Raw genomic sequence first — 144,179 nt, 5'->3', positions numbered from 1 at the left:
GCTGCTGGCAACATCTCCCCTAATCCTGGTCCCTCACAACCTCCTAACCTTTCACATCCTTGTGTGCCTTTCAATAGACTTCATAAACTAAACTCTGGTAACCTTAATCACATTCCTCTTACATCTAAAAACCCCTCCCCCTTCACTTGTGCACTCTGGAACTCTCGCTCTGTTTGCAACAAGCTCAATTCTATCCATGATCTCTTTATCTCCCACTCTCTTAACCTTCTGTTTAACCTTACAGAAACCTGGCTCTCTGCTTCAGACACAGCATTCACTGCTGCACTGTCACATAGGGGTCTCCATTTCAGCCACACTCCTAGGTCCGGCAATAGACAAGGAGGTGGTGTCGGTATTTTACTTTCCTCTTGTTGCACCTTCCAACAAATACAGCCCTTCTCTTCACTCACATTTTCTTCATTTGAAGCACACATGATTCGGTTATTCTCTCCCCTCTCTATACGTGTTGCAGTCATATACCGCCCCCCTGGCTCCCCAACTCAATTTTTAGATCACTTTGCTGCCTGGCTTCCTTATTTCCTTTCCTCAGACACCCCTGCCCTCATTCTTGGTGACTTTAACATCCCTCTTTACAATCCCAATGCCTCCTCTGCAATACAACTTCTTCAACTGACTTCCTCTTTCGGCCTGTCACAATGGACTGACTCTCCCACTCACAAAGATGGTCATTCCCTTGATCTGATTTTCACCTATCGATGCACTCTTTCAAATTTAACAAACTCCCCTTTTCCTCTCTCTGACCATCATCTCCTAACTTGCAACATCACTTCCCTACCTACAACTCCCCCTCCCTCTACCCCTCAGACCAAACTTCACAGAAGCACTAAGTCACTAGATCTGCATCAGCTCGCTAGCTCTCTCAAACCTCTCCTCTCATCCATCACCTCCTTTTCCTGCCCTGACCAATCTATCTGCCAGTATAATTCCACCCTTACATCGGTCATTGACACTCTGGCCCCTCCAACCTTAGCTCAGAAACCACACTCTCATCCTCAGCCCTGGCATACTCCTCTGACACGATACCTACACAGATGCTCCCGTACTGCTGAGCGACATTGGAGGAAATCTCGGAGTTCAGCTGACTTTCTTCACTACAAGTTCATCCTGAACTCCTACTATTCTGCCCTTAATCTTTATAAGCAACAATATTTTTCTAATCTCATCTCTACTCTTTCCTCTAACCCTAAACATCTGTTCAACACATTCAACACTCTTCTCCGCCCACCCCCACCTCCTAACACAACCTCTCTCTCAGCTCAAGATTTTGCAAGCCACTTCAACAACAAAACTGACTCCATCAGAAGTGAAATCAGCTCTCAACATACTTCCAATCTCCCACCCCCTCAAAAGCTCACGATCACCTAAAACCCAAATATCCAAAAATGCAGCTCTTTTGCCCCTGTTAATGAGGATGAAGTTTCTGCCCTTATACTGTCCTCCCACCTCACTACCTGTCCCCTCAACCCCATCCCCTCACAGCTACTCCCCTCCCTCTCTTCTACCCTCACCCCCATACTCACACACATTTTCAACCTCTCCCTCAGCACTGGTATATTTCCCTCATCTCTAAAACATGCACTGGTCACACCTATCCTCAAAAAACCTTCCCTTGATCCAACCTCCCCTTCCAATTACCGCCCTATTTCCCTACTCCCTCTTGCCTCAAAGCTCCTCTAAAAGCTAGTTTACGTATGTCTATCCCATTTCCTTACACTAAACTCTCTTCTTGACCCACTGCAATCTGGATTTCGTTCCCATCACTCTACAGAGACAGCAATTGTCAAGGTTACCAATGACCTACTTACAGCAAAATCCAAAGACCACTTCTCTCTGCTTATCCTCCTTGACCTGTCTGCAGCCTTTGACACTGTTGACCACCCTCTTCTGCTCCAAACCCTCCAATCCTTCGGCATCTGTGACACAGCTCTCTCGTGGTTCTCTTCCTATCTGACTAACCGTACATTTAGGGTAGCCTTCTCCGGAGCATCCTCTGCCCCGTTACCACTTTCTGTTGGGGTACCTCAAGGCTCTGTCCTTGGTCCCCTTCTCTTCTCAATCTACACATCATCATTAGGTTCCTTAATAAAGTCTCATGGGTTTCAATACCATTTGTATGCCGATGACACCCAAATCTACCTCTCTGCACCAGACCTACCTCCTTCCTTACTAACCCGTGTCACTAACTATCTTTCTCACATCTCATCTTGGATGTCCTCTCACTACCTTAAGCTAAATCTCTCCAAAACTGAACTCCTTATTTTTCCCCTTTCTTCCAATGTCTCCACCCCCAAAATTTCTATAACTGTTGATAATTCCATCATTACCCCTACCCCGCTTGCCCGATGTCTTGGGGTCACACTTGACTCAGATCTTTCCTTCACTCCTCACATCCACAAGATACAACCAAGATTTTAATCCACTCTCTCATCCATTCCCACCTCGACTACTGCAATTCCGTCCTCTCTGGTCTACCTAGCTGCCGCATAGCTCCTTTACAATCCATTATGAATGCCTCTGCCAGGCTAATCTTCCTTACTCGTCGCTCTTCATCTGCTACACCTCTCTGCCAATCCCTTCACTGGCTTCCTCTTGCCTCTAGGATTAAACATAAAATCCTCACCCTTACATATAAAGCTCTCAACTGCACTGCTCCCTCCTACATCTCAGAACTTGTCTCTAGATACTCTCCCTCCCGTCCCCTTCGATCAGCTCAGGATCTCCTCCTCTCTTGTTACTTCCTCACATTCCCATTTACAGGACTTCTCCAGACCTGCCCCCATCTTGTGGAATTCCCTACCTCGCTCCATAAGACTCTCCCCTAGTTTTAACAGCTTCAAGCACTCCCTAAAAACTCTACTATTCAGGGATGCATACAACCAACACTAACCTTTCCTAACGCCATTGCTTTCCCCTTGAACCCCTTAGATTGTAAGCATATGGGCCCAGCTGTTTACAGATCGCTTCATAAGAGCTGACTACAACAGTGAAACTCTCGGCAGGGCCCTCTACCCACTTGACCCCTACAAAAACTATCCTGTACACCGACTATGTTTACAGCGATGCGGAATCTGTTGGCGCTCTACAAATACCTGATAATAATAATAATAATAATCTGATCATGGACCTATTTTCCTAGAGTTTCAGCTCAACCAATTTGAATCCAAATCTCCACGATTTTTCTTTCCTTATTCTCTTGCATCTGACCTAAAATTTTAAAGGTCGCTCAAGAATAAATTACTATTGGGACAATCCTGAAATATTTTGGGAAGCTGCAAAAGCAGTGCTCAGAGGGGAAATAGCAGCATATAGCACCATGATATCCAAGAAGATGAAGGCAAGAGAAAAGGAAGCACTTAAATCTTTGACTAACTCCTATAATCACTTCTTATTGGAAAAAACTCCCCTAAATTGGGCAAAATATGTACGAGCTAAAAATGAACGGGATACCTTTACAATGTTTTAAGAAACTCAAAAGGAGTTAAGATTTCAAGCTAAAATGTAAATAAAGTAGCGCAGGCTACACTCTCAGCCACTTGGCGAGAAGCACATGTCAAACAGAACATATTTCACCCCTTAGAAAGGCTTCAAACGTCATAATCTAAGCTTCAACAAATGCCCTAAATGTTCATATCCTGCTTCTGACTTGGTACATATGCTATGGAAATGCCCAAAAATAAGAAACTTTTGGTTTAAATTAGAATTCTGGCTAAACAACTCATTGAAGATTTCTCCGAATGGAGCTTGATGCCCCGTGTTTCTTGCAAGCCTGCAGGCTCGCCAGAAACAGCAGTTATGAAGCAGCGGTCACAAAGATCGCTGCTCCATAACCTGTCCGCCTGCTCTGAGCAGGCGGACAGACATCGCCGGAAATCAACCCGATCGAGTACGATCGGGTTGATTGACACCCCCTGCTGGCGGCCCATTGGCTGCGAGTCTGCAGGGGGCAGCGTTGCACCAGCAGCTCTTGTGAGCTGCTGGTGCAATGCTGAATACGGTGAGCGTATTGCTCTCCGTATTCAGCGAGGTCTGTCAGACCTGATCCGCACTGTCGGATCAGGTCCGACAGACCTTGATAACTAGAGGCCTATCACTGTATCAGGTCATATTATGTCTGAAGAACAAAGCAGGCCACCAGCATAGTGAAAAACTAATAATCTTATCTATTTTAGCAGCTAGATATCTAATCTTTAAAAAATGGAAAATGCGAACGATCCCAAGCATATAAGAAATTAGTAAATGTCTGAAGAAACAGTGTATACTGGAACAAAAAGATACTGATATAGACAGTGAGTCAGATATTAGAAAATTCTTTAATAAATGGGCAGTATTTATAAAAACACTTTCGACTATAGAAATCTGATCTTCCCATTTAAAAATTTGGAGATGGTACTTCTAAGAATTTGGTAGGATGACTGGAGGGGGGGGGGAGGGAATAGAGGAGAGAGGAAGCTGATTTTTTTTTTTCTCTTTCTCCTTCTTTGTTGTCTTTTTTTGTGGGGGTCAGTCTTCGACCAGATATATGTTGTTCTCCACATATGTTGGATAGGATTGTGTCTTCAAACGATGCAAATACCACATTATGTTAACTTATGCATTATTTCAGTTTTCATTTTAAATGGGTAATTGAATAGAAACTGAACAGTAGCTGAGACCAATTAGTTATTTTATTTTTATTATTATTTACAAGGGTTAAAGTAAAAAAGTGTAGAATCTTTATAATTGATTAGTATATCTTTGTTAATAAGCTGTTATGTTCTGTTGGAACCCCATGTTGTAACTTGATAACAGATTCTTAATAAACAGATTTAAAGAGAAAAAAACAAAAAAAATTACATGTCAGATTTGAATCATAAAAGTTCTTATGCTTATATACAGATATGTTTATGTGTTACTATGCTTATATACAGATATGTTTGTTTTACTATGTGTATATACAGATATATTTATGTGTTGCTATGTGTATATACAGATATATTTATGTTACTATGCTTATATACAGATATATTTATGTGTTACTATGCTTATATACAGATATGTTTATGTGTTACTATGTGTATATACAGATATGTTTATGTGTTACTATGCTTATATACAGATATGTTTGTTTTACTATGTGTATATACAGATATATTTATGTGTTACTATGCTTATATACAGATATATTTATGTGTTACTATGTGTATATACAGATATAGTTATGTGTTACTATGCTTATATACAGATATATTTATGTTACTATGCTTATATACAGATATATTTATGTGTTACTATGTGTATATACAGATATAGTTATGTGTTACTATGCTTATATACAGATATATTTATGTTACTATGCTTATATACAGATATGTTTATGTGTTACTATGTGTATATACAGATATATTTATGTTACTATGCTTATATACATATATATTTATGTTACTATGCTTATATACAGATATATTTATGTGTTACTATGTGTATATACAGATATATTTATGTTACTATGCTTATATACAGATATATTTATGTGTTACTATGTGTATATACAGATATATTTATGTTACTATGCTTATATACAGATATATTTATGTGTTACTATGTGTATATACAGATATATTTATGTTACTATGCTTATATAGAGATATGTTTATGTGTTACTATGTGTATATACAGATATAGTTATGTGTTACTATGCTTATATACAGATATATTTATGTTACTATGCTTATATACAGATATATTTATATTACTATGCTTATATACAGATATATTTATGTTACTATGCTTATATACAGATATATTTATGTGTTGCTATGTGTATATACAGATATATTTATGTTACTATGCTTATATACAGATATATTTATGTGTTACTATGCTTATATACATATATATTTATGTGTTACTATGCTTATATACAGATACGTTTATGTGTTACTATGTGTATATACAGATATGCTTATGTGTTACTATGCTTATATACAGATATGTTTGTTTTACTATGTGTATATACAGATATATTTATGTGTTACTATGCTTATATACAGATATATTTATGTGTTACTATGTGTATATACAGATATATTTATGTGTTACTATGTGTATATACAGATATAGTTATGTGTTACTATGCTTATATACAGATATATTTATGTTACTATGCTTATATACAGATATATTTATGTTACTATGTGTATATACATATATATTTATGTTACTATGCTTATATACAGATATGTTTATGTGTTACTATGTGTATATACAGATATAGTTATGTGTTACTATGCTTATATACAGATATATCTATGTTACTATGCTTATATACAGATATATTTATGTTACTATGCCTATATACAGATATGTTTATGTGTTACTATGTGTATATACAGATATATTTATGTTACTATGCTTATATACAGATATATTTATGTTACTATGCTTATATACAGATATATTTATGTGTTACTATGTGTATATACATATATATTTATGTTACTATGCTTATATACAGATATGTTTATGTGTTACTATGTGTATATACAGATATAGTTATGTGTTACTATGCTTATATACAGATATATTTATGTTACTATGCTTATATACAGATATATTTATGTTACTATGCTTATATACAGATATATTTATGTGTTACTATGTGTATATACAGATATATTTATGTTACTATGCTTATATACAGATATATTTATGTGTTACTATGCTTATATACATATATATTTATGTGTTACTATGCTTATATACAGATATATTTATGTCACTATGCTTATATACAGATATGTTTATGTGTTACTATGTGTATATACAAATATATTTGTGTTACTATGTGTATTTACATATATATTTATGTGTTACTATGTGTATATACAGATATATTATATGTTACTATGCTTATATACAGATATATTAATGTGTTACTATGCTTATATACAGATATATTTATGTTACTATGCTTATATACAGATATATTTATGTGTTATTATGCTTATATACATATATATTTATGTTACTATGTGTATATACAGATATATTTATGTGTTACTATGCTTATATACATATATATTTATGTTACTATGCTTATATACAGATATATTTATGTGTTATTATGTGTATATACAGATATATTTATGTTACTATGCTTATATACAGATATATTTATGTGTTATTATGTGTATATACATACATATTTATGTTACTATGCTTATATACAGATATATTTATGTGTTATTATGTGTATATACAGATATATTTATGTGTTACTATGCTTATATACAGATATATTTATGTTACTATGCTTATATACAGATATATTTATGTGTTATTATGTGTATATACATATATATTTATGTTACTATGCTTATATACAGATATATTTATGTGTTAATATGTGTATATACAGATATATTTATGTGTTATTATGCTTATATACAGATATGTTTATGTTTTACTATGCTTATATACAGATATGTTTATGTGTTACTATGTGTATATACATATATAGTTATGTGTTACTATGTGTATATACAGATATATTTATGTGTTACTATGTGTATATACAGATATATTTATGTGTTACTATGTGTATATACATATATATTTATGTGTTATTATGTGTATATACATATATATTTATGTGTTACTATGTGTATATACATATATATTTATGTGTTATTATGTGTATATACATATATATTTATGTGTTACTATGTGTATATACATATATAGTTATGTGTTAGTATGTGTATATACATATATATTTATGTGTTACTATGTGTATATACATATATATTTATGTGTTAGTATGTGTATATACAGATATATTTATGTGTTAGTATGTGTATATAAAAACAATGTAAATATTTGCATAGGAAATTAGTACATCTAAGCAAGTATCCCCGCTTGCCCCCAGTTATTATGTCAGTCCAATTATTATGTCAGTATATTTATGAAAATCTTAGTAGTGCTATCCAAATAATATATATAAGTTTATGGCAGGGTTATAAACACAATACAAAGAAGTAGAAACCCTTATCAACCATGCACCTACTAGACCATACAATTAATATAAATATCTGAATTCTTTTATTTAGTTAATATCCATAAACATATTGAAGTATATTTGCAATAAAAGGAAATGAAACAAAATTTATATGCGTTTAAACCAACTCTTAAGATATGCTATCCTTCTTACAAAACCCAGAAAAATATACCTTCACAATTTAGCCTTTTATTTATTTAACACAATGGGACTAAAAACCTTTAACATCCAAGCAATACAATTCTAAACAGTGTTTATAAAACAATAGGATAATATATATTCTGCTATTTAATTGCAATTTATCCTAATACAAAATTAACTGACAATACCAGAACTTGTATAGATGAGTTACTTAGCCAATCAGACGCAGATTTAAACAATATATGTATATAGGCTGTGAAATGCTAACTTGAGAAAAACACACTGCTTCTTTAAATCTATTAAATACAAATTAACTATGCATATAACTTATCTTACAAAACCTTGAATACGTTACCAAAGTAAAAAGCAGTCGATATCCGATGTTCCTTGGTAGGAATTATTTTACCTCAGATCACCAATAAGTGTATATCGCAATCAATGAGAAGGGTAGATTCGCTTTGCTCAAGTAAAGTGGTATCTCACACCAGCGGGAACCAGCGGGAACCAGTTACAAATTTTAATGAATTTATGTGTATATACATATATATTTATGTGTTACTATGTGTATATACATATATATTTATGTGTTAGTATGTGTATATACATATATATTTATGTGTTACTATGTGTATATACATATATATTTATGTGTTACTATGTTTATATACAGATATATGTATGTGTTACTATGTGTATATACAGATATATTTATGTGTTACTATGTGTATATACAGATATATTTATGTGTTACTATGTGTATATACAGATATATGTATGTGTTACTATGTGTATATACAGATATATTTATGTGTTACTATGCTTATATACATATATATTCATGTGTTACTATGCTTATATACATATATATTTATGTGTTACTATGCTTATATACAGATATATTCATGTGTTACTATGCTTATATACAGATATATTCATGTATTACTATGCTTATATACAGATATATTCATTTGTTACTATGCTGATGTACAGATATATTTATATGTTACTATGCTTATATACAGATATATTTATATGTTACTATGCTTATATACATATATATATTTATGTGTTACTATGCTTATATACAGATATATTTATTTGTAACTAGGCTTATATACATATATATATTTATGTGTTACTATGTGTATATACATATATATTTATGTGTTACTATGCTTATATACAGATACGTTTATGTGTTACTATGTGTATATACATATTTATTTATGTGTTACTATGCTTATATACAGATATGTTTATGTGTTACTATGTGTATATACAGATATATTTATGTGTTACTATGTGTATATACATATATATTTATGTTATTATGCTTATATACAGATATATTTATGTGTTAATATGTGTATATACAGATATATTTATGTGTTATTATGCTTATATACAGATATGTTTATGTTTTACTATGCTTATATACAGATATGTTTATGTGTTACTATGTGTATATACATATATAGTTATGTGTTACTATGTGTATATACAGATATATTTATGTGTTACTATGTGTATATACATATATATTTATGTGTTATTATGTGTATATACAGATATATTTATGTGTTACTATGCTTATATACAGATATGTTTATGTGTTACTATGCTTATATACATATATATTTATGTGTTATTATGTGTATATACATATATATTTATGTGTTACTATGCTTATATACAGATATGTTTATGTGTTACTATGCTTATATACATATATATTTATGTGTTATTATGTGTATATACAGATATGTTTATGTGTTACTATGTGTATATACATATATATTTATGTGTTACTATGCTTATATACAGATATATTTATGTGTTACTATGCTTATATACAGATAAGTTTATGTGTTACTATGTGTATATACAGATATATTTATGTGTTACTATGTGTATATAGATATATATTTATGTGTTATTATGTGTATATACAGATATATTTATGTGTTACTATGTGTATATACATATATATTTATGTGTTATTATGTGTATATACATATATATATTTATGTGTTACTATGTGTATATACATATATATTTATGTGTTACTATGCTTATATACAGATACGTTTATGTGTTACTATGTGTATATACATATTTATTTATTTGTTACTATGCTTATATACAGATATGTTTATGTGTTACTATGTGTATATACAGATATATTTATGTGTTACTATGTGTATATACATATATATTTATGTTATTATGCTTATATACAGATATATTTATGTGTTAATATGTGTATATACAGATATATTTATGTGTTATTATGCTTATATACAGATATGTTTATGTTTTACTATGCTTATATACAGATATGTTTATGTGTTACTATGTGTATATACATATATAGTTATGTGTTACTATGTGTATATACAGATATATTTATGTGTTACTATGTGTATATACATATATATTTATGTGTTATTATGTATATATACAGATATATTTATGTGTTACTATGCTTATATACAGATATGTTTATGTGTTACTATGCTTATATACATATATATTTATGTGTTATTATGTGTATATACATATATATTTATGTGTTACTATGCTTATATACAGATATGTTTATGTGTTACTATGCTTATATACATATATATTTATGTGTTATTATGTGTATATACAGATATGTTTATGTGTTACTATGTGTATATACATATATATTTATGTGTTACTATGCTTATATACAGATATGTTTATGTGTTACTATGTGTATATACAGATATATTTATGTGTTACTATGTGTATATACATATATATTTATGTGTTATTATGTGTATATACATATATATTTATGTGTTACTATGTGTATATACATATATATTTATGTGTTATTATGTGTATATACATATATATTTATGTGTTACTATGTGTATATACATATATAGTTATGTGTTAGTATGTGTATATACATATATATTTATGTGTTACTATGTGTATATACATATATATTTATGTGTTAGTATGTGTATATACATATATATTTATGTGTTAGTATGTGTATATACATATATATTTATGTGTTACTATGTGTATATACATATATATTTATGTGTTAGTATGTGTATATACATATATATTTATGTGTTACTATGTGTATATACATATATATTTATGTGTTACTATGTTTATATACAGATATATGTATGTGTTACTATGTGTATATACAGATATATGTATGTGTTACTATGTGTATATACAGATATATTTATGTGTTACTATGTGTATATACAGATATATTTATGTGTTACTATGTGTATATACAGATATATTTATGTGTTACTATGTGTATATACAGATATATGTATGTGTTACTATGTGTATATACAGATATATGTATGTGTTACTATGTGTATATACAGATATATTTATGTGTTACTATGCTTATATACATATATATTCATGTGTTACTATGCTTATATACATATATATTTATGTGTTACTATGCTTATATACAGATATATTCATTTGTTACTATGCTTATATACAGATATATTCATGTATTACTATGCTTATATACAGATATATTCATGTGTTACTATGCTGATGTACAGATATATTTATATGTTACTATGCTTATATACAGATATATTTATATGTTACTATGCTTATATACAGATATATTTATGTGTTACTATGTTTATATACAGATATATTTATGTGTTACAATGCTTATATACATATATATTTATGTGTTACTATGCTTATATACAGATATATTTATGTGTTACTATGCTTATATACAGATATATTTATTTGTAACTATGCTTATATACATATATATATTTATGTGTTACTATGTGTATATACATATATATTTATGTGTTACTATGCTTATATACAGATATGTTTATGTGTTACTATGTGTATATACATATTTATTTATGTGTTACTATGCTTATATACAGATATGTTTAAGTGTTACTATGTGTATATACAGATATATTTATGTGTTACTATGTGTATATACATATATATTTATGTTATTATGCTTATATACAGATATATTTATGTGTTAATATGTGTATATACAGATATATTTATGTGTTATTATGCTTATATATACAGATATATTTATGTGTTACTATGTGTATATAGATATATATTTATGTGTTATTATGTGTATATACATATATATTTATGTGTTACTATGTGTATATACATATATATTTATGTGTTACTATGCTTATATACAGATACGTTTATGTGTTACTATGTGTATATACATATTTATTTATGTGTTACTATGCTTATATACAGATATGTTTATGTGTTACTATGTGTATATACAGATATATTTATGTGTTACTATGTGTATATACATATATATTTATGTTATTATGCTTATATACAGATATATTTATGTGTTAATATGTGTATATACAGATATATTTATGTGTTATTATGCTTATATACAGATATGTTTATGTTTTACTATGCTTATATACAGATATGTTTATGTGTTACTATGTGTATATACATATATAGTTATGTGTTACTATGTGTATATACAGATATATTTATGTGTTACTATGAGTATATACATATATATTTATGTGTTATTATGTGTATATACAGATATATTTATGTGTTACTATGCTTATATACAGATATGTTTATGTGTTACTATGCTTATATACATATATATTTATGTGTTATTATGTGTATATACATATATATTTATGTGTTACTATGCTTATATACAGATATGTTTATGTGTTACTATGCTTATATACATATATATTTATGTGTTATTATGTGTATATACAGATATGTTTATGTGTTACTATGTGTATATACATATATATTTATGTGTTACTATGCTTATATACAGATATATTTATGTGTTACTATGCTTATATACAGATAAGTTTATGTGTTACTATGTGTATATACAGATATATTTATGTGTTACTATGTGTATATACAGATATATTTATGTGTTACTATGTGTATATAGATATATATTTATGTCTTATTATGTGTATATACAGATATATTTATGTGTTACTATGTGTATATACAGATATATTTATGTGTTACTATGTGTATATACATATATATTTATGTGTTATTATGTGTATATACATGTATATTTATGTGTTACTATGTGTATATACATATATATTTATGTGTTACTATGCTTATATACAGATACGTTTATGTGTTACTATGTGTATATACATATTTATTTATGTGTTACTATGCTTATATACAGATATGTTTATGTGTTACTATGTGTATATACAGATATATTTATGTGTTACTATGTGTATATACATATATATTTATGTTATTATGCTTATATACAGATATATTTATGTGTTAATATGTGTATATACAGATATATTTATGTGTTATTATGCTTATATACAGATATGTTTATGTTTTACTATGCTTATATACAGATATGTTTATGTGTTACTATGTGTATATACATATATAGTTATGTGTTACTATGTGTATATACAGATATATTTATGTGTTACTATGTGTATATACATATATATTTATGTGTTATTATGTGTATATACAGATATATTTATGTGTTACTATGCTTATATACAGATATGTTTATGTGTTACTATGCTTATATACATATATATTTATGTGTTATTATGTGTATATACATATATATTTATGTGTTACTATGCTTATATACAGATATGTTTATGTGTTACTATGCTTATATACATATATATTTATGTGTTATTATGTGTATATACAGATATGTTTATGTGTTACTATGTGTATATACATATATATTTATGTGTTACTATGCTTATATACAGATATATTTATGTGTTACTATGCTTATATACAGATAAGTTTATGTGTTACTATGTGTATATACAGATATATTTATGTGTTACTATGTGTATATACAGATATATTTATGTGTTACTATGTGTATATAGCTATATATTTATGTGTTATTATGTGTATATACAGATATATTTATGTGTTACTATGTGTATATACAGATATATTTATGTGTTTATATGTGTATATACATATATATTTATGTGTTATTATGTGTATATACATATATATTTATGTGTTACTATGTGTATATACATATATATTTATGTGTTATTATGTGTATATACATATATATTTATGTGTTACTATGTGTATATACATATATAGTTATGTGTTAGTATGTGTATATACATATATATTTATGTGTTACTATGTGTATATACATATATATTTATGTGTTAGTATGTGTATATACATATATATTTATGTGTTAGTATGTGTATATACATATATATTTATGTGTTACTATGTGTATATACATATATAGTTATGTGTTAGTATGTGTATATACATATATATTTATGTGTTACTATGTGTATATACATATATATTTATGTGTTAGTATGTGTATATACATATATATTTATGTGTTAGTATGTGTATATACATATATATTTATGTGTTACTATGTGTATATACATATATATTTATGTGTTAGTATGTGTATATACATATATATGTATGTGTTACTATGTGTATATACATATATATTTATGTGTTACTATGTTTATATACAGATATATGTATGTGTTACTATGTGTATATACAGATATATGTATGTGTTACTATGTGTATATACAGATATATTTATGTGTTACTATGTGTATATACAGATATATTTATGTGTTACTATGTGTATATACAGATATATTTATGTGTTACTATGTGTATATACAGATATATGTATGTGTTACTATGTGTATATACAGATATATTTATGTGTTACTATGTGTATATACAGATATATTTATGTGTTACTATGTGTATATACAGATATATGTATGTGTTACTATGTGTATATACAGATATATTTATGTGTTACTATGCTTATATACATATATATTCATGTGTTACTATGCTTATATACATATATATTTATGTATTACTATGCTTATATACAGATATATTCATTTGTTACTATGCTTATATACAGATATATTCATGTATTACTATGCTTATATACAGATATATTCATGTGTTACTATGCTGATGTACAGATATATTTATATGTTACTATGCTTATATACAGATATATTTATATGTTACTATGCTTATATACAGATATATTTATGTGTTACTATGTTTATATACAGATATATTTATGTGTTACAATGCTTATATACATATATATTTATGTGTTACTATGTTTATATACAGATATATTTATTTGTAACTATGCTTATATACATATATATATTTATGTGTTACTATGTGTATATACATATATATTTATGTGTTACTATGCTTATATACAGATATGTTTATGTGTTACTTTGTGTATATACATATTTATTTATGTGTTACTATGCTTATATACAGATATGTTTATGTGTTACTATGTGTATATACAGATATATTTATGTGTTACTATGTGTATATACATATATATTTATGTTATTATGCTTATATACAGATATATTTATGTGTTAATATGTGTATATACAGATATATTTATGTGTTATTATGCTTATATACAGATATGTTTATGTTTTACTATGCTTATATACAGATATGTTTATGTGTTACTATGTGTATATACATATATAGTTATGTGTTACTATGTGTATATACAGATATATTTATGTGTTACTATGTGTATATACATATATATTTATGTGTTATTATGTGTATATACAGATATGTTTATGTGTTACTATGTGTATATACAGATATATTTATGTGTTACTATGCTTATATACAGATATGTTTATGTGTTACTATGCTTATATACATATATATTTATGTGTTATTATGTGTATATACATATATATTTATGTGTTACTATGCTTATATACAGATATGTTTATGTGTTACTATGCTTATATACATATATATTTATGTGTTATTATGTGTATATACAGATATGTTTATGTGTTACTATGTGTATATACATATATATTTATGTGTTACTATGCTTATATACAGATATGTTTATGTGTTACTATGCTTATATACATATATATTTATGTGTTATTATGTGTATATACATATATATTTATGTGTTACTATGTGTATATACATATATATTTATGTGTTATTATGTATATATACAGATATATTTATGTGTTACTATGCTTATATACAGATAAGTTTATGTGTTACTATGTGTATATACAGATATATTTATGTGTTACTATGTGTATATACAGATATATTTATGTGTTACTATGTGTATATAGATATATATTTATGTGTTATTATGTGTATATACAGATATATTTATGTGTTAGTATATGTATATACATATATATTTATGTGTTACTATGGGTATATACATATATATTTATGTGTTAGTATGTGTATATACATATATATTTATGTGTTAGTATGTGTATATACATATATATTTATGTGTTAGTATATGTATATACATATATATTTATGTGTTAGTATGTGTATATACATATATATTTATGTGTTACTATGTGTATATACAGATATATTTATGTGTTACTATGTGTATATACAGATATATTTATGCGTTACTATGTGTATATACAGATATATTTATGTGTTAGTATGTGTATATACATATATATTTATGTGTTACTATGTGTATATACAGATATATTTATGTGTTAGTATGTGTATATACATATATATTTATGTGTTAGTATGTGTATATACAGATATATTTATGTGTTAGTATGTGTATATACATATATATTTATGTGTTACTATGTGTATATACAGATATATTTATGTGTTACTATGTGTATATACAGATATATGTATGTGTTACTATGTGTATATACAGATATATGTATGTGTTACTATGTGTATATACAGATATATTTATGTGTTACTATGCTTATATACAGATATATTTATGTGTTACTATGCTTATATACAGATATGTTTATGTGTTACTATGTGTATATACAGATATATTTATGTGTTACTATGTGTATATACAGATATATTTATGTGTTACTATGTGTATATACAGATATATTTATGTGTTAGTATATGTATATACATATATATTTATGTGTTACTATGTGTATATACAGATATATTTATGTGTTACTATGTGTATATACAGATATATTTATGTGTTACTATGTGTATATACATATATATTTATGTGTTACTATGCTTATATACAGATATATTCATGTGTTACTATGTGTATATACAGATATATTTATGTGTTACTATGTGTATATACAGATATATTTATGTGTTTATATGTGTATATACATATATATTTATGTGTTACTATGTGTATATACATATATATTTATGTGTTACTATGCTTATATACAGATATGTTTATGTGTTACTATGCTGATGTACAGATATATTTATATGTTACTATGCTTATATACAGATATATTTATGTGTTACTATGTTTATATACAGATATATTTATGTGTTACTATGCTTATATACATATATATTCATGTGTTACTATGCTTATATACATATATATTTATGTGTTACTATGTGTATATACATATATATTTATGTGTTACTATGTGTATATACATATATATTTATGTGTTACTATGCTTATATACATATATATTTATGTGTTACTATACTTATATACATATATATTTATGTGTTACTATGCTTATATACATATATGTTTATGTGTTACTATGCTTATATACAGATATATTCATGTTTTACTATGCTTATATACAGATATATTTATGTGTTACTATGCTTATATACATATATATTTATGTGTTACTATGTGTATATACATATATATTTATGTGTTACTATGTGTATATACATATATATGTGTTACTATGCTTATATACATATATATTTATGTGTTACTATGCTTATATACAGATATATTTATGTGTTATTATGTGTATATACATATATATTTATGTGTTACTATGTTTATATACAGATATATTTATGTGTTACAATGCTTATATACATATATATTTATGTGTTACTATGCTTATATACAGATATGTTTATGTGTTACTATGTGTATATACAGATATATTTATGTGTTACTATGTTTATATACAGATATATTTATGTGTTACAATGCTTATATACATATATATTTATGTGTTACTATGCTTATATACAGATATGTTTATGTGTTACTATGTGTATATACAGATATATTTATGTGTTACTATGCTTATATACAGATATGTTTATGTGTTACTATGTGTATATACATATATATTTATGTGTTACTATGTTTATATACAGATATATTTATGTGTTACAATGCTTATATACATATATATTTATGTGTTACTATGCTTATATACAGATATGTTTATGCGTTACTATGTGTATATACAGATATATTTATGTGTTACTATGTTTATATACAGATATATTTATGTGTTACAATGCTTATATACATATATATTTATGTGTTACTATGCTTATATACAGATATGTTTATGTGTTACTATGTGTATATACATATATATTTATGTGTTATTATGCTTATATACAGATATATTTATTTGTTACTATGGTTATATACATATATATTTATGTGTTACTATGTGTATATACATATTTATTTATGTGTTACTATGTGTATATATATATATATATATATTTATGTGTTACTATGTGTATATACATATATATTTATGTGTTACTATGTGTATATACATATATATTTATGTGTTACTATGTGTATATACATATATATTTATGTGTTATTATGTGTATATACATATATATTTATGTTACTGTGTGTATATACATATATATTTATGTGTTACTATGTGTATATACATATATATTTATGTGTTGTTATGTGTATATACAGATATATTTATGTGTTAGTATGTGTATATACATATATATTTATATGTTACTATGTGTATATACAGATATATTTATGTGTTACTATGTGTATATACAGATATATTTATGTGTTACTATGTGTATATACAGATATATTTATGTGTTACTATGTGTATATACAGATATATTTATGTGTTACTATGCTTATATACAGATATGTTTATGTGTTACTATGTGTATATACAGATATATTTATGTTACTATGCTTATATACAGATATATTTATGTGTTAGTATGTGTATATACATATATATTTATGTGTTACTATGTGTATATACAGATATATTTATGTGTTACTATGTGTATATACAGATATATTTATGTGTTACTATGCTTATATACAGATATGTTTATGTGTTACTATGTGTATATACAGATATATTTATGTTACTATGCTTATATACAGATATATTTATGTGTTACTATGCTTATATACAGATATATTTATGTGTTACTATGCTTATATACAGATATGTTTATGTGTTACTATGCTTATATACCTATATGTTTATGTGTTACTATGTGTATATACAGATATATTTATGTGTTACTATGCTTATATACAGATATATTCATGTGTTACTATGCTTATATACAGATATAGTCATGTGTTACTATGCTGATGTACAGATATATTTATATGTTACTATGCTTATATACAGATATTATTTATGTGTTACTATGCTTATATACATATATATTTATGTGTTACTATGTGTATATACATATATATTCATGTGTTACTATGTTTATATACAAATATATTTATGTGTTAGTATGTGTATATACATATATATTTATGTGTTACTATGTTTATATACAGATATATTTATGTGTTACTATGTTGTAGTATCTCACTGGGAGATACGAAGGCGCACTACTGTAGGTAATATGAAATGTAAAATAAGTATTAATAAGAAACCCAAACAATAATGACAAGTCCCAAAAATAGTTACTCCGTTCTTGCCATGTGTGTCTCACTCAAATGACGAGTCTAAAGAAAAGATGATTGCAGTCCTATATCGGTCTGGTGGTCTTTTTAAACCAAAGATTCCTGTGTAGGCAGCTCCTCTTGTACCCAGAGAGCAGGGATGGCACTGTTTAGGAAGAGAAATGGAGAGGGCGCCACATAGCGTGATATTGCTTTAAAAAGGATAATGCGACAAGCAGAAAGGTAATGCGCTTACCGGAGACCGTGGTACTGTGCTGTGACCAGTACTGCTAAGCCTGCTAGCACTTAAGTCAGTGGCTAGTACACTGTCAGATCTGATTCCTCCCGGGGCTTTATCCTGGGGCCAAAGAATGGTGCTGTGAGCGTTTCTATGTCCTGCAACTGAGGTGTGTTGCTCAATTGAATTTAAAACAGAAATAGAGTGAACAACTTCCCAAGTTTAAAAGATTTCAAATCAGCTTTATTATAACGCGTTTCTCAACCACCAAGGGTCGTTTCTTCAGATATCAAAGCGAATAAAAAGTATTGCAAAACTTGACAATTTATACACATTGGATACATAAAAAGGAAGTTGTCACATAAATTACAAACCAATGAAAAACATTTCAAGACTCACCTGAGAGGCCAAACAAAGGGCTTCACAGGTGTTACAATGGGTGTGTAAACAGCATTGAAAGGTCATAATTATTTAAACTTGAGTCAGCTGTAGACTTCAGCTAAATGAAGGTCTTAGATCCATACATAGTGTATTAAAAAAAGACACAGAGACACAAAATTAAAAGATACAAAATACATAAAAGCAAAAATCTGCAATTACAAATATCAAATTTAAAATTATATAAATCTTGTTTGTATATAAACACATGATGCTCAAAGAAATTGCACCTATAAAATATATTTAAATGTGATAAAAATCAAATGATCTAAAATGAGAGAACCATGGCAAGTTCAAGTGTGGATTGTAATGTGTCAGAGAATTTTGTTGTATATTTAAAGGGATATTTATTGTATATTTGAAGGGATATTTGCAATACGTTGGATATAAAAATATATCCAAATATTAATTCCAAGTGGTATGTAAATGTTGTGTGAAATGGTGACTAATGTACGATCAGGGTATGTGTGCATAGAAAAATAACGATAATGGTTATATAAAAAATGAGCAGGTAAGATCTGAAAGTGTATTTGGTATTTTTTTATATTTAAAGGGACATTTGCAACGAGAGATGTGTCTGTACTAGGTATATTTCATTTCTAAATAATAAAACTAAAATGTGAAATAGATAATAGTGTGCAAATCTTACATGGAGTGTTGTCAGTTAGCATTTATTGTAGTGGAATGTAAAAACATAGTAGTGCTAAAGACTGTTTATTGGAAAAAATGAGATAGCTAATGAACATCTTCGATGTTAGCAGTGTACTTAATAGGCATCTATTTTCAAAGTTTTTTGTACATAGTGCCTAAAAACTAATCTCCATTTGTTTCTAATCTCACCACTATGAGATGAGTTATAGAATTCCATGGAAAATATTAGACGATATGTCTTTGACAAAAGTGTAACATGTATGAAAAAGGGGACAGACCTCGGTATTGTTGATGGAAAGGGTGCATGTGTGAAATGTAGGAACAAAGATGATGTTGCGATCTGTCTGTTGGTGAGTTATGCTAGCAATATCAATAGAATTGGAAAACCTAAGGACATCTTTATTGTTTGTTAATAGTGTACTAAATAGGCCTCTATATACATATATATTTATGTGTTACTATGCTTATATACAGATATATTGATGTGTTATTATGTGTATATACATATATATTTATGTGTTACTATGTGTATGTACAGATATTTCTTTCATGTAATTGGCAAGAGTCCATGACCTAGTGACGTATGGGATATACAATCCTACCAGGAGGGGCAAAGTTTCCCAAACCTCAAAATGCCTATAAATACACCCCTCACCACACCCACAATTCAGTTTTACAAACTTTGCCTCCTATGGAGGTGGTGAAGTAAGTTTGTGCTAAGATTTCTACGTTGACATGCACTTCTCAGCATTTTGAAGCCCGATTCCTCTCAGAGTACAGCGAATGTCAGAGGGACGTAGAGAGTATTACCTATTGAATGCAATGATTTTTTCATAGGTTTTCTGTTATCGGTCGTAGAGATTCATCTCATACCTCCCTTTTCAGATCGACCATATACTCTCATATACCATTACCTCTACTGATAACTATTTCAGTACTGGTTTGGCTATCTGCTATATGTGGATGGGTGTCTTTTGGTAAGTATGTTTTTATTTCTTAAGACACCTCAGCTATGGTTTGGCACTTCCTGCATTTATATAAAGTTCTAAATATATTTATTGTACTTATATTTGCCATGAGTCAGGTTCATGTATTTACTTTTGCAGATTTTCAGTTTCATATTTGGGAAAGTTAATATTAAGAAATATTTTTCTTACCTGGGGTTTAGTCTTTTTTTCAATTGACTACTTGTTTCAAATTTGCGGGCTAAATGCTACACTTTATTGCCTCATTCTTGGCGCGAGAATTTTTTGTCGCGAAAGGCACGTCCATTGACGCAAGTTCGTCATTTCCGGCGTCGTACTTGACGCAGGGGTTCACACAGGTTTGCGTCGTTAGTGACATGAGTGTGTCATTTCCGGACATGGTTGGCGCCAAAAAAATGTTTCAGTTACGTTGTGCGTCATACTTGGCGCCAAACTTTTTTCATTATTTATTGCCCCATTGCTTTTTGCCTCTTGCCTTTTTCTATGTCAGAGGGCTATGCTATTTGCATTTTTTCCCATTCCTGAAACTGTCAAATAAGGAAATTGATCATTTTGCTTTATATGTTGTTTTTTCTTTTAGATTTTGCAAGATGTCTCAATCTGATCCTGCCTCAGAAGTATCTGCTGGAACTTTGCTGCCTGACATCGGTTCTACCAAAGCTAAGTGCATTTGTTGTAAAATTGTGGAGATTTTATCTCCTAATGTCATTTTGTATTTGTTGTCATGATAAACTTTTACATGCAGATAGTGTGTCCTTCAGTAATAGTACATTGCCGGTTGCAGTTCCTTCAACTTCTAATGTACATGATATACCTATGAATTTTAAAGAATGTATTACTGATTCTATTCAAAAGGCTTTGTCTGCATTTCCACCTTCTAATAAGCATAAGAGGTCTTTTAAAACTTCTCATAAAGTTGATGAAATTTCAAATGACCGACAGTATAATGAATTATCCACCTCTGATGAGGATCTATCTGATTCAGAAGATCCTTCCTCAGACATTGACACTGACAAATCTACTTATTTATTTCAAAATAGAGTATATGCGTTCTTTGTTAAAAGAAGTGTTAATTACTTTGGATATTGAGGAAGCTAGTCCTCTTGATATTAAAAACAGTAAACATTTAAATGCTGTTTTTAAACCCACTGTGGTTACTCCAGAGGTTTTTCCTATTCCTGATACTATCTCTGACATGATTTCTAAGGAATTGAATAAGCCAGGTACTCCTTTTAATCCTTCTGCAAGGTTTAAAAAATTGTATCCTTTACCAGCAATTGCAATAGAGTTTTTGGAAGTTGATGGGGCTATTTCTACTCTTGCTAAACGAACCACTATTCCTATGGAAGATAGTACTTCCTTTAAAGATCCTTTAGATAGGAAGCTTGAATCTTATCTAAGGAAAGCCTATTTATATTCAGGTCATCTTCTTAGGCCTGCAATTACTTTGGCTGATGTTGCAGCTGCTTCAACATTTTGGTTGGAGAATTTAGAGCAACAAGATTTGGATTCTGACATATCTAGCATTGTTCGCTTACTGCAACATGCTAATCATTTTAATTGTGATGCCATTTTTGATATTATCAAAATTGATGTTAGATCCATGTCTTTAGCTATTTTAGCTAGAAAAGCTTTGTGGCTTAAATCTTGGAATGCTGATATGACTAAGTCTAAGTCTAGATTGCTATCTCTTTCTTTCCAAGGTAATAATTTATTTGGTTCTCAGTTGGATTCTATTATTTCAACTGTTACTGGGGGGAAAGGCGTTTTTTTTCCTCAGGATAAAAAACCTAAGGGCAAATCTAAGGCTTCTAATCGTTTTCGTTCCTTTCGTCAAAATAAGGAACAAAAACCTAATCCTTCCCCCAAGGAATCTGTTTCCAACTGGAAGCCTTCCTCAAATTGGAAAAAATCCAAGTCTTTTAAGAAACCAAAGTCAGCCCCTAAGTCTGCATGAAGGTGCAGCCCTCATTCCAGTTCAGCTGGTAGGGGGCAGATTAAGGTTTTTCAAGGATGTTTGGGCAAATTCTGTCCAAAATCAATGGATTCAGAGCATTGTCTCTCAGGGGTACCGAATAGGATTCAGAGTAAGACCTCCTGTGAGAAGATTTTTTCTCTCATGCATCCCAGTGAATCCAGTAAAAGCTCAGACTTTTCTGAAGTATGTTCCAGATCTGGAGGTTTCAGGGGTTATCATGCCAGTTCCCTTTCAGGAACAAGGCCTGGGGTTTTATTCAAATCTATTCATTGTCCCGAAGAAAGAAAATTCATTCAGACCAGTTCTGGATCTGACAATTTTGAATCATTATGTAAGAGTACCAACTTTCAAGATGGTGACTATAAGGACTATTCTGCCTTTTGTTCAGCAAGGACATTATATGTCTACAATAGACTTGCAGGATGCTTACCTTCATATTCTGATTCATCCAGAACATTATCAGTTCCTGAGATTCTCTTTTCTAGACAAGCATAACCAATTTGTTACTCTTACATTTGGCCTAGCAACATCTCCAATAATCTTTTCAAAGGTTATGGGTGCCCTACTCTCTGTAATCAGAGAACAGGGTATTGCGGTATTTCCTTATTTGGACGATATCTTGGTACTAGCTCAGTCTTTACGTTCTGCAGACTCTCACACGAATCAACTTGTGTTGTTTCTTCGAAAACATGGTTGGAGGATCAATTTCCCAAAAAGTTTTTTGATTCCTCAGACAAGGGTCACCTTTTTAGGTTTCCAGATAGATTCAGTGTCCATGACTCTGTCTCTAACAGACAAGAGATGTTTGAAATTGGTTGCAGCATGTCGGCACCTTCAGTCTCAGTCATTCCCTTCAGTGGCTATGTGCATGGAAGTTTTAGGCCTCATGACTGCAGCATCGGACGCGATTCCTTTTGCTCATTTTCACATGAGACCTCTCCAGTTTTGCATGCTGAATCAATGGTGCTGGGATTATACAAAGATATCCCAATTAATATCCTTAAATCCCAATGTTCGACACTCTCTGACGTGGTGGTTAAATCACCAGTGTTTAGTTCAAGGGGCCTCTTTTGTTCGGCCAACCTGGACTGTGATCACAACAGATGCGAGTCTTTCAGGTTGGGGAGCTGTCTGGGGATCTTTGACAGCACAAGGAGTTTGGAAATCTCAAGAGGCGAGATTACCAATCAATATTTTAGAACTCCATGCAATTCTCAGAGCTCTTCAGTTTTGGCCTCTGTTGAAGAGAGAACCGTTCATTTGTTTTCAGACAGACAATATTACAACGGTGGCATATGTCAATCATCAGGGTGGGACTCCCAGTCCCCTAGCTATGAAAGAAGTATCTCGGATACTTGTTAGGGCGGAATCCAGCTCTTGTCTAATTTCTGCGGTTCATATCCCAGGTGTAGACAATTGGGAGGCGGATTATCTCAGCCGTCAGACTTTACATCCAGGGGAGTGGTCTCTCCATCCGGATGTGTTTTCTCAGATTGTTCAGATGTGGGGTTTTCCAGAAATAGATCTGATGGCTTCTCATCTAAACAAGAAACTTCCCAGATATCTGTCCAGGGATTCTCAGGCAGAAGCAGTGGATGCGCTGACACTTCCTTGGTGTTATCAACCTGCTTGTATCTTCCCGCCTCTAGTTCTTCTTCCGAGAGTGTTCTCCAAGATCATCATGGAACAATCGTTTGCGTTGCTGGTGGCTCCAGCATGGCCCCACAGGTTTTGGTATGCGGATCTTGTTCGGATGTCCAGTTGCCAACCTTGGTCAAGGCCGGACCTACTGTCTCAAGGTCTGTTTTTCCATCAGGATCTCAAATCATTAAATTTGAAGGTATGGAAATTGAACGCTTAGTATTAAGTCATAGAGGTTTCTCTGACTCAGTAATTAATACTATGTTACAAGCTTGTAAATCTGTCTCTAGGAAGATTTATTATCGAGTTTAGAAGATTTACATTTCATGGTGTTCTTCTCATAAATTCTCTTGGCATTCTTTTAGAATTCCTAGAATTTTACAGTTTCTCCAGGATGGTTTGGATAGGGGTTTGTCTGCAAGTTACTTGAAGGGACAAATCTCTGCTCTTTCAGTTTTATTTCACAGAAAGATTGCTAAACTTCCTGATATTCACTGTTCACTGTACAGGCTTTAGTTCGTATTAAGCCCGTCATTAAATCAATTTCTCCTCCTTGGAGTCTTAATTTGGTTTTGAAGGCGTTACAGGCTCCTCTGTTTGAGCATATGCATTCTTTGGACATTAATTTACTTTCTTGGAAAGTGTTGTTCCTTTTGGCCATCTCTTCTGCTAGAAGAGTTTCTGAGCTATCTGCTCTTTCTTGTGAATCTCCTTTTCTGATTTTTCATCAGGATAAGGCGGTTTTGCGGACCTCATTTGAATTTTTACCTAAGGTTGTGAATTTTAACAACTTTAGTAGAGAAATTGTTGTCCCTTCCTTGTGTCATAATCCTAAGAATCCTTTGGAAAGATCCTTACATTCTTTGGATATGGTAAGAGCTTTGAAATATTATGTTGAAGCTACTAAAGATTTCAGGAAGACTTCTAGTCTATTTATTATATTTTCTGGTCCTAGGAAAGGCCTCTGCTATTTCCTTGGCCTCTTGGTTAAAGCTTTTGATTCATCAAGCTTATTTGGAGTCGGGTCAAGCCCCGCCTCAGAGAATTACAGCGCATTCTACTAGATCAGTCTCCACTTTGTGGGCTTTTAAGAATGAAGCTTCAGTTGATCAGATTTGCAAAGCAGCGACTTGGTCCTCTTTGCATACATTTACTAAATTCTACCGTTTTTATGTATTTGCTTCTTCTGAAGCAGTTTTTGGTAGAAAGGTTCTTCAGGCAGCTGTTTCAGTTTGATTCTTCTGCTGCTATCTTAAGTTTTTCTTTTCTTCATAAGAATAACTTATATTTGGGTTGTGGATTATTTTTTCAGCATTTGGCTGTTATTTTTTATCCCTCCCTCTTTAGTGACTCTTGCATGGAGTTCCACATCTTGGGTATTTGATATCCCATGCGTCACTAGCTCATGGACTCTTGCCAATTACATGAAAGAAAACATAATTTATGTAAGAACTTACCTGATAAATTCATTTCTTTCATATTGGCAAGAGTCCATGAGGCCCACCCTTTTTATGGTGGTTTTGTTTTTTTGTATAAAGCACAATTATTTCCAAATTCCTTTGTTGATGCTTTTTACTCCTTTCTTTATCACCCCACTACTTGGCTATTCGTTAAACTGAATTGTGTGTGTGGTGAGGGGTGTATTTAAAAGGCATTTTGAGGTTTGGGAAACTTTGCCCCTCCTGGTAGGATTGTATATCCCATACGTCACTAGCTCATGGACTCTTGCCAATATGAAAGAAATGAATTTATCAGGTAAGTTCTTACATAAATGATGTTATTTATGTGTTATTATGCTTATATACATATATATTCATGTGTTAATATGCTTATATACATATATATTCATGTGTTACTATGCTTATATACAGATATATTCATGTGTTAATATGCTTATATACATATATATTCATGTGTTACTATGCTTATATTCAGATATATGTATGTGTTACTATGCTTATATAGATATATTTATGTGTTATTATGCTTATATACATATATTTATGTGTTACTATATGTATATACATATATATTTATGTGTTACTATGCTTATATACATATATACTTATGTGTTACTATGTGTATATAGATCAAAGAAACGAAGTTAGACTGTTTGAATAAAATCCAAAATTCTTTTATTGATATGCGTTAAAACATAGGAAGGAAGCCAAAGAAATTAGGAGAGCGCAGCACAACCTGGCTTACGCATTTCAGCTTTTGCCGTAATCCTAGCCAATAGTGCTGTGATCAACCTATCACCTTTTAAAACACTAAGACGCAACCTTACTGGTCGCTGTTAATTACAAACGCTGTACCTAATTCAAATAATTGAGTAACCAAAACTGCGGGTGAATAAGGAACTCAGGAAACAGAAAATATAAAGTGAACAATCCTAACTATGCACTGTAACAATTTCCAAATAACATTACATAATTGCAGGATGAATGTGAGACAGAATGATGTTGATAAACAAAAACAAAAGCAGAGGAAAAGCGGTATTGTAATGACATACTAGTGCAATTACATTAAAAGGCAATTTAAGTATATAAATACATATAAAGGAATCTTTGGTATCAAATATATAATAATAATAATCCACACATGTTTTTATGTGTCAAAGATTAATATGAAAATATATACAATTTAGCACTTAAAAAGTCCCCAAAGGTTAGTATGACCATAGCATATTTTGTATCATTTCCCCACAATAGTGAAAGCATATGAGACAACGTAATGAATGTATTACAAAGCAATGATGGTCAGCACTGAATATTAGAAGCAAAGAGAATGTAGTTGTACAGTAACATTCTAAATCAAGTATATTTGAAAGCAGTGGGACATAAATGTAAAGATGTAAAATATATACTTGTTTAGAAATCACCTCTAACCTCTAATGTAAAATAATAGACTATGGACAGTTATTTTACGTACGAAATCTCAGGATGGGCACTGCATCTCATTCCCAAAACTTAATAAGGTCATATTTAGAATTGAGACCTTTCAGTATGCGAGTGCCCAACCTGAAGATCCAATACATCTCCCTTTTTGCCAGAATTTGATCTAGATTTCCTCCCCTAAGAGGAAATGTCCAAATTGGGCCAATTAGCCATTTTCCCTACCCAGGGTCATGTGACTCGTTAGTGTTACAAGGTCTCAGGTGTGAATGGGGAGCAGGTGTGTTTAAATTTGGTGTTATCGCTCTCACACTCTCTCATACTGGTCAGTGAAAGCTCAACATGGCACCTCATGGCAAAGAACTCTCTGAGGATCTGAAAAAAAAGAATTGTTGCTCTACATAAAGATGGCCTAGGCTATAAGAAGTTTGCCAAGACCCTGAAACTGAACTGCAGCATGATAGGCAAGACCATACAGCGGTTTCACAGGACAGGTTCCACTCAGAACAGGCCTCTCCATGGTCGACCAAAGAAGTTGAGTGCACATGCTCAGCGTCATATCCAGAGGTTTCTTTGGGAAATAGGCGTATGAGTGCTGCCAGCATTGCTACAGAGGTTGAAGGGGTGGGGGGTCAGCTTGTCAGTGCTCAGACCATACGCCGCACACTGCATCAAATTGTTCTGCATGGCTGTCATCCCAAAAGGAAGCCTCTTCTAAAGATGATGCACAAGAAAGCCTGCAAACAGTTTCCTGAACACAAGCAGACTAAGGACATAGATTACTGGAACCCTGTCCTGTGGTCTGATGAGACCAAAATAAACTTATTTGGTTCAGATGGTGTCAAGCGTGTGGGGCAGCAACCAGGTGAGGAGTACAAAGACAAGTGTGTCTTGCCTACAGTCAAGCATGGTGGTGAGAGTGTCATGGTCTGGGCCTGCATGAGTGCTGCCGGCACTGGGGAGCTGCAGTTCATTGAAGGAACCATGAATGCCAACATGTACTGTGACATACTGAAGCAGAGCATGATCCCCTCCCTTTGGAGACTGGGCCGCAGGGCAGTATTCCAACATAACGACCCCAAACACACCTCCAAGAGGACCACTGCCTTGCTAAAGAAGATGAGGGTAAAGGAGATGGACTGGCCATGCATATCTCCAGACCTAAACCATATTAAGCATCTGTGGGGTATTCACAAAAGGAAGGTGGGGGAGTGCAAGGTCTCTAACATCCACCAGCTCCGTGATGTCATGGAGGAGTATAAGAGGATTCCAGTGGCAACCTGTGAAGCTCTAGTGAACTCCATGCCCAAGAGGGTTAAGGCAGTGCTGGAAAATAATGGTGGCCACACAAAATATCGACACGTTGGGCCCAATTTGGACATTTCCACTTAGGGGTATACTCACTTTTGTAGCCAATGATTTAGACATTAATGGATGTGTGTTCAGCTATTTTGAGAGGACAGCAATTTTACACTGTTATACAGGCTGTACACTCACTACTTTACATTGTTGCAAGTGTAATTTCTTCAGTGTTGTCACATGAAAAGATATAATAAAATATTTACAGAAATGTGAGGGGTGTACTCACTTTTGTGAGATACTGTACATATATATATTCATGTGTTAATATGCTTATATACATATATATTCCTGTGTTAATATAAATATATATATATTATTATTATTATCGGTTATTTGTAGAGCGCCAACAGATTCCGCAGCGCTGAACAAAGAGGTGTAAATTGGGCACTGTGAGCCTAAAATACCTAATGCTATAACACAATTTGTATTTGTAGTGAATACAACAATATTTCTGTAAAAAATGGGTATCTATCCAAAGGTAGGAGCTACTGCCGCTAATACCTTGGCTAAATTCAGTGGACTACCCAGTTCCACTGAATGTCGCTAGATAAACAGATACAAAAAGAGTGTGGTAGAGCGCTGTAACAAAAGACCTAAGGAATATTAGTAACGATTTTACAGTATGTAACTGAACCCAAACAGAGTATGATACATATAATATAATAATAATAATAATATTATACACTGTTTATTATAAGAGAAATATAAATTAAATTAAATATTAATATTGTGGGCAGATCAAAACACAGAGTCTCTTAATATAGGGAGTCTTGTTAACTGTGGAGAGATGATACTCCTATGATGTTTCAGTCTATGTTGAAAGGGTAATCCTTTTCGTAGAAAGTAGAAGAAATGCCTACTTACAAGACCTGGGGTCTATTTATGAAGCAGTGGATTCTGCCTCCGACCCACTCCGCTTCAGTTCCGGCTAAAGTGGAAGAAGCAGTGTTCCTTAACTCGTCCGCCACCTCTGAGGTGGCAGACAGCAATTTGTCGATCAAATATGATCGGGCTGATTTACACCACCTGCTAGAGGCCGATTGACTGCTTGTGCAATGATAAATGCCGACAGCGTATGTTGTCTGTATTTATAGATGTGCGGCTGACATGATCCGCTATAATCGGATCATGTCCGTCCGCACATTAATAAATGGACCCCTTAACCTCAATTTATATGAGGTAAGTAGATGGCATTCACAAGATCCTACAGGAAGGGGAAATCTCCGTAACTGAAGTCCACTTTCAGATCCTTGTGTTCTTTGGGAATGCGTGTCTTCTATATTTCTTGAGGTACAATATGATTCCAGAAACTTCTCTTTCTCATGCAGTCAGGGCCACCATCAGGGGGTGACAGGGGTGACTCCTGTCAGGGGCCCAATGGGCTAGGGGGGGCCCATGAGGCAAGATCTTTAAAAAAAAAAAACCACCAGTGGGTACTACAGCAGAGTGCTAATTGAGCATGGGAAATGTTATTACAAGGAGTAAAGTATTAGCATTTGAGACGATTTCTAATTGTGCACTAAACCACTATGCACAGCGTGAGACAGACTTGCACTTTGTTTGTACATTGTGTGCCTGAGTCAGACGGCTGATAACTTTCATTTGCAGAGGAGGTAGGAATTACTTAGCAAATGTTTTTTATTTCTTTGTGCAATTTAAGATTGTAACTCCAGTGTGGTAGTAGTTGTATGGTGGGGCCAGGGGTCCATAAAAACTAATTTTTTTAGCAGCAGTGTATTTATGATTATTTGACAATGCTGTAGAAATTCTATATTTAAAACCATGCAGAAATGTTTCCTCCTCAATACACAAATGATATATATTACATTCCAGTTTACTGCCCCTTTATGCAAGGACTTTCCAGATACAAGGAGGCATTTTATCTAAGATTTTTACATCTCCATAACATGTTATACTCTCAGACTAAGATTGCTCAGTATTGGAAATGAGATAGGTTAACTTAAAACTGTTCAGTTTACACTACAGCTGACTTGATTTGAAATGCATACCAACAAGCTTAAATCCTGCATTTAACCAGATCTAATGGTATGGGTACCACAGCTTATGGTTCCACCAAGACCATATAGAGTACAGCATTTTCAAAATCCACAAGTACAGCTGACAGATGGGAACATTTGTACACTATATTTGAAGTGGTGCTCTTGGTTGGGGAAAATGGGGAAAATATCAAACAAACATATGTCAACCTTTTAAAAGTACTTTTCTTCATCTAGCCATCTACCCAGATCATTAATGTACAATTTTGAATTCACAGAATTATTTTTGTTTGCACATTTACAAATATGATTCTTTAAAAAGTGATTTCTTAATTTCTGCATTTTTATTTATCATGCATGTCACACACTGTTGATTTAGGGGATGCAAGGTGCATAAATGTTTCCTCCTGTGAGTGTTTCTGTGGGTGTCGGTGTTTATGTCTTTGTGCTTTGGTTTGTGTCTCTATGAGTGTGTATGTATTTTTTTCTGTCTGTATCTCTGTGAGGGTGGGTGTGTATGTCTTTGTGCATTTTCTGTGGATGTCTGTGAGGGTGTGTGCATATGTCTTTGAGCTTTTTCTATGGGTGTCTCTGTGAGGGTGGGCGTGTGTTTGTCTTTGTGTATTTTCTCTGGATGCCTCTGTGAGGGTGGGTGTGTATGCCTGTGTTTTCTGTTGATGTCTCTGTGAGGGTGTGTATTTTCTGTGGGTGTCTCTGTGAGGGTGTGTATGTATGTCTTTCTGTGTTTTATGTGGTTGTCTCTCTGTGTGTGTATGTCTTTGTGTGTTTTCTGTGGGTGTCTGTGTGTGTGTGTCTTTGTGTGTTTTCTAAAGCTGTCTCTGTTGGTGTTTCCTTGGGTGTATGTGCAAGTTTGAGTTTGTGTGTGTGTGTCCATTGTCTGTTCCTTTTTAGGACATTTTGACCTTACCTTATTCACATCTTTCTACAGACTTTGAGACTAATGAGACCTTTCCGGAAGTCACCAATCTACCATTTAACCTTTAAATTATTGTTTAGGCAGTTCAGGGCCCTTCCTTTCAGCTACTGCATGCTGTTGGCATCTTCCTTTACAAAAAGATAATCAGAACTCCATATTTTGTTTTCTAAATCTCCTTTTTTTTTTACAAAACTGTAGTTTACCCCATTACTACTTTCTTTGCGTTTCTGCTAGAGTGTCTATATGTGAATCCTTATGTGTGAGTGTGTGTGTGTTTCAGTGCTTGTTACTAACTTTACAACATTTCCAAGTTTAAATAGACACTTAAGAATAAAGTGCATATACGTTTTAGTCACTTGGTCAAAAATTGCACTTGTCAAAGGAGGGGGGGGGCCCAAAATTTCTAGTGGCGGCCCTGCATGCAGTAATAGATGGAAAATTAAACAGAAACACAATAATAGTGCAACTCTGATAAACAGAGTAATAACTGAAAATGACTAGAAGCAAAAAGCCAGGCTGAGATGCATGAAAAGGTGACTGATTAAATTAGCCGGGTAAGGTAAATAAATCAATAAAATTCCTACTTACAGAACTTAGCCTCAATCAGTATGAGGTAAGTAGATACAGTGCAGGGTAGTCTGGTTCCAGTACTGTAGTCAACGATATCTGCCGGCAGATTCGTATGGATATAGTGAATCTCTCTTCTCCGTGCTTCCTGTTATTAGGTGTATGTCTAGAAACTTCCCCACAAGCACACACTCAATAATTGTGACTGATATATATTTATTTATATTTGCTGCCATCGTTGCACGACTTACCCCCTTTGCTACCGCTGAAGTTCTGATGCTGTCTCTGACATAGGAGCCCATGGAAGCTCTCGGGTTCCATTCTCATTGTTGAAAACTTGTAATACCAGCATTATTTAGCGATCCACTTGTAATCTGGCCCTTAATTTCCTACCCCTTTAAGTATGATTTAATCAACAGAAAATGTCTGTGTATAAAGTCTTGCTGGTGATTAATAGTCTGTGTTTATTATCAATTGTGCTTAGATCTCTTCGTATCCTTTGTTAAACAGTAATCCTAGGTGAACTCAGGAGCGTGCATTTATCTTCAGGCAGCAGAGATTGCAACAGCATTTACAGAAATGTTATAAATTAGACAACAGCAAAAGACAGGGGTAACACTGGTATGAGCCTAATCCCAGAGCACACTCCGTATATGTCAGGGTTTTTTCCCTGCCTTGTTTGCCATGTGCTTCTGGCAGCCATTTTTTTCACCTCTCTTTCTGACTCTGGTGCATACTGTGTGATGCTGCTCATTTACTGCACTTCCTTTTATGGCCAGACTGGTGTACATCAGTCTCAGAATTGTGATATCATCACTTATTATTTAAAGGGTCTCTGTTCAGTATGCGTTGTCTCAGACCTGTTTGTGAGAGCTCCTGTGTATTACCTGGCTGTCTGCGTCCCTCCTGGTTCCTGATACCTGGCTTGTTCCTGACTCTGCTGTTCTCCTTGTTCCTAATTCCGGCTCGTCTGACTACTCGCTTTGGCTCCTGATTCGGCTCGTCTTACTACCAGCTCTGGTTTTAATTCCTGGCTTGTTATTTGACTTGTGGACTTTTTATTATTTTTTGCTATTAATAAAGGTGTGATTATTTTTGCACTTCTCGTCTCAGTCGGATTCCTGGCACCCTGACATTACGCAAGGGCCATGAATCCTGATAGTGCTAGTAATCCACCTTTACCTGTCATAATTTCCAGGATGGATGAACAGGATCACCGCTTGGATCAATTTGCAAACCCTGCTGACTCGCACTGCACATTTGGACCAAAGTGTCCCGCAAGTTAGGGCTGCTCCTGTTTCCGCTGCTGCACCTAGTCCTACCAGGAGCATTTCCGGTTCTGCACCTCTACCTCAGCGATATAGAGGCGATCCTAATCAGTGCAGAGGGTTTTTGAACCAGGTGGGCATTTACTTTGGGATGTTACCTCAGGCGTTTCCCTCTGATAGAGCTAAGGTGGGATTTCTCATCTTGTTACTCTCTGAGACAGCTCTTGCCTGGGCTAATCCCTTGTGGGAGACTAATAAACTTGTCATTTCAAATTACCCTGAATTTGTGTCCTCCTTTCGAAGGGTATTTGATGTTCCGGCTCACTCCTCCTCTGCTGCTAAACAACTCATGTCCATTCAGCAAGGTACAAAATCTGTTGCTCAGTATGCCATTAAGGTTCCGTATGCTTGCCACAGAGGTAGGTTGGAAGAGTGAAGCCCTTGTTGCCACCTTCTTTCATGGGCTCTCTGATGCGATTAAAGATGAAGTTGCTGCCAGAGATTTACCAGAAGATCTCGAGGCATTGGTGTCTTTTTTGATCCTAATTGACATCAAACTAAGTAAAAGGCCCTCTTTGAAGGAGCGCTTGCGGAAGCCTCCTGTTCTGTTGTCTCCTACATGTTCGTTCCCACCCATGCCTCCCTCTCCTCCCATGCCTCCTGGACCCGAGTCACCAGGTATTGCTAAGCCGATGCAGTTGGGATTCACGCGTCTCTCCACAACGGAGAGGGCCTTTAGGAGGAGGGAGGGGCTCTGCCTCTATTGTGGGTTACAGGGCCACCTTTTGAAGTCTTGTCCTACACGGCTGGGAAACGCTCACACCTAAGGTCCTGTCGGGGGCAGACCTTGGGTGGTTTATCCTCATCCCCGGAACCGCTAAAGGAGAAACCTTTGGTCACAGTTGTCTTTTCCTGGGTGGACTCCTCCATAGTCACCCAGGCTCTTGTTGACTCCGGTGCTGCAGGCTATTTAATTGACAGTGCTTTTGTATCAAAGCACTCCATTCCCATTTTGCCTCGGTCCATTCCGCTTGCTATTGAGGCCATTGATGGCAGGCCCCTTCAGCCCGCACTCGTTACTCACGAAACTGTTCCATTATCCATGGCTGTTGGGGCTCTCCATTTTGAAACCCTCCAGTTCCAGGTGATAAACTCTCTGCATTTTCCAGTTATTCTGGTTTATCCCTGGCTCCAAAAGCACAATCCCAGTCTCGACTGGCGCAGGTCCGAAATTTTGTCATGGTCTCTGCAATGTATTTCCACTTGTCTTTGGAAACCAGTTAAAGTCTTGTGCATGTCTTTGTATCTCAATTGCCAGAGGAGTACCGAGAGTTCCTAGACGTTTTTGACAAGGTGCGTGCTGGTACGTTGCCTCCTCACCGGTCTTACGATTGTCCCATAGACCTGCAACCCAGAGCCATTCCTCCTCGGGGCCGGGTTAATCCTCTGTCTGTTGCAGAGAATTGTGCTATGGAGTATGTTTCCGATGCTCTGTCGTGGAGGATCATCTGCAAATCCTGCTCTCCTGCAGGGGCTGGCTTCTTCTTTGTGAAGAAAAAGGGTGGCGAGTTAAGACCATGCATCCATTATATGGGTCTTAATCGTCTTACCATTAAGAATGCTTACCCTATTCCGCTCATTACGGAACTCTTTGACCGCCTCAAGGGAGCTACAGTCTTTACTAAACTTGATTTGTATAATAATAATAATAATAATAATAATATACACTTTATTATAAGAGAAATATAAATGAAATTAAATATTAATATTGTGGGCAGATCAAAACACAGAGTCTCTTAATATAAGGAGTCTTGTTAACTGCGGAGAGATGATACTCCTATGATGTTTCAGTCTATGTTGAAAGGGTAAGTAGAAGAAATGCCTACTTACAAGACCTGGGGTCTATTTATGAAGCAGTGGATTCTGCCTCCGACCCACTCCGCTTCAATTCCGGCTGAAGTGGAAGAAGCAGTGTTCCTAAGACCACTGCTCCTTAACTCGTCCACCACCTCTGAGGTGGCAGACAGCAATTTGTCGATCAAATATGATCGGGCTGATTTACACCACCTGCTAGAGGCCGATTGACTGCTGGTGCAATGATAAATGCCGACAGCGTATGTTGTCTGTATTTATCGATGTGCGGCTGACATGATCCGCTATAATCGGATCATGTCCGTCCGCACATTTATAAATGGGCCCCTTAACCTCAATTGATATGAGGTAAGTAGATGGCATTCACAAGATCCTACAGGAAGGGGAAATCTCCGTAACTGAAGTCCACTTTCACATCCTTGTGTTCTTTGGGAATGCGTGTCTTCTATATTTCTTGAGGTACTATATGATTCCAGAAACTTCTCTTTCTCATGCAGTAATAGATGGAAAATTAAACAGAAACACAATAATAGTGCAACAGAGTAATAACTGAAAAGGACTAGAAGCAAAAAGCCAGGCTGAGATGCATGAAAAGGTGACTGATTAAATTAGCCAGTTAAAGGGAACCATAACACCTGCTTCAAATATTCTAAACTAACTTGTTCTAATACTGCAAAATAAACTAACTAACAATTATGTATGCAGTCTTCATCTTTTAATTCTGTTGTAGAAAACCAGCCTCATAATAAATAATTTAAACAGCTTAATCTGCAGCCTAGCACTTTGTATGTCAGCTGCCATGTTATAACGTGCGTTCTACATCAGTACTGTAGGTCACGTGACTCACACGGCACCTCCTTTTTCTAATGCTGAGGAAGCAGAGCATGACTGCAGTGTCTAAGAAGAACGGCTTCAGGCACTGCTATGATTATAAATACCAAGAGCAGGGGAGGAAGGGGGAGGGAGACTCCTGAGACTGTGAGTAACTTAGATGAATGCAGATGTTTCTTTTTACATTTATATCTGCAGCAAGAGTTTGCGTTCTGTCTCTGCAGCCTTTCTTCCCCCTCTGCATTCCTCTCCCACTTCCTTCCCTGCTCTTGGTATTTATAATTATAGCAGTGCCTGATGCCGTTCTTCTCAGACACTGAACGTGATCACTCTGCTTTCTCAGTGTTAGTAATAGAGGAAAGTGACGTTTTTGTCACATGACCCACTGTAGTGGAAAGTAATTGCCAATATGGCAGCATACATAGCAGATTGTAGTCTGCAGATTAACATTCAAATTATAAAGGTGTTTTCTGCAACAGAATGCAGTAAATTGATGACCACACACAGAATTGTAGTTAGTTTATTTTTCATAATCAGAAAAAGTTAGTAAAAAACATTTCAAAGCAGGTGTTATGGTTCCCTTTAAGGTAAATAAATCAATAAAATTCCTACTTACAAAACTTAACCTCAATCAGTATGAGGTAAGTAGATACAGTGCAGGGTAGTCTGGTTCCAGTACTGTAGTCAACGATATCTGCCGGCAGATTCGTATGGATATAGTGAATCTCTCTTCTCCGTGCTTCCTGTTATTAGGTGTATGTCTAGAAACTTCCCCACAAGCACACACTCAATAATTGTGACTGATATATATTTATTTATATTTGCTGCCATCGTTGCACGACTTACCCCCTTTGCTACCGCTGAAGTTCTGATGCTGTCTCTGACATATTAGCCCATGGAAGCTCTCGGTTGCATTCGCATTGTTGAAAACTTGTAATACCAGCATTATTTAGCGATCCACTTGTAATCTGGCCCTTAATTTCCTACCCCTTTAAGTATGATTAAATCAACAGAAAATGTCTGTGTATAAAGTCTTGCTGGTGATTAATAGTCTGTGTTTATTATCAATTGTGCTAAGATCTCTTCGTATCCTTTGTTAAACAGTAATCCTAGGTGAACTCAGGAGCGTGCATTTGTCTTCAGGCAGCAGAGATTGCAACAGCATTTACAGAAATGTTATAAATTAGACAACAGCAAAAGACAGGGGTAACACTGGTATGAGCCTAATCCCAGAGCACACTCCGTATATGTCAGGGTTTTTTCCCTGCCTTGTTTGCCATGTGCTTCTGGCAGCCATTTTTTTCACCTCTCTTTCTGACTCTGGTGCATACTGTGTGATGCTGCTCATTTACTGCACTTCCTTTTATGGCCAGACTGGTGTACATCAGTCTCAGAATTGTGATATCATCACTTATTATTTAAAGGGCCTCTGTTCAGTATGCTTTGCCCTTGCGTTATCTCAGACTTGTTTAAGAGAGCTCCTGTTTATTACCTGGCTGTCTGCGTCCCTCCTGGTTCCTGATCCCTGGCTTGTTCCTGACTCTGCTGTTCTCCTTGTTCCTAATTCCGGCTTGTCTGACTACTCGCTTTGGCTCCTGACTCGGCTTGTCTTACTACCAGATCTGGTTTTAATTCCTAGCTTGTTATTTGACTTGTGGACTTTTTATTATTTTTTGCTATTAATAAAGGTGTGATTATTTTTGCACTTCTCGTCTCAGTCGGATTCCTGGCACCCTGACAATACGCAAGGGCCATGAATCCTGATAGTGCTAATAATCCACCTTTACCTGTCATAATTTCCAAGATGGATGAACAGGATCACCGCTTGGATCAATTTGCACTAGCTTTACAAACCCTGCTGACTCGCACTGCACATTTGGACCAAAGTGTCCCGCAAGTTAGGGCTGCTCCTGTTTCCGCTGCTGCACCTAGTCCTACCAGGAGCATTTCCGGTTCTGCACCTCTACCTCAGCGATATGGAGGCGATCCTAATCAGTGCAGAGGGCTTTTGAACCAGGTGGGCATTTACTTTGAGATGTTACCTCAGGCGTTTCCCTCTGACAGAGCTAAGGTGGGATTTCTCATCTTGTTACTCTCTGACACAGCTCTTGCCTTGGCTAATCCCTTGTGGGAGACTAATAAACTTGTCATTTCAAATTACCCTGAATTTGTGGCCTCCTTTCTAAGGGTATTTGATGTTCTGGCTCGCTCCTCCTCTGCTGCTAAACAACTCATGTCCATTTAGCAAGGTACAAGATCTGTTGCTCAGTATGCCATTGAGTTCCGTATGCTTGCCACAGAGGTAGGTTGGAAGAGTGAAGCCCTTGTTGCCACCTTCTTTCATGGGCTCTCTGATGCGATTAAAGACGAAGTTGCTGCCAGAGATTTACCAGAAGATCTCGAGACATTGGTGTCTTTTTTGACACTAATTGACATCAAACTAAGTGAAAGGCCCTCTTTGAAGGAGCGCTTGCGGAAGCCTCCTGTTCTGTTGTCTCCTACATGTTCGTTCCCACCCATGCCTCCCTCTCCTCCCATGCCTCCTGGTCCCGAGTCACCAGGTATTGCTAAGCCGATGCAGTTGGGATTCACACTTCTCTCCACAACGGAGAGGGCCTTTAGGAGGAGGGAGGGGCTCTGCCTCTATTGTGGGTTACAGGGCCACCTTTAGAAGTCTTGTCCTACACGGCCGGGAAACGCTCACACCTAAGGTCCTGTCGGGGGCAGACCTTGGGTGGTTTATGCTCATCCCCGGAACCGCTAAAGGAGAAACCTTTGGTCACAGTTGTCCTTTCCTGGGTGGACTCCTCCATAGTCACCCAGGCTCTTGTTGACTCTGGTGCTGCAGGCTATTTAATTGACAGTGCTTTTGTATCAAAGCACTCCATTCCCGTTTTGCCTCGATCCATTCCGCTTGCTATTGAGGCCATTGATGGCAGGCCCCTTCAGCCCGCACTCGTTACTCACGAAACTGCTCCATTATCCATGGCGGTTGGGGCTCTCCATTTTGAATCCCTCCAGTTCCAGGTGATAAACTCTCTGCATTTTCCAGTTATTCTGGTTTATCCCTGGCTCCAAAAGCACAATCCCAGTCTCGACTGGCGCAGGTCCAAAATTTTGTCATGGTCTCTGCAATGTATTTCCACTTGTCTTTGGAAACCAGTTAAAGTCTTGTGCATGTCTTCGTATCTCAATTGCCAGAGGAGTACCGAGAGTTCCTAGACGTTTTTGACAAGGTGCGTGCTGGTACGTTGCCTCCTCACCGGTCTTACGATTGTCCCATAGACCTGCAACCCAGAGCCATTCCTCCTCGGGGCCGGGTTAATCCTCTGTCTGTTGCAGAGAATTGTGCTATGGAGTATGTTGCTGATGCTCTGTCGTGGGGGATCATCTGCAAATCCTGCTCTCCTGCAGGGGCTGGCTTCTTCTTTGTGAAGAAAAAGGGTGGCGAGTTAAGACCATGCATCCATTATATGGGTCTTAATCGTCTTACCATTAAGAATGCTTACCCTATTCCGCTCATTACGGAACTCTTTGACCGCCTCAAGGGAGCTACAGTCTTTACTAAACTTGATTTGAGAGGAGCGTACAATCTCATTAGGATCAAGGAGGGCCACGAATTGAAAACAGCATTTAACACCAGGAGCGGGTATTATGAGTATTTTGTAATGCCCTTTGGCCTATGTAATGCTCCTGCTGTTTTCCAGGAACTTATTAATGATTTCCTACGAGATATGTTGCAACAGTGTGTTGTGGTGTACTTAGACGACATCCTCATACACTCACCCACACTTGAAGCTCATCGTTCTGATGTTACACGGGTTCTTCAGAGACTACGTGAGAATGGCCTTTTTTGTAAACTCGAGAAATGTGAGTTCCAACAGACTCAAGTAACCTTCCTAGGTTATGTTATCTCTGTTGCAGGGTTCTCCATGGATCCTGACAAGTTATCTGCAGTTCTGCAGTGGCCTCGCCCAGTTCATCTTCGGTCTATTCAACTTTTTTGGGGTTTTCTAATTACTATAGAAAGTTTATTAAAAACTTTTCTTCCTTGGTCAAACCTATCACAGACATGACCCGTAAAGAGAATGATCCACTCCATTGATCACCTACTGCCATTAAGGCCTTTGATAGTCTTAAGACTGCCTTTGCTGCCGCTCCAGTTCTGGCTCATCCTAACCATGTCCTGCCTTTCATTCTTGAGGTCGATGCGTCTGAGACTGGAGTAGGTGCCCTCTTGTCTCAACGTCCTACGTCTGATGGTTCCTTGCATCCGTGTGGTTTCTTCTCTAAAAAATTGTCTCCAGCGGAGTGCAATTATGAAATTGGCGACAGGGAATTACTGGTCATAATTTTGGCACTCAAGGAATGGAGGCATCTTCTCGAGGGTACTAGAGTGCCAGTGCTCATTCTTACTGATCACAAGAATTTAACTTATCTATCTGAAGCAAAACGTTTTTCACCCCGACAGGCCAGATGGGCGCTATTTTTGTCTTGGTTTAATTATGTGGTCTCCTACCTGCCTGGTAGTAAGAATGTTAGGGCTGATGCCCTCTCTCAACAATTTTCGCCTCTGTCCAAGGACTTGACTTTTCCCTTGGGGGAGGAGATCCTGGCTGCACAAACCAATGCACCTCCTGAGAAACCTAGTGGTAAGTGTTTTGTTCCTGAGAATCTTCAAACTAAACTTTTGCACACTTACCACTATCCTGAAGCCGCAGATCACCTAGGCAAGAACCAAATGATTTGGTCTGTCACTCGACAATTCTGGTGGCCAGCTCTTTGTTCTGATGTTGCTGCGTATGTTGCCTCCTGCTCAGTTTGTGCACAGAATAAGACTCCTCAACATCTTCCTGTGGGTCTTCTTCAAACTATTGCTAATGGTGAGCATCCTTGGACACATCTTTCCTTGGAATTCATTGTTGAACTCCCTGTTTCCAATGGCAATACTGTTATCCTTATGGTGGTTGACTGTTTTTCTAAAATGTCACATTGCATTCCCTTGAAGAAGTTGCCTACCACTCAGGAGCTTGTTTAAATTTTTGCCCGGGAGGTCTTCCGTTTACATGGGTTACCCAAGGAGATAGTGTCGGACCGGGGTAGCCAGTTTGTCTCCAGATTTTGGCATTCCTTTTGTGCTCAAATGGGGATCCAGCTTTCCTTCTCCTCGGCATAGCACCCTCAATCCAATGGGGCTGCAGAACAGTCTAATCAAGCTCTGTAACAGTTCCTCCATTGCTATGTCTCAGATCACCACAATAATTGGTCTGAACTATTACCTTGGGCAGAGTTTGCCATTAGTGCTATTAATGCTTCCTCCAAGTTATCCCTGTTCATGGCAAATTATGGGTTTCAACCATCCTTGTTGCCTGATTCATTTATGTCTCAGGGTATTCTGGCTTTGGAGTAGCATCTCCGTTCCACGTGTGTGCAGAGTCAGGATTGCCTTCTTCGTTCTATGCAGCGCCAAAAGTTCCAGGCTGATCGTAGGCGTCTGCCTGCACCTTCCTACCAGGTTGGTGAGAGAGTTTGGCTGTCCTCCCGCAACTTGAACCTTTGTGTGCCTTACAATAAACTGGCTCCCTGTTATGTTGGTCCTTTTCGAATACTCCGACTGGTCAATTCTGGGGCCTACGCTCTTGACCTTCCTCCTGCAATGCGCATCTCCAATGTTTTCATGTCTCCATCTTGAAACCATTGGTTTGTAATCGGTTTACCATTGTATTGCCTCGTCCCCGTCCTATCTTTGTTGACAACCATGAGGAGTATGAGGTCAGCAGCATTATTGATTCTCGTAAGTCCAAGGGCCGCGTACAGTATTTAGTTCACTGGAGGGGCTACGGTCCGGAGGAGCATTCATGGGTTCCCTCCTCTGATGTTCATGCTCCCGCCCTCATCTGTGCCTTCCATGCCCATTTCCCCAATAAGCCTTTTGTCCTCCCGCGGGGGAGGGGTCATTGAGGGGAGGGTACTCTCAGGGTTTTTTCCCTGCCTTGTTTGCCATGTGCTGCTGGCAGCCATTTGACTCACCTCTCTTGCTGACTCTGGTGCATACTGTGTGATGCTGCTCATTTCCTGCACTTCCTTTAATGGCCAGACTGGTGTACATCATCCGTGTGAGACAGGATGCAGTCTCAGAATTGGGATGTCATCACTTATTATTTAAAGGGCCTCTGTTCAGTATGCTTTGCCCTTGCATTGTCTCAGACCTGTTTGTGAGAGCTCCTGTGTATTACCTGGCTGTCTGAAGTCCCTCCTGGTTCCTAATCCTTGGCTTGTTCCGGACTCTGCTGTTCTCCTTGTTCCTGATTCCGGCTCATCTGACTACTCGCTTTGGCTCCTGACTTGGCACTTCTGACTATTTGCTTTGGCTCCTGACTTGGCTCGTCTGACTACCAGCTCTGGCTTTGATTCCTGGCTTGTTATTTGACTTGTGAACTTTTTATTATTTTTTGCTATTAATAAAGGTGTGATTATTTTTGCACTTCTCCTCTCAGTCTGATTCCTGGCACCCTGACAGTATACTAGTAAAGAACAAGACAGGCAATGCTGTATGTATCACAGGCAGCTACTGCCAATAAGGTACTTACAGATCGTAGTGCTCTATAGCGCAGCTTCCGTCCCTTCAGAACCGCTCACTTCCCAGGTACTGATGCCAATGAAACTCTGTTCAGATTAGGTCTCTAATATATAAGCACTACAACTCTACCACATTGGGATCTGCGGCACATAGCTGAATGCCTGTCCGTGGGCTCTAATGGGAACATCCGCTCAGCTGTGAACCATAATAGGAGCTGCTAAGAGCCTCTGTCTGTTAATAGACAGATGTAAAGCAAGGAAGAGGCTGAGCAGCTAAAAGTTCAAAATGTACGTCACGTTTTAATGGAATAGAACTAATACATTTTGAACTTTTAGTTGCTCAGCCTCTTCATCTTTTTTGCTTTACGTTATAAATTGTTCAAAACACTGCTGCACAGAGTGTTAAATACACATGCATGCCCCAAAGCTCATATCAGCCTCCTAGGTTTACTCTTCAACAAAGGATACCAAGAGAACAAAGCTAGTAGAAGAAAATTGGAAAGTTGTGTAAAATTACATTCTCTATCTGAATTATCAGCATTTCATTTTTACTTTAGATTTGGTTTCTCTAATTAATGACGTATTCCTAATTATTCTGTGATATTGTACACACACAAAAATACTGGTCTGGATTCCAATAATTTTTTATTTGCATGAAAAAACATTGTATATCAGATAGTCAAAAGGAGAATTACATGATATATGCACACAATGGTATAAATAAACCTAACACCTGTTCTCTTTATAAAAAAGGATTCATAAGATATATAATGTCCCCTTTATAAAAACATAACACGTTACAGAACATTACATACATATGTATAAAGCAATAACAGTGAAACGCGTTGGGGGAGAGGGGACTAATGGGGTCCTGATTTTAACATGTTACACCTATTATTATACGGCTTGATTGCCACAATTTATTACTGAGCTCCTAAAAGAACATACTTGCATGAACCGGATGAGATACACGCTGGTTTAATGTCAAGTGACAGTATCGCTGCACTTATTTAATATAGCACTCAAAAACACATGCTGTCTGCGGAGTGTTTTTTTTTTGTAATAACACAGTACACTCTATATGACATCTCAACAACACAGTAACTGGCTATATTAACCAGTACCTCTAGGAGGATAATAATTAGCGCTAGATTATTTTCAGTCCCTTTTTACTCACGAGCATTATCCTAGTTTTCCACAATCTGATACTAGACCAATATATATTCCATATTGTGCGCTGATTTTACAATATATTGCAAGTAATTCATCTCAATATGGTACGATTTGAGTAAGAACGATTCATGCAAATGTGCACGTACTTTAACTATATTAACATTGTTGCTGTGTCATATGCTCACATTTATGTGCCAGTAATTAATCCCTTCTGATTTATAAAGGAGGATTCACTGGTTGTAAATAAACTGCTTCATACTAATGTGATCTTATGATTATTTGGATTTATTGCCTTAGTTCAAGATACTTCGTATTAGGCTATCTTTACTGGCCAGGAGCTCAATATTGATTTACTTATGTGGGATATCATCCCTGGTCTCACCATCTAATTACACATTTGTGTCTTTAGGACCTGTATTTATGAATAGACAAATTAATTCCTAATTGGTATAACATTTGTTTTTAATTTTTCCCAGTTTTTATACACCAACAAATAAAGGTTTTGTTATATTTTAACGCATTGTGTGCCATAAAGTAATAAGAGCTGTCCAGCCATCTACAACTGTGAGATTTTTTTTTTCAGAGTCTATACTGATAATCTGACAAATATGTCATACCCAGTATACATGTAGGTTACTGTTATTGTAACCATTTAAATTAAACTGACTATGATCACGTATGTACTGGATATTGTGTCTCATTAAATAAAATCAGTTTCCCCTCAGTAATTCATCTGGTATATAACATGTACAATGCTAAGCATCTATTGCTATAAGAAAAGGTTTATCCACATGATGTACACATTAAATATATCTCCCAGATGTTAATCATTTGAGACTAATGTTCTTGTTTATATAATTTTCTATGTACAACTCCTGACACTGGCATATTAATAAACAACACTAGAGGTGCTTTGGCTAGTGAGTGGTTGTATAAACTGGTCAATTTTGGGAATGGATTTGTATATTCCTGTGTGGAGTTTGGATTCTCATAACAAATTACAGCAGGAGAGCACTTTCAATAGTGAGATTTTGTAACTGGGATTTAGTAAGTATTATTTACAATAACATCCTTTTTTACTCTTTTATTTATAGAGTTTGTCATCTTTAGGGTAATTTTATAAAGGTTTCCACACTGTGTATATAAAGTTTATTTGTGTGTAAATATTTGGTGTTTTTTGATACGTGACTTGCATGGAAACCTTTTCCCACTTTCTAAACCTGTCCAAGTTTTATTCTCTTGTGTATTCTTTCATGAGTTTTCATATTACTATTTTCTCTAAAACGTTTTCAACACTCCATACATGTTAAAGACTTTTACCCTGTGTGAGTTTTTAAATGTATTTGGAGTCTTTGTTTTACTGTGAAACTTTCTCCACATTCAGTACAAGTGTATGGTTTCTCTCCTGTGTGGATTCTTTCATGTGTTCTGAGATCATTTTTCTGTGTGAAGCATTTGCCACACTCTGCGCATATGAAAGGCCTTTCTCCTGTGTGAATCCTTTCATGAGTTTTCATGTTACTCTTTTTTGCAAAGTGTTTTCCACATTGAGCACATTTGAATGGTTTCTCCCCTGTGTGAGTCCTTTCATGTGATATGAGATCAAACTTCTTTGTGAAACATTTCCCACATGCTGCACATGTAAATGGTTTCTCTCCTGTGTGAATATGATGGTGGGCTCGTAAAGCTGACTTGCTTGAAAAACTTTTCCCACATTCTGTACATATGAAAGGTTTTTCTCCTGTATGAATCCTCTTGTGGGTAAAGAGACTGGATCTTTGTGCAAACTGTACTCCACACTCTGTACAACTGAATGGTTTCTCCCCAGTGTGGGTCCTTTCATGAGCTATAAGTTTTGACATTTGTATAAAACATTTGCCACACTCAGTACATGTGTGTGGCTTCTCACCTGTGTGAATTTTGTGGTGTTCTAGTAGATGACACTTCCATCTAAAGCTTTTCTCACATTCTGTACATTTGAAAGGTTTTTTCTTTTTATAAACCATTGGGCTAGACTGTAGACTTTTCCCTTTATTAAAATGTTTTGAAAACTCAGTAAATGTGTGTGGTTAATCCTCAGGGATAATTATGTCATTAGTTAAGGCATAAATCTTGTTCTCTTGTTTGATGACTAAATTACTCTATGTACATAATGATTGTTGTCTAGTTCCTGCCAATTCACCTTCTCCTTTAAAAAACTGCTGCGATTTCCCCAATGTTTGTGAATAGTCTTTAGTATCTAAAATGTTGTGGTATTATTCTGGTGCTTCCTGTAGTGAAGGATGGAGATGAACTATTCAACGGTTTGTCTACATAACAAGAAATGGAAAAAAGAAAATTAAGAATGTTAATTCTTTATAATATAATCCACCTTAATATCATATTATTCATTTATACTCAACAAATTTTCAGCCATTTTGTGTTTATTTTTTAAATGTATTTACCTGTAAATCACAAATTATAAAGGACAACAAAGAGTGTAAACATTTCTACATCATAATAAACTAAACCACTGATTACGGATGAAAACAAGTTATAGGGCACCATTAAACAAGGTCCAGGTGGATAATGTTCTTAGCCAGGGAACAAGTACATCTTTATTCTTGGCAAGTGAGGTAGCATCCACCATCCTCATTTAACATTGCACAAGCAAGTACACATAAAGCCCTGTCCGGCTCATACTCAACCAGTGGGTGAGAACCTGATGTCCTAATCATCACAGACTAATAATCAGTGTGAGATGGTTTGAGAAGGTAAGACGCAGTGACCTTGTGATACTTTTTAACTTGCGGTTGCGATTGTTTGATTTATGTAAACAGCCAAAAACGTTATTAAAACACAAGAAGGTAGAATGCGCCTCATAGGGTAGATAAGTTTTACATGAATCAGTGGATATAAGGGGATCAAACCTACTCCCATATAGGAAAGCACTATAGGAAAGAGACCAAAGGAGAGCAAATGTGTGGGTAAAGCAATAGACCAGTGGATCACCAGATGGATCGCCAAACACTTAGTTTCGCTCTGAAAACAGTCAGCTACAAATATCCATCTTTACCGCCCTGGTATCTGCCTGGTAATCTCAATAAGCAGGCAGATACCAGGGAGGTAAAGCTGGATATTTGCAGCTGACAGTTTTCAGAGCGAAACTGAGGGTTTGGCGACATATCTGGTGATCCACTGGGCTATCGCATCAACTGCACATCAGCTGTCCTTTGGTCTCTGGGAATGCCATGGAAGGATTGTCCCTGCACTGGTGATGGTTGTGAGTCAGCCAGATGTCTCCGAGGGTCCGGCTTGCCTGTTTTGCACTATTTAGTGCTTTCCTACATGTGAGTAGGTTTGATCCCCTTATAACCCCTTATTTGTGTAAAGCTTATCTACCCTAATGAGGTGCATTCTACCTTTTGCATTTTAGTGCTTCTGAATTGTCTTGGGGGGACATTATAGAAGAGCTCCCTTGTTCTAGGTCATTCTATCATTGGTTGGAGATTACACTATCATCAATTCATTGCTAGTTTCAGTGACTTACTGGATTTGAATGGTTTTGTATGTGGGTGTGCAATCACACACACCTTTCTTGATCAATGATTATTGCATGATTTTTGAATTAACCTTCTTCATTGCTTTATTTATCCCTATTTTCATTGCTATGTCTGTTTTTTAGATATTGCAATATATTTGTCATGCATGTGCTCTTTGACAAACTTACAAATTTCTAGTTTTGATGCCTCTTAGTAAGATAGTTTGGTCATAGTATCACTGTGACCTGACATATCTGCTATTTCATTAAAATTTTTATTAGTTTAATAATGCTCACTGTAAAATTAAGCACACACATCAGGGGCAGTTCTGGGGTGGGGAACACTTAGTGGGAGAGTTGTGGGTGTTCCACATATGGTAACAAGGTAGGCATAAATGTAGTTTTGGGTGTTGGGTCTTAGGGTGAGGTTAGGCAGTTGTTGGACATGATGTGTCTAAAAGGACAGAGTGGGAGAATTTTTTTTTTTAACCTACTCCTCAGCAAAATGGGGCTTGCTCCTCCTATAATCGTCACTGACACAAATTTACTTAAAAGATGCAAATATAAATATAATAGTTTATATTTGTTTAATCAGTGATCTATTTTCCCAGTAATTAAAGTCAGCAGCATATTTATTTTACTCACCTAATACATATGAGTTCAGGCTCTAATGTCTGGGCTCAGGAAGAAGGTTCCCTTATTCACTCCAGTTACTTCAATGCCTGATATTGCTTAGTGCTCTGGCCGTATCTGTAAAAAGTATGACATAAATTATGCTTATTAGATAATTTCCTTTCCTTCTGTATGAGGAGAGTCCACGGCTTTATTTCTTACTTGTGGGAAATACAGAACCTGGCCACCAGGAGGAGGCAAAGACAACCCAGCCAAAGGCTTAAATACCTCCCCCACTTCCCTCATATCCCAGTCATTCTGCCAAGGGAACAAGGAATAGTAGGAGAAATATCAGGGTATAAAAATTGCCAGAAGAATAAACAACAATTTTGGTCCGCCCAATGGAGCACATGGGCGGGGCCATGGACTCTCCTCATACAGAAGGAAAATAAATTATCTGGTAAGCATAATTTATGTTTTCCTTCTTAATATGATTAGAGTCCACGGTTTCATTCATTACTTGTGGGAAACAAATACCCAAGCTCTAGAGGACACTGAATGAAAATGGGATGGTATAAGGAGAGGTGGACCCTATTCTGAGGGCACCACAGCCTGCAAAACCTTTCTCCCAAAAGCTGCTTCAGCCGAAGCAAAAATGTTAAACTCTAGTTGAATGAGCCTTAATCCTCTGAGGAGGCTTATGTCCCGCTGTCTCATATGCTAAGTGACTAAGACTCCTCAACCAAAAGGATAAGGAAGTGTAAGAGGCCTTCTGCCCTCTACGCTTCCCAGAATAGACAACAAACAAAGAAGAAGTCTGTCTAAATTCCTTCATAGCTTGAAGATAGAACTTCAAAGCCTGAACAACATCCAAATTATGAAGTAACCGTTCCTTTGAAGTGGAAGGGTTAGGTCACAAGGAAGGAACCACAATCTCCTGATTGACATTGCGATCAGAAACTACCTTAGGGAGAAAACCTAACCCAGTACGAAGAACATCCTTATCAGCATGAAAAACTAGATAAGGAGGCTCACATTGCAAGGCAGCCATCTCAGAGACTCTGCACGCCGAAGCAATAGCCAGTAGAAAAAGATTCTTCCAAGACAGTAATTTAAGGTCAACCACATGCATAGGCTCAAACTGAGCCCTCTGCAAAACTTTAAGAACTAGATTTAAACTCCAAGGAGGAGTGGTAGATCTAAACACAGGCCTGATTCTAGCCAGAGCCTGAACAAAAGACTGAACATCAGGAAGCTCAGCGAGCCTTTTGTGCAATAAAAGAGATAGACCCAAAATCTGTCCCTTTAGGGAACTAGCAGAAAAGTCCCTTCTCCAGACCATCCTGGAGAAAGGAAATAATCCTGTAAACCTTGACCTTATCAAGGGAATCCACGCTCTTCACACCAGAATAAGTAGGTCCTCCACACCTTATGATAGATGTGACGAGTGACCGGCTTCGAGCTTGAATGAGAGTATCAATGACTCTTTCAGAAAAACCTCTCTTGGCTAGGTCTAAGCGTTCAATCCCCATGCAGTCAGCCTCAGAGAATCTAGATTTTGATGAACAAAAGGACCCTGTTCCAGCAGATCCCTGCAACAAGGTTACCTCCATCCCCACCAGGTCTGTGAACCACATCCTTCACGGCCATGATAGAGCAATTAGTTTTGCTGAAGCTTCCTCCTGTTTGATGCGTACTACTACCCGAGGGAGAAGTGGTAATGGTGGAAAAATGTAAACTAGATTGAACCTCCAAGGCACTGATAATGCATATATTAGTTCCACCTGAGGCTCCCTAGACCACAACCCATATCTGGGTAGCTTGGTATTGAGAGTTGGGATGCCATGCCATCTATCTCCGGCATCCCCCATCTGATGCAAAACTCCACAAACACCTCGGGATGGAGAGACCATTCCTCTGGATGAAAGGATTGTCTGCTGAGGAAATCCGCTTCCCAGTTGTCCACACTCGGAATGTGGATCTCTGACAGCGAGCAGTTGTGGGCCTCCACCAATTCTAGAATCTGAGATACTTCCCTCATTGCAAGGGAGGTCCTCATTCCCCCCTGATTGTTGATGTAAGCCACTGTGGTTATGTTGTCCGATTGAAATCTGATAAACTGGGACAAACCCAGAAGAGGCCAAGACTTCAAAGCATTGAAGATCGCTTGATGTTCCAAAATGTTGATCGGGAGGAGAGATTCCTCTCAAGTCCACAGGCCCTGTGCCTTCCTGGCACCCCACACAGCTCCCCATCCTGATAGACTTGCATCCGTAGTCACAAACTCCCGGGATGGTCTCAAGAAGGATGTCCCTTGGGACAGGTGATCTGGACAGAGCCACCAAGATAGCGATTCTCTTGACCAGTTGTCCAGAGAAATCTGTTGTGATGGATCAGAGTGGTTGCCATTCCACTGACTCAGCATGTACAGCTGAAGAGGTCTGAGATTGAATCTGGCGAATGGAATGATGTCTATGCTGGACACTATGAGCCCAATTACCTCCATACACCGGGCCACAGAGGGCCTTAAGGAGGTCTGTAGGGCAAGACAATTGGAAGTTATTTTGTAATGTCTCTGGTCTGTAAGAAATATCCTCATTGATATGGAGTCTATTATCATACCCAGGATTTCCACCCTGGTACTGGGAACAACAGAACTCTTTTCTAAGTTTATCTTCCATCCATGAGATCAAAGAAGAAATAGAAGAGTTTTTGAATGGTCTTCTGCCAGCCGACAGGATGGTGCCTGAACCTGGATGTCGTCTAAGTATGACACTACTGATATACCTCTGGTTCTCGCCACTGCAAGCAGAAACCCCAGAACTTTTGTAAAGACTCTTGGGGAAGTAGCTAGACCAAATGGAAGTGTTACAAACTGGAAGTGCTGGTTCAGGAACTTGAATCTTAGGAACTTGAAATGTTCCCTGTAGATAAGAATGTGAAGGTAAGCATCCTTCAAGTCTATTGTAGTCATGAACTGTCCTACTTGAACTAAGGGCAGAATGGACCTTATCGTCTCCCTCTTGAACGAGGGGACGGATAGGAATTTGTTTGAGCACTTTAGGTCCAGAATTGGGTGAAACCACAAAAAGGTTTGAGTAGTATCCCAGACCTCTCTCTGTTAGAGGTACCGGTGCAATTACTCCCAGGGAGGAGAGATCCCTCACGCACCCTAGAAAAGCCTCTCGTTTTTCCAGTCTTGAAGACAGGTTTGACAAGAGGAATCTGCCCCTGGGTGGATGAGATTTTAAACCTATCCTGTATCCTTGAGTGATGACCTCAAGGACCCAAGAGTCTTGCACGTCCCCAAGCCAAGCCACCAAAAAGAGAGATAGTCTGCCCCAACACGATCCAGCGAGGGATCGGGGGCCACCCCATCATGCCCACTTTGATTTATTCCAAGATTGATTCGGTTTCCTCGTACCCTTGGACTGTTCAGGCTTCGCGGAGGGCTGCTGGCATTGGGATTTATCCGAATGAAAGGAACGGAAATTAGGACCTTGTCCCTTAGGTTTGTTCTTCTTATCCTGTGGTAAAAAGGCACCTTTGCATCCAGTGACCGTGGATATGATTAAGTCCAGGCCTGGACCAAAAATAATCTTCCCCTTAACTGGAAGGGAAAGAAGTCTGGCTGAAGTCTTGGTCTGCGGACATGACTTCAAAATCCAGAGTGTCCTACAGGCTAGCACAGAAAAACCTGATGCCTTGGCATTCAGGTGACTAATCTGCATATTTGCATCACAAATAAAAGAATTAGCTACCCTCAAGGCCTTAATTCTTTCCTGGATTACGTCAAGGGGACCTTCCACCTCGATCAATTCAGAAAAAGAGTTGCACCAATAGGTAGCGGCTCCAGCCTCTGCAGAAACCGCCGCTGCCAGTTGAAACAAATATCCCATGTGCTGAAACATCTTTCTCAACAGAGTTTCTAGCTTCTTATCCATGGGCTCCTTAAACGACAAACTATCCTCAAGCGGGATAGTAGTTTTCTTAGCAAGTGTATGTAATGCTCGTGGGATATTCCACTATCAGACCGAACTCGGCCAGTAGTCTTGTTATCCTGGCATTGAGCCGGAATGATAGGGAATATCAAAGAGCAGAGAAAGTTTGTAAGATGAGGTAAGCGGCACTGACCACAGGCAGGATAGTCTTTGGCATTAACAGGCAGTCCAAAGGTAAACTACTAGAATGGTCAGGCAGGCAGGGTTTGGCAATGGTAAAGCAATCCAAAAGGTAAACCACTCGAATGGTCAGGCAGGCAGAGCTCAGCAGCAGTATATCAATCCAGCAGTTTAGGGGTTAACAGGCAGAATGGTCAGACAAGCAGAGTTCAGCAACAGAATATAAGTCCAGAATACAGCAATCACACCCAGGAGCACCTATACTTGGGCCGTGATAGATTGCAAAAGGAGTTACTTACATAGGCACAGGATTAGTGCCACAGGGAGACCCAACCGGCTTCAGAGAGGAGCATGCGGCGATGACGTCAGCGCCGCACACAACCGAAGCCAACACATCCCCTGACAATGAGCAGGGAAGGAGATGCCACACCCCTAGCAACGGCTAGTGCGGCGTGGTGTGGCAGCATGGAGATAGCGCCATCCACCTTAGGACAGAACCCCACAACTCCAATTGAGAGTCCGGGACCAGGAAAAATTTCTTAAAGGAAGAAGAAGGGTAAAAAGAAGAACCAAGTCTGTCCCATTCATTCTTAATAATATTCGACATCTTTACGGGAACTGGGAAATTCTGTGGCACCACCCTGTCCTCGTAGACCTTATCTAGTTTCGGAATACAAGGTTCCTCAGGTAATTTAGGTTCTGGCACCTCTAAAGTAGCCAAAACTTTCTTTAACAGAAAGCATAAGTGTTCGATCCTAAATCTAAAGTCTGGTTCCTCTGCAGTCTGTGGCCTAGAGGCAGCAGATTCTGACCCAGAAATAGCATCATCTGAAGTATCAGAGGCATCTTCATCAGCGGATAATCTTGCATCAGAAAAATCCAACAAGTTAGTAGATGACCCCTGGGAAGGATAGCAATATTGGACCTTTCGCTTACACTTAGCAGGGCGAGGTAAAGCACTGAAGGCCGCAGACACTGCCATTTGTAGTTGTTCAGTAAAGTCTAGCGATTAGAGGGCCCCTCCAGAAGGAGGATTAGCAGTGCAATGGGAAGCTGCATGTGTAATAGGAGATGACTGCAGGGAACGCACATCACAGGACGGAGACTCCTCAGAGGTGGACGGCTCAGTGGTACTAAACATCTTGTTTTTTTTAGAAATAATTACTTTATCAAGGCATGTGGAACATAATTGAGCAAGCAGATATACCGTAGACTTCTCACAATATAGACAGGTATTAGACTTAGTTTAAGAGGGAGTACCCTCTAACGTATCAGAGTCCTCCTTAGCTTGCGCTTGTAAGATTGACTATAGAAAAAGATAAATGGCACCTTTATACCCCCAATGGCTGGGGCATTCACCACCTCCTATGACCCAGGCCCCACAGAGAAACTGTTTCGTCTCCTGTAAACCGCACGGTCAGGAAAGAGGAAATCAGTGTGACCACACCCGGTCACGTGGTGCGCCATGCAAGACCGCCCCTGCTATAGGAAAAAGTGCGCCAAACCTAACAGGCCGCGCAGCTATCCAAAATGAAAGTAAAACCTAAATGTTCCAAAATCGGCTTGAGCCTCATCTCACACATGTCGCAGCAAAAAACATAATAAAGTCAATTATGCGATAAATCCCCCCTGTTCAATAATCCCTTTACGGAGATATTAATCTTTGATTCCATATAGATAAAAAGTCACACTGTGACCCTATCTTCTTGCGTTATCATAAGAGTATAAAAATGAAACAATCTTACCAGAATCTCTGCCGTGGAACAGACACACAACCTCTCAAGTTTGACAGTCTTGTAGCATTGCCCCTGACAAGGACTTGAGTGATAGAAGCAGGCATTGAAACTTGTCAACACTGATTGCTTAGGAGTTATGGGTCAGAATGGGTTTGCAGAAAGACTCTCCCTGCATCCCCAGACCCGAACATTTGTCAATGCTCTCACTGAGAGGCTGACAAGACTACGTAAAACTCTAGTCCCATTCCAAAGGGTACTACCCTCCATATGAAACTACTCTGTATCTTCTGACACTTCTCTGCCAACCTCCTGTGACGAAAGGCAAAGAATGACTGGGATATGAGGGAAGTGGGGGAAGTATTTAAGCCTTTGGCTGGGGTGTCTTTGCCTCCTCCTGGTGGCCAGGTTCTGTATTTTCCACAAGTAAGGAATGAAGCCATGGAGTCTCCTCATATTAAGAAGGAAATTAAATGATTTAAAGGGAAAAGTATTTAGTACAATTATCTCTGTGGGTGTTATAATTGTCCCTTAAAGATGAATCTTCCCAGATCTATACAACATAGTTATAGAAAATCTATTTAAAAGGGGCTCTATCATAACTGGTAGTGTACTTCCTACTGATCTTTTAACTTACATTTAAACAACTGTTATTTAAAATTTCTCTTCAGCAGAAAATATTGTTTCACAATAGCTCACAGTAGTGCATGGCAATACAGCACAGATTGTATTAGGTAGTGCATGGCAATACAGCACAGATTGTATTAGAAACCTAGACCATTGATAAGATAAGAGCCATAGGCCCAGCAAGTCTGCCCGATATTACCTAACAGTATAAACTTATCTAGTTCATAAAATAGCCTTATGCTTGTCCCAGGCATTTTTAAAGTCCCCCACAGTGTTTGTCATTACTACCTCTTGAGGAAGTTTATTCCATAAATCAATCACTCTTTCTGTAAAGAAGCTTCCTCAAATTACTCCTGAATCTACTACCCTGCAGCTTGAGATCATGACCCCTTGTTCTTGAATTTTCCATTCTACGTAAAAATACCCACAGCCTCAGTTTTACTAAGCCCTTTAACGTACTTGAAAGTTGCTATCATATCACCTCTTTCCCTTCTCTACTCTAAGGTATACATATTTAGGTCATTGAGCCTATCCTGGTAAGTTTTATTTTTTAGACCATGTACCATTTTGGTAGCCCCCCTTTGCACAGATTCAAGTTTTATAATATCCTTCTGAAGATATGGCCTCCAGAACTGCACATAATACTTAAGATGAGGCCTAACTTATGATCTATAAAGTGGCATAAGAGCCTTACTATTTCTGCTGCAAATACCTCTACCAATACATCCAAGCATTCTGATGGCATTACTCGCTGCATTACTACATTGTTTACTATGTTTTAAATCATCTGAAATAATAATTCCCAAGTCCTGTTCCTCATCTGTAACAGTCAGTAAAGTATCATTGAGTCTGTAATTAAAATTTGGATTTACAAGTTATTGTATCATCTGCAAACAGATATACTTTCCCCTGTAGCCCTTTGCTGATATCACAGATAAATATGTTAAAACAGGCCCCAGAACTGATCCCTGAGAAACACCACTAGTAACAGCCCCCTCTGCTGAATGAACTCCATTTACTAAGACACTTTGTTTTCTATCCTTAAAAACTATGAACTGGGTGAAATATTGGCTTGAGTCTAGACTAAGGAGATGCCATTTGTGAATTAGTTTGTTGTGTGGGACGGTGTCAATTTGATGAAATCTAGATTAGTGATGTCGAGAACCTAAAAATTTGACTTTGACTTCAATAGGCAGGCAAACTTTAAAACCAACAGGGACTCTTTCTGGCCACAATAGTGATGGAAAAGTTGTTTCAAGGGGACTAACACCTGGACTGTGGCATGCCGGAGGGGGATCCATGGCAAAATTCCCATGGAAAATTACATAGTTGATGCAGAGTCTGGTTTTAAGCCATAAAGGCCATAAATCACCTAACATTTCTAAATTGTTTGGAATAACGTGCTTTAAAACATCAGGTATGATGTTGTATCGATCAGGTAGTGTAAGGGTTACGCCCGCTTCACAGTGACAGACCAAACTCCCTGTGTAACGCACCGCAAACAACCGCAAACAGTCCATTTGCACAACCACGAGATAGATAGATTTGATAGATATACATAGATCAATAGATGCAATATACATTTGATAGATACGAATTACATAGATCAATAGATGCAAAATACATTTGATAGATACAAATTACATAGATCAATAGATGCAATGTACATTTGATAGATACGAATTACATAGATCAATAGATGCAATATATATTTGATAGATACGAATTACATAGATCAATAGATGCAATATACATTTGATAGATACGATTGATAGTTAGATAGATTTGATAGATAAAGAGATAGATTTGATAGATATATAATTTCCCAGACAGAGAATTACAAGACGTGCGGTCTGGGACCCATGGTAAGGTTCCCAGAGGCAGTTGCGGCGCCAGGGGATGTGTATATGGCATGGCTTTTCGGAACCGGGAGATGGAAAAAGATGCTTGGTCGGTCCTCCTGCTTCAAATTTGGGGCACTGCGCGTGCAATCTATTGTGCCACCAGATATGAGTGGTGTGTTAAGTAGTACTATTCTTAGCAGTTTAATACCTGTTATGTGCCTTTTTTTTGGTTTGGGTTTTGAAGCCACAGTGCAGCACCAGAGGCCAGAAAAATTAGGCATGTACACATGCCTGAAAAATTAGGTATTGTAGCAGCGGCCAGAAAATTTGATGTTTGTTTGACAGTTAGTAAGTGCCCTAAAACATTGCGGCTTGAACCCTAGTTGTTGGCGGATAAGTCACAAAAGTCATCCGGCATTCGAAGATAAAATACAGCAGCGTGTGGACCATTTTTAGCCCAAGGCAGCTCATCTCATCAGGCCTTTTTTACTCAAATGTATCGCCCAATGTCAGTCCCTTCGGGATCCGTCCCTCATTCATTTTAATAAAGGTGAGATAATCAAGACTTTTTTGACCTAGGTGACTTCTCTTCTCAGTGACAATACCTCCTGCTGCACTGAAGGTCCTTACTGACAGGACACTTGAAGCGGGGCAGGCCAGAAGTTCGATTGCAAATTGGGATAGCCCAGGCCACAGGTCAAGCCTGCACACCCAGTAGTCAAGGGGTTCATCGCTCCTCAGAGTGTCGAGATCCGCAGTTAATGCGAGGTAGTCTGCTACCGGTCGGTTGAGTCGTTCTGAGGCTGGATCCCGAAGGGCTGTGGAGATGCATAGGAGTAAAAAAGGTCTGCATGTCCTCCATCAACAACACGTCTGGAAAGCGTCCTGTCCTTGCCGGCGTGGTCGTTGGAGGAGGAGTTTTACTTTCATCTCTTCCCCTGTTAGATTCCCGTTGTGCTGTGACATCACCCTTATACGCTGTGTAAAGCATACTTTTTAATTTATTTTTGAACTGCTCCATCCTTTCCGACTTGCGGGAATTCGGTAACATTTCAGTCACTTTATGCTTATACTGGGGGTCTAGTAGCGTGGACACCCAGTAGAGTTCGTTCTCCTTCAGCTTTTTTATACGAGTGTCCCTCAACAGGCAAGACAGCATGAAAGACCCCATTTGCACAAGGTTGGATGCCGAGCTACTCATGTCCCGTTCCTCGTCCTCACTGATCTCACTGAAGGTATCTTCTTTCCCCCAGCCACGTACAACACCACGGGTACCAGAGAGGTGACAACAACGAGCACCCTGGGATGTCTGTTGTGCTTGGTCTTCCTCCTCCTCCTCAAAGCCACATTCCTCCTCTGACTCCTCTTCCTCACAATCCTCTTCCTGCGTTGCTGCTGGTCCAGCAAGCGATGCTGATAAGGCTGTTTCTGGTGGTGATGGAGACCACAACTCTTCCTCTTCACGCTCATCTACGGCCTGATCTAGCACTCTTCGCAGGGCACGCTCCAGGAAGAAAACAAATGGTATGATGTCGCTGATGGTGCCTTCGGTGCGACTGACTAGGTTTGTCAACTCCTCAAAAGGACGCATGAGCCTACAGGCATTGCGCATGAGCGTCCAGTAACGTGGCAAAAAAAATCCCCAGCTTCCCAGAGGCTGTCCTAGCACCCCGGTCATACAGCTTTTTCTTGTTGGAGCAGGCGGTCAAACATTAGGAGTGTTGAATTCCAACGTGTCGGGCTGTCGCAAATCAAGCGCCTCACTGGCAGGTTGTTTCGCTGCTGGATATCTGACAAGTGCGCCATGGCCGTGTAGGAACGCCTGAAATGGCCACACACCTTCCTGGCCTGCTTCAGGACGTCCTGTAAGCCTGGGTACTTATGCACAAAGCGTTGTACAATCAGATTACACATATGTGCCATGCACGGCACATGTGTCAACTTGCCCAATTTCAATGCCGCCACCAAATTACTTCCGTTGTCAGAAACCACTTTGCCGATCTCCAGTTGGTGCGGAGTCAGCCACTGATCCATCTGTGCGTTTAGGGCGGACAGGAGTTATGCTGCGGTGTGACTCTCTGCTTTCAGGCAAGTCAACCCCAAGACGGCGTGACACTGCCGTATCCGGGATGTGGAATAGTACCTGGGGAGCTGGGGGGGTGCCGTTGATGTGGAGCAAGACGCAGCAGCAGAAGAGGACTCAGCCGAGGAAGAGGTTATGGAAGAGGATGGAGTAGGAGGAGTAGAGGAGGTGGCAGCAGGCCTGCCTGCAAGTCGTGGCGGTGTCACCAACTCCTCTGCAGAGCCACGCATTCCATGCTTATCAGCCGTCAGCAGGTTTACCCAATGCGCAGTGTAGGTGATATACCTGCCCTGACCATGCTTGGCAGACCAGCTATCAGTGGTCATATGGACCCTTGCCCCAACACTGTGTGCCAGACATGTCATTACTTCCTTTCGCACAATCGAGTACAGGTTGGGGATTGCCTTTTGTGAAAAGAAATTTCGGCCGGGTGCCTTCCACTGCGGTGTCCCAATAGATACAAATGTTTTGAATGCCTCAGACTCCACCAGCTTGTATGGTAAAAGCTGGCGGGCTAAGAGTTCAGACAAGCCAACTGTCAGACGCCGGGCAAGGGGGTGACTTTGTGACATTGGCTTCTTACGCTCAAACATGTCCTTGACAGACACCTGACTGTGGGCAGATGAGCAGGAACTGCTACGGAAGAGAGACTGAGTGGCGGATGGTTGAGAGGGGGCAAGGAGTACAGCAGTGGTTGACGTGGCTGAAGATGCTGGACCAGGAGGAGGATGGCAGCTTTGAGTTTGTGTGCTGCTTCTACTCATGTGTTCATCCCATCTGCGTTTGTGACGTGAGATCATGTGCCTTCGCAAAGCAGTTGTACCTAGGTGGGTGTTGCACTTCCCATGACTCTGGCACAGGTTGCAAATGGCATCGCTGTTGTCAGAGGCAGACACACAAAAAAAATGCCACACTGCTGAGCTCTGCGATGACGGCATTCTGGTGGTGGCAACAGCATGCGTTGATTGGCGTGCTGTCTGGCTGACCCCGGGTGCTGATGCATGCTGTCTGACTGTGCCACTATCTCCTTGCGATGACCTCCCCCTGCTTCCAACTCGTCTCCTCCTCTCTGTCTCCCCATCTGAACTTTCCCCCTCTTCTTCTTCTCTTCTAGCGGGCACCCACGTGACATCCACGGACGCATCATCATCAACCGCTTCACTTGTATCTGACAAATCAACAAATGAAGCAGCAGCGGGTACAACATCACACCATACGTCCATGTCTGTAATGCTGCCTGACTGAGACATATCACTGTTATCTACATCCTCTGTCAATGATGGTTGCGCATCACTCATTTCTTCCAACTGATGTGTCAACTCCTCTGACAGATCAAGTGAAGCGGCTGTGGTGCTAGTGTTGGTGGTGGAGGCAGGCGGGCGAGTGGCACTGGTCACTTGAGAAGTGCCCGAAGCTAAGCTGGAGGTGGATGGTGCGTCAAGGTTCCGAGTGGAAGCTGTAGAAGATTGGGTGTCCTGTGTTAGCCAGTCAACTAGGTCCTCCTCAGAACTTTTCGCGTTCATGGTACGTGGCCTCTGAACAATGTGCATTATTGTAGGGTTATTGTAAGGGAATCACAGCACCACGACCACGATGGCACCTGCGGGGTGGCCTGCCTCTGCCTGTCATTTTTTTTTTAAATGTAGACTTACATTACTATTAAACAAAATATGAGTGGTGCCACTGGGCAAGTGGGCACAGTATACGCTGTGAGCCTGACACAAAAAAGCAGACTGATGTTTCACAATCCAAAAAGTTTTGTTTTTTTTAAATGTACACTTACACTACTATTAAACAAGATGAGTGGTGGCACTGGGCAAGTGGGCACAGTATACGCTGTGAGCCTGACACAAAAAAGCAGACTGATGTTTCACAGTCAAATTTATTTTATTTTATTTTTTTATATTTATACTACTGTTACAACAAATATGATTGGTGGCACTACTTGGCAAGTGGGCCTGGCACACACGCTGGCAGGCAGGCAACTGCAAATAGATTACACTAGCAGACTGATGTTTCACAGTCAAAAAAGTTTTTTTTAACATATTTACACTACTGTTACAACAAATATGAGTGGTGCCACTAACTTGGCAAGTGGGCCTGGCACACACGCTGGCAGGCAGGCAACTGCAATTAGATTACCCTAGCAGACTGATGTTTCACAGTCAAAAAAGTTTTTTTTTAAATATTTACACTACTGTTAAAACAAATATGAGTGGTGCCACTAACTTGGCAAGTGGGACTGGCACACACGCTGGCAGGCAGGCAACTGCAATTAGATTACACTAGCAGACTGATGTTTCACAGTCAAAAAAGTTTTTTTTTTTAAATATTTACACTACTGTTAAAACAAATATGAGTGGTGCCACTAACTTGGCAAGTGGGCCTGGCACACACGCTGGCAGGCAGGCAACTGCAATTAGATTACACTAGCAGACTGATGTAAAAGTTGTTATTTTTTAAATTTACACTAATGTTACACTAGATATGATTGGTGGCACTGAGGAAGTAGGCACAGTATATGCTGTGAGCCTGACACACAGGCTGGCAGTGGCAGGCTGGCCTGGCAACTGAATTTAGATTACACTAGCAGACTGATGTAAAAGTTTTTTTTTTAAAAAAAATTTACACTAATGTTACAACAGATATGAGTGGTGGCACTGAGGAAGTAGCCACAGTATATGCTGTGAGCCTGACACACAGGCTGGCAGTGGCAGGCTGGCCTGGCAACTGAAATTAGATTACACTAGCAGACTGATGTTTCACAGTCAAAAAACAACAAATATGATTGGTGGCACTAGTTGGCAAGTGGGCCTGGCACATACGCTGGCAGGCAGGCAACTGCAATTAGATTACACTAGCAGACTGATGTAAAAGTTTTTTGTTTTTTTAAATTTACACTAATGTTACACCAGATATGACTGGTGGCACTGAGCAATTAGGCACAGTATATGCTGTGAGCCTGACACAGGGTGACAGGCAGGCAAATGCAATTAGATTACAAAGAAAAAAAAAAAGAGACTGATGTTCTAGCCCTAAAAATGGCTTTTTGGGGTGCTGTCCTTACAGCAGAGATCAGATGAGTTCTTCAGGACTGTAGTGGACACTGAATACACTAGCCTAGCTATCAATTTCCCTATAAAATCATCAGCAGCAGCACTATCCCTCCTCTCACTAAGAATGCAGGATCAGAATGAATCTAAAATGGCTGCTGCCCAGGAGCTGGGAGGGTCTGGGAGGGAGTGTCTGCTGTTGATTGGTTGAAATGTGTCTGCAGACTGAGATACAGGGTCAAAGTTTACTCAATGATGACGAATAGGGGGCGGATCGAACATCGCATATGTTCACCCGCCACGGCGAACGCGAACAAGCTGTGATCGCTGGGAACTGTTCTCCGGCGAACTGTTCGCGACATCCCTAATCTAGATATGCTACATCAACTGCTCCACCCTTGTCTAATATTTTTGTTACATAATCAAAGAAGTCAATTAGATTAGTCTGACATAATCTCCCTGAAGTAAAACCATGCTGATGTTGGTCCTCTATTATTATTATTCTTTATTTATAAAGTGACAACAGTTTCCGCAGCGCTGTCCATGGGTACAAAGAAAAAAGTACATTACAATACAATATAAAACACATCAGACAAAGTTTAACAAACAAATACAGGGGGAATTGAGGGCCCTGTTCCCATGGGAACTTACAATCTAGATAGGTAGGAAGGTAAGAAACAGGAGGTGGGGACTGCAAAGGTGAGAATGATGTTAGTGTGGAGTTAGATGAGGGCAGCCATTAGGCAAGTGGAATTCATTTGTTACTTATTTGGAGATGGGCTTCCCTGAACAAAAAGGTCTTTAGGGAGAATTTAAAGGAGGAAAGGTTAGGGGAAAGTCTGACAGCTCGAGGAAGTGCGTTCCAGATGGTTGGTGCCGCACAAGAGAAGTCCTGTAGTATAGCATGGGAGGAGGTGATGGTAGAAGATGCAAGGAGCAGGTCATTGTTGGATCTTAGGGGGCGGGCTGGAGTATATCTGTTGATGAGTGAGTACAGGTGGGGGGGGGGCTGCGTTGGTAAGGGCTTTGTAGGTCAGGATGAGAATTTTGAATTTAATTCTGATGTGAATGGGGAGCCAGTGAAGGGACTTGCAGAGGTGCAGCAGATACAGAGAGTCACAAGAGGTGAATTTGCCTAGCAGAGGCCTTTAGGATCGATTTAAGAGGGGAGAGGCGGGAGAGAGGGAGCCCAGTTAGTAGTTTATTACAGTAGTCAAGTCGGGAAATTACCAGGGAGTGGATTAACTGTTTAGTAGTTTCAGCCCTCAGAAAAGGATGAATTTTGGAGATATTGTGTAGGTGGTTGCTACAGGATGAAGAGAGCAATTGGATGTGGGGTATGAAGGACAGATTGGAGTCAAGTATAACTCCTGGGCAGTGGACTTGGGGTTAATGGGAGATAGTGGTGTCACCAACAGAGATTGAAAAGTTAGAAACCGGTATAGAATTAGAGGGGGGGGGGATTAGAAGGAGCTCAGTCTTGGACATGTTGATTTTTAGGTGGTGAGAGGCCTTCCAAGAAGAAATGCCAGATAGGCAGACTCTGATGTGAGAAAAGACAGATGGAGTGAGTGCAGGGGTGGATAGGTAGATCTGAGTATCATCAGCATAGAGGTAATAGTTGAATCCATAGCTACTGATAAGTTTACCCAGTGAGGAAGCATAAAGAGAGCCTTGAGGTACTCCAACAAACAGAGGCAATGGAGAGGAGTTGCCAGCAGATGAGACAGAAAAGGACCTATTAGAGAAATTAGAGTGAATCCAGGAGAGGGCAGTGTTAGAGAGCCCAAGGGAGCTGAGAGTACGTAGGAGAAAGGGAAGGTCAATGGTGTCAAAGGCAGCAGACAGGTCAAGTAAGATAAGTATTGAGTAGTGGCCATTTATCAGGGTGCCAGGAATCAGACTGAGACGAGAAGTGCAAAAATAATCACACCTTTATTAATAGCAAAAAATAATAAAAAGTCCACAAGTCAAATAACAAGCCAGGAATAAAAAAACAGAGCTGGTAGTCAGACGAGCTGAGTCAGGAGCCAAAGCGAGTAGTCAGACGAGCCGGAATCAGGAACAAGGAAAACAGCACAGTAAGGAACAAGCCAGGAATCAGGAACCAGGAGGGACGTCAGATAGCCAGGTAATATACAGGAGCTCTCACAAACAGGTCTGAGACAACGCAAAGGCAAAGCATACTGAATAGAGGCCCTTTAAATAATGACATCACAATTCTGAGACTGCATCCTGTCTCACACGGATGATGCACACCAGGCTGACAATAAAAGGAAGTGCAGGAAATGAGCAGCATCCCCCACAATGCACCATAGTCTGCAAGAGAGGTGAGTAAAATGGCTGCCAGCAGTTTTTAGCAGTCTCAGTTGAGTGTTGGGGATGGAAGCCAGATTGCAAGGGGTCAAGCAATGAGTTGGAGCACAAGAAGTGGGTTACACGATCGAAAACTATTTTTTCCAGGACTTTTGAAGCTAGCGGAAGCAGTGATATGGGGCGGTAGTTTGCAGGATAACTGTGGTCGAGGGAGGTTTTTTTGAGGATCGGGGTGACCTTTGCATGTTTGAAGGAAGATGGGAATGAACCGGTAGTAAGGGATAGGTTGAATATGTGACTAAGAGCTGGAGTGAGGGTAGAAGACAGAGAAGGTATTAGATGTGAGGGGATAGGGTCAAGTGGGCAAGTAGTGAGATGTGATGAAGACAATAGGGAACTCACTTCATTCTCAGTGGTTGGGGGGAAGGTGCTGAGAGTGGTGGAGGGGGTGGCCGGGGGCGGAGATGGAAGGTTGCAGTCTTGTATTTCAACAAAACACTTACCATCTGAAGTAATACTTCAAATGGTAAGTGTTTTGTTGAAAAACAAAATTTATGCTTACTTGATAAATTTATTTCTCTTGTGGTGTATCCAGTCCACGGATTCATCCATTACTTGTGGGATATTCTCCTTCCCAACAGGAAGCTGCAAGAGGATCACCCACAGCAGAGCTGTCTTTATAGCTCCTCCCCTAACTGCCACCTCCAGTCATTCGACCAAAGACAAGCAAGAGAAAGGAGAAACTATAGGGTGCAGTGGTGACTGTAGTTTAAAAATAAAAAACACCTGCCTTAAAATGACAGGGCGGGCCGTGGACTGGATACACCACAAGAGAAATAAATTTATCAGGTAAGCATAAATTTTGTTTTCTCTTGTAAGGTGTATCCAGTCCACGGATTCATCCATTACTTGTGGGATACCAATACCAAAGCTATAGGACACGGATGAAGGGAGGGACAAGGCAGGCGCTTAAATGGAAGGCACCACTGCCTGTAAGACCTTTCTCCCAAAAATAGCCTCCGAAGAAGCAAAAGTATCAAATTTGTAGAATTTAGAAAAAGTATGAGGCGAAGACCAAGTCGCCGCCTTACAAATCTGTTCAACAGAAGCCTCATTTTTAAAAGCCCATGTGGAAGCCACCGCTCTAGTGGAATGAGCTGTAATTCTTTCAGGAGGCTGCTGGCCAGCAGTCTCATAAGCTAAGCGAATTATACTTCTTAACCAAAAGGAAAGAGAAGTTGCTGAAGCCTTTTGGCCTTTCCTCTGTCCAGAGTAGACAACAAACAATGCAGATGTTTGACGAAAATCTTTAGTAGCTTGTAAATAAAACTTTAAAGCACGAACCACGTCAAGATTGTGTAATAGACGTTCCTTCTTTGAAGAAGGATTAGTACACAGTGACGGAACAACAATCTCCTGATTGATATTCTTATTAGATACCACCTTAGGAAGAAACCCAGGTTTGGTACGCAAAACTACCTTATCTGCATGGAAGATCAGATAAGGGGAATCACACTGCAAGGCAGATAACTCTGAAACTCTTCGAGACGAAGAGATAGCTACCAAAAACAGAACTTTCCAAGATAAAAGCTTGATATCTATGGAATGCAGAGGTTCAAACGGAACCCCTTGAAGAACTTTAAGAACTAAATTTAAACTCCATGGCGGAGCAACAGGTTTGAACACAGGCTTGATTCTAACTAAAGCCTGACAAAACACCTGAATGTCTGGAACATCTGCCAGACGCTTGTGCAAAAGGACAGAGCAGAAATCTCTCCCTTTAAGGAACTAGCTGACAATCCCTTCTCCAATCCTTCTTGGAGAAAAGATAATATCCTGGGAATCCTGACTTTACTCCATGAGTAACCCTTGGATTCACACCAATGAAGATATTTACACCATATCTTATGATAGATTTTTCTGGTGACAGGCTTTCGAGCCTGAATTAAGGTATCAATGACCGATTCAGAGAAACCCCGTTTTGATAAAATCAAGCGTTCAATCTCCAAGCAGTCAGACGCAGAGAAATTAGATTTGGATGGTTGAAAGGACCCTGAAGTAGAAGGTCCTGCCTCAGCGGTAGAGTCCATGGTGGAAGGGATGACATGTCCACCAGATCTGCATACCAAGTCCTGCGTGGCCACGCAGGTGCTATCAAAATCACCGAAGCTCTCTCCTGCTTGATCTTGGCAATCAGACGAGGGAGCAGAGGAAACGGTAGAAACACATAAGCCAGGTTGAAAGACCAAGGCGCTGCTAGAGCATCTATCAGCGCTGCCTTGGGATCCCTGGACCTGGATCCGTAACAAGGAAGCTTGGCGTTCTGACAAGACGCCATGAGATCCAGTTCTGGTTTGCCCCAAAGTTGAATCAACTGTGCAAACACCTCCGGATGGAGTTCCCACTCCCCCGGATGAAAAGTCTGTTGACTTAGAAAATCCGCCTCCCAGTTCTCTACTCCTGGGATATGGATAGCTGATAGATGGCAAGAGTGAACCTCTGCCCATAGAATTATCTTTGAAACCTCCAACATTGCTAGGGAACTCCTTGTTCCCCCTTGATGGTTGATGTAGGCTACAGTCGTGATGTTGTCTGACTGAAATCTGATTAACCTGACCGCAGCTAGCTGAGGCCAAGCCTGAAGAGCATTGAATATCGCTCTTAGTTCCAGAATGTTTATCGGAAGGAGTGTCTCCTCCTGAGTCCACAAGCCCTGAGCCTTCAGGGAGTTCCAGACTGCACCCCAGCCCAGAAGGCTGGCATCTGTCGTTACTATTGTCCAATCTGGCCTGCGGAAGGTCATACCCTTGAACAGATGGACCCGAGATAACCACCAGAGAAGAGAATCCCTGGTCTCTTGATCCAGATTTAGTAGAGGGGATAAATCTGTGTAATCCCCATTCCACTGACTGAGCATGCAGAGTTGCAGCGGTCTGAGATGTAGGCGGGCAAACGGCACTATGTCCATTGCCGCTACCATTAAGCCGATTACTTCCATACACTGAGCCACTGAAGGGCGAGAAGTAGAATAAAGAACACGGCAGGAATTTAGAAGTTTTGACAACCTGGCCTCTGTCAGATAAATCTTCATTTCTACAGAATCTATCAGAGTTCCTAGGAAGGAAACTTTTGTGAGGGGATAGAGAACTTTTTTCTTCGTTCACTTTCCACCCATGCGACCTCAGAAATGCCAGAACAATGTCTGTATGGGAGTTGGCGATTTGAAAATTTGATGCTTGTATTAGAATGTCGTCTAGGTAAGGGGCTACTGCTATACCCCGCGGCCTTAGGACCGCTAGGAGTGACCCCAGAACCTTCGTAAAGATTCTTGGTGCCGTAGCTAACCCAAAGGGAAGAGTCACAAACTGGTAATGCCTGTCTAGGAAGGCGATACAGTTAAAAATTAAATTATAAGCGCTAGAGGTGAAAAACCAGCTTAACTATTGAATTCCCCTCCAGGAAAGCAAGAAATTGAGAGCAAAAAGATCAGATGGTAGTTAAGCGCTAAGAGCGAGGTTTGTGGGAGGATGTTATTGATCTATAAATAAGGCTATGTGACGGCGTATATTATGGATATAAAATCTAATATTAGATTGGTGATAAGTGCTGTGTAGGTACCAGTACTAAAAATATGTGGGGATAATGTCTATATATATATATATATATATATATATATATATATATATATATATATATTGGTATAGTGAACTAAAAGATTGAAAGAAGCGAAGAGAGTACAAATATAGATACAATTTATTAAAATAAAGGTTTAAAACAATATATCAAGTATTAGGCAATTAAAACATATGTATCTAAAAGTGCAGGGACGTCTCCCTTATTCGTTACTATTTAGTAACAGTTGATAAAAAAGATCAAATGGCAGTGTAAAGTACTTGCGTTTTTAAATTGCTGTTAGCAACTGTAGAGTAAAAATGTATCTCCTAAGATGTTCAGTAGAGATGCGAGGTAACTGTCGGGTAGAGACCGCGTTGTGTGCGGCTTGGCGTTATCAGATGGTGTTGATTGCGCCTTTTAAGTGACCGGTGTGACGTCACTAATGCCGGTTGCGTATGGCGTTTCTATGGTAGCCCCTATTCCGCAAAGATTGTGGAAGTCTTGGGGGAATAAATGTAGAACTTGGAGGTCAAAATAAATGACTTGATGGTTGCTTAATGTAATATGGGGATAAGTGATCCTCAAATTGTGCAGGCTGTGCGGTCGCGATGTAGCGACTAAAAGTGCGGTTTGTTCCCTTTGGTTGCTAGTAGCAACTGGTGGGCCCTTTTGATGTTGAAACTTGGCGGACATTCAAAAACGACTATTTGGGCAGGTGTATCTTTGCTAGAAAGTCTTTGATTAGAAGAGCTTGGCGGTCACTTTATAGCGACTAGGAGATCTTTGCGGTCGTTAGTAACGACTCTGGTGTTCCTTTCTACGTCTGTTTTCCAGTTCGAAATGCCTTAATGTTCCATTTGACAGCTACAATTAAACCATAAATGCCAAGATTTCACTTCTATGTATTCTGATTGCATCAATATCCAACCCGTTTCTGCAGTGCTGGTGCAGCCTCCCTTCACTGGTCTTTTTTTTAAGAGAAGGTGGGAATATTACAGCCAATCAGAGCCTTGAACCTAAATGTATTGATCACTCCTTTTTGTGAGGGGATAGAGAACTTTTTTCTTCGTTCACTTTCCACCCATGCGACCTCAGAAATGCCAGAACAATGTCTGTATGGTAGTTGGCGATTTGAAAATTCGACGCTTGTATTTGAATGTCGTCTAGGTAAGGGGCTACTGCTATACCCCGCGGCCTTAGGACCGCTAGGAGTGACCCCAGAACCTTCGTAAAGATTATTGGTGCCGTGGCTAACCCAAAGGGAAGAGTCACAAACTGGTAATGCCTGTCTAGGAAGGCGAACCTGAGAAACCGATGATGATCTCTGTGTATCGGAATGTGCAGATAAGCATCCTTTAAGTCCATGGTAGTCATATATTGACCCTCCTGGATCATAGGTAGGATGGTTCGAATAGTCTCCATCTTGAAGGATGGGACCCTGAGAAATTGAGTTTAAGATTGGTCTGAAGGTTCCCTCTTTCTTGGGAACCACAAATAGATTTGAATAGAAGCCTTGCCCCTGTTCCTCCTTTGGAACTGGGTGGATCACTCCCATAACTAGGAGGTCTTGAACACAATGTAAGAATGCCTCTCTCTTTATCTGGTTTGCAGATAATTGTGAGAGATGAAATCTTCCTTTTGGGGAAGAAGCTTTGAAGTCCAGAAGATATCCCTGGGACACAATTTCCAACGCCCAGGGATCCTGGACATCTCTTGCCCAAGCCTGGGCGAAGAGAGAAAGTCTGCCCCCTACTAGATCCGTTACCGGATCGGGGGCTGATCTTTCATGCTGTCTTAGAGGCAGCAGCAGGTTTTTTGGCCTGCTTTCCTTTGTTCCAAGCCTGGTTAGGTCTCCAGACCGGCTTGGACTGGGCAAAATTTCCCTCTTGTTTTGTATTAGAGGAAGTTGAAGCTGCGCCACTCTTGAAGTTTCGAAAGGCACGAAAATTAGGCTGTTTGGTCCTTAATTTGTTGGACCTATCCTGAGGAAGGGCGTGACCTTTTCCTCCAGTAATATCAGAAATGATCTCCTTAAGTCCAGGCCCGAATAGGGTCGGCCCCTTGAAGGGAATGTTGAGAAGCTTAGACTTTGAAGTAACGTCAGCTGACCAGGATTTAAGCCATAGTGCCCTACGCACCTGAATAGCAAAACCTGAGTTCTTAGCCGTTAGTTTGGTTAAATGAACAACGGCGTCAGAAACAAATGAATTGGCTAGCTTAAGAGCTTTAAGCTTGTCAAGGATATCATCCAATGGGGTTTCTACCTGTATAGCCTCTTCTAAAGACTCAAACCAGAAAGCCGCAGCAGCAGTGACTGGGGCAATGCATGCAAGGGGCTGGAGAATAAAACCCTGTTGAATAAAAATTTTCTTAAGGTAACCCTCTAATTTTTTATCCATTGGATCTAGAAAAGCACAACTGTCCTCGACAGGGATAGTTGTACACTTCGCTAGAGTAGAGACTGCTCCCTCCACCTTAGGGACCGTTTGCCACAAGTCCTGTGTAGCGGCATCTATGGGAAACATCTTTTTAAAAACAGGAGGGGGAGAGAACGGTACACCTGGTCTATCCCGTTCCTTAGTAATAATTTCTGAAAACCTCTTAGGTATTGGAAAAACATCAGTGTAAACAGGCACTGCGTAGTATTTATCCAATTTACACAATTTCTCTGGGACTACAATGGCGTCACAGTCATCCTGAGTTGCTAAAACCTCCCTGAGCAACATGCGGAGGTGTTCAAGCTTAAATTTAAATGTAGACATATCAGAATCAGGTTGAAGTGTCTTCCCTGAGTCAGAAAAATCACCCACAGATAGAAGCTCTCCTTCTTCGGCTTCTGCACATTGTGAGGGTATATCGGACATAGCTACTAAAGCGTCAGAGAGCTCTGTATTTTTTCTAGTCCCAGAACTGTCTCGCTTTCCTTGTAACCCTGGCAGTTTGGACAATACTTCTGTAAGAGTATGATTCATAACTGCCGCCATGTCTTGTAAAGTATACGCAATGGGCGCGCTAGATGTACTTGGCGCCTCTTGAGCGGGAGTTAAAGGCTCTGACACGTGGGGAGAGTAAGTTGGCATAACTTCCCCCCTGTCAATTTCCTCTGGTGATAAATCTTTTAAAGCCAGAATATGGTCTTTATAACTTATAGTAAGATCAGTGCATTTGGTACACATTCTAAGAGGGGGTTCCACAATGGCTTCTAAACATAATGAACAAGGAGTTTCCTCTATGTCAGACATGTTTAACAGACTAGTAATGAGACCAGCAAGCTTTGAAAACACTTTATTTAATGTGAAAAAGCAGAATATAAAAAACGGTACTGTGCCTTTAAGGGAAAAAAAACAAACACAAAAACTGCAAAACAGTGAAAAAAGCAGTTAACTCTATGAAAATTTTACAGTGTATATAGACTAAAATAGCATTGCACCCACTTGCAAATGGATGATTAACCCCGCAGGTTCAAAAACGAAGCAAAAAAACGGTAAAAACCGTTATAACAGTTGTTTTACATACTAAGCCATAATAGAAAGTAATATGAAAATTACCCTTTACTGCAAGCATGATGCCAGTCATTATTAAATCACTGCAATCAGGCTTACCTTAACTATATCAGGCACTGTCAGCATTTTCTAGTTCTTATCCTCTAGAAAAAAATATACTGAACATACCTCAGGGCAGTTAATTCTGCAGGCCGTTCTCCCAGTTGAAGTTTCCCCATACTCTTCAGTTATGTGTAAGAACAGCAGTGGACCTTAGTTACAACCTGCTAAGATCATCAAAAACCAAATTCTTCTTCTAATTTCTGCCTGAGGTAAAAAAACAGTACAACGCCGGCACCGTTTAAAAATAAACTTTTGAATGAAGATAAACTACACTAATTCACCACATCTCTCTAGCTACTTCCCATGTCGAGAGCTGCAAGAGAATGACTGGAGGTGGCAGTTAGGGGAGGAGCTATATAGACAGCTCTGCTGTGGGTGATCCTCTTGCAGCTTCCTGTTGGGAAGGAGAATATCCCACAAGTAATGGATGAATCCGTGGACTGGATACACCTTACAAGAGAAAAGTATTCTGCCAGGTCTTGAGCACTAAAGGCAGATGAAGGGGTTGGTGCAAGTGGATAGATGAGAGAGTTGAAAATGGAAAAGAGATGTTTAGGGTTTGAGGAGTGAGTAGATATAAGATATGTAGGTTTTCTTAGCTAAGTAAAGGACAGAGGAGCAAGAATAAAGAATGAACTTATAGTGGAGGAAATCTGGTTCAGAGCGGGATTTCCTCCAGGCACGTTCAGCAGCACGGGAGCATTTTTACAGGTAGCATGTTTGCTTAGAGTGCTAGGGTTGGATCTGACAAGTGAGTGTGAGAGAGAGTGAGTGAGTGAGAGAGATTATTTTAATAAGCTTTCCTTTAATTTCCTTACTACTGAACAGGGGCGGACTGACAAGTTGGGCAAATCGGCCCCCTGTCCGAGGGACCGGCTTCTTAGGGGCCCCTCCCCCATCCATGCATTATCATACTGAAGCTAGATTTTTTTTATTTATTTATATGCAAAATATTTTTTTATTTTCTTTTGGGCTTTGGATTTTGTTCTGGGGGGGTGTGAATTAGGGCGTGTGGCCATGATCCATCATCATCAGCGCAGCGTGGCTGTGGAGACTTGGAGAAGGAAGGAGCCGCCGAGCCGGTAATTAAGTGACAATGACTGAAAAAAACACACAGAGCAGACTGACTTAAAGGCCTGGCACTGGCAGACCTAGCGAAGTGCTGCCCTTCAATATGTGGACCGGGTGTGTATAAATCCTGAATCCGGTCCACATATTATGATGATTACACGGCACCTTGTCTTGTCTCCTAGCTGCTCAGCTGAAGCTACACCCACAGGCGGCATGCCGTGCGCAACTGCGCACACTATTTCAACTGCACATGCATTAGAGGCGGCAGCCGCGGATTTGCAGCAGGCTGAGCAGTGACTCAGTGAGCAGTTCGTGGTGACACTGGCAGGCAATGTCTCAGGCAGCAAGTGAAGGAGCTGGGCGGGCTGCCAGACAGAGGCAAATCATTCATGTGCCATGTCAAGATGTAATTCCTTCAGAGTGAGATATTTAATAGAGACTAGAGATGGATTACTAGTTTAGAGAGTTAAACATCAAATGAAATGTCAAGAGAGTCAGACTCATATCCAGGCCTTGTTGCTAATGAGGATATTTACAATAAACAACATAGGAATAGCTGTGACATATGTCAGTTATCATTAACCTTTTGGCTTCCAGTGGATTGAAGAACAATGGCAACCAAATTGTTAATGACAGGTCACTGGTGATTAGTATCTTACCTGATGATCTAATAGAGGCTAGAGTCCTTATTATCTTACCTAATGTAATGAAACCCTTCACAAAAAAAATAATAAATTATACATACTGGCTGAACTGGCAAAACTGACAATCAGCTCTAAAGTCTCTCACTGCAAGACTGGCAAGTTCTTAGCATCAGATGTATAGAAACAGCGCAGATTCAGATACTTCTGACACCATGTGGTGTAAATAATGACAGTACAAGCATTAGTGTACAGAAGCCATCATCTTAGCATCAGATGTATAGAAACAGTGCAGACTCAGATACTTCTGACACCATGTGGTGTAAATAATGACAGTACAAGCATTAGTGTACAGAAGCCATCATCTTAGCATCAGATGTATAGAAACAGTGCAGACTCAGATACTTCTGACACCATGTGGTGTAAATAATGACAGTACAAGCATTAGTGTACAGAAGCCATGATCTTAGCATCAGATGTATAGAAACAGTGCAGACTCAGATACTTCTGACACCATGTGGTGTAAATAATGACAGTACAAGCATTAGTGTACAGAAGCCATGATCTTAGCATCAGATGTATAGAAACAGTGCAGACTCAGATACTTCTGACACCATGTGGTGTAAATAATGACAGTACAAGCATTAGTGTACAGAAGCCATGATCTTAGCATCAGATGTATAGAAACAGTGCAGACTCAGATACTTCTGACACCATGTGGTGTAAATAATGACAGTACAAGCATTAGTGTACAGAAGCCATGATCTTAGCATCAGATGTATAGAAACAGTGCAGACTCAGATACTTCTGACACCATGTGGTGTAAACAATGACAGTACAAGCATTAGTGTACAGAAGCCATGATCTTAGCATCAGATGTATAGAAACAGTGCAGACTCAGATACTTCTGACACCATGTGGTGTAAATAATGACAGTACAAGCATTAGTGTACAGAAGCCATGATCTTAGCATCAGATGTATAGAAACAGTGCAGACTCAGATACTTCTGACACCATGTGGTGTAAATAATGACAGTACAAGCATTAGTGTACAGAAGCCATGATCTTAGCATCAGATGTATAGAAACAGTGCAGACTCAGATACTTCTGACACCATGTGGTGTAAATAATGACAGTACAAGCATTAGTGTACAGAAGCCATGATCTTAGCATCAGATCTATAGAAACAGTGCAGACTCAGATACTTCTGACACCATGTGGTGTAAATAATGACAGTACAAGCATTAGTGTACAGAAGCCATGATCTTAGCATCAGATGTATAGAAACAGTGCAGACTCAGATACTTCTGACACCATGTGGTGTAAATAATGACAGTACAAGCATTAGTGTACAGAAGCCATGATCTTAGCATCAGGTGTATAGAAACAGCGCAGACTCAGATACTTCTGACACCATGTGGTGTAAATAATGACAGTACAAGCATTAGTGTACAGAAGCCATGATCTTAGCATCAGGTGTATAGAAACAGCGCAGACTCAGATACTTCTGACACCATGTGGTGTAAATAATGACAGTACAAGCATTAGTGTATAGAAGCCATGATCTTAGCATCAGATGTATAGAAACAGCGCAGACTCAGATACTTCTGACACCATGTGGTGTAAATAATGACAGTACAAGCATTAGTGTACAGAAGCCATGATCTTAGCATCAGATGTATAGAAACAGTGCAGACTCAGATACTTCTGACACCATGTGGTGTAAATAATGACAGTACAAGCATTAGTGTACAGAAGCCATGATCTTAGCAGAGAACTAACAGGAACAGGAAATGCCAAACAGGAAACAAGTGCAATAGAAATAAATCATAGAGTTGCATATAAGCTAAACATAACACCCATAACATGTATCATTTGTATCCTTATGGAGTAATCAAAGGTCTTGTGTTATGGGGTTTTTTGTTTGTTTTTTTAAGTCCACATCAACTATGCCTGTTCTGCAGGTACATTTCATAACAGTTGCTAATGTAAGTGTTATATATAGATATGTGTATGTATCAGTGACGTGCAGTGACGTCAGAGGCTGGTGAGGCAGTGGCAGGATACGCCTTCATTCTTTAGATATCCTTTGTTGAAGAAATAGCAATGCACATGGGTGAGCCAATCACATGAGGTATCTATGTGCAGCCACCAATCAGCAGCTAATGAGCATATTTAGATATGATTTTCAACAAAGGACATCAAAAGAATGAAGAAAATTAGATATTAGATGTAAATTGGAAAGTTATTTAAATTTGCATATGGGTTTCATATGGGTTTCATGTCCCTTTAAATGGTGTCTTGGAAAACTGGTCAACTTAGTAAATATCTGATTTTAGTTTAAAGGATTTTAACAGAAACTCTTGCCAGATAACAAAATGCTTGCTCTGATTATGAGATCTAGAAATCCATGCCCATTAAAATATGTTTAAAACATACTTTTTACTTTAATGCTGCAAATGATGCTTATAGATTCATTACATAAGGGATGAGAGTCAGAGGGGGAGGAAGAGAGACAGAGAGAGAAAGAGACCATGGGGGAGAACAACACATAAGGAGAGAGATGGATAGATAGAGAGAGACACACACACACACACACACACAAGGGGGGGGGGACCACTGCATTTTAAAGTAATAAAACAGCAGAGCTACAGAGAGTTCAGAAAATTAGTCTATAATTTAGTGTGAAGTACAGAGGCAAGCTGCTAAGTTAGTGGGTGTAAAGTTTGAGTAAACAAAATATAAAAACGACCCTGCTGTAAAAGAGTAAACAAACACTAAACCACATTCATTAAATTATCATTTTCACTAACAGAATCCCTTTCAGTAAAATCTTACTTTAATAAGATGTGGGTGAAACAGTGCAGTGCTCTCTGTGCCTCTCTCCTGCTCTGTAAGGATTCAGGAAGTGACAGTGGCACATTCCACTGCACTTAGAGGGGAAGAACAGAACTCTCTTTTTCACTTTAGCAAAGCTAGCAGGTTCACAGGACAGCAACAAAATATATGAAAGTTGTTTTTTTCCGTTTTTGTTTTGTTTTATATGATTTAACATCCAGCCCCAACCCTATGTTCCACTTACTAATGCCTCTCGCTGGATTGGTTCAGCCCAAATAGGACTGCCTCAAATAAGCAGTTAATGGGCCATGCAATGATCTTAACCACTTGCATCCAGTAGATGGCGCAGCATGTTGTGTAATGGTGGGCAGACCTGCTTGTGCCTATCCATTGCACAACATATAGCTGTGAGAGAAAAAAATGCTGGGGAAAAAAAATTACAATTTTTTTTTAAAGCCAATAAAAAAATATATATTTTTGCCCATATGAGAGGTGAAGCACTGCCTCACCTGCCTCTAGTGAATGCACATCACTGGTATGTATGTGTGTCTGTACTGTGTGTGTGTGTGTGTGTATATATGTTTGTGTGCCTGTGTGTGTGTGTGTGTGTGTGTGTGTATATTTCTGTTGGTATATGTCTTTGTTAGGTCCATGTGAACATATGTGTTTATATCTACATAGGCTTACCATAATTTTTAGAGGTGAAACTGGGACCACCTGGTGAGGTGCCAGTGGGGGTGTGGTCAGGAGCGTGGTCAAGGGGGGTAGCTTTTATGTCGGTAATGTTTTGTGGATACTCTACCCTTCCTCAGTCAAACAAGTGAATCACACAGTTTAAATAGAGCACAACACCACCCCCTAGTGAAAAAGGCACCATTAAGTTGTCATGGCAAATAAATCATTCATCTAAATCTCAGATTCTAAATAGTGCCAAACATCAAGCATAATTATCAATTTCATAATTATCAATTTCACAATTTAATATCTGCAGTGTAATATGTGTTGTATGTGTCTAAGGAACAGAGCCAAATACTGATAAGGCATAAATACAACATTGAATGAAAGTAAAAAAGAAACACGTACCTGCTAAAGCTGTTTAAGAGGCTACGCTATACCATAATGCAGGAAGATTACAGCCAAAATGCTATCCTGCATGAAGTAAAGCAAGATCCAGGCCAAAAATCCTGCCTGTCTGTACTTCCTGGTCATACCCATATGATTCCCCTAAAGGTGTATTACCGGCAATGTCACCAGGGGTCGGGGGTGTTAAATTCTTAGAAAAATAAACCAAGTAGTACTACAAAATTAAAAAACCCTATGCTGCTCACTCAGCCTGTATTACTAAATGTAAACTTTGAAGGACACAAACGTTAAGCTAAGCAGGGCTGTATGTAACAAAGTACCAACATCCAACTATGCTGGAGAGCCACAGTCCAGTCATTTTGAATAATGTGTCTGGGTTTCAGGTGGTCTGAAACACAGACACATGATTTGAAACCTGGAGGTGTCAACCCTACTGGGACAGAATGAACAACTGGGTGGGACACTGGGACAGCGCCTCCAAACCGGGACAATCCCAGTAAAAGTGGGACTTCTGTTAAGCCTATATCTACATGTTTTTGTGGTGAAGATTAATAATACACACTTTTTACACATGGTCACATCATAAGTGACAGTGTAACACTCTCACTCTTACGCAGTGTGTATTGTATATTGTTGTATTTTGTTAAATGGCATTGTATTCAGTGATTAGTTTGTGTATACAGTAAACCAGAAATAATAACAAGGAAACTATTGAATGACCCAAAATATGAATCTCCTGCTTTTCCTATACATTTGATTCACAAGGTCTGTGCAGGTGTCTATAAACTATGCTTACATATTTATTTTTGCCAGTAAATTGCTAAACTTGTGTATGGGAAGAGGATACACAGAAATTGCCACAACAACCATTCAGTACAGTAATAGCATAGGAATTTAGATTGAGACAAAAGATAGTGAGGACGTAGAAGGTTTATTCTGGCTAATGTATGCGAGTATGCTCAGTGACAAACAACTGAGTGCATCATTATTGGGACAGTCTACTTGATAATGTTTATTGTCTAAAAAGATAGATAATCCCTTAATTACCCATTCCCCAGTTTTGCATAACCAACACGGTTATATTAATAAACTGATTACCTTGTATCTAAGCCTCTGCAGACTGCCCCCTTATTTCAGTTCTTTTGACAGATTTGCATTTTAGCTAATCAGTGCTGACTCATAAATGACTACACAGGAGTGAGCACAATGTTATCTATACGGTACATATGACCTAGCGCTGTCTAGCTGAGAAAAAAAAAATGGCAAAATGTACTGAAATAAGTGCCTGCCTTCAAGGGCTTAGAAATTAGCAAATGAGCCTACCTAGGTTTAGATTTCAACAAAGAATACAAAGAGAACAAAGCAAATTTGATTATAAAAGTAAATAGGAAAATGTAATTATTAAAAATTGCATGCCCAATCTGAATCATGAAAGTTTAATTTTGACTTGACTGTCTCTTTAAATCAGAATGCAACATGTTCAGTGTTAAAGGGACAGTCAATTAAAAAAAAAAAACCTAATTTTTCAAATAGGACATGTAATTTTAAACAACTTTGCAATTTACTTTTAGCACCAATTTTGCTTTGTTCTCTTGGTATTCTTAGTTGAAAGCAAACCTAGGAAGGTTCATATGATAATTTCTAAGCCCTTGAAGGCCGCCTCTTTTTTATTTGCTTTTCACAGCAGGGGAGAGCTAGCTCATGTAGGCCATATAGATAGCATTGTGATCACACCCGTGGCTAGTGGCAGACACTGCACTAATTGGCTTAAATGCAAGTCAATAGATAATAACTAAAAGTCATGTGATTAGGGGTGGTCAGAAGATGCTTAGATACAAGTTAGTCACAGAAGTAAAAAGTGTAATATAACAGTGTTGGTTATGCAAAACTGGGGAATGGGTAATAAAGGGATTATCTATCTTTTTAAACAACAAAAATTTTGGTGTTGACTGTCCCTTTAAGGGTACTTGTTGTGACCTTACCCTGTGTTTAAGCAGAATGTGGTATCTTTATGTCACAATAAAGCACTTGGACATCCGCTTCACATTCTCTTTCATAAGACATAAGCACACACATGACTCATCACTGAGACAAATTTGGGTTAGAGATTATCCCTTTTCTGCATGTGATTTGTCTCAGAAGTGTGTCCTGTTTGTGTATGTGGGTTATACATTGCAGGAAGAATTTTTGGGCACAATGCAGCACTTTTGATTTATATTTTGTCTTATAAAAATATTTAAGTAAACTAAATTGTCTCTATATAGCAATTAAAAACATGACAGGGGAGGGAACTATGAGGTGGGAGGAGCACAAGTGGTGGGAGGGGCAATATGGTGGAGGAGGGGAATTAGGGTGGAGGAGGGGCAGAGGAGGTAGGTAGGTGAAGCGAAAAGGGGGCCGTGGTTGCCTGGGGGCCCTGGTTGGTCTCAGTCTGCCCCTGAAGTTAATCTAACTGGCCTGTAGTAACCAGGTTCTTCCCTACTGCCATTTTTATGAAGAGGTATTACATTTTATATACTCCAATCATCGGGAACAGCTCCTGTTAATAGTGACTGATTAAACAGATGAGTTAATGGGACAGTTAGCACTGATTAAAGTTCTTTTAAACCCCTTGGATGAATATTATCAGGACCCACTGCCTTTTTAACATTTATTTTTGATAATGCTAACAAAACCTCATCTAATAAATGAAGAGAAAAAGGCTTGAAGCGTATATAAATGCCAATTAATATGGGTTCAGTATACTCACTCCATAAGATGTATCTGTTCAGCTGAAATAGGGTGTAACATCAGATGACAAGAGTCCACAGGATCTTAGTGTTAAATGCCCAGGGTATCCAAATTTAGGACTGTGAATGAATGGAAACCGAGTGACAAAGATATCCAATGTACAATAAAAAAAGATGTAGTAACTTACTCCATATGTAAGGAGATTCCGGCCCGGCACAGCAAAGAAAGATCTTGACAGTCTTTCAACTAAGGTAAAAAAGGTTTTATTTTCTCAACGCGTTTCAACGTATTATACGTCTTTATCAAGAGCATAGATTAAAGCAAGTGAAACAGGTAAGTAAAAACAAATGCTGAGTATGTCTGCTGTGACTAAAGAACCGGTTTATATACAGGATAACAAATGTTCCAATTTCCTGTTTGGCACAGGAAGTTGGACTCACAAAGTTTACAATCCAATAAATATGCATCAATATAAAACTATTACTATGATAGAATGCAGTTAGAATTTAAATAATGTCGCTAAATGACCATAAGATCGATTTAAATAAATTTAGAGGTTTAAAAGTATAGTTTGGCATTGATACGTTTTTTAGCCAATCAAAACACATATTCAATATATTAGCCAATGAGCAAATAATGTGTAGAATAAAGAACCTATTAGGTTTTGATGAGGGGTACTGTAAGCGGTTGATATATATTCTCATACATAGAGGTTTACTGATACTGTGAACACACATGGTTGAATATGAGGGGATCTTAATAAACTTTACTAAATATGTATGTTTATTTTGCATTTTGAATTTTGTATTTTATTTTTTGGCATGAATACATTGTGTTGCGATCGCACAAAATTAGTTCAAAGAGCAGTTGCTGGTCACTTTTTTTCTTTGCTTCCATTGTAGAATCCTCTCTCTTGTTCATTGGTTAAGGTTCACATGTTGATGTCATCTAGGACACTCCCTTCACTATTACGTGGCACAATGAACACTGACTCATTCCGGATTGCCACCTCCTTCAAACATTTCATCATAGACTTTTAGACTACAGCCCTTCTACCATTGGACCACAACAGCACATGACCATGGATCGGACCTGAAATGGAACTGACATACAACGGACTACTAGTTTGAGGACTTTTTAACATCATTTGCTCATTGGCTAATATATTGAATATGTGTTTTGATTGGCTAAAAAACGTATTAATGCCAAACTATACTTTTAAACCTCTAAATTTATTTAAATCGATCTTATGGTCATTTAGCGACATTATTTCAATTGTAACTGCATTCTATCATAGTAATAGTTTGATATTGATGCATATTTATTGGATTGTAAACTTTGTGAGTCCAACTTCCTGTGCCAAACAGGAAATTGGAACATTTGTTATCCTGTATATAAACCGGTTCTTTAGTCACAGCAGACATACTCAGCATTTGTTTTTACTTACCTGTTTCACTTGTTTTAATCTTTGCTCTTGACAAAGACGTATAATACGTTGAAACGCGTTGAGCAAATAAAACCTTTTTTACCTTAGTTGAAAGACTGTCAAGATATTTATTTGCTGTGCCGTGCCAGAATCTCCTTATATATGGAGTAAGTTACTACATCTTTTTTATTGTACATTGGATATCTTTGTCACTCAGGTTTCCATTCATTCACAGTCCTAAATATGGATACCCTGGTCATTTAACACTAAGATCCTGTGGACTCTTGTCATCTGATGTTACACCCTATTTCAGCTGAACAGATACATCTTATGGAGTGAGTATACTGCACCCATATTAATTGGCTTTTATATACGCTTCAAGCCTTTTTTTATACAGTCACAGAGGAGAGACTGCAAGAAGGCTGCGGTCTGATCTAAAGGAGAGTATTAGTTCTTAGTTCATCTATTACAGAATATTGTGTTATTTTTCCCAATATTGTGTTTATTCCATCTAGCACTTCTGTATATTGCTTGTACGTTAACAAAACCTCATCCTCTGTATAAAGATTAGTGTTAAGCTTGTTTCTATTTTTCGAAGCATCCCTTAATGTAGACATTCTATATTCACAATCTTTTGTTAAAATAGAAAACAGAAATAATAATTGAGAGTCTGCAATTTGCTTATCTCCTTCTATTATCCTACCATCAACTCATTTCAATTTTACTATTCCTACCTCATTTTTTCTTCTTTCACTGATATATCTAAAGAATGTTTTGTCCCCCATGTTTTATTGACTGTGCTATCTTCTCTTCTCCATGAACTTTAACCATCCTAATTAACTGCTTAGTCTTTTTTTATTGGAGTCTCCATATTTTCATATCATCATCTGCTTGTGTGTGTCTGTAATTTTTATAAGCTATCTTTTTTGTCTTTACAGCATGTGCTACTTCTTTGGAAAACCAAATTGGTTTCCGCTTTCTTTTACTTTTACAGGCATGTCTAATAAAGTGTGCGGTTGCATCTAAAATGGCACCCTTCAGAAATTCCCACTGTTCTTAAACCCCTGTAATAAGAGTTTTCCATTTTAAATAGTTTTTTTAGGTATTCTCCCATTAATGAAAAATCTGCCTTCCTAAAGTCTAAAACTTTTGTTTTAGTCTAGGTGGACAGAATTACTGGCACAGAGAGCAGCACAGTGTGTATTAACCCTTCACTAGCACAGAGAGCAGCACAGTGTGTATTAACCCTTCACTAGCACAGAGAGCTGCACAGTGTGTATTAACCCTTCACTAACACAGAGAGCAGCACAGTGTGTATTAACCCTTCACTAACACAGAGAGCAGCACAGTGTGTATTAACCCTTAACTGACACAGAGCTGCACAGTGCGTATTAACCCTTCACTAGCACGGAGAGCAGCACAGTGTGTATTAACCCTTCACTGGCACAGAGAGCAGCACAGTGTGTATTAACCCTTCACTGGCACAGAGAGCTGCACAGTGTGTATTAACCCCTTCATTAGCACAGAGAGCAGCACAGTGTGTATTAACCCTTCACTGGCAGAGAGCAGCGCAGTGTATATTAACCCCTTTACTAGAACAGAGAGCTGCACAGCGTGTATTAACCCTTCACTAGCACAGAGAGCAGCACATTCTGTATTAACCCTTCACTAGCACATAGAGCAGCACAGTGTGTATTAACCCTTCACTAGCACAGAGAGCAGCACAGTGTATAACCCTTCACTAGCACAGAGAGCAGCACAGTGTGTATTAACCCTTCATTAGCACAGAGAGCAGCACAGTGTATAACCCTTCACTAGCACAGAGAGCAGCACAGTGTGTATTAACCCTTCACTAGCACAAAGAGCAGCACAGTGTGTATTAAACCTTCACTAGCACAGAGAGCAGCACAGTGTGTATTAACCCTTCACTAGCACAGAGAGCAGCACAGTGTGTATTAACCCTTCACTAGTACATAGAGCAGCACAGTGTGCATTAACCCTTCACTAGCACAGAGAGTTTTTTTTAGGTATTCTCCCATTAATGAAAAATCTGCCTTCCTAAAGTCTAAAACTTTTGTTTTAGTCTGGGTGGACAGAATTAGTAGCACAGAGAGCAGCACAGTGTGTATTAACCCTTCACTAGCACAGAGAGCTGCACAGTGTGTATTAACCCTTCACTAGCACAGAGAGCAGAACAGTGTGTATTAACCCTTCACTAGCACAGTGTGTATTAACCCTTCTCTAGCACAGAGAGCAGCACAGTGTGTATTAACCTTTCACTAGCATAGAGAGCAGCACGGTGTATTAACCCTTCACTAGCACAGAGAGCTGTGTGTATTAACTAGGGCTGGGTGATATGGGCAAAAATGAAAATCACAATTTTGTCCCAAAAAAAATCATGATTGCGATTTAATCGCAATTTTCTTATAAATTACTATAACACCTTCATTTTTCAATATTTTTATTTAAGACTACAGAATTTTAATGCACGTTTCTCAATGTCTAATCTAATCTAATAGCAATTAGCAAAATCTTGGGTAGTGATTGTTTTATGAAGTTCCTTATTCTAGCAGCCCTGTTCTGCAGCATGATCAGATGTTCATAAAACTGATACAATTAGGAGAGACTGAGGGAAAGAGTTGAAAACACTCTGTACAATTGCATTAAAATAAAACGTTTAGCCTATTCTAATGCTAGTAAAAGCATAATCAACACCTCCTATATTATCCATCATTGAGGTCCATGCAGATTTGTGTTGGAATAAAGCCTCATACCTCCCAGCAAGTAACACACTTCTAGTGTTAGCAGCTGAGGTTTCTGCAGATATTCAGTGCAGCATAATGTGACCTGCCCCTGTCACTCAGTTACCAGTCTCTCTCACTGTATCACATCCCCAGGTTGTGCTGAACGAGCAAAGCTCTCTCTGCCTATGCCCATCCCCCTACCGGCCTCCCTTCTGCTTACTGTGAGGGGCTTGTTTTCTCTCCCAGTTACATGTCATGACCTCCCTCTGTCTGCCCATCCCCCTACCGGCCTCCCTTCTGCTTACTGTGAGGGCCTTGTTTTCTCTCCCAGTTACATGTCATGACCTCCCTCTGTCTGCCCATCCCCCTACCGGCCTCCCTTCTGCTTACTGTGAGGGGCTTGTTTTCTCTCCCAGTTACATGTCATGACCTCCCTCTGCCCACCCCCCCTCCCCTACCGGCCTCCCTTCTGCTTACTGTGAGGGGCTTGTTTTCTCTCCCAGTTACATGTCATGACCTCCCTCTGCCCACCCCCCTCCCCTACCGGCCTCCCTTCTGCTTACTGTGAGGGGCTTGTTTTCTCTCCCAGTTACATGTCATGACCTCCCTCTGTCTGCCCATCCCCCTACCGGCCTCCCTTCTGCTTACTGTGAGGGCCTTGTTTTCTCTCCCAGTTACATGTCATGACCTCCCTCTGTCTGCCCATCCCCCTACCGGCCTCCCTTCTGCTTACTGTGAGGGGCTTGTTTTCTCTCCCAGTTACATGTCATGACCTCCCTCTGCCCACCCCCCTCCCCTACCGGCCTCCCTTCTGCTTACTGTGAGGGGCTTGTTTTCTCTCCCAGTTACATGTCATGACCTCCCTCTGCCCACCCCCCTCCCCTACCGGCCTCCCTTCTGCTTACTGTGAGGGGCTTGTTTTCTCTCCCAGTTACATGTGATGACCTCCCTCTGTCTGCCCATCCCCCTACCGGCCTCCCTTCTGCTTACTGTGAGGGGCTTGTTTTCTCTCCCAGTTACATGTCATGACCTCCCTATGCCTGCCCATCCCCCTCCCCTACCGGCCTCCCTTCTGCTTACTGTGAGGGGCTTGTTTTCTCTCCCAGTTACATGTCATGACCTCCCTATGCCCATCCCCCTACCGGCCTCCCTTCTGCTTACTGTGAGGGACTTGTTTTCTCTCCCAGTTACATGTCATGTCCTCCCTCTGCCTGCCCATCCCCCTACCGGCCTCCCTTCTGCTTACTGTGAGGGGCTTGTTTTCTCTCCCAGTTACATGTCATGACCTCCCTCTGCCCATCCCCCACCCCTACCGGCCTCCCTTCTGCTTACTGTGAGGGGCTTGTTTTCTCTCTCAGTTACATGTCATGACCTCCCTCTGCCCATCCCCCACCCCTACCGGCCTCCCTTCTGCTTACTGTGAGGGTCTTGTTTTCTCTCCCAGTTACATGTCATGACCTCCCTCTGCCCATCCCCCTCCCCTACCGGCCTCCCTTCTGCTTACTGTGAGGGGCTTGTTTTCTCTCTCAGTTACATGTCATGACCTCCCTATGCCCATCCCCCACCCCTACCGACCTCCCTTCTGCTTACTGTGAGGGGCTTGTTTTCTCTCCCAGTTACATGTCATGACCTCCCTATGCCCATCCCCCTCCCCTACCGGCCTCCCTTCTGCTTACTGTGAGGGGCTTGTTTTCTCTCCCAGTTACATGTCATGACCTCCCTCTGCCCATCCCCCTCCCCTACCGGCCTCCCTTCTGCTTACTGTGAGGGGCTTGTTTTCTCTCCCAGTTACATGTCATGACCTCCCTCTGCCCATCCCCCTACCGGCCTCCCTTCTGCTTACTGTGAGGGGCTTGTTTTCTCTCCCAGTTACATGTCATGACCTCCCTATGCCCATCCCCCTCCCCTACCGGCCTCCCTTCTGCTTACTGTGAGGGGCTTGTTTTCTCTCCCAGTTACATGTCATGACCTCCCTCTGCCCACCCCCCTCCCCTACCGGCCTCCCTTCTGCTTACTGTGAGGGGCTTGTTTTCTCTCTCCGTTACATGTCATGACCTCCCTCTGCCCACCCCCCTCCCCTACCGGCCTCCCTTCTGCTTACTGTGAGGGGCTTGTTTTCTCTCCCAGTTACATGTCATGACCTCCCTATGCCCATCCCCCTCCCCTACCGGCCTCCCTTCTGCTTACTGTGAGGGGCTTGTTTTCTCTCCCAGTTACATGTCATGACCTCCATATGCCCATCCCCCTACCGGCCTCCCTTCTGCTTACTGTGAGGGGCTTGTTTTCTCTCTCAGTTACATGTCATCACCTCCCTCTGCCTGCCCATCCCCCTCCCCTACCGGCCTCCCTTCTGCTTACTGTGAGGGGCTTGTTTTCTCTCCCAGTTACATGTCATGACCTCCATATGCCCACCCCCCTCCCCTACCGGCCTCCCTTCTGCTTACTGTGAGGGGCTTGTTTTCTCTCCCAGTTACATGTCATGACCTCCCTCTGCCCACCCCCCTCCCCTACCGGCCTCCCTTCTGCTTACTGTGAGGGGCTTGTTTTCTCTCCCAGTTACATGTCATGACCTCCCTCTGCCCACCCGCCTCCCCTACCGGCCTCCCTTCTGCTTACTGTGAGGGGCTTCTTTTCTCTCCCAGTTACATGTCATGACCTCCCTCTGCCCACCCCCCTCCCCTACCGGCCTCCCTTCTGCTTACTGTGAGGGGCTTGTTTTCTCTCCCAGTTACATGTCATGACCTCCCTCTGCCCATCCCCCTCCCCTACCGGCCTCCCTTCTGCTTACTGTGAGGGGCTTGTTTTCTCTCTCAGTTACATGTCATGACCTCCCTCTGCCCATCCCCCTCCCCTACCGGCCTCCCTTCTGCTTACTGTGAGGGGCTTGTTTTCTCTCCCAGTTACATGTCATGACCTCCCTATGCCCATCCCCCTACCGGCCTCCCTTCTGCTTACTGTGAGGGGCTTGTTTTCTCTCTCAGTTACATGTCATGACCTCCCTATGCCCATCCCCCTACCGGCCTCCCTTCTGCTTACTGTGAGGGGCTTGTTTTCTCTCCCAGTTACATGTCATGACCTCCCTATGCCTGCCCATCCCCCTCCCCTACCGGCCTCCCTTCTGCTTACTGTGAGGGGCTTGTTTTCTCTCCCAGTTACATGTCATGACCTCCCTCTGCCCACCCCCCTCCCCTAACGGCCTCCCTTCTGCTTACTGTGAGGGGCTTGTTTTCTCTCCCAGTTACATGTCATGACCTCCCTATGCCCATCCCCCTACCGGCCTCCCTTCTGCTTACTGTGAGGGGCTTGTTTTCTCTCCCAGTTACATGTCATGACCTCCCTCTGCCCATCCCCCACCCCTACCGGCCTCCCTTCTGCTTACTGTGAGGGGCTTGTTTTCTCTCTCAGTTACATGTCATGACCTCCCTCTGCCCATCCCCCACCCCTACCGGCCTCCCTTCTGCTTACTGTGAGGGGCTTGTTTTCTCTCCCAGTTACATGTCATGACCTCCCTCTGCCCATCCTCCTACCGGCCTCCCTTCTGCTTACTGTGAGGGGCTTGTTTTCTCTCTCCGTTACATGTCATGACCTCCCTCTGCCCACCCCCCTCCCCTACCGGCCTCCCTTCTGCTTACTGTGAGGGGCTTGTTTTCTCTCACAGTTACATGTCATGACCTCCCTATGCCCATCCCCCACCCCTACCGGCCTCCCTTCTGCTTACTGTGAGGGGCTTGTTTTCTCTCCCAGTTACATGTCATGACCTCCCTCTGCCCACCCCCCTCCCCTACCGGCCTCCCTTCTGCTTACTGTGAGGGGCTTGTTTTCTCTCTCAGTTACATGTCATGACCTCCCTCTGCCCACCCCCCTCCCCTACCGGCCTCCCTTCTGCTTACTGTGAGGGGCTTGTTTTCTCTCCCAGTTACATGTCATGACCTCCCTATGCCCATCCCCCCTCCCCTACCGGCCTCCCTTCTGCTTACTGTGAGGGGCTTGTTTTCTCTCCCAGTTACATGTCATGACCTCCATATGCCCACCCCCCTACCGGCCTCCCTTCTGCTTACTGTGAGGGGCTTGTTTTCTCTCTCAGTTACATGTCATGACCTCCCTCTGCCCACCCCCCTCCCCTACCGGCCTCCCTTCTGCTTACTGTGAGGGCCTTGTTTTCTCTCCCAGTTACATGTCATGACCTCTCTATGCCCATCCCCCTCCCCTACCGGCCTCCCTTCTGCTTACTATGAGGGGCTTGTTTTCTCTCCCAGTTACATGTCATGACCTCCCTCTGCCCACCCCCCTCCCCTACCGGCCTCCCTTCTGCTTACTGTGAGGGCCTTGTTTTCTCTCCCAGTTACATGTCATGACCTCCCTCTGCCCACCCCCCTCCCCTACCGGCCTCCCTTCTGCTTACTGTGAGGGGCTTGTTTTCTCTCCCAGTTACATGTCATGACCTCCCTATGCCCATCCCCCTACCGGCCTCCCTTCTGCTTACTGTGAGGGGCTTGTTTTCTCTCCCAGTTACATGTCATGACCTCCCTATGCCTGCCCATCCCCCTCCCCTACCTGCCTCCCTTCTGCTTACTGTGAGGGGCTTGTTTTCTCTCCCAGTTACATGTCATGACCTCCCTCTGCCCACCCCCCTCCCCTACCGGCCTCCCTTCTGCTTACTGTGAGGGGCTTGTTTTCTCTCCCAGTTACATGTCATGACCTCCCTATGCCCATCCCCCTACCGGCCTCCCTTCTGCTTACTGTGAGGGCCTTGTTTTCTCTCCCAGTTACATGTCATGACCTCCCTCTGCCCATCCCCCTCCCCTACCGGCCTCCCTTCTGCTTACTGTGAGGGCCTTGTTTTCTCTCCCAGTTACATGTCATGACCTCCCTCTGCCCATCCCCCTACCGGCCTCCCTTCTGCTTACTGTGAGGGCCTTGTTTTCTCTCTCAGTTACATGTCATGACCTCCCTCTGCCCACCCCCCTCCCCTACCGGCCTCCCTTCTGCTTACTGTGAGGGGCTTGTTTTCTCTCCCAGTTACATGTCATGACCTCCCTATGCCCATCCCCCTCCCCTACCGGCCTCCCTTCTGCTTACTGTGAGGGGCTTGTTTTCTCTCCCAGTTACATGTCATGACCTCCATATGCCCACCCCCCTACCGGCCTCCCTTCTGCTTACTGTGAGGGGCTTGTTTTCTCTCTCAGTTACATGTCATGACCTCCCTCTGCCCACCCCCCTCCCCTACCGGCCTCCCTTCTGCTTACTGTGAGGGGCTTGTTTTCTCTCCCAGTTACATGTCATGACCTCTCTATGCCCATCCCCCTCCCCTACCGGCCTCCCTTCTGCTTACTATGAGGGGCTTGTTTTCTCTCCCAGTTACATGTCATGACCTCCCTCTGCCCACCCCCCTCCCCTACCGGCCTCCCTTCTGCTTACTGTGAGGGCCTTGTTTTCTCTCCCAGTTACATGTCATGACCTCCCTCTGCCCATCCCCCTCCCCTACCGGCCTCCCTTCTGCTTACTGTGAGGGCCTTGTTTTCTCTCCCAGTTACATGTCATGACCTCCCTATGCCCATCCCCCTACCGGCCTCCCTTCTGCTTACTGTGAGGGGCTTGTTTTCTCTCCCAGTTACATGTCATGACCTCCCTATGCCTGCCCATCCCCCTCCCCTACCTGCCTCCCTTCTGCTTACTGTGAGGGGCTTGTTTTCTCTCCCAGTTACATGTCATGACCTCCCTCTGCCCACCCCTCTCCCCTACCGGCCTCCCTTCTGCTTACTGTGAGGGGCTTGTTTTCTCTCCCAGTTACATGTCATGACCTCCCTATGCCCATCCCCCTACCGGCCTCCCTTCTGCTTACTGTGAGGGCCTTGTTTTCTCTCCCAGTTACATGTCATGACCTCCCTCTGTCTGCCCATCCCCCTACCGGCCTCCCTTCTGCTTACTGTGAGGGGCTTGTTTTCTCTCCCAGTTACATGTCATGACCTCCCTCTGCCCACCCCCCTCCCCTACCGGCCTCCCTTCTGCTTACTGTGAGGGGCTTGTTTTCTCTCCCAGTTACATGTCATGACCTCCCTCTGCCCACCCCCCTCCCCTACCGGCCTCCCTTCTGCTTACTGTGAGGGGCTTGTTTTCTCTCCCAGTTACATGTCATGACCTCCCTATGCCTGCCCATCCCCCTCCCCTACCGGCCTCCCTTCTGCTTACTGTGAGGGGCTTGTTTTCTCTCCCAGTTACATGTCATGACCTCCCTATGCCCATCCCCCTACCGGCCTCCCTTCTGCTTACTGTGAGGGACTTGTTTTCTCTCCCAGTTACATGTCATGTCCTCCCTCTGCCTGCCCATCCCCCTACCGGCCTCCCTTCTGCTTACTGTGAGGGGCTTGTTTTCTCTCCCAGTTACATGTCATGACCTCCCTCTGCCCATCCCCCACCCCTACCGGCCTCCCTTCTGCTTACTGTGAGGGGCTTGTTTTCTCTCTCAGTTACATGTCATGACCTCCCTCTGCCCATCCCCCACCCCTACCGGCCTCCCTTCTGCTTACTGTGAGGGTCTTGTTTTCTCTCCCAGTTACATGTCATGACCTCCCTCTGCCCATCCCCCTCCCCTACCGGCCTCCCTTCTGCTTACTGTGAGGGGCTTGTTTTCTCTCTCAGTTACATGTCATGACCTCCCTATGCCCATCCCCCACCCCTACCGACCTCCCTTCTGCTTACTGTGAGGGGCTTGTTTTCTCTCCCAGTTACATGTCATGACCTCCCTATGCCCATCCCCCTCCCCTACCGGCCTCCCTTCTGCTTACTGTGAGGGGCTTGTTTTCTCTCCCAGTTACATGTCATGACCTCCCTCTGCCCATCCCCCTCCCCTACCGGCCTCCCTTCTGCTTACTGTGAGGGGCTTGTTTTCTCTCCCAGTTACATGTCATGACCTCCCTCTGCCCATCCCCCTACCGGCCTCCCTTCTGCTTACTGTGAGGGGCTTGTTTTCTCTCCCAGTTACATGTCATGACCTCCCTATGCCCATCCCCCTCCCCTACCGGCCTCCCTTCTGCTTACTGTGAGGGGCTTGTTTTCTCTCCCAGTTACATGTCATGACCTCCCTCTGCCCACCCCCCTCCCCTACCGGCCTCCCTTCTGCTTACTGTGAGGGGCTTGTTTTCTCTCTCCGTTACATGTCATGACCTCCCTCTGCCCATCCCCCTCCCCTACCGGCCTCCCTTCTGCTTACTGTGAGGGGCTTGTTTTCTCTCCCAGTTACATGTCATGACCTCCCTATGCCCATCCCCCTCCCCTACCGGCCTCCCTTCTGCTTACTGTGAGGGGCTTGTTTTCTCTCCCAGTTACATGTCATGACCTCCATATGCCCATCCCCCTACCGGCCTCTTTTCTGCTTACTGTGAGGGGCTTGTTTTCTCTCTCAGTTACATGTCATGACCTCCCTCTGCCTGCCCATCCCCCTCCCCTACCGGCCTCCCTTCTGCTTACTGTGAGGGGCTTGTTTTCTCTCCCAGTTACATGTCATGACCTCCATATGCCCACCCCCCTCCCCTACCGGCCTCCCTTCTGCTTACTGTGAGGGGCTTGTTTTCTCTCCCAGTTACATGTCATGACCTCCCTCTGCCCACCCCCCTCCCCTACCGGCCTCCCTTCTGCTTACTGTGAGGGGCTTGTTTTCTCTCCCAGTTACATGTCATGACCTCCCTCTGCCCACCCCCCTCCCCTACCGGCCTCCCTTCTGCTTACTGTGAGGGGCTTCTTTTCTCTCCCAGTTACATGTCATGACCTCCCTCTGCCCACCCCCCTCCCCTACCGGCCTCCCTTCTGCTTACTGTGAGGGGCTTGTTTTCTCTCCCAGTTACATGTCATGACCTCCCTCTGCCCATCCCCCTCCCCTACCGGCCTCCCTTCTGCTTACTGTGAGGGGCTTGTTTTCTCTCTCAGTTACATGTCATGACCTCCCTCTGCCCATCCCCCTCCCCTACCGGCCTCCCTTCTGCTTACTGTGAGGGGCTTGTTTTCTCTCCCAGTTACATGTCATGACCTCCCTATGCCCATCCCCCTACCGGCCTCCCTTCTGCTTACTGTGAGGGGCTTGTTTTCTCTCTCAGTTACATGTCATGACCTCCCTATGCCCATCCCCCTACCGGCCTCCCTTCTGCTTACTGTGAGGGGCTTGTTTTCTCTCCCAGTTACATGTCATGACCTCCCTATGCCTGCCCATCCCCCTCCCCTACCGGCCTCCCTTCTGCTTACTGTGAGGGGCTTGTTTTCTCTCCCAGTTACATGTCATGACCTCCCTCTGCCCACCCCCCTCCCCTAACGGCCTCCCTTCTGCTTACTGTGAGGGGCTTGTTTTCTCTCCCAGTTACATGTCATGACCTCCCTATGCCCATCCCCCTACCGGCCTCCCTTCTGCTTACTGTGAGGGGCTTGTTTTCTCTCCCAGTTACATGTCATGACCTCCCTCTGCCCATCCCCCACCCCTACCGGCCTCCCTTCTGCTTACTGTGAGGGGCTTGTTTTCTCTCTCAGTTACATGTCATGACCTCCCTCTGCCCATCCCCCACCCCTACCGGCCTCCCTTCTGCTTACTGTGAGGGGCTTGTTTTCTCTCCCAGTTACATGTCATGACCTCCCTCTGCCCATCCTCCTACCGGCCTCCCTTCTGCTTACTGTGAGGGGCTTGTTTTCTCTCTCCGTTACATGTCATGACCTCCCTCTGCCCACCCCCCTCCCCTACCGGCCTCCCTTCTGCTTACTGTGAGGGGCTTGTTTTCTCTCACAGTTACATGTCATGACCTCCCTATGCCCATCCCCCACCCCTACCGGCCTCCCTTCTGCTTACTGTGAGGGGCTTGTTTTCTCTCCCAGTTACATGTCATGACCTCCCTCTGCCCACCCCCCTCCCCTACCGGCCTCCCTTCTGCTTACTGTGAGGGGCTTGTTTTCTCTCTCAGTTACATGTCATGACCTCCCTCTGCCCACCCCCCTCCCCTACCGGCCTCCCTTCTGCTTACTGTGAGGGGCTTGTTTTCTCTCCCAGTTACATGTCATGACCTCCCTATGCCCATCCCCCTCCCCTACCGGCCTCCCTTCTGCTTACTGTGAGGGGCTTGTTTTCTCTCCCAGTTACATGTCATGACCTCCATATGCCCACCCCCCTACCGGCCTCCCTTCTGCTTACTGTGAGGGGCTTGTTTTCTCTCTCAGTTACATGTCATGACCTCCCTCTGCCCACCCCCCTCCCCTACCGGCCTCCCTTCTGCTTACTGTGAGGGCCTTGTTTTCTCTCCCAGTTACATGTCATGACCTCTCTATGCCCATCCCCCTCCCCTACCGGCCTCCCTTCTGCTTACTATGAGGGGCTTGTTTTCTCTCCCAGTTACATGTCATGACCTCCCTCTGCCCACCCCCCTCCCCTACCGGCCTCCCTTCTGCTTACTGTGAGGGGCTTGTTTTCTCTCCCAGTTACATGTCATGACCTCCCTCTGCCCACCCCCCTCCCCTACCGGCCTCCCTTCTGCTTACTGTGAGGGCCTTGTTTTCTCTCCCAGTTACATGTCATGACCTCCCTATGCCCATCCCCCTACCGGCCTCCCTTCTGCTTACTGTGAGGGGCTTGTTTTCTCTCCCAGTTACATGTCATGACCTCCCTATGCCTGCCCATCCCCCTCCCCTACCTGCCTCCCTTCTGCTTACTGTGAGGGGCTTGTTTTCTCTCCCAGTTACATGTCATGACCTCCCTCTGCCCACCCCCCTCCCCTACCGGCCTCCCTTCTGCTTACTGTGAGGGGCTTGTTTTCTCTCCCAGTTACATGTCATGACCTCCCTATGCCCATCCCCCTACCGGCCTCCCTTCTGCTTACTGTGAGGGCCTTGTTTTCTCTCCCAGTTACATGTCATGACCTCCCTCTGCCCACCCCCCTCCCCTACCGGCCTCCCTTCTGCTTACTGTGAGGGCCTTGTTTTCTCTCCCAGTTACATGTCATGACCTCCCTCTGCCCATCCCCCTACCGGCCTCCCTTCTGCTTACTGTGAGGGCCTTGTTTTCTCTCTCAGTTACATGTCATGACCTCCCTCTGCCCACCCCCCTCCCCTACCGGCCTCCCTTCTGCTTACTGTGAGGGGCTTGTTTTCTCTCCCAGTTACATGTCATGACCTCCCTATGCCCATCCCCCTCCCCTACCGGCCTCCCTTCTGCTTACTGTGAGGGGCTTGTTTTCTCTCCCAGTTACATGTCATGACCTCCATATGCCCACCCCCCTACCGGCCTCCCTTCTGCTTACTGTGAGGGGCTTGTTTTCTCTCTCAGTTACATGTCATGACCTCCCTCTGCCCACCCCCCTCCCCTACCGGCCTCCCTTCTGCTTACTGTGAGGGCCTTGTTTTCTCTCCCAGTTACATGTCATGACCTCTCTATGCCCATCCCCCTCCCCTACCGGCCTCCCTTCTGCTTACTATGAGGGGCTTGTTTTCTCTCCCAGTTACATGTCATGACCTCCCTCTGCCCACCCCCCTCCCCTACCGGCCTCCCTTCTGCTTACTGTGAGGGCCTTGTTTTCTCTCCCAGTTACATGTCATGACCTCCCTCTGCCCACCCCCCTCCCCTACCGGCCTCCCTTCTGCTTACTGTGAGGGCCTTGTTTTCTCTCCCAGTTACATGTCATGACCTCCCTATGCCCATCCCCCTACCGGCCTCCCTTCTGCTTACTGTGAGGGGCTTGTTTTCTCTCCCAGTTACATGTCATGACCTCCCTATGCCTGCCCATCCCCCTCCCCTACCTGCCTCCCTTCTGCTTACTGTGAGGGGCTTGTTTTCTCTCCCAGTTACATGTCATGACCTCCCTCTGCCCACCCCCCTCCCCTACCGGCCTCCCTTCTGCTTACTGTGAGGGGCTTGTTTTCTCTCCCAGTTACATGTCATGACCTCCCTATGCCCATCCCCCTACCGGCCTCCCTTCTGCTTACTGTGAGGGCCTTGTTTTCTCTCCCAGTTACATGTCATGACCTCCCTCTGCCCACCCCCCTCCCCTACCGGCCTCCCTTCTGCTTACTGTGAGGGCCTTGTTTTCTCTCCCAGTTACATGTCATGACCTCCCTATGCCCATCCCCCTACCGGCCTCCCTTCTGCTTACTGTGAGGGGCTTGTTTTCTCTCCCAGTTACATGTCATGACCTCCCTATGCCTGCCCATCCCCCTCCCCTACCTGCCTCCCTTCTGCTTACTGTGAGGGGGCTTGTTTTCTCTCCCAGTTACATGTCATGACCTCCCTCTGCCCACCCCCCTCCCCTACCGGCCTCCCTTCTGCTTACTGTGAGGGGCTTGTTTTCTCTCCCGTTACATGTCATGACCTCCCTATGCCCATCCCCCTACCGGCCTCCCTTCTGCTTACTGTGAGGGGCTTGTTTTCTCTCCCAGTTACATGTCATGACCTCACTCTGCCCACCCCCCTCCCCTACCGGCCTCCCTTCTGCTTACTGTGAGGGGCTTGTTTTCTCTCCCAGTTACATGTCATGACCTCCCTCTGCCCATCCCCCACCCCTACCGGCCTCCCTTCTGCTTACTGTGAGGGGCTTGTTTTCTCTCCCAGTTACATGTCATGACCTCCCTCTGCCCACCCCCCTCCCCTACCGGCCTCCCTTCTGCTTACTGTGAGGGGCTTGTTTTCTCTCCCAGTTACATGTCATGACCTCCCTCTGCCCATCCCCCTCCCCTACCGGCCTCCCTTCTGCTTACTGTGAGGGGCTTGTTTTCTCTCCCAGTTACATGTCATGACCTCCCTATGCCCATCCCCCTACCGGCCTCCCTTCTGCTTACTGTGAGGGGCTTGTTTTCTCTCCCAGTTACATGTCATGACCTCCCTCTGCCCATCCCCCACCCCTACCGGCCTCCCTTCTGCTTACTGTGAGGGGCTTGTTTTCTCTCTCATTTACATGTCATGACCTCCCTATGCCCATCCCCCTATCGGCCTCCCTTCTGCTTACTGTGAGGGGCTTGTTTTCTCTCTCAGTTACATGTCATGACCTCCCTATGCCCATCCCCCTACCGGCCTCCCTTCTGCTTACTGTGAGGGGCTTGTTTTCTCTCTCAGTTACATGTCATGACCTCCCTATGCCTGCCCATCCCCCTCCCCTACCGGCCTCCCTTCTGCTTACTGTGAGGGGCTTGTTTTCTCTCCCAGTTACATGTCATGACCTCCCTATGCCCATCCCCCTACCGGCCTCCCTTCTGCTTACTGTGAGGGGCTTGTTTTCTCTCCCAGTTACATGTCATGACCTCCCTATGCCCACCCCCCTCCCCTACCGGCCTCCCTTCTGCTTACTGTGAGGGGCTTGTTTTCTCTCCCAGTTACATGTCATGACCTCCCTCTGCCCACCCCCCTCACCTACCGGCCTCCCTTCTGCTTACTGTGAGGGGCTTGTTTTCTCTCCCAGTTACATGTCATGACCTCCCTATGCCCACCCCCCTCCCCTACCGGCCTCCCTTCTGCTTACTGTGAGGGGCTTGTTTTCTCTCTCAGTTACATGTCATGACCTCCCTATGCCCATCCCCCTACCGGCCTCCCTTCTGCTTACTGTGAGGGGCTTGTTTTCTCTCTCAGTTACATGTCATGACCTCCCTATGCCCATCCCCCTACCGGCCTCCCTTCTGCTTACTGTGAGGGGCTTGTTTTCTCTCTCAGTTACATGTCATGACCTCCCTATGCCTGCCCATCCCCCTCCCCTACCGGCCTCCCTTCTGCTTACTGTGAGGGGCTTGTTTTCTCTCCCAGTTACATGTCATGACCTCCCTATGCCCACCCCCCTCCCCTACCGGCCTCCCTTCTGCTTACTGTGAGGGGCTTGTTTTCTCTCCCAGTTACATGTCATGACCTCCCTCTGCCCACCCCCCTCCCCTACCGGCCTCCCTTCTGCTTACTGTGAGGGGCTTGTTTTCTCTCCCAGTTACATGTCATGACCTCCCTCTGCCCACCCCCCTCCCCTACCGGCCTCCCTTCTGCTTACTGTGAGGGGCTTGTTTTCTCTCCCAGTTACATGTCATGACCTCCCTCTGCCCATCCCCCTCCCCTACCGGCCTCCCTTCTGCTTACTGTGAGGGGCTTGTTTTCTCTCTCAGTTACATGTCATGACCTCCCTCTGCCTGCCCATCCCCCTCCCCTACCGGCCTCCCTTCTGCTTACTGTGAGGGGCTTGTTTTCTCTCCCAGTTACATGTCATGACCTCCCTCTGCCCACCCCCCTCCCCTACCGGCCTCCCTTCTGCTTACTGTGAGGGGCTTGTTTTCTCTCCCAGTTACATGTCATGACCTCCCTCTGCCCATCCCCCTCCCCTACCGGCCTCCCTTCTGCTTACTGTGAGGGGCTTGTTTTCTCTCTCAGTTACATGTCATGACCTCCCTCTGCCTGCCCATCCCCCTCCCCTACCGGCCTCCCTTCTGCTTACTGTGAGGGGCTTGTTTTCTCTCCCAGTTACATGTCATGACCTCCCTCTGCCCACCCCCCTCCCCTACTGGCCTCCCTTCTGCTTACTGTGAGGGGCTTGTTTTCTCTCCCAGTTACATGTCATGACCTCCCTCTGCCCATCCCCCTCCCCTACCGGCCTCCCTTCTGCTTACTGTGAGGGGCTTGTTTTCTCTCTCAGTTACATGTCATGACCTCCCTCTGCCCATCCCCCTCCCCTACCGGCCTCCCTTCTGCTTACTGTGAGGGGCTTGTTTTCTCTCCCAGTTACATGTCATGACCTCCCTCTGCCCATCCCCCTCCCCTACCGGCCTCCCTTCTGCTTACTGTGAGGGGCTTGTTTTCTCTCCCAGTTACATGTCATGACCTCCCTATGCCCATCCCCCACCCCTACCGACCTCCCTTCTGCTTACTGTGAGGGGCTTGTTTTCTCTCCCAGTTACATGTCATGACCTCCCTCTGCCCATCCCCCTCCCCTACCGGCCTCCCTTCTGCTTACTGTGAGGGGCTTGTTTTCTCTCCCAGTTACATGTCATGACCTCCCTATGCCCATCCCCCTCCCCTACCGGCCTCCCTTCTGCTTACTGTGAGGGGCTTGTTTTCTCTCCCAGTTACATGTCATGACCTCCCTATGCCCATCCCCCTCCCCTACCGGCCTCCCTTCTGCTTACTGTGAGGGGCTTGTTTTCTCTCCCAGTTACATGTCATGACCTCCCTGTGCCTGCCCTGATAAATACAATTTGCATTAACACTCAGAGCACAGTATCTCTGAACGGTCTGCCTTTATTTTATGCATAAGCTCCCACACAGGATTAAAAAGGAGCCCACAACTTCCCATACATCAGAAAAATATAAATCTTTCAAAAACGAAGCCTCTTCTTTATGAGAAAGTCTTGTTGAAGGGGTTAAAACCATCTCAGAATGTGCAGATCAGACAGTAGAGTAAAAGTGCACTTGTGCTTCACTGTCTGAGCCGTTTTCCATGCTTCACTTTCTGAACTGTTTGCGTAAATAAATACTTTCTTGTAAAGAAGAGGCTATGTGTTTCTTTGTAAACGGCTTTATTTTACCTGTGTAACAGCTGTGACTGCTGACATCAGAGCAAACCGTCAAATTCCTCCATAGCGCAGCTCCTGCACAGCCTCTATACAACCCCTCCTCCTTCTTCTTTCCTTACAGAAGCCCGCGCACAATGAACAGTTGCAGCCAGCCCTCCTGTACGTCATAGGTGACATCATAGGGGGCAGGCTGCACAGTGTGTATTAACCCTTCACTAGCACAGAGAGCTGCACAGGGTGTATTAACTCTTCACTAGCACAGAGAGCAGCACAGTGTGTATTAACCCTTCACTAGCACAGAGAGCTGCACAGTGTGTATTAACCCTTCACTAGCACAGAGAGCAGCACAGTGTGTATTAACCCTTCACTAGCACAGAGAGCTGCACAGTGTGTATTAACCCTTCACTAGCACAGAGAGCAGTATAGTGTGTATTAACCCTTCACTAGCACAGAGAGCAGCACAGTGTGTATTAACCCTTCACTAGCACATAGAGCAGCACAGTGTGTATTAACCCTTCACTAGCACAGAGAGCAGTATAGTGTGTATTAACCCTTCACTAGCACAGAGAGCAGCACAGTGTGTATTAACCTTTCACTAGCACAGAGAGCAGCAGTGTGGATTAACTCTTCATTAGCACAGAGAGCAGCACAGTGTGTATTAACCCTTAAATGGCACAGAGAGCAGCACAGTGTGTATTAACCCTTCACTAGCACAGAGAGCTGCACAGGGTGTATTAACTCTTCACTAGCACAGAGAGCAGCACAGTGTGTATTAACCCTTCACTAGCACAGAGAGCTGCACAGTGTGTATTAACCCTTCACTAGCACAGAGAGCAGCACAGTGTGTATTAACCCTTCACTAGCACAGAGAGCTGCACAGTGTGTATTAACCCTTCACTAGCACAGAGAGCAGTATAGTGTGTATTAACCCTTCACTAGCACAGAGAGCAGCACAGTGTGTATTAACCCTTCACTAGCACATAGAGCAGCACAGTGTGTATTAACCCTTCACTAGCACAGAGAGCAGTATAGTGTGTATTAACCTTTCACTAGCACAGAGAGCAGCACAGTGTGTATTAACCTTTCACTAGCACAGAGAGCAGCAGTGTGGATTAACTCTTCATTAGCACAGAGAGCAGCACAGTGTGTATTAACCCTTAAATGGCACAGAGAGCAGCACAGTGTGTATTAACCCTTCACTAGCACAGAGAGCAGCACAGTGTGTATTAACCCTTCACTAGCACAGAGAGCAGCACAGTGTGTATTAACCCTTCACTAGCACAGAGAGCAGCACAGTGTGTATTAACCCTTCACTAGCACAGAGAGCAGCACAGTGTGTATTAACCCTTCACCAGCACACAGAGCAGCACAGTGTGTATTAACCCTTCACCGGCACAGATAGCTGCACAGTGTGTATTAACCCTTCACTAGCACAGAGAGCAGCACAGTGTGTATTAACCCTTCACTAGCACAGAGAGCTGCACAGTGTGTATTAACCCTTCACTGGCACAGAGAGCTGCACAGTGTGTATTAACCCTTCACTAGCACAGACAGCAGCACAGTGTGTATTGACCCTTCACTAGCACAGAGAGCTGCACAGTGTGTATTAACCCTTCACTGGCACAGAGAGCTGCACAGTGTGTATTAACCCTTCACTAGCACAGACAGCAGCACAGTGTGTATTGACCCTTCACTAGCACAGAGAGCAGCACAGTGTGTATTAACCCTTCACTGGCACAGAGAGCAGCACAGTGTGTATTAACCCTTCACTAGCACAAAGAGCTGCACAGTGTGTATTAACCCTTCACTAGCACAGAGAGCAGTATAGTGTGTATTAACCTTTCACTAGCACAGAGAGCAGCAGTGTGGATTAACTCTTCATTAGCACAGAGAGCAGCACAGTGTGTATTAACCCTTTCACTAACACAGAGAGCAGCACAGTGTGTATTAACCCTTAAATGGCACAGAGAGCAGCACAGTGTGTATTAACCCTTAAATGGCACAGAGAGCAGCACAGTGTGTATTAACCCTTCACTAGCACAGACAGCAGCACAGTGTGTATTAACCCTTCACTAGCACAGAGAGCAGCACAGTGTGTATTAACCCTTCACTAGCACAGAGAGCAGCACAGTGTGTATTAACCCTTCACTAGCACAGAGAGCAGCACAGTGTGTATTAACCCTTCACCAGCACACAGAGCAGCACAGTGTGTATTAACCCTTCACCGGCACAGATAGCTGCACAGTGTGTATTAACCCTTCACTAGCACAGAGAGCAGCACAGTGTGTATTAACCCTTCACTAGCACACAGAGCTGCACAGTGTGTATTAACCCTTCACTGGCACAGAGAGCTGCACAGTGTGTATTAACCCTTCACTAGCACAGACAGCAGCACAGTGTGTATTGACCCTTCACTAGCACAGACAGCAGCACAGTGTGTATTAACCCTTCACTGGCACAGAGAGCTGCACAGTGTGTATTAACCCTTCACTAGCACAGAGAGCTGCACAGTGTGCATTAACCCTTCACTAGCACAGAGAGCAGCACAGTGTGTATTAACCCTTCACTGGCACAGAGAGAGTAGCACAGTGTGTATTAACCCTTCACTAGAACAGAGCTGCACAATGTGTATTAACCCTTCACTAACACAGAGAGCAGCACAGTGTGGATTAACCCTTCACCTGCACAGAGTGCAGCACAGTGTGTATTAACCCCTTCATTCACACAGAGAGCAGCACAGTGTGTGTGTATTAACCCTTCACTGGCACAGAGAGCAGCACAGTGTATATTAACCCCTTTACTAGAACAAAGAGCTTCACAGTGTGTATTAACCCTTCACTAGCACAGAGAGCAGCACATTCTGTATTAACCCTTCACTAGCACAGAGAGCAGCACATTCTGTATTAACCCTTCACTAGCACAGAGAGCAGCACATTCTGTATTAACCCTTTACTAGCACAGAGCAGCACGGTGTATAACCCTTCACTAGCACAGAGAGCAGCACAGTGTGTATTAACCCTTCACTAGCACAGAGAGCAGCACAGTGTGTATTAACCCTTCACTAGCAGAGAGAGTAGCACAGTGTGTATTAACCCTTCACTAGCACAGAGAGCTGCACAGTGTATAACCCTTCACTAGCACAGAGAGCAGCACAGTGTGTATTAACCCTTATAGTCAAAGAGAAATACTTAGGAGCGCTAAATAGCTAAAGGTTAAAAAGACATTAGGAGGTGAACCAAAAAAGTTATACACCACAAGCTAGTAAAAGCAATAGTTTTATATTTCTAAAATAAGCTAAAATCAGAACATAGAGACAAATGTAACAAGTGTGTAATTCTATAGTAATAAATGTTACTAAACCATTTGCAACAATATAATAACATTAAAATAAATACATTTGGATATACAGATTTATAAACTATGACTATTCGGGTTGAAATTTGAACTGACTGATATGTTTTGCAAAACACATTTTTTCTACTTTCTTAGTGGTGGCAATTATACTTTGTAATATCCTATTTTTACTCTAATCGGAGACGTCCGGTTCTTTATTATATTGTTGCAAATTGTTTAGTAACATTTATTACTATAGAATTACACACTTGTTACATTTGTCTCTATGTTCTGATTTTAGCTTATTTTAGAAATATAAAACTATTGCTTTTACTAGCTTGTAGGGGTCGATCCGATAAAAATCGCCGCCCGCAAAAGCCGGCGACGCCAATATTTGCACGGGTTTGGTATCACATATACGGCGTAACCTAGAAGTTACGCGCGTATATTTCTGCCGTCGCCCGTAGTTTTTTGGGCCATAGGCAGGTATACCAAACCCGCGCAGTTTGGTATCCAATATGCAGCGTAAGGACTTACGTGGCGAAAATGGAGAAAACTTACTCCATTTTCACCTCGCCACAAAAAGCAGCCGTAAGAAGCCTTACGCTGACTATTGGAGACCCGTAACTTCCTAAACTGGCTGCTAAAATAAACCTAACACCTAACGCATGCGCAATGTCTATCTCCCTGTCAACCGCGATCTGCTAAAATAAACCTAACACCTAACGCATGCGCAATGTCTATCTACCTGTCAACCGCGATCCCCCCCCCCCGAAATCCCTAATAAAGTTATTAACCCCTAAACCGCCGCTCCCGGACCCCGCCGCCATCTACATAAACTAACCCCCTACTGTGAGCCCCTAAAACCGCCGCCATCTACCTTATCTATCCCCTAATCTGACCCCTTACACCGCCGCCACCTATATAAAAATTATTAACCCCTAATCTAATCCCCCTATACCGCCGCCAGCTATATTAATATTATTAACCCCTAATGTAAGCCCCTTACACCGCCGCCATCTCTATTAAAATGATTAACCCCTAATTTAATCTACCTACCCCGCCGCCAGCTATATTATCTATATTAACCCTAAGTATATTATAGTTAATATAGGTATTACATTATATATATTAACTATATTAACCCTAATTATATTAGGGTTAATATAGTTAATATAGTTACTATAGTATTTATATTAACTATATTAACTCTATCTAACCCTAACACCCCTAACTAAATTTATATTAAATTAATCTAATTCATTTATAAACTAAAATATTCCTATTTAAATCTAAATACTTACCTATAAAATAAATCCTAAGATAGCTACAATATAATTAATAATTACATTGTAGCTATGTTAGGGTTAATATTTATTTTACAGGTAAATTGGTAATTATTTTAACTAGGTATAATAGATATTAAATAGTTATTAACTATTTAATAGCTATTATACCTAGTTAAAATAATTACCCAATTACCTGTAAAATAAATCCTAACCTAAGTTACAAATACACCTACACTATCAATAAATTAAATAAACTACAAACATCTATCTAAAAATACAATTAAATTAACTAAACTAAATTACAAAAAAAAAAAAACACTAAATTACAAAAAATAAAAAAAAGATTACAAGATTTTTAAGCTAATTACACCTATTCTAAGCCCCCTAATAAAATAATAAACCCCCAAAATAAAAAAAATTCCCTGCCCTATTCTAAATTAAACAAATTTCAAAGCTCTTTACCTTACCAGCCCTTAAAAGGGCCTTTTGTGGGGCATGCCCCAAAGAATTCAGCTCTTTTGCATACAAATACAATACCCCCCCCCCCCCATTACAACCCACCACCCACATACCCCTATTCTAAAACCACCCAAACCCCCCTTAAAAAAGCCTAACACTACCCCCTGAAGATCTCCCTACCTTGTCTTCACCACACCGGGCCGAACTCCTGATCCGATCCGGGCGATGTCTTCCTCCAAGCGGCAAAGAAGAATTCTTCCTCCGGCGATGTCTTCCTCCAAGCGGCAAAGAAGAATTCTTCCTCCGGCGACGTCTTCCTCCAAGCGGCAGCAGAGTCTTCATTCTTCCGGCGGCATCTTCAATCTTCTTTCTTCGCTCCGCCGCCGCGGAGCATCCATCCCGGCCGACTGCTGTACTACGAATGAGGTACCTTTAAATGACGTCATCCAAGATGGCGTCCGCCGAATTCCGATTGGCTGATAGGATTCTATCAGCCAATCGGAATTAAGTTAGAAAAATCTGATTGGCTGATTGAATCAGCCAATCAGATTCAAGTTCAATCCGATTGGCTGATCCAATCAGCCAATGAGATTGAGCTCGCATTCTATTGGCTGTTCCGATCAGCCAATAAAATGCGAGCTCAATCTGATTGGCTGTTCGGATCAGCCAATCGGATTGAACTTGAATCTGATTGGCTGATTCAATCAGCCAATCAGATTTTTCTAACTTAATTCCGATTGGCTGATAGAATCCTATCAGCCAATCGGAATTCGGCGGACGCCATCTTGGATGACGTCATTTAAAGGTACCTCATTCGTAGTACAGCAGTCGGCCGGGATGGATGCTCCGCGGCGGCGGAGCGAAGAAAGAAGATTGAAGATGCCGCCGGAAGAATGAAGACTTTGCTGCCGCTTGGAGGAAGACGTCGTCGGAGGAAGAATTCTTCTTTGCCGCTTGGAGGAAGACATCGCCCGGATCGGATCAGGAGTTCGGCCCGGTGTGGTGAAGACAAGGTAGGGAGATCTTCAGGGGGTAGTGTTAGGCTTTTTTAAGGGGGGTTTTGGTGGTTTTAGAATAGGGGTATGTGGGTGGTGGGTTGTAATGGGGGGGGGGTATTGTATTTGTATGCAAAAGAGCTGAATTCTTTGGGGCATGCCCCACAAAAGGCCCTTTTAAGGGCTGGTAAGGTAAAGAGCTTTGAAATTTGTTTAATTTAGAATAGGGCAGGGAAATTTTTTTTATTTTGGGGGTTTATTATTTTATTAGGGGGCTTAGAATAGGTGTAATTAGCTTAAAAATCTTGTAATCTTTTTTTTATTTTTTGTAATTTAGTTTAGTTAATTTAATTGTATTTTTAGATAGATGTTTGTAGTTTATTTAATTTATTGATAGTGTAGGTGTATTTGTAACTTAGGTTAGGATTTATTTTACAGGTAATTGGGTAATTATTTTAACTAGGTAGATATTAAATAGTTAATAACTATTTAATATCTATTATACCTAGTTAAAATAATTAACAATTTACCTGTAAAATAAATATTAACCCTAACATAGCTACAATGTAATTATTAATTATATTGTAGCTATCTTAGGGTTTATTTTATAGGTAAGTATTTAGATTTAAATAGGAATATTTTAGTTTATAAATGAATTAGATTAATTTAATATAAATTTAGTTAGGGGTGTTAGGGTTAGATAGAGTTAATATAGTTAATATAAATACTATAGTAACTATATTAACTATATTAACCCTAATATAATTAGGGTTAATATAGTTAATATATATAATGTAATACCTATATTAACTATAATATACTTAGGGTTAATATAGATAATATAGCTGGCGGCGGGGTAGGTAGATTAAATTAGGGGTTAATCATTTTAATAGAGATGGCGGCGGTGTAAGGGGCTTACATTAGGGGTTAATAATTTTAATATAGATGGCGGCGGTGTTAGGGGCTCACTTTAGGGGGTTATAGATATAATATAGCTGGCGGCGGGGTACGGGAGCGGCGGTTTAGGGGTTAATAACTTTATTAGGTTGCGGCGGGGTACGGGAGCGGCGGTTTAGGGGTTAATAGCTTTTTTATTGTTAGGATAGTGAGGGGGGATAGCGGATAGAGGGTTAGACAGTGCGGGCTATGTTAGGGAGGCGTGTTAGACAGTACGGGTGTTTTAGACTTTAGTCAGGTTTTATAGGCGCCGGCAGTTTCTAACGTGGCGCAAGTCACTGGTGACGCCAGAAATTTGTACTTGCGCAGATTTCTGGACATCGCTGGTTTGTCAGACTTACGGCACGTTAGCATCTGACGGCGACTTATATGGGATAGCTCGAGTTGCGAGCTGAAACTGCGGGCGACGCCGGTTCCCTCGCTTGCGCCGCAAACTGCGATCTATATCGGATCGCGCCCGTGGTGTATAACTTTTTTGGTTCACCTCCTAATGTCTTTTTAACCTTTAGCTATTTAGCGCTCCTAAGCATTTCTCTTTGACTATACTCATTTTTTCCTAATTGTTAGAGGATATATTAGGGCCCTAGGAGTTTGGTTAAGTAGCTTAGCGCACATCTCTCCTTTTTACCTAGGTGTATTAACCCTTCAAAAGCACAGAGAGCAGCACAGTGTGTATTAACCCTTCAAAAGCACAGAGAGCAGCACAGTGTGTATTAACCCTTCAAAAGCACAGAGAGCAGCACAGTGTGTATTAACCCTTCACTGGCACAGAGAGCAGCACAGTGTGTATTAACCCTTCACTAGCACAGAGAGCAGCACAGTGTGTATTAACCCTTCACTGGCACAGAGAGCAGCACAGTGTGTATTAACCCCTCACTAGCACAGAGAGCAGCACAGTGTGTATTAACCCTTCACTAGCACAGAGAGCAGCACAGTGTGTATTAACCATTTACTAGCACAGAGAGCAGCACAGTGTGTATTAACCCCTCACTAGCACAGAGAGCAGCACAGTGTGTATTAACCCTTCACTAGCACAGAGAGCAGCACAGTGTGTATTAACCATTTACTAGCACAGAGAGCTGCACAGTGTGTATTAACCCTTCACTAGCACAGAGAGCAGTACAGTGTGTATTAACCCTTCACTAACACAGAGAGCTGCACAGTGTGTATTAACCATTCACTAGCACAGAGAGCAGCACAGTGTGTATTAACCCTTCACTAGCACAGAGAGCAGCACAGTGTGTATTAACCCATCACTAGCACAGAGAGCAGCCCAGTGTGTATTAACCCTTCACTGGCACAGAGAGCAGCCCAGTGTGTATTAACCCTTCACTAGCACAGAGAGCAGCACAGTGTGTATTAACCCTTCAATAGCACAGATAGCAGCACAGTGTGTATTAACCCTTCACTGGCACAGAGAGCAGCACAGTGTGTATTAACCCTGCACTAGCACAGAGAGCAGCACAGTGTGTATTAACCCTTCACTAGCACAAAGAGCTGCACAGTGTGTATTAACCCATCACTAGCACAGAGAGCAGCACAGTGTGTATTAACCCTTCACTGGCACAGAGAGCAGCACAGTGTGTATTAACCCTTCACTAGCAGAGTGCAGCACAGTGTGTATTAATCCTTCACTAGCACAGAGAGCAGCACAGTGTGTATTAACCCTTCACTAGCACAGAGAGCAGCACAGTGTGTATTAACCCTTCACTAGTACAGAGAACAGCACAGTGTGTATTAACCCTTCCCTAGCACAGAGAGCAGCACAGTGTGTATTAGCCCTTCACTAGCACAGAGAGCTGCACAGTGTGTATTTACCCTTCACTAGCACAGAGAGCAGCACAGTGTGTATTAACCCTTCACTAGCACAGAGAGCAGCACAGTGTGTATTAACCCTTCACTAGCAGAGAGAGTAGCACAGTGTGTATTAACCCTTCACTAGCACAGAGAGCTGCACAGTGTATAACCCTTCACTAGCACAGAGAGCAGCACAGTGTGTATTAACCCTTATAGTCAAAGAGAAATACTTAGGAGCGCTAAATAGCTAAAGGTTAAAAAGACATTAGGAGGTGAACCAAAAAAGTTATACACCACAAGCTAGTAAAAGCAATAGTTTTATATTTCTAAAATAAGCTAAAATCAGAACATAGAGACAAATGTAACAAGTGTGTAATTCTATAGTAATAAATGTTACTAAACCATTTGCAACAATATAATAACATTAAAATAAATACATTTGGATATACAGATTTATAAACTATGACTATTCGGGTTGAAATTTGAACTGACTGATATGTTTTGCAAAACACATTTTTTCTACTTTCTTAGTGGTGGCAATTATACTTTGTAATATCCTATTTTTACTCTAATCGGAGACGTCCGGTTCTTTATTATATTGTTGCAAATTGTTTAGTAACATTTATTACTATAGAATTACACACTTGTTACATTTGTCTCTATGTTCTGATTTTAGCTTATTTTAGAAATATAAAACTATTGCTTTTACTAGCTTGTGGTGTATAACTTTTTTGGTTCACCTCCTGGTCTTTTAACCTTTAGCTGTTTAGCGCTCCTAAGCATTTCTCTTTGACTATACTCATTTTTTCCTAAATTGTTAGAGGATATATTAGGACCCTAGGAGTTTGGTTAAGTAGCTTAGCGCACATCTCTCCTTTTTACCTAGGTGTATTAACCCTTCAAAAGCACAGAGAGCAGCACAGTGTGTATTAACCCTTCACTAGCACAGAGAGCAGCACAGTGTGTATTAACCCTTCACTAACACAGAGAGCAGCACAGTATGTATTAACCCTTCACTAGCACAGAGAGCAGCACAGTGTGTATTAACCCTTCACTAGCACAGAGAGCTGCACAGTGTGTATTAACCCTTCACTAGCACAGAGAGCAGCACAGTGTGTATTAACCCTTCACTAGCACAGAGAGCAGCACAGTGTGTATTAACCCTTCACTAACACAGAGAGCAGCACAGTGTGTATTAACCCTTCACTAGCACAGAGAGCTGCACAGTGTGTATTAACCCTTCACTAGCACAGAGAGCAGCACAGTGTGTATTAACCCATCACTAGCACAGAGAGCTGTACAGAGCGTATTAACCCTTCACTAGCAGCTGTGTGTATTAACTAGGGCTGGGCGATATGCGCAAAAATGAAAATCTGCTATTTTTCCTTTTCATTCACGTAAAAGAAGTGACTAAAAAATATTAATATGCAAGCAGTCCTGTTAGCCAGTGTGAAACGTTGCTGAATTAATGACGGTGAGGATCTGCTCGATATCCCTGTCAATCTATTGCTAGACTGTAGCCACACGCTAGCTGGGCAATTGCTCTGGGTTCTGCATTTCTGAGTACACAAAGCTACTAGATATTGTTTTACATAGAATACGTACAGTTATGTGTCTATGAGATCCAGAGTCTGACATATAAATGCCAATGATTGCAGTGTCACACGGTCCACTAGCGTAAAAGTTTGTGTTTTCAAATTTATGTCAACCAACAACTAATAGCTTTGGGGAAGGAAAAAGACAAAGTCATTTACAGAATGCCATAAAAGCAACAAATAAACATAGTAAAAAAGTACTGTCTCACTCTATCCATATTTATAGGAAACTGAACAATAAGTCAAATGAACTACAGACATCCTGTAAAACAATATCTAGTAGCTTTGTGTACTCAGAAATGCAGAACCCAGAGCAATTGCCCAGCTAGCGTGTGGCTACAGTCTAGCAATAGATTGACAGGGATATCGAGCAGATCCTCACTGTCATTAATTCAGCAACGTTTCACACTGGCTAACAGGACTGCTTGCATATTAATATTTTTTAGTCACTTCTTTTACGTGAATGAAAAGGGAAAATAGCAGATAGTGGAAGATCAATAATACACAGTGGTTATTCAGAGCACCTGAATACTAGACCTGCTTTTGAATTCAGACAAATACAAAAAAGAAAGAATAATTTTGCTGTTTTCTTTGCATTTATTTCAAAACAGCCTTAATGAACAATGATGGAACAAATAGGAGTGGGATGCAGCCTTGTCTGTGTGAAGTAACAGATCATTGCACCAGGGTCTCTATATGACACATTTTAATAAATAAGCACATAGGATAATGACAGAATCGATAAGTCCTGGGAACTGCTGCAAGAGGGGAGCACAGGAAACAGGTACGGTGTGTGAAAAAGTGGCCAGAGTACAATAGGCGCATTGCGCATGCGCGAAAAACGGGTTACGAGTAACTTAGAACAATTACAGTGAACACAGGATTTTCATGATGTCACGGATGACAAAAAGGGGTGGAGCTACACGGACATTTTAAAATGGCAACAGGGGGAAAAGTAAGTGATTTAACTTGAAAATGGATTATCTTTAAAAAAATGGCATATATTTGGAAAAAACGATCTAGGGAAACTTTATTGATACATGTTAAAACTAGTTTTGTGTTGACTGTCCCTTTAACCCTTCACTGGCACAGAGAGCAGCACAGTGTGTATTAACCCTTCACTAGCACAGTGTGTATTAACCCTTCACTAGCACAGAGAGCAGCACAGTGTGTATTAACCCATCACTAGCAAAGAGAGCAGCACAGTGTGTATTAACCCTTCACTGGCACAGTGTGTATTAACCCTTCACTAGCACAGAGAGCAGCACAGTGTGTATTAACCCATCACTAGCAAAGAGAGCAGCACAGTGTGTATTAACCCTTCACTGGCACAGTGTGTATTAACCCTTCACTAGCACAGAAAGCAGCACAGTGTGTATTAACCCATCACTAGCACAGAGAGCATCACAGTGTCTATTAACCCTTCACTAGCACAGTGTGTATTAACCCTTCACTATCACAGAAAGCAGCACAGTGTGTATTAACCCATCACTAGCAAAGAGAGCAGCACAGTGTGTATTAACCCTTCACTAGCACAGAGAGCAGCACAGTGTGTATTAACCCTTCACTAGCACAGAGAGCAGCACAGTGTGTATTAACCCTTCACTAGCACAGAGAGCAGCACAGTGTGTATTAACCCTTCACTGGCACAGAGAGCAGCACAGTGTGTATTAACCCCTACACTAGCACAGAAAGCAGCACAGTGTGTATTAACCCATCACTAGCACAGAGAGCATCACAGTGTCTATTAACCCTTCACTAGCACAGTGTGTATTAACCCTTCACTATCACAGAAAGCAGCACAGTGTGTATTAACCCATCACTAGCAAAGAGAGCAGCACAGTGTGTATTAACCCTTCACTAGCACAGAGAGCAGCACAGTGTGTATTAACCCTTCACTAGCACAGAGAGCAGCACAGTGTGTATTAACCCTTCACTAGCACAGAGAGCAGCACAGTGTGTATTAACCCTTCACTGGCACAGAGAGCAGCACAGTGTGTATTAACCCCTACACTAGCACAGGGAGCAGCACAGTGTGTATTAACCCTTCACTAGCACAGAGAGCAGCACAGTGTGTATTAACCCTTCACTAGCACAGTGTGTATTAACCCTTCACTAGCACAGAGAGCAGCACAGTGTGTATTAACCCTTCACTAGCACAGAGAGCAGCACAGTGTATTAACCCTTCACTAGCACAGAGAGCAGCACAGTGTGTATTAACCCTTCACTAGCACAGAGAGCAGCACAGTGTGTATTAACCCTTCACTGACACAGATAGCAGCACAGTGTGTATTAACCCTTCACTGACACAGATAGCAGCACAGCCTTTTCAGAGCCTCACAGGGTCCAATAAACAAACCCCTTCACTAAGACAAAGATCTGCAGAGTGTGTATTAAAGGGATAGTCAACCCAAATAGGGTTTTCATGGATCATCATTTCTCAATGTAGCCCACTTTTCAAAGATATAGAGTTTGTCAGTAAAATCACTTACTTTTCGCGCTGCAGCCATTTCAAAAGGTCCATTAAGCCCCTCCCCTTTTACGTCAGCAGTGACATCAGCAGGTTTTTGTAACTTGTGTACATGTTCTATCTTGCTCGTAACCTGATTTTTGCGCATGCGCAGTGCGCCTCTGGTAATAGTATTGAAGGGGAATGTTTCAACACAGGCTCATTATCTGTGCGGTTTACAGTGGAAGCGTACCAGTGTCCTGTTTCTTCAACCCTCCGGCCGGCAGAAGTTATCAGCAGTTATTAGCTTGTATTGTTCGTAGCAGTGCAACTTATATGCTATGTCACTGGTATTTAGAAAAAATGACTTTCATTTCAGGTCCTTTTTTTCCAGGTAGTACAGTGTGTGTGAGCTCACACGTGTATGCGTTACGTATACTATATATGTCTGGGATGTCTGTATATCAGGGGACTGGCTATTATAAAGAGCTACAAAATAGATTCCAAAAATAAAAGGTTTTATTCAAATATATAAGGCTTTGCTTAGAATTGCAAACGACAGAAATGTGGGCAGACTAGATATTTTCCCATCAGTCAAAATGTTTACTTTTATTTTCTGATTTTACAAATAAGTCTCAAACCATTAACTCCGAATCAGAGAAAACGCACGTAAAAAAAACACAAAAGCTACTCAGTTTTGTCCTCCTGATATTTCCTGTTCTCGGATCTATATTGCAAGACATAAAAATAGGCATTTTACGTCATGTTAGACATTTGATGACTTTATCTGAATCAGAAAGTCTATTTGCTGTGTTCTAAAACTTCAAACTTTTTGCAAACCGGATTATACAGCATACAAAAGGTGTGCAGATTCCAGATCAGTGTTTTGGACACATAACATAAAACAGCTGAAGGCAAAGGTTTTTAATCATACAGTCAGTCTCTTATCCTCCCAACAAATTACATAAATATACTCAATGGCCCATATTTAGCAAGGTCTGTCGGACCTGATCCGACAGTGCGGATCAGGTCCGACTAGGGTTGCCACCTGTCCCTTAAAATACAGAGCACTTATAAGTTACACATGCTGCAGGGTGTGCAGGGAGGAATATGAATAGTGCTGTCCAGAAACACAATACATGTTCCTCCCTGCACGCCCTGCAGCATGTGTAACTCATAAGTGTCCAGGAAAACATGGCTGAGGTGGCAACCCTAGGTCCGACAGACCTCGCTGAATACGGCGAGCAATACGCTCGCTGTATTCAGCATTGCACCAGCAGCTTGCAAGAGTTGCTGGTGCAACGCCGCCCCCTGCAGACTCGCGGCCAATGGGCTGCCAGCAGGAGGTGTCAATCAACCCGATCGTACTCGATCGGGTTGATTTCCGGCGATGTCTGTCCGCCTGCTCAGAGCAAGCGGACAGGTTACGGAGCAGCGGTCTTTGTGACCACTGCTTCGTAACTGCTGTTTCTGGCGAGGCTGCAGGCTTGCCAGAAACACGGGGCTTGATAAATATGCCCCATTGTCTACTCCTACACACTTGTATGAATATTTGTCCATCAGCTTGTTATGTCCGTTTATAGATATATTTAGAAATACTATAGTTTCTATGGATCCTTTTTTTTTGGACCACATTTTGACTTTCTTTGCCAAACTGTCCTGTAGCATATTGCTCCGTTGTTTTATGGATTTACTTTGCCAGCTGTTTTTATTATGTAGCAGAAGTGGCTTCTTGTTATTACTGCTAGTGAATGGGGTGTTGCACATAGCAGCAAGTATAGGAAGTGGAAAATGAGCCTGCGAGAGTAAATGATTTCTACACATTGTTGAACTCTGAAACGTACATATGCTGTAGAATTGATATCTTATACTGTACTTATTATTTGATTAAAAGCCAATTGTAGATCTGGTAAGGGATATTTTTAAACACATTAATAATCTGTATGTTACATAAATGAATACAGTACGGTCGTTGAGTTGTTGGGAGCAGATTGGGTAATGTGTTAGACCAACAATCTGTGAAATGTGTTGCTTGCCATTTATAACACTGGTGTTCAATTTAGGGCCCCAGTGGCACCACTGAGCTCCTATTTATCTGGCACTTCATTTACAATTGGTTCAACAACAGTACTGTATTCATTTATGTAACATACAGATTATTTGTAAAATCAGAGAATAAAAGTAAACAGTTTGACTGATGGGAAAATATCTAGTCTGCCCACGTTTCTGTCGTTTGCAATTCTAAGCAAAGCCTTATATATTTGAATAAAACCTTTTATTTTTGGAATCTATTTTGTAGCTCTTTATAATAGCCAGTCCCCTGATATACAGACATCCCAGACATATATAGTATACGTAACGCATACACGTGTGAGCTCACACACACTGTACTACCTGGAAAAAAAGGACCTGAAATGAAAGTCATTTTTTCTAAATACCAGTGACATAGCATATAAGTTGCACTGCTACGAAGAATACAAGCCGCTAACTGCTGATAACTTCTGCCGGCCGGAGGGTTGAAGAAACAGGACACTGGTACACTTCCACTGTAAACCGCACAGATACTGAGCCTGTGTTCAAGCATTCCCCTTCAATACTATTAACAGAGGCGCACTGCGCATGCGCAAAAATCAGGTTACGAGCAAGATAGAACATGTACACAAGTTACAAGAACCCGCTGATGTCACTGCTGATGTAAAAGGGGAGGGGCTTAATGGACATTTTGAAACAGCTGCACCGTGAAAAGTAAGTGATTTTACTGACAAACTCTATATCTTTGAAAAGTGGGCAACATTGAGAAATGATGATCCAGGGCAAGTTTATATAGATAAATGAAAACGCTATTTGGGTTGACTGTCCCTTTAAGCCCTTCATTAGCACAAAGAGCAGCAGTGTGTATTAACCCTTCACTAGCACAGAGAGCAGCACAGTGTGTATTAACCCTTCACTAGCACAGAGAGCAGCACAGTGTGTACTAACCCTTCACTGGCACAGAGAGCAGCACAGTTTGTATTAACCCTTCACTAGCACTGAGAGCAGCACAGTGTGTATTAACCCTTCACTAGCACAAAGAGCAGCAGTGTGCATTAACCCTTCACTAGCAAATGTTATGCTTTGAACAAAGGAACAATTTTCTGGAGATATACTGTATGTGGTGCTGTGGCATCTGTATTTGTATTGATGCTCTATATGAGGGGAATGCACGGTGGCGGCTTTAGACTTTGAGAGGCCTTAAGTGACACTTAAACATGGGGCCCCACTGACGCCAATAATGAAAAGAATGCAAGCGATAGAAACTAACTGTATAAATTGCATATAATATGACAAGCCTTATATCCTATGTACTTCGAATTCACAGTTTCTAGAATTTTATTTATCTCATAACCACTTATTCGTAAGTCAAATATCTTTAGACAAACGTAGGGTATAGCTAAAATGTGTGCAGCTGCACGTGTGTAAATATGAAATAAATCTGTCAACAAAGGTTTTAAAGAAAAATAAATCTGTCAGTTTACAACATATTATGCCCCCCCATTCCCCGTGTAATAAATTATGCCCCCCCCCCACATAGGTATAATACATTATCCCTCCACAACCCCCCCATCAATACATTATGCCCCCACAACCCCCCATCAATACATTATGCCCCGACAGCCCCCTGTAAAGAAATCATACCACCAGCCCCCCTGTAAGAAATTATGCCCCAGTCCCCTTGTAAGAAATTATGTCCCCAGCCCCCTGTAAGAAATTATGTCCTCAGCCCCCTGTAAGAAATTATGTCCCCAGCCCCCTGTAAGAAATTATGTCCCCAGCCCCCTGTAAGAAATTATGTCCCCAGCCCTCTTGTAAGAAATTATGTCCCCAGCCCTCTTGTAAGAAATTATGTCCCCAGCCCCCTGTAAGAAATTATGTCCCCAGCCCCCTGTAAGAAATTATGTCCCCAGCCCTCTTGTAAGAAATTATGTCCCCAGCCCTCTTGTAAGAAATTATGTCCCCAGACCCCTGTAAGAAATTATATCCTCAGCCCCCTGTAAGAAATTATGTCCCCAGCCCCCTGTAAGAAATTATGTCCCCAGCCCCCTGTAAGAAATTATGTCCCCAGCCCTCTTGTAAGAAATTATGTCCACCAGCCCTCTTGTAAGAAATTATGTCCCCAGACCCCTGTAAGAAATTATGTCCCCAGACCCCTGTAAGAAATTATGTCCTCAGCCCCCTGTAAGAAATTATGTCCTCAGCCCCCTGTAAGAAATTATGCCCCCAGCCCCCTGTAAGAAATTATGTCCCCAGCCCCCTGTAAGAAATTATGTCCCCAGCCCTCTTGTAAGAAATTATGTCCCCAGCCCTCTTGTAAGAAATTATGTCCCCAGCCCCCTGTAAGAAATTATGTCCCCAGCCCCCTGTAAGAAATTATGTCCCCAGCCCTCTTGTAAGAAATTATGTCCCCAGCCCTCTTGTAAGAAATTATGTCCCCAGCTCCCTGTAAGAAATTATGTCCCCAGCCCCCTGTAAGAAATTATGTCCCCAGCCCTCTTGTAAGAAATTATGTCCCCAGCCCTCTTGTAAGAAATTATGTCCCCAGCCCCCTGTAAGAAATTATGTCCCCAGCCCCCTGTAAGAAATTATGTCCCCAGCCCTCTTGTAAGAAATGATGTCCCCAGCCCCCTTGTAAGAAATTATGTCCCCAGCCCTCTTGTAAGAAATTATGTCCCCAGCCCCCTTGTAAGAAATTATGTCCCCAGCCCTCTTGTAAGAAATTATGTCCTCAGCCCCCTGTAAGAAATTATGTCCTCAGCCCCCTGTAAGAAATTATGTCCTCAGCCCCCTGTAAGAAATTATGTCCTCAGCCCCCTGTAAGAAATTATGTCCCCAGCCCCCTGTAAGAAATTATGTCCCCAGCCCCCTGTAAGAAATTATGTCCCCAGCCCTCTTGTAAGAAATTATGTCCCCAGCCCCCTGTAAGAAATTATGTCCCCAGCCCCCTGTAAGAAATTATGCCCCAGCCCTCTTGTAATAAATTATGTCCCCAGCCCCCTGTAAGAAATTATGTCCCCAGCCCTCTTGTAAGAAATTATGTCCCCAGCCCCCTGTAAGAAATTATGTCCCCAGCCCCCTGTAAGAAATTATGTCCCCAGCCCCCTGTAAGAAATTATGTCCCCAGCCCCCTGTAAGAAATTATGTCCCCAGCCCCCTGTAAGAAATTATGTCCCCAGCCCTCTTGTAAGAAATTATGTCCCCAGCCCCCTGTAAGAAATTATGTCCCCAGCCCCCTGTAAGAAATTATGTCCCCAGCCCACTGTAAGAAATTATGTCCCCAGCCCCCTGTAAGAAATTATGTCCCCAGCCCACTGTAAGAAATTATGTCCCCAGCCCCCTGTAAGAAATTATGTCCCCAGCCCTCTTGTAAGAAATTATGTTCCCATCCCCCTTGTAAGAAATTATGTCCCCAGCCCCCTGTAAGAAATTATGTCCCCAGCCCTCTTGTAAGAAATTATGTTCCCATCCCCCTTGTAAGAAATTATGTCCCCAGCCCTCTTGTAAGAAATTATATCCTCAGCCCCCTGTAAGAAATTATGTCCTCAGCCCCCTGTAAGAAATTATGTCCTCAGCCCCCTGTAAGAAATTATGTCCCCAGCCCCCTGTAAGAAATTATGTCCTCAGCCCCCTGTAAGAAATTATGTCCCCAGCCCCCTGTAAGAAATTATGTCCTCAGCCCCCTGTAAGAAATTATGTCCTCAGCCCCCTGTAAGAAATTATGTCCCCAGCCCCCTGTAAGAAATTATGTCCCCAGCCCTCTTGTAAGAAATTATGTCCCCAGCCCACTGTAAGAAATTATGTCCCCAGCCCCCTGTAAGAAATTATGTCCCCAGCCCTCTTGTAAGAAATTATGTCCCCAGCCCCCTGTAAGAAATTATGTCCCCAGCCCCCTTCAATAAATTATTTATCACACAATACACACAGCCTGACTCACTCACCCAGTTACGGCTGCACAGGAAGTAAATGGGAGGGGAACGAAGGTCAGTTCAATAATCTCCCAGAATACACTCAGAGAAGTCACATGTTAATCAGCAGCCAATCAGACAAACAAAATATGCAACCAACCATTTCAAAGACAAATCAGATGCTTTTTAATATTGTTTAAATGCTGCAAATTAATAAAATTAGTAACTGAGCCCATTGTCACTGTCATATCCTCTACTAGTGCATTACAGCTACACTATATACATAAAGCTACACAATATATATTAGCACTTTCACTAGCACTGAGCACATTGTCACTGTCATATCCTCTACTAGTGCATTACAGCTACACTATATACATAAAGCTACACAATATATATTAGCACTTTCACTGGCACTGAGCCCATTGTCACTGTCATATCCTCTACTAGTGCATTACAGCTACACTATATACATAAAGCTACACAATATATATTAGCACTTTCACTAGCACTGAGCCCATTGTCACTGTCATATCCTCTACTAGTGCATTACAGCTACACTATATACATAAAGCTACACAATATATGTTATCACTTTCACTAGCACTGAGCCCATTGTCACTGTCATATCCTCTACTAGTGCATTACAGCTACACTATATACATAAAGCTACACAATATATATTAGCACTTTCACTCACTAGCACTGAGCACATTGTCACTGTCATATCCTCTACTAGTGCACTACAGCTACACTATATACATAAAGCTACACAATATATATTAGCACTTTCACTAGCACTGAGCCCATTGTCACTGTCATATCCTCTACTAGTGCATTACAGCTACACTATATACATAAAGCTACACAATATATATTAGCACTTTCATTAGCACTGAGCACATTGTCACTGTCATATCCTCTACTAGTGCATTACAGCTACACTATATACATAAAGCTACACAATATATATTAGCACTTTCACTAGCACTGAGCCCATTGTCACTGTCATATCCTCTACTAGTGCATTACAGCTACACTATATACATAAAGCTACACAATATATATTAGCACTTTCACTAGCACTGACCCCATTGTCACTGTCATATCCTCTACTAGTGCATTACATCTACACTATATACATAAAGCTACACAATATATATTAGCACTTTCACTAGCACTGAGCACATTGTCACTGTCATATCCTCTACTAGTGCATTACAGCTACGCTATATACATAAAGCTACACAATATATATTAGCACTTTCACTAGCACTGAGCACATTGTCACTGTCATATCCTCTACTAGTACATTACAGCTACACTATATACATAAAGCTACACAATATATATTAGCACTTTCACTAGCACTGAGCACATTGTCACTGTCATATCCTCTACTAGTGCATTACAGCTACACTATATACATAAAGCTACACAATATATATTAGCACTTTCATTAGCACTGAGCACATTGTCACTGTCATATCCTCTACTAGTGCATTACAGCTACACTATATACATAAAGCTACACAATATATATTAGCACTTTCACTAGCACTGAGCACATTGTCACTGTCATATCCTCTACTAGTGCATTACAGCTACACTATATACATAAAGCTACACAATATATAGTAGCACTTTCACTAGCACTGAGCACATTGTCACTGTCATATCCTCTACTAGTGCATTACAGCTACACTATATACATAAAGCTACACAATATATATTAGCACTTTCACTAGCACTGAGCCCATTGTCACTGTCATATCCTCTACTAGTGCATTACAGCTACACTATATACATAAAGCTACACAATATATATTAGCACTTTCACTAGCACTGAGCACATTGTCACTGTCATATCCTCTACTAGTGCATTACAGCTACACTATATACATAAAGCTACACTATATATATTAGCACTTTCACTAGCACTGAGCAAATTGTCACTGTCATATCCTCTACTAGTGCATTACAGATACACTATATACATAAAGCTACACAATATATATTAGCACTTTCACTAGCACTGAGCACATTGTCACTGTCATATCCTCTACTAGTGCATTACAGCTACACTATATACATAAAGCTACACAATATATATTAGCACTTTCATTAGCACTGAGCACATTGTCACTGTCATATCCTCTACTAGTGCATTACAGCTACACTATATACATAAAGCTACACAATATATATTAGCACTTTCACTAGCACTGAGCCCATTGTCACTGTCATATCCTCTACTAGTGCATTACAGCTACACTATATACATAAAGCTACACAATATATATTAGCACTTTCACTAGCACTGACCCCATTGTCACTGTCATATCCTCTACTAGTGCATTACATCTACACTATATACATAAAGCTACACAATATATATTAGCACTTTCACTAGCACTGAGCACATTGTCACTGTCATATCCTCTACTAGTGCATTACAGCTACACTATATACATAAAGCTACACAATATATATTAGCACTTTCACTAGCACTGAGCACATTGTCACTGTCATATCCTCTACTAGTACATTACAGCTACACTATATACATAAAGCTACACAATATATATTAGCACTTTCACTAGCACTGAGCACATTGTCACTGTCATATCCTCTACTAGTGCATTACAGCTACACTATATACATAAAGCTACACAATATATATTAGCACTTTCATTAGCACTGAGCACATTGTCACTGTCATATCCTCTACTAGTGCATTACAGCTACACTATATACATAAAGCTACACAATATATATTAGCACTTTCACTAGCACTGAGCACATTGTCACTGTCATATCCTCTACTAGTGCATTACAGCTACACTATATACATAAAGCTACACAATATATAGTAGCACTTTCACTAGCACTGAGCACATTGTCACTGTCATATCCTCTACTAGTGCATTACAGCTACACTATATACATAAAGCTACACAATATATATTAGCACTTTCACTAGCACTGAGCACATTGTCACTGTCATATCCTCTACTAGTGCATTACAGCTACACTATATACATAAAGCTACACTATATATATTAGCACTTTCACTAGCACTGAGCAAATTGTCACTGTCATATCCTCTACTAGTGCATTACAGATACACTATATACATAAAGCTACACAATATATATTAGCACTTTCACTAGCACTGAGCACATTGTCACTGTCATATCCTCTACTAGTGCATTACAGCTACACTATATACATAAAGCTACACAATATATATTAGCACTTTCACTAGCACAGAGCACATTGTCACTGTCATATCCTATACTAGTGCATTACAGCTACACTATATACATAAAGCTACACTATATATATTAGCACTTTCACTAGCACTGAGCCCATTGTCACTGTCATATCCTCTACTAGTGCATTACAGCTACACTATATACATAAAGCTACACAATATATATTAGCACTTTCACTAGCACTGAGCACATTGTCACTGTCATATCCTCTACTAGTGCATTACAGCTACACTATATACATAAAGCTACACAATATATATTAGCAGTTTCACTAGCACTGAGCACATTGTCACTGTCATATCCTCTACTAGTGCATTACAGCTGCACTATATACATAAAGCTACACAATATATATTAGCACTTTCACTAGCACTGAGCACATTGTCACTGTCATATCCTCTACTAGTGCATTACAGCTGCACTATATACATAAAGCTACACAATATATATTAGCACTTTCACTAGCACTGAGCACATTGTCACTGTCATATCCTCTACTAGTGCATTACAGCTACACTATATACATAAAGCTACACAATATATATTAGCACTTTCACTAGCACTGAGCACATTGTCACTGTCATATCCTCTACTAGTGCATTACAGCTACACTATATACATAAAGCTACACAATATATATATTAGCACTTTCATTAGCACTGAGCACATTGTCACTGTCATATCCTCTACTGGTGCATTACAGCTACACTATATACATAAAGCTACACAATATATATTAGCACTTTCACTAGCACTGAGCCCATTGTCACTGTCATATCCTCTACTAGTGCATTACAGCTACACTATATATATTAGCACTTTCACTAGCACTGAGCCCATTGTCACTGTCATATCCTCTACTAGTGCATTACAGCTACACTATATACATAAAGCTACACAATATATATTAGCACTTTCACTAGCACTGAGCACATTGTCACTGTCATATCCTCTACTAGTGCATTACAGCTACACTATATACATAAAGCTACACAATATATATTAGCACTTTCACTAGCACTGAGCACATTGTCACTGTCATATCCTCTACTAGTGCATTACAGCTACACTATATACATAAAGCTACACAATATATATTAGCACTTTCACTAGCACTGAGCACATTGTCACTGTCATATCCTCTACTAGTGCATTACAGCTACACTATATACATAAAGCTACACAATATATATTAGCACTTTCACTAGCACTGAGCCCATTGTCACTGTCATATCCTCTACTAGTGCATTACAGCTATACTATATACATAAAGCTAAACAATATATATTAGCACTTTCACTAGCACTGAGCCCATTGTCACTGTCATATCCTCTACTAGTGCATTACAGCTGCACTATATACATAAAGCTACACAATATATATTAGCACTTTCACTAGCACTGAGCACATTGTCACTGTCATATCCTCTACTAGTGCATTACAGCTACACTATATACATAAAGCTACACAATATATATTAGCACTTTCACTAGCACTGAGCACACTGTCACTGTCATATCCTCTACTAGTGCATTACAGCTACACTATATACATAAAGCTACACAATATATATTAGCACTTTCACTAGCACTGAGCCCATTGTCACTGTCATATCCTCTACTAGTGCATTACAGCTACACTATATACATAAAGCTAAACAATATATATTAGCACTTTCACTAGCACTGAGCCCATTGTCACTGTCATATCCTCTACTAGTGCATTACAGCTACACTATATACATAAAGCTACACAATATATATTAGCACTTTCACTAGCACTGAGCACATTGTCACTGTCATATCCTCTACTAGTGCATTACAGCTACACTATATACATAAAGCTACACAATATATATTAGCACTTTCACTAGCACTGAGCACATTGTCACTGTCATATCCTCTACTAGTGCATTACAGTTAAACTATATACATAAAGCTACACAATATATATTAGCACTTTCACTAGCACTGAGCCCATTGTCACTGTCATATCCTCTACTAGTGCATTACAGCTACACTATATACATAAAGCTACACAATATATATTAGCACTTTCACTAGCACTGAGCACATTGTCACTGTCATATCCTCTACTAGTGCATTACAGCTACACTATATACATAAAGCTACACAATATATATTAGCACTTTCACTAGCACTGAGCCCATTGTCACTGTCATATCCTCTACTAGTGCATTACAGCTACACTATATACATAAAGCTACACAATATATATTAGCACTTTCACTAGCACTGAGCCCATTGTCACTGTCATATCCTCTACTAGTGCATTACAGCTACACTATATACATAAAGCTACACAATATATATTAGCACTTTCACTAGCACTGAGCCCATTGTCACTGTCATATCCTCTACTAGTGCATTACAGCTACACTATATACATAAAGCTACACAATATATATTAGCACTTTCACTAGCACTGAGCCCATTGTCATTGTCATATCCTCTACTAGTGCATTACTACACTATATACATAAAGCTACACAATATATATTAGCACTTTCACTAGCACTGAGCCCATTGTCACTGTCATATCCTCTACTAGTGCATTACAGCTGCACTATATACATAAAGCTACACAATATATATTAGCACTTTCATTAGCACTGAGCACATTGTCACTGTCATATATCCTCTACTAGTGCATTACAGCTGCACTATATACATAAAGCTACACAATATCACTAGCACTGAGCACATTGTCACTGTCATATCCTCTACTAGTGCATTACAGCTACACTATATACATAAAGCTACACAATATATATTAGCACTTTCACTAGCACTGAGCACATTGTCACTGTCATATCCTCTACTAGTGCATTACAGCTACACTATATACATAAAGCTACACAATATATATTAGCACTTTCACTAGCACTGAGCCCATTGTCACTGTCATATCCTCTACTAGTGCATTACAGCTACACTATATACATAAAGCTACACAATATATATTAGCACTTTCACTAGCACTGAGAACATTGTCACTGTCATATCCTCTACTAGTGCATTACAGCTGCACTATATACATAAAGCTACACAATATATATTAGCACTTTCACTAGCACTGAGCACATTGTCACTGTCATATCCTCTACTAGTATATTACAGCTACACTATATACATAAAGCTACACAATATATATTAGCACTTTCACTAGCACTGAGCCCATTGTCACTGTCATATCCTCTACTAGTGCATTACAGCTACACTATATACATAAAGCTACACAATATATATTAGCACTTTCACTAGCACTGAGCCCATTGTCACTGTCATATCCTCTACTAGTGCATTACAGCTATACTATATACATAAAGCTACACAATATATATTAGCACTTTCACTAGCACTGAGCACATTGTCACTGTCATATCCTCTACTAGTGCATTACAGCTACACTATATACATAAAGCTACACAATATATATTAGCACTTTCACTAGCACTGAGCCCATTGTCACTGTCATATCCTCTACTAGTGCATTACAGCTGCACTATATACATAAAGCTACACAATATATATTAGCACTTTCACTAGCACTGAGCACATTGTCACTGTCATATCCTCTACTAGTGCATTACAGCTACACTATATACATAAAGCAACACAATATATATTAGCACTTTCACTAGCACTGAGCACACTGTCACTGTCATATCCTCTACTAGTGCATTACAGCTACACTATATACATAAAGCTACACAATATATATTAGCACTTTCACTAGCACTGAGCCCATTGTCACTGTCATATCCTCTACTAGTGCATTACAGCTACACTATATACATAAAGCTAAACAATATATATTAGCACTTTCACTAGCACTGAGCCCATTGTCACTGTCATATTCTATACTAGTGCATTACAGCTACACTATATACATAAAGCTACACAATATATATTAGCACTTTCACTAGCACTGAGCACATTGTCACTGTCATATCCTCTACTAGTGCATTACAGCTACACTATATACATAAAGCTACACAATATATATTAGCACTTTCACTAGCACTGAGCACATTGTCACTGTCATATCCTCTACTAGTGCATTACAGTTAAACTATATACATAAAGCTACACAATATATATTAGCACTTTCACTAGCACTGAGCCCATTGTCACTGTCATATCCTCTACTAGTGCATTACAGCTACACTATATACATAAAGCTACACAATATATATTAGCACTTTCACTAGCACTGAGCACATTGTCACTGTCATATCCTCTACTAGTGCATTACAGCTACACTATATACATAAAGCTACACAATATATATTAGCACTTTCACTAGCACTGAGCCCATTGTCACTGTCATATCCTCTACTAGTGCATTACAGCTACACTATATACATAAAGCTACACAATATATATTAGCACTTTCACTAGCACTGAGCCCATTGTCACTGTCATATCCTCTACTAGTGCATTACAGCTACACTATATACATAAAGCTACACAATATATATTAGCACTTTCACTAGCACTGAGCCCATTGTCACTGTCATATCCTCTACTAGTGCATTACAGCTACACTATATACATAAAGCTACACAATATATATTAGCACTTTCACTAGCACTGAGCCCATTGTCACTGTCATATCCTCTACTAGTGCATTACTACACTATATACATAAAGCTACACAATATATATTAGCACTTTCACTAGCACTGAGCCCATTGTCACTGTCATATCCTCTACTAGTGCATTACAGCTGCACTATATACATAAAGCTACACAATATATATTAGCACTTTCATTAGCACTGAGCACATTGTCACTGTCATATATCCTCTACTAGTGCATTACAGCTGCACTATATACATAAAGCTACACAATATCACTAGCACTGAGCACATTGTCACTGTCATATCCTCTACTAGTGCATTACAGCTACACTATATACATAAAGCTACACAATATATATTAGCACTTTCACTAGCACTGAGCACATTGTCACTGTCATATCCTCTACTAGTGCATTACAGCTACACTATATACATAAAGCTACACAATATATATTAGCACTTTCACTAGCACTGAGCCCATTGTCACTGTCATATCCTCTACTAGTGCATTACAGCTACACTATATACATAAAGCTACACAATATATATTAGCACTTTCACTAGCACTGAGAACATTGTCACTGTCATATCCTCTACTAGTGCATTACAGCTGCACTATATACATAAAGCTACACAATATATATTAGCACTTTCACTAGCACTGAGCACATTGTCAGTGTCATATCCTCTACTAGTGCATTACAGCTGCACTATATACATAAAGCTACACAATATATATTAGCACTTTCACTAGCGCTGAGCACATTGTCACTGTCATATCCTCTACTAGTGCATTACAGCTACACTATATACATAAAGCTACACAATATATATTAGCACTTTCACTAGCACTGAGCACATTGTCACTGTCATAACCTCTACTAGTGCATTACAGCTACACTATATACATAAAGCTACACAATATATATTAGCACTTTCACTAGCACTGAGCACAATGTCACTGCCATATCCTCTACTAGTGCATTACAGCTACACTATATACATAAAGCTACACAATATATATTAGCACTTTCATTAGCACTGAGCCCATTGACACTGTCATATCCTCTACTAGTGCATTGCAGCTACACTATATACATAAAGCTACACAATATATATTAGCACTTTCACTAGCACTGAGCCCATTGTCACTGTCATATCCTCTACTAGTGCATTACAGCTATACTATATACATAAAGCTACACAATATATATTAGCACTTTCACTAGCACTGAGCACATTCGTCACTGTCATATCCTCTACTAGTGCATTACAGCTACACTATATACATAAAGCTACACAATATATATTAGCACTTTCATTAGCACTGAGCCCATTATCACTGTCATATCCTCTACTAGTGCATTACAGCTACACTATATACATAAAGCTACACAATATATATTAGCACTTTCATTAGCACTGAGCACATTGTCACTGTCATATCCTCTACTAGTGCATTACAGCTACACTATATACATAAAGCTACACAATATATATTAGCACTTTCACTAGCACTGAGCACATTGTCACTGTCATATCCTCTACTAGTGCATTACAGCTACACTATATACATAAAGCTACACTATATATATATTAGCACTTTCACTAGCACTGAGCACATTGTCACTGTCATATCCTCTACTAGTGCATTACAGCTACACTATATACATAAAGCTACACAATATATATTAGCACTTTCACTAGCACTGAGCCCATTGTCACTGTCATATCCTCTACTAGTGCATTACAGCTACACTATATACATAAAGCTACACAATATATATTAGCACTTTCACTAGCACTGAGCCCAGTGTCACTGTCATATCCTCTACTAGTGCATTACAGATACACTATATACATAAAGCTACACAATATATATTAGCACTTTCACTAGCACTGAGCCCATTGTCACTGTCATATCCTCTACTAGTGCATTACAGCTACACTATATACATAAAGCTACACAATATATATTAGCACTTTCACTAGCACTGAGCCCATTGTCACTGTCATATCCTCTACTAGTGCATTACAGCTACACTATATACATAAAGCTACAAAATATATATATAAGCACTTTCACTAGCACTGAGCACATTGTCACTGTCATATCCTCTACTAGTGCATTACAGCTACACTATATACATAAAGTTACACAATATATATTAGCACTTTCACTAGCACTGAGCACATTGTCACTGTCATATCCTCTACTAGTGCATTACATCTACACTATATACATAAAGCTACACAATATATATTAGCACTTTCACTAGCAGTGAGCCCATTGTCACTGTCATATCCTCTACTAGTACATTACAGCTACACTATATACATAAAGCTACACTATATATATTAGCACTTTCACTAGCACTGAGCCCATTGTCACTGTCATATCCTCTACTAGTACATTACAGCTACACTATATACATAAAGCTACACTATATATATTAGCACTTTCACTAGCACTGAGCACATTGTCACTGTCATATCCTCTACTAGTGCATTACAGCTACACTATATACATCAAGCTACACAATATATATTAGCACTTTCACTAGCACTGAGCCCATTGTCACTGTCATATCCTCTACTAGTGCATTACAGCTACACTATATACATAAAGCTACACAATATATATTAGCACTTTCACTAGCACTGAGCACATTGTCACTGTCATATCCTCTACTAGTATATTACAGCTACACTATATACATAAAGCTACACAATATATATTAGCACTTTCACTAGCACTGAGCACATTGTCACTGTCATATCCTCTACTAGTGCATTAAAGCTACACTATATGCATAAAGCTACACAATATATATTAGCACTTTCACTAGCACTGAGCACATTGTCACTGTCATATCCTCTACTAGTATATTACAGCTACACTATATACATAAAGCTACACAATATATATTAGCACTTTCACTAGCACTGAGCCCATTGTCACTGTCATATCCTCTACTAGTGCATTACAGCTACACTATATACATAAAGCTACACTATATATATTAGCACTTTCACTAGCACTGAGCACATTGTCACTGTCATATCCTCTACTAGTGCATTACAGCTACACTATATACATAAAGCTACACAATATATATTAGCACTTTCACTAGCACTGAGCCCATTGTCACTGTCATATCCTCTACTAGTGCATTACAGTTACTGGCACAGAGAGCAGCACAGTGTGTATTAACCCTTCACTGGCACAGAGAGCAGCACAGTGTGTATTAACCCCTCATTAGCACAGAGTGCAGCACAGTATGTATTAACCCCTCACTAGCACAGAGAGCAGCACAGTATGTATTAACCCTTCACTAGCACAGAGAGCAGCACAGTATGTATTAACCCTTCACTGGCACAGAGAGTAGCACAGTGTGTATTAACCCTTCACTGGCACAGAGAGCAGCACAGTGTGTATTAACCCTTCACTAGCACAGAGAGCAGCACAGTTTGTATTAACCCTTCACTAGCACAGAGAGCTGCACAGTTTGTATTAACCCTTCACTAGCACAGAGAGCTGCACAGTGTGTATTAACCTTTCACTAGCACAAGGAGCAGCACAGTGTGTATTAACCCTTCACTAGCACAGAGAGTAGCACAGTGTGTATTAACCCTTCACTGGCACAGAGAGCAGCACAGTGTGTATTAACCCTTCACTAGCAGAGAGAGCAGCACAGTGTGTATTAACCCTTCATTAGCACAGAGAGCAGAACCGTGTGTATTAACCATTCACTAGCACAGAGATCAGCACAGTGTGTATTAACCCTTCACTAGCACAGAGAGCAGCACAGTGTGTATTAACCCTTCACTAGCACAGAGAGCTGCACAGTGTGGATTAAACCTTTACTAGCACAGAGAGCTGCAGTGTGTATTAACCCTTCACTAGCACAGAGAGCAGCACAGTGTGTATTAACCCTTCACTAGCACAGAGAGCAGTACAGTGTGTATTAACCCTTCACTAGCACAGAGAGCAGCACTGTGTGTATTAACCCTTCACTAGCACAGAGAGCAGCACAGTGTGTATTAACCCTTCAGTGGCATAGAGAGCAGCACTGTGTGTATTAACCCTTCACTGGCACAGAGAGCAGCACTGTGTGTATTAACCCTTCACTAGCACAGAGAGCTGCACAGTGTGTATTAACCCTTCACTAGCACAGAGAGCAGCACAGTGTGTATTAACCCTTTCACTAGCACAGAGAGCAGCACAGTGTGTATTAACCCTTCACTAGCACAGAGATAAGTTTAGTGTGGTTTAAGCCCATCACTAGCACAGAGAGCAGCACAGTGTGTATTAATCCTTCACTAGCACAAAGATCAGCACAGTGTGTATTAACCGTTCACTAACACAGAGAGCTGCAAGTGTGTATTAACCCTTCACTAGCACAGAGAGCAGCACAGTGTGTATTAACCCTTCACTAGCACAGAGAGCTGCACAGTGTGTATTAACCCTTCACTAGCACAGAGAGCAGCACAGTGTTTATTAACCCTTCACTAGCACAGAGAGCAGCACAGTGTGTATTAAAGTGAAGGTAAAGTTAGCAGGATTCGATTATAGTCAATGTTATTACTTATAAAATGAATGATACTTTAATTCATGATTTTGTTTAATTTCATATATTTACAGAGTTATTACCTTATTTGTTTCTATTTCATTTTGTTTCCCAAACAACCCGTTTTTTGTTTTTTTTATCTGTCCGGTCATGTTTGGGCATCATCCAATAGTAAGTCTGGCCGTTAGGCGGCCGTCAATTGACGTCACAACAGTCCGTGTCCTTCTGCGCATGTGTTTGGATTACTTCCTCTCCATTTTTAGCCGGGCTCGCTCCAGTTTCGCGCCTGCGCAGATAAAAGCAAGCACTGACAACAAAACGGGGATTGACGCCTGCGCTTTAGGTCGCAAAGGATTTCAGTCACACAGACGCAAATAGAATATAGGGCGAAGTGTGCGCATGCGCAAATGGTCCGGCAAGCGAGAACGCGCTTTTGAAGTACGTATAGAGCGGGTGAGACCGCTCTGTACGTAATAGAGTGAAAAACCAGGAAATTCATGGAGGGAGGAGCTAAGAATGGAAGCGTAAGTAAAAAAGAATACTTTATAATACAATCATATATATTGAAATACTTAAAAAAAAAATAGCGATCATACTATACTGTATAGCATATGCGTAATAAGATAAAGCTTAAAAAACAGGAAAACTTTACCTTCACTTTAACCCTTCACTAGCACAGAGAGCAGCACAGTGTGTATTATTAACCCTTCACTAGCACAGAGAGCTGCACAGTGTGTATTAAACATTCACAAGAACAGAAAGCTGATACATAAATTTAACTGTTTTCCACACAAACACATCCAGACACTTCTGGATCCAGCATTTATTTTTTTACACAACCAACATAACCAACACTTTTTTTTACAGAAAAACAGCCGGATCCTGACGGATCCATGTCTAATTTAGACAGAGATACACAAATTTAACGGCTAGATTACGAGTTTTTGTCGGTAAGGCTTGCGGTGCTAACGTGCTCACCACTCACCTACAAACAACGCTGGTATTATAGGTTTTTCTAAACCCGGCATTAGTCGCAGAAAAGTGAGAGCAAAGTTTAGCTCCACATCTCACTGTAATACCAGCGCTGCTTATGGTAGCGGTGAGCTGGCTAAACGTGCTCGTGCACGATTTCCCCATAGAAATCAATGGGGCAGATCCGGCAGAAAAAAAACCTAACACCTGCAAAAAAGCAGTGTTCAGCTTCTAACAGAGCCCCATTGATTCCTATGGGGAATTTTTTTTATGTCTACACCTAACACCCTAACATGAACCCCGAGTCTAAACACCCCTAATATTAAACTTATTACCCCCTAATCTGCCGCCACCTACATTATACTTATGAACCCCTAATCTGCTGCCCCCAACATGGCCAAACCCTACATTTTATTTATTAACCCCTAATCTGCCTCCCACAATGTCGCCACAACCTAACTACACTTATTAACCCCTAATCTGCCGCTGCAAACTTCGCCGCCACTATAATAAATATATTAACCCCTAAACCTAAGTCTAACCCTAACACCCCCTAACTTAAATATAATTTAAAATAATCTAAATAAAATAACTTTAATTAACTAAATAATTCCTATTTAAAACTAAATACTTACCTATAAAATAAACCCTAAGCTAGCTACAATATAACTAATAGTTACATTGTAGCTAGCTTATGGTTTATTTTTATTTTACAGGCAACTTTGTATTTAATTACAAAAAGCCCTTAAAAGGGCTTTTGTGGGGCATTGCCCCAAAGTAATCAGCTGTTTTACCTGTAAAAAAAAAGTCAATACCCCCCCAACGTTAAAACCCACCACCTACACACCCAACCCTACTCTAAAACCCACCCAGTGGCGTCACTAGGGGGGGGGGTCGGGCCGCACCCGGGTGACACCCTCCAGGGGGTGACACCAAAAAAAAAAAATTTTTTTTTTTTTTAAATTTTATTGAAATTCAAAGAAATACAATGTTGAGATGCATAGATTTTTTTTTATTAGAGGGGCTGGCATTTGTGAACATTGGTGGGACTGGGGAAGTTGTAGACACACAATTTTTTGGCCCCTTGAGCCAGTGCTGCAATTTCAACAAATAGTTTTCCCGTCTGCTTTTGCTTGTTTGTACTTTCCTTCTCCCCTGCCCAATTTCGCTATGAATGTTGTGGGCATGCCGTGGGGCTTGCAAAGTTGCGCTGCTTTCCTAAACCTGCCTGCCTATCTGTGCTCACTGCTCAGTCTCTCTAAACGGGAACTGGCAAATCATGAGGGGATGCCTGGCACCTGACCGCATGATTGTTTGACACTGTCTTTAAAGTGAAGGAGCCACGTATGATGCCCACCAGACCATTACGGTTACGGTACACTAAGTGCACACTGAACAGGTAGGAGGGCGGGCGGGGGTCTGGGGGTGGGCAGAGTGCAGAGTGCAGAGTGCAGAGGTGATTGGCCATAAGAAGCGGTAGGCACGCGGCCCGGGGCTGTGCACTGACAGACTTGGAACAGAGTCAGAGAGCAGAATTTTCATAGTTTGCGCCTAAACCTTTTCTTTAGTGATTTATTTTTAGAGTGCTCTGTTTATCTTTCATTTGATGCTCTGCTGAGCCAGGGAGCAGCTCTAGGCATGCGCTTTATAATTAATGCAGTGCAGTTTACATATTATAGGTGTGTCTGAATTTTTGTTTGTGTGTGTGTCTCAGTGTTTTTGTGTGTGTGTTTTTGTGTGTGTGTCTGAGTGTGTTTCCGAGTGTTTGTGTGTGCATCTGAGTATGTTTTTAAGTGTGTCTGAGTGTTTGTATGTGTGTTTGCCTGTGTTTTTGTGTGTCTGCTTTCTGGGGGGGGGGGGGTGACACCATAACTTACCACACCGGGTGACACCAACCCTAGTGACGCCACTGAACCCACCCAATCCCCCTTTAATAAAACCTAACACTAACCCCTTGAAGATCACCCTACCTTGAGACGTCTTTAAGTGACGTCATCCAAGATGGCGTCCCTTCAATTCCGATTGGCTGATAGAATTCTATCAGCCAGTCGGAATTAAGGTAGAAAAAATCCTATTGGCTGATGCAATCAGCCAATAGGATTGAGCTCCCATTCTATTGGCTGATCCAATCAGCCAATACAATGAGAGCTCAATCCTATTGGCTGATTGCATCAGCCAATAGGATTTTTTCTACCTTAATTCCGATTGGCTGATAGAATTCTATCAGCCAATCGGAATTGAAGGGACGCCATCTTGGATGACGTCACTTAAAGGTACCGTCATTTAGTGTTAGTCGTCGGACTGGAAGAGGATGCTCCGCGTCCGATGTCTTGAAGATGGAGCTGCTCCGCTCTAGATGGATGAAGATAGAAGATGCCATCTTGATGAAGACTTCTGCCCGTCTGGAGGACCTCTTCTTCTTGGATAGGATGAAGACTTCTGGCCGTCTGGAGGACCACTTAGCCCGGCTTTGTTGAGGACTTCTGCCTGATTGAGTGAAGACGTCTCAAGGTAGGGTGATCTTCAGGGGTTAGTGTTAGGTTTTATTAAGGGGGGATTGGATGGGTTTTAGAGTAGGGTTGGGTGTGTGGGTTGTGGGTTTTAATGTTGGGGGGGTATTGTCTTTTTTTTACAGGTAAAAGAGCTGATTACTTTGGGGCAATGCCCCACAAAAAGTTCTTTTAAGGGCTATTTGTAATTTAGTATAGGGTAGGGATTTTTATTATTTTGGTGGGCTTTTTTATTTTATTTTGGGATTAGATTAGGTGTAATTAGTTTTAAATTTTTTTAATTATTTTATTATTTTCTGTAATTTAGTGGGGGGGTTTTCCGTAATTTAGATAATTGTATTTAATTGTATTTAATTGTAGTTAGTTTAGGAAATTAAATAAATTATAGTGTAGTGTTAGGTGTAATTGTAACTTAGGTTAGATTTTATTTTACAGGTAAATTTGTATTTATTTTAGTTGCAATAATTTTTATTATTTTCCATTTATACAACATCTTCAAGGACATCAAAACATGAGTAAACAAAAAGTGGCAAACAGCATATCTTAGTTCAGTCACACATATAATATTATCTCGTCCCTTGATTGATTAAGCACTAAGAAGTACCAATCCTTCGGAGTTATGAAACTCCGAGAGACTTAGAACTAAACTCCTCAAGATGATGTCTTCAGTGGTCATATATCTCAATATCTTCTAACATAGATGACCATTAAGTAAACTCCAATACTTAAGGAAAAACAAAAAACATAATACTATTGAACTATAGTGATGTCGCGAATTGTTCGCCGGTGAATAGTTCCCGAGAACATAGTTTGTTCGCATTCGCCACGGCGGGCGAACATATGCGATGTTCAATCCGCCCCCTATTCATCATCATTGAGTAAACTTTGACCCTGGATCTCACAGTCTGCAGACACATTCCAGCCAATCAGCAGCAGACCCTCCCTCCCAGAACCTCCCAGCTCCTGGACAGTAGCCATTTTAGATTCATTCGGAAGCTGCATTGTTAGTGAGAGGAGGGACAGTGTAGCTGCTGGTGATTTTATAGGGAAATTGATAGCTAGGCTAGTGTATTCAGTGTCCACTACAGTCCTGAAGGACTCATCTGATCTCTACTTTAAGGACAGCACCCCAAAAAGCCCTTTTTAGGGCTAGAACATCATTTATTTATTTTTCCTGTGTAATCTAATTGCAGTTGTTTGCCTGCCAAGACACTTGCCCAGTGCCACCAATCATATTTGTTATAAGAGTAGTGTAAATATTAAAAAAAAAAACGTTTTTGACTGTGAAACATCAGTCTGCTAGTGTAATCTAATTGCAGTTTCCTGCCTGCCAGCATGTGTGCCAGGCCCACTTGCCCAGTGCCACCACTCATATCTGGTGTAACAGTAGTGTAAATAATTAAAAAAAAAAAAAAACTTTTTTGACTGAGAAACATCAGTCTGCTAGTGTAATCTAATTGCAGTTGCCTGCCTGCCAGCGTGTGTAACAGGCCCACTTGCCCAGTGCCACCACTCATATCTGGTGTAACAGTAGTGTAAATAATTAAAAAAATAAAATGTTTTGACTGTGAAACATCAGTCTGCTAGTGTAATCTAATTGCAGTTGCCTGCCTGCTAGCGTGTGTGCCAGGCCCACTTGCCCATTGCCACCACTCATATCTGGTGTAACAGTAGTTTAAATAATTTAAAAAAAAAAAATTTGACTGTGACACATCAGTCTGCTAGTGTAATCTAATTGCAGTTGCCTGCCTGCCTGCGTGTGTGCCAAGCCCACTTGCCCAGTGCCACCACTCATATCTGGTGTAACAGTAGTGTGTTACGGTTGCCTCCAGGCTGGCTGGAAGTTGGACCGTAGAAAAGGATGCTCCTAGCGCTCACCAAAGGAGCAGCAGCACCGTAGACACTCTAACTGCTGCGTAGCCACCATAAGTAACGCAGACTCTATGAACCACCGCTGCTGGGCTGGTATCTCGCCGTCTGCTCTGCGCCCTGGACCTACGACCAGGCTCCAGTAGGTGAACCTCTTCCTTCTGTAGCAATCCCCGTAGCTAAGGGAGTATGAAAAGCATAGCAATCCCTGTAGTGATTATAGCTGAAGCTGTCCCCTACAAACATGAGTCAAAGCTGCAAGTTAGAGGGTCAGAAATAGGTCTGATGTGCTGGAGCACACAGCCTGCTTTTTATTGAGGTTACATGCAAACAGGACACTCTCAGGGGGAGGCATAAAATCCCCCATCACACATTTGATATTAGATAGAGAGACACTCCCTTTGACAGGCCACAACATTACTTCAGCAGATAACATTTTACACACAATAAAACAATGCAGTCCACCTTATCACTACTAGAAGTCTGATTAGACAATGGGAAAGTTTATCACTAAACTTAATTAGAGCTGATCCCAGCAAACTTGTATTTAGAATGCTTCTTGAAGCTGAACAAAGTTATCTCTGTAGTTCTGACCGAAGGGTCTGTCACATAGCACTTAATGGCACACAATGAAACTGAACCAAGAGAGAAAGCCAGGGACAAGTCATTTCACAGGTCTGGGGACATAGTCTTAAAGGGGCCTTGTTCACCAAAGTCACAATATGTCCCCAGACGGTTCTTAAAGGGCCATACACACCCAATAAAAGTTAATATGTTTTCAGGGGCACAATCTTCCAGGGGCCATAGTCATGTGGAAGGAGGCTGGCAAATAGGCTTCTCCAAAATCCAGGGAAGCAGGGCAATTTTCCATTTAAAGGGCCAGTTACAAATAGCCATTTGTAACATATCTCCCCTTTTGGAGGGAGACTAACCAGGCACCTGACCTTCTGCCGGTCAGTGCCTAAGTTAGTCTCGCAACCCACCCACAAATAATCGTTAGCAGCAAAGTAGCCCCCCCACAATACGTAGTACTGGCCTGTAGGTTCCAGGTTGTAGGATGAAAGTGTAGCATCCTCGGCCTTCCTGGCGCAGCTGGGCAAATAGCTGATGGTACTTGGGGGGCAGAGGCCAGCGGCACTCTGCCCTGGTGCCAGCGCTTCTGCTGGGGGAATTGGGGCATAGTCCTGCCCGGTGGCAAAGGGAACGTGGGGGTCAGTGGGGGTTAACATCTCCACTGTTAACCCTGGGCCCAAGTTAGGAGTTAGCTAGGGAGGGGGAGATTGGCTTACCTCCTCCTCCTGATACTCCGGCGGCCTTTGGGAAGGGAGGTCGATGCTCTCCGCTTCCTGTGGAACATGCTGCGGCTGGGGAGAGAGACCGGTTGTCTCCTCTCCCTGGAAGGCACACTCCGGCTGGGGAGGGAGGTCGATGCTCTCCCCTCCCTGTAGCTGGGTCTGTCGCTGGGGATCTGGGCCGCCTGCCCAGCATCCCTGTAGGGCCGGTAGAGAGACCGCGGTCCCATCTCCACCTGCCTGCTGGGGGTCCTCCAAGGACCAGTCTATGAGGCCTGCTGCCTCTGGTATCTCTGGTTGGGGTTGGGGAAGGAGACCGGTTGTCTCTTCCCTCTGCACAGTATACTGCCGCTGGGGAGGGAGGTCGCTGCTCTCCTCTCCCTGTGGAACATGCTGCGGCTGGGGAGAGAGACCAGGTGTCCATACCCTCAAACTCCACAGTTGGCGCTCAAAGGCTCGTGCCGCTTTGTTCTCAGTAGCCAATTCCCGGATGAGGCGACTGACTACCTCCTGTGCAGGGTCTGGACCATATCGGACTAGCCGCCTCTTTACCTCTGGAACGAAATCAGCGCCCTCATAGCGACGGATCAGGTTGAGGTGCTCTTCACAGGGTTCTGACCAGTGTCTTGTCAGCTCCATGCTGCTGTAGGTAGGGACGCTGCGCAGTGGCTAGCGTTGTCCTCAATTACTCTCCTACGATACCAGTGCTGTTGTGGTGCTGCTCCTTGCGCTAGGACGCGATCCCACCGCTGCCGCCAAATGTTACGGTTGCCTCCAGGCTGGCTGGAAGTTGGACCGTAGAAAAGGATGCTCCTAGCACTCACCAAAGGAGCAGCAGCACCGTAGACACTCTAACTGCTGCGCAGCCACCATAAGTAACGCAGACTCTATGAACCACCGCTGCTGGGCTGGTATCTCGCCGTCTGCTCTGCGCCCTGGACCTACGACCAGGCTCCAGTAGGTGAACCTCTTCCTTCTGTAGCAATCCCCGTAGCTAAGGGAGTATGAAAAGCATAGCAATCCCTGTAGTGATTATAGCTGAAGCTGTCCCCTACAAACATGAGTCAAAGCTGCAAGTTAGAGGGTCAGAAATAGGTCTGATGTGCTGGAGCACACAGCCTGCTTTTTATTGAGGTTACATGCAAACAGGACACTCTCAGGGGGAGGCATAAAATCCCCCATCACACATTTGATATTAGATAGAGAGACACTCCCTTTGACAGGCCACAAGATTACTTCAGCAGATAACATTTTACACACAATAAAACAATGCAGTCCACCTTATCACTACTAGAAGTCAATGGACAATGGGAAAGTTTATCACTAAACTTAATTAGAGCTGATCCCAGCAAACTTGTATTTAGAATGCTTCTTGAAGCTGAACAAAGTTATCTCTGTAGTTCTGACCGAAGGGTCTGTCACATAGCACTTAATGGCACACAATGAAACTGAACCAAGTGGGAGAAAGCCAGGGACAAGTCATTTCACAGGTCTGGGGACATAGTCTTAAAGGGGCATTGTTCACCAAAGTCACAATATGTCCCCAGACGGTTCTTAAAGGGCCATACACACCCAATAAAAGTTAATATGTTTTCAGGGGCACAATCTTCCAGGGGCCATAGTCATGTGGAAGGAGGCTGGCAAATAGGCTTCTCCAAAATCCAGGGAAGCAGGGCAATTTTCCATTTAAAGGGTCAGTTACAAATAGCCGTTTGTAACATAGTGTAAATAATTTTTTTTAAAAAACTTTTTTGACTGTGAAACATCAGTCTGCTTGTGTAATCTAATTGCAGTTGCCTGCCTGCCTGCCAGCGTGTGCCAGCCTCACAGCGTATACTGTGCCCACTTGCCCAGTGCCACCACTTATATCTTGTTTAATAGTAGTGTAAGTGTACATTTAAAAACAAAAAAAACTTTTTGGACTGTGAAACATCAGTCTGCTTTTGTGTGTCAGGCTCACAGCTTATACAGGGCCAACTTGCCCAGTGCCACCACTCATATCTTGTTTAATAGTAGTGTAAGTGTACATTTAAAAAAAATAAAAACTTTTTGGACTGTGAAACATCAGTCTGCCTTTTTGTGTCAGGCTCACAGCGTATACTGTGCCCACTTGCCCAGTGCCACCACTCATATCTTGTTTAATAGTAGTGTAAGTGTACATTTAAAAAAATAAAAACTGTTTGGACTGTGAAACTGTGCCCACTTGCCCAGTGCCACCACTTATATCTTGTTTAATAGTAGTGTAAGTGTACATTTAAAAACAAAAAAAACTTTTTGGACTGTCAAACATCAGTCTGCTTTTTTGTGTCAGGCTCACAGCGTATACTGTGTCCTCTTGCCCAGTGCCACCACTCATATCTTGTTTAATAGTAGTGTAAGTGTACATTTAAAAAAATAAAAACTTTTTGGACTGTGAAACATCAGTCTGCTTTTTTTGTGTCAGGCTCACAGCGTATACTGTGCCCACTTGCCCAGTGCCACCACTCATATCTTGTATAATAGTAGTGTAAGTGTACATTTAAAAAAATAAAAACTTTTTGGACTGTGAAACATCAGTCTGCTTTTTTTGTGTCAGGCTCACAGCGTATACTGTGCCCACTTGCCCAGTGCCACCACTCATATCTTGTTTAATAGTAGTGTAAGTGGACATTTAAAAATGTGATTCCCTTTGGCCCTAGAATAATGCCCAGTGTTCAGAGCCCACGTCCCATGAACTCGAAAAATCCTGATGAAATAGTTGACTTTTTAACACAGGACACCCAATCTTCTATAGCTTCCGCTCCAAACCTTGATGCACCATCCTCCCCCAGCTTATCTTCGGGCACCTCTCAAGTTACCACTCGCCCGCCTGCTGCCGCCACCACCAACACTAGCACCACAGCCGCTTCACTTGATCTGTCAGAGGAGTTATTTACACAGCAGTTGGAAGAAATAAATGATGCGCAACAATCATTGACAGAGGATGTAGATAAGTCTCAGTCAGGCAGCATTACAGATATGGACGTACGGTGTGTATGATGATGATGATGATGTTGTACCCGCTGCTGCTTCCTTTGTTGATTTGTCAGATACAAGTGAAGTGGTTGATGATGATGATGCATCCGTGGATGTCACGTGGGTGCCCGCTAGAAGAGAAGAAGAACAGGGGTAAAGTTCAGATGGGGAGACAGAGAGGAGGAGGAGGAGACGAGTTGGAAGCAGGGGGAGGTAGTCGCAAGCAGCTAGTGGCACAGTCAGACAGCATGCATCGGCACCCGGGGTCAGCCAGACAGCACGCCAATCAACGCATGCTGTTGCCACCACCAGAATGCCGTCATTGCAGAGCTCAGCAGTGTGGCATTTTTTTTGTGTTTCTGCCTCTGACAACAGCGATGCCATTTGCAACCTGTGCCAAAAGAAACTGAGTCGTGGGAAGTCCAACACCCACCTAGGTACAACTGCTTTGTGAAGGCACATGATCGCACATCACAAACGCCTATGGGATCAACACATGAGTAGAAGCAGCACACAAACTCAAAGCCACCATCCTCCTCCTGGTCCAGCATCTTCAGCCACGTCAACCACTGCTGTCCTCCTTGCCCCCTCTCAACCATCCGCCACTCCGTCTCTCTTCCGGAGCAGTTCCTGCTCATCTGCCCACAGTCAGGTGTCTGTCAAGGACATGTTTGAGCGTAAGAAGCCAATGTCACAAAGTCACCCCCTTGCCCGGCGTCTGACAGCTGTCTTGTCTGAACTCTTACCCGGCCAAAATTTCTTTGCACAAAAGGCAATCCCCAACCTGTACTCGATTGTGCGAAATGAAGTAATGGCATGTCTGGCACACAGTGTTGGGGCAAGGGTCCATATGACCACTGATAGCTGGTCTGCAAAGCATGGTCAGGGCAGGTATATCACCTACACTGCGCATTGGGTAAACCTGCTGACGGCTGCCAAGCATGGAATGCGTGGCTCTGCAGAGGAGGAGTTGGTGACACCGCAACGACTTCACCTCCTACTACATCCTCTTCCATAACCTCCTCGGCTGAGTCCTCTTCTGCTGCTGCGTCTTGCTCCACATCAACGGCACCCCCCAGCTCCGCAGGCACTATTCCACATCCCGGATACGGCAGTGTCACGCCGTCTTGGGGTTGACTTGCCTGAAAGCAGAGAGTCACACCGGACCAGCACTCCTGTCCGCCCTGAACGCACAGGTGGATCAGTGGCTGACTCCGCACCAACTGGAGATCGGCAAAGTGGTTTCTGACAATGGAAGTAATTTGGTGGCGGCATTGAAATTGGGCAAGTTGACACATGTGCCGTGCATGGCACATGTGTGTAATCTGATCGTACAACGCTTTGTGCATAAGTACCCAGGCTTACAGGACATCCTGAAGCAGGCCAGGAAGGTGTGTGGCCATTTGAGGCGTTCCTACACGGCCATGGCGCACTTTTCCGATATCCAGTGGTGAAACAACATGCCAGTGAGGTGCTTGATTTGTGACAGCCCGACACGTTGGAATTCAACACTCCTAATGTTCGACCGCCTGCTCCAACAAGAAAAAGCCATTAACTAGTATTTGTATGACCGGGGTGCTAGGACAGCCTCTGCGGAGCTGGGAATTTTTTTGCCACGCTACTGGGCGCTCATGCGCAATGCCTGTAGGCTCATGCGTCCTTTTGAGGAGGTGACAAAACTAGTCAGTCGCACCGAAGGCACCATCAGCGACATCATACCATTTGTTTTCTTCCTGGAGCGTGCCCTGCGAAGAGTGCTGGATCAGGCCGTAGATGAGCGTGAAGAGGAAGAGTTGTGGTCACCATCCCCACCAGAAACAGCCTTATCAGCATCGCTTGCTGGACCAGCGGCAACGCTGGAAGAGGATTGTGAGGAAGAGGAGTCAGAGGAGGAATGTGGCTTTGAGGAGGAGGAAGACCAACCACAACAGGCATCCCAGGGTGCTCATTGTCACCTATCTGGTACCCGTGGTGTTGTACGTGGCTGGGGGGAAGAAGATACCTTCAGTGACATCACTGAGGACGAGGAATGGGACATGAGTAGCTCGGCATCCAACCTTGTGCAAATGGGGTCTTTCATGCTGTTGTGCCTGTTGAGGGACACTCTTATAAAAAAGCTGAAGGAGAACGACCTGTACTGGGTGTCCACGCTACTAGACCCCCGGTATAAGCATAAAGTGCCAGAAATGTTACCGAATTACCACAAGTTGGAAAGGATGCAGCATTTCCAAAATAAATTAAAAAGTATGCTTTACACAGCGTATAAGGGTGATGTCACAGCACAACGTGAATCTAACAGGGGAAGAGCTGAAAGTAATCCTCCGACTCCCACGGCCACGCCGGCAAGGACAGGACGCTTCAGAGACGTGTTGTTGATGGAGGACATGCAGAGCTTTTTAACTCCTATGCATCGCCCTTCGGGGTCCACCCTCATAGAACGACTCGACCGACAGGTAGCAGACTACCTCGCCTTAACTGCAGATCTCGACACTCTGAGGAGCGATGAACCCCTTGACTACTGGGTGTGCAGGCTTGACCTGTGGCCTGAGCTATCCCAATTTGCAATAGAACTTCTGGCCTGCCCCGCTTCAAGTGTCCTGTCAGAAAGGACCTTCAGTGCAGCAGGAGGTATTGTCACTGAGAAGAGAAGTCGCCTAGGTCAAAAAAGTCTAGATTACCTCACCTTTATTAAGATGAATGAGGGATGGATCCCGAAGGGACTGACATTGGGCGATACATTCAAGTAAAAAAGGCCTGATGAGATGAGCTGCCTTGGGCTAAAAATGGTCCATACGCTGCTGTATTTTATCTTCGAATGCCGGATGACTTGCGTGACTTATCCGCCACCACCTAGGGTTCAAGCCGCAATGTTTTAGGGCACTTTCTGCCTGGGAAACAAACATCAATTTTTCTGGCCGCTGCTACAGCAGAGGCTGCAACAGCAGCGGCTGCAACAATGCATAATTTTTCAGGCATGTGTACATGCCAAATTTTTCTGGCCTCTGGTGCTGCACTGTGGCTTCAAAAACCAAACCAAAAAAAAGACACTTAACAGGGATTAAACTGATAGGAATAGTACTACTTAACACACCACTCCTATCTGGTGGCACATTAGATTGCATGTTCAGTGCCCCAAATTTGAAGTAGGAGGACAACCAAGCATCTTTTTCCATCTCCCGGTTCCTAAAATCCATGCCATATACACATCCCCTGATAGGGGACACCGCAGTGGAAGGTACCCGGCCGAAATTTCTTTGCACAAAAGGCAATCCCCAACCTGTACTCGATTGTGCAAAAGGAAGTAACCTTACCATGGGTCCCAGAAAGCACGTCTTGTAATTCTCTGTCTGGGAAATTATCTATCTATCAAATCTATCTATTTATCTATCAAATCTATCTAATCTATCAAATGTATCTATTGCATCTATTTATCTATCTATCTAATCTATGTATCTATCTATCAAATCTATCTATCTCGTGACCGGACCAACCAAGCATCTTTTTCTATCTCCCGGTTCCTAAAATCCATGCCATATACACGTACCCTGATAGGGGACGTAACAGGTATTAAACTGATAAGAATAGTACTACTTAACACACCACTCATATCTGGTGGCACAGTAGATTGCATGCGCAGTGCCCCAAATTTGAAGTAGGAGGACCGACCAAGCATCTTTTCTCCTGGTTCC

The 144,179-nt window shown here is 41.1% G+C and overlaps 1 protein-coding gene across 2 annotated transcripts; it reads right to left on the bottom strand.

Annotated features, from left to right (window-relative positions):
- Positions 1–44,879: 44,879 nt before the first annotated feature.
- Positions 44,880–118,463, bottom strand: LOC128659773 (gastrula zinc finger protein XlCGF7.1). Of its 2 annotated transcripts, none has more exons than XM_053713348.1 (3): positions 118,432–118,463; positions 49,590–49,694; positions 44,880–47,733 (listed from the first exon to the last, which is right to left on the bottom strand). In XM_053713348.1, the coding sequence occupies exon 3, from the start codon at positions 47,428–47,430 to the stop codon at positions 46,741–46,743; it is 690 nt and encodes a 229-aa protein (XP_053569323.1). In that variant the 5' UTR covers positions 47,431–47,733; positions 49,590–49,694; positions 118,432–118,463; the 3' UTR covers positions 44,880–46,740. The 2 variants fall into 2 exon arrangements, with proteins under 2 accessions (XP_053569323.1, XP_053569322.1); XM_053713347.1 differs by lacking the exon at positions 118,432–118,463 and adding an exon at positions 99,598–99,964.
- Positions 118,464–144,179: the final 25,716 nt, after the last annotated feature.

This window comes from Bombina bombina, chromosome 5, assembly GCF_027579735.1.
Source record: "Bombina bombina isolate aBomBom1 chromosome 5, aBomBom1.pri, whole genome shotgun sequence".
NCBI classification, from domain to species: Eukaryota; Metazoa; Chordata; class Amphibia; order Anura; family Bombinatoridae; genus Bombina; species Bombina bombina.
The sequence above is the reverse complement of the archived record's forward strand: the minus strand, read 5'-3'. Positions and strand labels throughout refer to the sequence as shown.

Excerpts from the sequence above, each read along its gene's own strand:
- LOC128659773 (XM_053713348.1), bottom strand. The coding sequence starts at position 47,430 with ATGGTTTATAAAAAGAAAAAACCTTTCAAATGTACAGAATGTGAGAAA.